At 57.0% G+C, this 135,701-nt stretch overlaps 7 protein-coding genes, 1 long non-coding RNA gene and 2 pseudogenes across 12 annotated transcripts in view; 6 read left to right on the top strand and 4 right to left on the bottom strand.

The window, feature by feature from the left end:
* Nucleotides 1-33,889, top strand: part of TTYH2 (tweety family member 2) — a 35,657-nt gene extending 1,768 nt beyond the window's left edge. Inside the window, exons 2-14 of the mRNA XM_019981894.2 lie at nt 6,690-6,862; nt 10,502-10,613; nt 15,792-16,012; nt 20,149-20,244; nt 20,780-20,852; nt 24,563-24,632; nt 25,130-25,185; nt 25,631-25,723; nt 25,925-26,017; nt 27,522-27,664; nt 28,319-28,501; nt 28,956-29,034; nt 32,105-33,889. Of these exons, the coding sequence (XP_019837453.2) occupies nt 6,690-6,862; nt 10,502-10,613; nt 15,792-16,012; nt 20,149-20,244; nt 20,780-20,852; nt 24,563-24,632; nt 25,130-25,185; nt 25,631-25,723; nt 25,925-26,017; nt 27,522-27,664; nt 28,319-28,501; nt 28,956-29,034; nt 32,105-32,185 (1,473 nt within the window). The 3' untranslated portion in view covers nt 32,186-33,889. The remainder of the gene's footprint in view (nt 1-6,689; nt 6,863-10,501; nt 10,614-15,791; nt 16,013-20,148; nt 20,245-20,779; nt 20,853-24,562; nt 24,633-25,129; nt 25,186-25,630; nt 25,724-25,924; nt 26,018-27,521; nt 27,665-28,318; nt 28,502-28,955; nt 29,035-32,104) is intronic.
* Nucleotides 23,139-25,370, bottom strand: LOC139177654 (uncharacterized). The gene is made up of 2 exons (XR_011562192.1): nt 25,254-25,370; nt 23,139-24,707 (listed from the first exon to the last, which is right to left on the bottom strand). It is a non-coding gene; the product is annotated as an uncharacterized lncRNA (long non-coding RNA).
* Nucleotides 33,890-38,739: 4,850 nt separating the features above from the next.
* On the top strand, nt 38,740-68,762 carry DNAI2 (dynein axonemal intermediate chain 2). 2 transcript variants are annotated; one of them, XM_070774151.1, is made up of 13 exons: nt 38,740-38,894; nt 42,989-43,179; nt 45,642-45,803; nt 47,407-47,528; nt 52,342-52,484; nt 53,463-53,576; nt 58,402-58,541; nt 59,791-59,913; nt 62,630-62,853; nt 64,351-64,486; nt 65,069-65,215; nt 66,029-66,256; nt 68,085-68,762. In XM_070774151.1, exons 2-13 carry the CDS (start codon nt 42,997-42,999, stop codon nt 68,211-68,213), a joined length of 1,851 nt encoding a protein of 616 aa, XP_070630252.1. In that variant the 5' UTR covers nt 38,740-38,894; nt 42,989-42,996; the 3' UTR covers nt 68,214-68,762. The 2 variants fall into 2 exon arrangements, with proteins under 2 accessions (XP_070630252.1, XP_019838070.1); XM_019982511.2 differs by having other exon boundaries at nt 42,986-43,179.
* A 171-nt stretch (nt 68,763-68,933) lies between these two features.
* Nucleotides 68,934-109,730, top strand: KIF19 (kinesin family member 19). Of its 4 annotated transcripts, none has more exons than XM_070774150.1 (20): nt 68,934-74,195; nt 75,751-75,831; nt 87,207-87,317; nt 87,967-88,054; nt 88,338-88,474; nt 89,706-89,831; nt 90,184-90,378; nt 92,111-92,257; nt 93,889-94,011; nt 95,696-95,861; nt 96,497-96,671; nt 96,782-96,980; nt 105,691-105,961; nt 106,054-106,175; nt 106,641-106,777; nt 107,025-107,130; nt 107,236; nt 107,287-107,373; nt 108,033-108,788; nt 109,043-109,730. In XM_070774150.1, exons 1-20 carry the CDS (start codon nt 74,157-74,159, stop codon nt 109,171-109,173), a joined length of 3,198 nt encoding a protein of 1,065 aa, XP_070630251.1. In that variant the 5' UTR covers nt 68,934-74,156; the 3' UTR covers nt 109,174-109,730. The 4 variants fall into 4 exon arrangements, with proteins under 4 accessions (XP_070630251.1, XP_070630250.1, XP_070630248.1 ...); XM_070774147.1 differs by lacking the exons at nt 105,691-105,961; nt 106,054-106,175; nt 106,641-106,777; ... (3 more) ...; nt 108,033-108,788; nt 109,043-109,730 and adding exons at nt 98,076-98,346; nt 98,439-98,560; nt 99,026-99,162; ... (3 more) ...; nt 100,953-101,160; nt 101,415-102,101 and having other exon boundaries at nt 74,022-74,195; XM_070774149.1 differs by lacking the exons at nt 92,111-92,257; nt 105,691-105,961; nt 106,054-106,175; ... (4 more) ...; nt 108,033-108,788; nt 109,043-109,730 and adding exons at nt 98,076-98,346; nt 98,439-98,560; nt 99,026-99,162; ... (3 more) ...; nt 100,953-101,160; nt 101,415-102,101 and having other exon boundaries at nt 74,021-74,195.
* LOC139177651 (BTB/POZ domain-containing protein 17 pseudogene) lies at nt 103,040-104,746 on the bottom strand (annotated as a pseudogene).
* On the bottom strand, nt 105,112-112,669 carry LOC139177793 (BTB/POZ domain-containing protein 17 pseudogene; annotated as a pseudogene).
* Nucleotides 112,570-123,530, bottom strand: LOC109574429 (BTB/POZ domain-containing protein 17). Its single transcript, XM_019982447.2, has 3 exons — nt 123,360-123,530; nt 121,173-121,449; nt 112,570-119,441 (listed from the first exon to the last, which is right to left on the bottom strand). The coding sequence occupies exons 1-3, from the start codon at nt 123,442-123,444 to the stop codon at nt 118,367-118,369; spliced, it is 1,437 nt and encodes a 478-aa protein (XP_019838006.2). The 5' UTR covers nt 123,445-123,530; the 3' UTR covers nt 112,570-118,366.
* Nucleotides 112,754-114,852, top strand: LOC139177792 (kinesin-like protein KIF19). The gene is made up of 5 exons (XM_070774462.1): nt 112,754-112,781; nt 112,995-113,420; nt 113,512-113,633; nt 114,099-114,235; nt 114,480-114,852. Exons 1-5 carry the CDS (start codon nt 112,754-112,756, stop codon nt 114,850-114,852), a joined length of 1,086 nt encoding a protein of 361 aa, XP_070630563.1.
* Nucleotides 115,472-117,174, top strand: LOC139177652 (kinesin-like protein KIF19). Its single transcript, XM_070774153.1, has 3 exons — nt 115,472-115,872; nt 116,026-116,233; nt 116,488-117,174. The coding sequence occupies exons 1-3, from the start codon at nt 115,582-115,584 to the stop codon at nt 116,616-116,618; spliced, it is 630 nt and encodes a 209-aa protein (XP_070630254.1). The 5' UTR covers nt 115,472-115,581; the 3' UTR covers nt 116,619-117,174.
* A 579-nt stretch (nt 123,531-124,109) lies between the features above and the next one.
* GPR142 (G protein-coupled receptor 142) lies at nt 124,110-134,733 on the top strand. The gene is made up of 8 exons (XM_070774461.1): nt 124,110-124,150; nt 124,230-124,369; nt 125,160-125,248; nt 125,424-125,487; nt 127,172-127,348; nt 128,755-128,874; nt 129,629-129,787; nt 130,627-134,733. The coding sequence occupies exons 1-8, from the start codon at nt 124,110-124,112 to the stop codon at nt 131,478-131,480; spliced, it is 1,644 nt and encodes a 547-aa protein (XP_070630562.1). The 3' UTR covers nt 131,481-134,733.
* The last annotated feature ends 968 nt before the right edge of the window (nt 134,734-135,701 follow it).

Here is a 135,701-nt window from a genome sequence, read left to right as displayed (position 1 = left end):
CCCTGGAGGAAAAGTAAGCTTCTGCCTGGGTGGAGACGACCTTCAGGTGTGGGGAGGGGGCTGGACGGGACAGACAGCTGCTGTCTGGCTGTCCTGGTGGGCCTGAGCCTGCCCCACCCCGCTTGGTCCCCTGGAGAGGCGACACCCAAGCCAAAGGGACCGACTCACAGTCCCTGTCCCTCTCCTCCCCGTGTCAGACCCTGGCACTCCAAGGGGCATCCCCTTCCCCCGGCCTCACCCCCACCTTCCTCGCCCTGCTCGGGCAGCCAGAGGGCCCTGCCTGGGATCCGAGAGCGGTGGGGCTGGACAGGACTGGACGGGAAGTCTGGCTCTGGGTGTTTATTTCCGCCGGCTCCCGTTCTGGTAAGTTCCCCTGGTGTCTGACCACAAGTCTCTTCTGGAAGTCCCCTTCCTCCTGAGCAGCAGTCACTGCCCACGTCATTTAGCACCATCGATTGGGCACCTCCTGCTGTCGATCACTCAGCGCTCAGCAGACTCCTGATCCCTGTGCCAGACGTGGGGTCACGTTCTAACCGTGCCGCCAAGGCCTCCGGGGCTCAGCAGCTGCGTAGCTGGGAGGGGGCTGTGCGTTGGAATCCACAGTTTTGCCCCTTACTGTGTGACCACGCAGGTGTCTGTACTTCCCAGAGCCTCCCTTCCCTCTTCTGCAAGTAGTAAATAAGCTGTCCTTTGAAACATGGTTAGTACCTAGAGGGTTCCCTCGCACGTGGTGGACCCAGTGACGCAAATCATTACGGACTGGCCTTGATGTTCAACAGCGTGTCCAAGTACAGTGACGCGTGGAGGATGCAGACAAGGATCCTCTGCTGTCACGATCAGGAAGGCCTGAAAGACACGTGCAAAGGGGGCTGCCGCTCATGCCCCGGAGGGCCAAGTGAAGAGTACCGGCTTGTGGTACAGCGTGTGTGTGTACTCACGTGTGGGCACCCACACACGTGTGTACACACCAAGGAGTAAGTGGAGCTGGGAGCAGGCAGTCAAGATGAAGGACAGCTCGGGGGAGGAGGCCGGCTGTGCTGGGGATCTGGACGAGCAGATCGCCTGGTGACGACCCGGACATCCTGAGCAAAGTCAGCCCCAGAACTTCCTTGAGGAAGCAGGTCCCCCCGACCCCACTCACTTTTTGGGGTCTTGGGAGCTGCCATGGAAGCCCGCTGGTGGGTTGATCTTTCTACCCCTCCCTGCCAGTGGACCAGAGCCTGAATCCTCACCCAGATCGCCTGGGCCCCATCCACCAGGCTCCTGGGGAGGTGGCAAGCCCCAGGCCGAAGGGGCACCCCCGCCCGGCTGGGCCTCCAGCTCCAGGTGGGGAAGCTGCCGAGACCCTCCTCACCGGGTGAGACGGCGTGGGGATGGAGCAGATCCCGGCGTCAAAGAGCTAGTCAAAGGACCTCATAGTCGTTTAGTGGGTATAAAGCCTGTGGCCGGTGCTGGGTGCTTCGTAAGTTGCCACAAGCCCCGCTTGGCATAGAGGAGGCCCCCGCCGGCCAGGTGTCGCATGGGCAGAGTTGGGGAAAGGGCCCTGACACTGCCCCCAGCTGTGTCTCCCCAAACCAGCCACCCCGGTTTCCCCCTTCAGCGGCCCCTTCACCATCCATCCCAGAGAGATGGGAGAGCAGACACTGAGGACCCGGCGCCTTTGCGAGGCTCACTGCGCCCCTGCCGCCCAGCAGGACCCCCTGCCTGCTCCCTCTCCCACCTCTGCTCTCCCGCTTCCGCTGGCTGGCCATTGTCCAGGGACTTACGTGAGGAAGCAGAGGAGACATTCTTCACTTTTTACACGTATCTCCACGTGTTAACTCTGGGCAGTCCTGTTCATAGGCTCCGCAGAGTCTCACACACTCCCAGGGGAGGGTTGGATCCAGAGCTGTGGGGCTTCCCCAACTTGGGGGCCTTTCTCAGGAGGAAAGACCTCCTGAGCCCTCTCCGCCCCACCCCCCCCACAGTATTTGAGAGGAGCCAAAGGATGTGGAAGCCCCATTCATCCAGCGTGAACCTTGAGTCATGGTCAGCAGACACTCACGCTGCCCCCACCAGCCCAGGAGGTGGGGGAGCTTAACCCTTTCCAGTCAGGGCCTCGCCCTGCAGCTCCCCGCCCTCTGGCCTCACCCCTGGGCTGGCACACTCTTCATCTCCTGGGGTCTCGAGGTGAGGGGTGCTCGGGATGTTGCCCCCTCCCTCCCCCGCCCAAGTGCAGAAGCCCCTGGGGGCTCAGCTGCCACCTCGGCCTTCCCAGAAGGCCCGTCGGTCACTGCTGCCCCCAGCTGGGGTCCTGGGTTCGTGCTCTGGTTTCTCGTTACAAAGTGACAAACCAGAAGGAGTGGTTGCTTGGATGATAGGGCGAGGCCTGAGCCCTGATGCGGGGGCCGTGGGCTGGCTGTTGGGCAGCTCAGGGAGGTGGTGGCCACAGGGGCTGGGAACCTGTCCTTTCTTGGCTCCCTCAGCGCAGGAGGGCGTGTGAGTCGACTTCCTGGCTTCCTGCAGACAGGACATCCTCCCTGTAACACCCAGAGGTGTGTAACAGAGACCTGCAGAGTCTGTTAGGAGCAGAACTGTTGCCTGTTAAAGGGTGGCAGGTGATGGGGGGAGAAGGTTTTGCAGGCTTCTCTTCCCTCCCTCCTTCAGCCCCTCCTGCCTCCAACCTTAACTCTAACCCTGGGCTTCCCAGGTGGCTCAGCAATAAAGAACCTGCCTGCCAATGCAGGAGACTCGGCTTTGATCCCCGGGACGGGAAGATCCCCTGGAGAAGGAAACGGCACCCCACTCCAGTATTCTTGCCTGGGAAATCCCAGGGACAGGGGAGCCTGGTGGGCCACAGTCCATACGGTCGCAAAGAGTCGGACATGACTGAGTTGCTAAACAGCCCAAACCCTGATGCTAGCTCCTCTGCGCCTGCCCTTGTGCTCCCAGTGCCGGAAGAAAGTTCTGGAAGAGAGCTGCTAACAAAAGGGCCTCCAAGTTTGGATTTCCCAGGCATGGCCTCCCCGGGCTGGGCCAAAGCAGGAGTAAAAGAATTGAGGCCAGACGCCCAGCTTGGAGAGGCCCCTTGGCCTGAGAATCCCAGGGCCCTGCCCACAGTACGGAGCTTGCAAGAGGTCAGGGGGCCCCAGTGTGTTGTGAGGGGTGAAATGGGGAAGCAAACCCAGGGATAGGGACAGGCTGTGGTTTGGAGACACTCAGGTGGCACCGCCCCAAGTCGTGATTACTTCCCGGAGGTCCTGCTGTGCCGGATGGGGGCCCGTGGTAGAGTCCGTGGGTTTTCCTGTTTGTGGGGAGATCGAGGGTGAGATTGTCTAGGGAAGCTGGGAGGAGGTCTGACTGTTTGCGGGTCTCTGATTTATGCAAAAGGTTTATCCGTTTTGTTTTTTTTTTGTTTTTTTATTTGTTTTTTGTTTGTTTTCTTTAGGAATAACTTATAGAGAAGTGTGTTGTCTTAGTAAGTGTACACTTCAGTACCTGTATGTGCACGTGTGTGAGTGTGGTATGAGACACCACCCCAGGCCACGTATATCCCTGACCCCCCGGGAAGCTCCGTCTCCCTTGATTCCCTCCCAGAGGCAGCTGCGTCTCGGGCCCCTGTCCCTGCAGATGAGCCTCTCCGACTTCGCGTCTTACGTCAGTTAACCCGAACAGCCCCTGCTGTTCCGTGTCCCTCGTTTCTTCTGTGTCGCGTCTGTCACGTCCACCCGATCACTGGCTGTCGCTGCCACTTCCTTTTCACGGCTGCACAGTATTCCATTTTGTGGCTCTAGCACCTGTTAGGTGTCAGATCTCTTGTTGGTCAGCATTTGGGTTGCTTCCGATGCTTGACTCTTACTGCAGTGTTAGGCTGCAGTGAACAGCTGTGGGGGGGCGGCGGGGACACAGGCCCTCCTTTCTGCCAGGGGAAGGAGAAGGGTTGCCGGCTCGAGGGGTTTGCACACTGCATAGCAGTCTGGAACTTGTGACGGGGATCCTGGGCTCTAGCAGAGGGACCCCGGGCCTGCAAGGGGGTGGCCAGGACAAAGCGTGGCATTTACATCCACCCCTCATTCAGGGGACGCTCTGTATATCGGTGCTCTGCTAAGTGAGTCTGAAGGAAAGGGTCCGCTGTCGTAAGCAGTTCGAGAAAGTCTGTGGACACTACTCGGTGCTTCCCAGCCTTGAACGGGATACAGCCCCGCCGGTCATCTCTTGGCGCACTTCTGATTCACTGGGGCCAGGGTGGAGCTGGAGATGGTGCATTCTGCATCTCAGAAGAGGTCAGTGCTGCAGTGTTGGTGAACTCCACTTTGAACAGCAAGGCTCTGAACCTCTGTATTTTCTTGGGCTCCAAAATCACTGCAGATGGTGACTGTAGCCATGAAATTAAAAGACGCTTGCTCCTTTGAAGAAAAGCTATGACCAAGCTAGAGAGCATATTAAAAAGCAGAGACGTTACTTCGCCAACAAAGGTCCATCTAGTCAAAGCTATAGTTTTTCCAGTGGTCATGCATGAATGTGACAGTTGGACTATAAAGAAAGCTGAGCACCGAAGAACCGATGCTTTTGAACTGTGGTGTTGGAAAAGACTCCTGAGAGTCCCTTGGACAGCAAGGAGATCCAATCAGTCCATCCTAAAGGAGATCAGTCCTAAATATTCATTGGAAGGGCTGATGCTGAAGCTGAAACTCCAGTCCTTTGGCCACTGATGTGAAGAACTGACTCATTGAATAGACCCTGATGCTGGGAAAGATTGAAGGTAGGAGGGGACAGCAGAGGATGAGATGGTGGGATGGCATCAGCGACTCAATGGACATGAGTTTGAGCAAACTCCAAGAGTTGGTGATGGACAGGGAGGCCTGGCATGCTGCAGTTCATGGGGTCACAAAAAGTTGGACACGACTGAGCAACTGAACTGAGCTGAAACCCGTGTCTGTCCTTGACCTTCTTCCCCATGGGGCCATAGGGCCTCCAGTGAGCAAGCGGCTTGCCTGGGGGCTTGTGCTGGGGGCCAGCAGTGTCAGTTGCCAGTTGCATCCAGTTCTTCTGCCACCCTGTGGACTGTAGTCCGCCAGGCTTTTCTGTCCATGGAATTCTCCAGGCAAGAATACTGGAGTGTGTAGACATTTCCTCCTCTGGGGGATCTTCCTGACCCTGAGATCGAGCCCCGGTCTCTGCACTGCAGGCGGGTTCTTTACAGTCTGAGCCACCAGGGGCCCGGCAGGGGCGGTCCTTCCCACAGTCTCCCGAGGCCAGCCTCCTGGCTCCGTGCATGGGGCAAGCCTAATGGTTCAGGCTCAGGGGCCCCTGCCCCTGCCACCCCAGGAGGACTTCTGCAGGGGGACGCATGTATTCAGGTCCACGGGGCCTTCCCAACTGCCTGGAGGAGGAGGGCTCGCCCTCCACGCCGCTGAGTCGGGAGGGTGGCAGGGCAGGTTCCTGGCAGTGTCTGTGATGCATTTACGCCAGGTGGAGGTGAGAGCCACGCTTTGTCACAGCCACCTGTCCCACATCCAAGTGGGCCGTCTCCCCTGTCCACTTCTGGGCTGTCCCCATCACTTTGGCCATTTGTCTGTGATGCTCGGGAGCCTGTCGGTCCAGGTGACCAGCAGAGCAGGTGCCCCTTCTCCCTTTTGAGGCTCTGCCCCTTCCTGCCAAGATGACCTCAGAATGCAGGCCTCAGCCTCCAGGTGTGCGCACGCTCCAGCCTGAGACCTGTCTCCTCCTCAGACCGGAAGGATCCCAGTGTCTCCCCCAATCTGCCCATCTCCTCACCGCGACAGCCCAGACTGGAGCGCTGGAGATTCCCAGCTGGGAGTGACGCGGGGGCACGTGTGCAGCAGGACGAGGCCGTCGGCTCAGGAACCTGACTTAGAGCCAGGTCCAGCCCTGGGGCCATCTGGTGTCCATCTGGCTGAGTCAGGAGACTGGAGGGCAAGGAGTAGGGGGCTCCGGGCCTCCTGGCCGACAGCAGCCCCCTTTGTAGGACCCTGAGGTGTTCGGTGGGCCTGAGACAGCGTCTTCTCCCGTTCAGGATTCTGGGCTTGGCTGCCACCCTTGGCATCTGGGGGTCGCTGTCCCTTTCGGGGTGCGGTAGAAGGGACCTCCGCAGGCACATTTCCTGACATCTCCCACTCCCCCCGCATGGAGTTAGCCTCTGGTTGGGAAGGGACCCCAACTCCTAAAGCGAGGCTCAGAGGGGGCATACGCCAGACGTCTGCCCCAGGCCCCCGCTCAGCTTCTGAGACACCCCGCCCAAGCCCCTGCCTCCTCGGGAGGCCTCGGATGCTTCGGTGTGTGGATGTCTTTCTCCTGGTCTCCCTCGGTCATACCAAGCATCGCCCCCAGACCTCAGGGTCTGGGGACAATTCCTTCTTGTCTCTTGAGTGACTCAGAGCATCCATTAGGCAGGGTCTGGTCCTTACCTTTATCCAGGTATGCATGCCCCAGATGGGGGGCCAGCCTCGAGCCACGCCTCCTGCCTCCTCTTGTCTGGGGTCCTCTGCCCCCTCCCACACCTGAGCTCCATCTCCCCCCAACTCCTGGTGCCCGAGGGCAGGGCGCTTTATACAGAGTGGGAGCGTCAGTCCTGGGAGGAGGGCGTCGGATGTACAGCTCAGTCGCGGTTTCCGCAGCCCCGCTGAGCTCGGGGCCCTTCCCCGCACCCCCCGGGACCCAGCGCTGATGCCCGGCCTCTCCCTCCTCAGTCGCTGCTGTTCCTGGGGCTGGTGGCTGCCGTCGGCTTGGGCCTGAACCTCGTCCTCCTCGCGGCCTACCTGGTCTGCGTGTGTTGCTGCCGGCAGGACGACGCGGTGCAGACCAAGCGCCCCCGCTCCTGCTGCGTCACCTGGACGGCCGTGGTGGCTGCGCTCATCTGCTGGTGAGTGTCCGTCTGCTCTGGGCCGGGCAGGGGCACGGAGGTGGGAGGTGGACACAGCGGACGAAAAGTGGCCCTGACCATCTGGGTCTCGCCCCTGGTCAGCCCCTTGACCAGGACACCCCTTCCTCACCTTCCACCTCCAGCCCCACCCCATCATAACAGACCCCAGGTGGCTCATCAGCTGTCTGCCCATGTGGTCGTGCCTGAGCTCCGGGAACCTGGGTGGGAGAGCCTGTCTCTGGGGTGCATGCTGTCCGCTTCCTCACCAAGCAGTGGGAATCAGATATCCCGGGTGGTTATGGGAAGCTCCCTAGCATCCCAGGCCGCCACCCCTGGTGTGAGCCTCTCCAGCCCAGCAGGGAGCTCCCTGGGCAGTTGACCGGTGGCAACTCCGCTCTCTGCATCCCATCCCCTCCCAGCTGCCGCCCTGGATCTGCAATCAGAGTCTGACTCCAGCCCAGATCAATTCCACCTTCTACAAGATCAATAGCTCTTAGCACCCTCAGCCAGGTCTTCTCTGCTCCAATAGTGAGAATCTAACTTTGTGTCAGAGTCAAGCTACTGCTCAAGAAGTGACCCCACACACACGGGCCTTGTTTTCTCATGAGTTGTATTTTTCGTGTTTTCTTTCTTTTTTTTTTTTAAAAATTTTCATTTATTTATTTGGCTCCACTAGGTTTTAGCTGAGGCATGTGGGGTCTAGTTCCCTGACCAGGGATCGAACCTGGGCCTCCTGCACTGGGAGCACGGAGTCCTAGCTACTGGACCACCAGGGAAGTCCCAGGAGTCGTTTTTCCTTGTTTTTGTATCTACAGAGATTTTCCCCATAGCCTCAGGCCCACCTGAAGCACTCTGGGGGATGGTCCTGCTGGATTTGACCCACTGTCTCCGGACGGGGGAGACAGACAGGGTCCAGTGAGCCTGGCCCGTGAGGATGCCTGGGGGCTCGTCCCCGGCAGCCCACAGCCCCCCAGGGCTGTCTTCTCTCCGTTAGATCACGGTCACCATCTGTCCTGCCCGCAGTGTGGGGCTGCAGGGCGGAGGGATCTGGGCTGAGTGCAGTGGAAGTCAACAGTTCCAGTCTCTGGAGATCAGAGCCAGGTCGGAGTGAGTTGAGGGAGAAAGGCAGGGAAGCGAGTCAACGAGAGCAGGACGAGGAAGGATCCAGAGTGAGTCTGGGGGGATGAGGAGGGAGCGGTCTCGAGCTCTGACGCCGGGCTAGTGCCGTTAAGGGGGTTCAAAGCTGGGTGAACAGTTCTGGGTGAATGCAGAGTATCGATTTACGCGCTGGTTCACCAAAGTATAGCGCGGGTGCATGCGTATGTCAGACCCACGAAGCAGATGGGAACCGTGTTTCAAAGTGCACATTGCAGACCACACTGATAACAATGGGTGCAGCGTGGACCGCCCCCCTTCCCCTCCAGGTGATTGTGCCCTGCGGGCCGTGGACCATTTCCTGAGACACTGAATTAGCAGCCAAGGGCTCCCTGGAAGGATTCCATAACAGCCTCCCAGGGGGTTCCTTCGCAGGTCCTGTCTCTTTCAAAGAAAAAGGATAAGTGTAAACACATGTAGCTTCACCCCCACCCCCGAAACCAGTGTTGCGGATGAAAACTCAAGGAGGCTGTTCGATGACGCTTCGGAGGACCCCCAGTGGTGTGAGTCAGATAAAATACAATCAGTGACAGAAGCAAGATTCGAGATGATTTGCTCAGGCTGGAATGTTGGACCAAAACCAACCAGATGAAATTTCACGGAGATGGATTTAGAGTTCTGCTTTTGGTTAAAACAAAATAAAAGTCAGTACAGCACTAGAGGAAGGAGGAGCACCTGGGCTTCGCAGCGGTCCTTGGGGAGAAATCCAGGGGTGTTTGTGGACCACAGGGTCAGTGGCAGGGAGGCAGGCCCCTGGGGCATTAGCCCCAAGCTCGGAGCTGGAGGGACCGCCTGGGCTTGGGAGCGCCACTCAGAGCACCAACCGACCAGATGAGTTGAACCAGATGTCGACCAGGGTCTGGAGGACACGCTTGACTGGAAGAGTGATGAGGAGGGTGATACAGAGCCCCATTCAGATGTCCAGCAGGTCATCTTGCAGAATTGGAGGCTTGTTCCAGGCTGACCCCAAGGACAGCCAGAAATCAGTGGGTGTGTGGTTTTAAGAAGGGACTTTCTGGATCCCTGGTGTTCCAGTAGTAAAGAATCCGCCTACTGACGCGGGGGACATGGGTTCCATCCCTGATCCGGGGAGATCCCACCTGCTGCAGGGCAGCTATGCCTGTGCGCCACCAGAAAGAGAGGCCCGACATCACAGCAAGGAGTAGGACTTTCTAGAAGCCAGAACTTTTCAGTAGGATGGGCAGGGTTGGAGGGGGTGGGGGGCGGGGAAAGGATAGAGAATAGAGGGGAGTCCCCAACACTAAGAGGATTTCGGAGAGGCAGGTGTGATTTCACGAGACGTCAGTGGTCCCATAGCCCATGTGTGTCAGAGTCCCCTGGGGAGCCTGAAAGATATGGATTCCTGAGCCCCTCCCTGACTTATTGCCAGCATCAGAATCCCTGGGGCCCAGCCAGCAAAATCTTCCACCCTTTGGAGCCCCAGGATAGAGAACGGGAGTGTTTTCCCTTGGGCTAAACAAAACGTGCTGTAAGACTAGTCGGTCAGGCCAGGGCCCACTGGCCCAGAGCCTTCCCCTCATCGCCTGGCCAGCACACTTGCCAGAAGTTTAAACCACCCTTTCTCCCCTACCCCCAGGAAAGAGTCCCTCAGCTGAAGTCAAACACCCGCTCTAATGGATGCTTAGAGTCTCTTGCATCATAATTGCCAAGACCTAGTGATGCTGGGAAAAACTGAGGGCAGGAGGAGAAGAGGGCAGCAGAGGATGAGATGGTTGGATGGCATCACCAACTCAGTGGATATGAATCTGAGCAAACTCTGGGAGATAGTGAAGGACGGGGAAGCCTGGCGTGCTGCAGTCCATGGGGTTGCAGAGAGTCGGACATGACTTGGCGACTGAACAACACCAGTAAAAGCAACCAAGATGCCCTTCGGGAGGTGAACGGCTAAACTGTTTTCATTCAAACAATGGGTTATTATTCAGCTCTCAAAGAAAAATGAGCTATCAAGCCACGAAAGAACATGGAGGAACCTTAAATGCGTATGAAAAGGCTGCATACTGTATGATTCCAAACATATGACGTTTTGGAAAAGGCAGAACTTATGGGAACGGTGAACACGTGAATGGTTGCCAGGGTTTGGGGGTAGGGGAGGATTAGAAGGTAGAGCACAGAGGATTTTGAGGGCCGTGGAACCACCCCGTGTGATGCTATAATGGCAAACACGTGTCCTTATACTTCTGTTCAAACACATGAGACTCTACGGCACCAGGAGTGACCCAAATGCGAACTGCGGACTTGGTGACAGTGGCTTGTCCTCATAGGCTCATCCGTTGTCACAGTCGTTCCGTTCTGGTGGGGGCTGTGGACGTCAGGGAGTCTGTGTGAGTGAGGGGCCGGACCACGGGGACTTCCATATACTTTCCCTTCACGTTCACTGCGCAGTTAAAACGGCACTAAGAAATGGTGTCCTGGAAAAAACCGTCTCCTCCGGGGTCGCCTCTAACTTTGGGGTCTCGCCCACAGCGCTGCGGTGGGCGTGGGTTTCTATGGAAACAGCGAGGCCAACGACGGGGTGTACCAGCTGCTCTATGCCCTGGACAACGCCAACCACACCTTCTCCGGGATCGATGTGCTGGTAAGGTCCTGGCAGCCAGGCGCGGCCCGCGAGGTCAGCCTGGTCCCCACAGATGCCCCGGTCAGATCTGGCCAGCTCGGCTCCAAGGGGGTTGGACGCCCCTTGGGGCTGCCACTTGGTCCCGCCAGGAGCAAACAGGCCATTTCTGCTCCGCAGGCAGGGGTGGGGGTGAGGAACCAAGGAGAAAGGCGGATGGGGCCTGGGGGCGCGAGATCGAATCCTACCCACCTTTAGGAGACCTGTGCCCAAGAGGTTCTTGAATGTAGATCAGCCCCGGACCCCCGGCACACACACAGTGGTTTTTATCTGCTTATTTATTTTTGGCTGCGCTGGGTCTTTGTTGCTGCACGGGCTTTCCTCCAGCTGCTGTGAGTGGGTTTCTCTCTTGTGGTGTCTTCGCTGGTTGCAGAGCATGGACTCCAGGGCCCACGGGCTTCGTTCAGTAGCTACAGCTCCCGGGCCCTGGAGGGCCAGCTCAGTGGTTGTGACGCTCCGGCTTACTTGCTCTGCAGCATGTGGGATCTTCCCGACCCAGGGATCAAGGGACTGCGCGACCGCGTCCCCGGCCTCGGCAGGCGGCCCCGTTCCCACTGAGCCCCCAGGGAAGCCCCCCACGGTGTTTTCTGTGTTCACTCTCAGCGCTGAGTACAGAGCGCTGTGGGTCGGGTCTAGGAGACGTCAAGGGGAAAATGCTTCAAAACCAAGTGCACAGCCCTCAAGGCCAGCACGGTGCGCTCCGGGCTCTGCTTTCCAGGCGCCGTGGCTGCGGCTGGGGGCTCAGGGTGAAGGACATGCCGGAGGAGAGGTGGGATTTTTAGCACAAGGCAGAGGTCCACTTGTGAGCCTCTGGGCAGGGAGGCAGGGTCTTCCGAAAACACAGCCCTTGGCCCCCGTGCTTGTCACGTTCACGCACCAGGTCTCTCCAGCTGATTTCCCAGCAGCCCCAGTGTCCCAGGAGCCAGACTCTGGAGCAGTTTTCAGGAACGCCAGTCGCTCTACATCCACCCTGGGCCAGGTCCCCAGCAGAGGGGTGACCTCAGCCAATGGCCGACTGTGTCCGGCGGCCTGAGCCACACAATCTGACCCCGACTGGAGCGTGTGGACTTCATCCCAGTGCTGCTGGAAGAGGATTCTGGAGGAGGGACTCGACCCCATCACACCCCCCTCCCTTAAGCTCCTCTAAGGCCTTAATCCCCCAGCCCTCCCGGGACAAGCTCCCTTAAAGAGACAGCTGTGCTGGCCCTCGGGTGGGGTGGCTGGCTGCTGGCTGCCCTGGCTTTGGCCTCAGATAAAGTCCTTCTGGGAAGCCAAGGGCCACAGGCCAGACCAGGGGCCCCACTCTCCTGCCCCATTCCTTGTGTCTGCTGGGACCCATCCCTGGGGACCAGGAGCTAGCTGTCTGGACCCTGGGCTGGGGCAGCTGTAACAGGCCAAGAGTGCGGTGGGGTGGAGAAGCTGGCGGGCCGAACGCAGGCTGATCAGCACAGGGGGCCCTAGGCACGCCCTGGCCTGGGGCGGGGCTCACTCCCTGGGGCCCCCACCCTCACTTCTGCCCCGGTGTGGAAGAGGCTTCACCCACCAGCACCAGAACCCCGGGGGGAAGAACTCACCCTCCAAAGGAGAATCTCTGGGGAAGCCCCGGAGCCATGCCCTTCACTGTCTGACCTGTGACCATTGGAAGAATGGCCTGTGGCTCCCCCAGGGACCGAGGAAGAAAGTCCCTGAGCCATCCTGATGGGAAAACTCAAATTCTTCATGTCTTTATTGCCCAGAGATGAGCTGGGACCGGGACCTCCAAGCTGGGCCCCTCGCCCATGCCGAGAGTGCCCCAGGGCCGGGGACACTGCCTGGAGAGGCAGCCCCCTGTGCTGGGCCTCCAGGGCTCGTTTTGCCCTTGGGGTGGGCTCCCAGGACCCCTAGTCCCAAGGCTCCGGGGAGATAGCAGATCTTAGCGGGCCCCCAGATCTGAGAGGTGAAGGCCAAATATCAAATGAGTGATGGCTGATGAGATGATGCCTGTGAAAATGCCTGGTTATCTGCAAAGAACTCTCCAAGTGTTGGTGGGGGAGCTATGCTAATGATGCTATTATTATAATTACTATAATAATATGTATTACTGTTATTACCTTGGAAGAGTGGAAGCTTTGATGGGGGCTGGGGGTGGGGTACTCAGGAGAGACAGGTCAGGCAACTCAGACCTGAGCCAGAGCAAGGTGGGCCCTGCCAGGCTCCCCTTCCTGGAGCAGGAGCCCCAGATGTGCACCCTCCCAGCCTGAGGGAGCCCTGTGCCACGGCTGGCAGCAGGGTCCTGAGTCAGCCGCACATACTGATTTGGGGGGTCAGAAAGGGTCACTAGGGATGCCTTGGGTGGATCCTTTCTCTGGATCCAGTGACCCCATCTGGACCTCACCCAGGGCACCTGGCACGCCTCTAACCCGTTGCTGCTCAGTCACTCAGTCACGTCTGACTCTTTGTGACCCTGTGGACTGCAGCCCACCAGGTTCCTCTGTCCATGGGATTCTTCAGGCAAGAATACTGGAGTGGGTTGACATGCCCTCTTCCAGGGTATCTTCCTGACCCAGGGATCGAACCCTCATCTCGTGGGTATCCTGCATAGCACTTCATTACCATCAGGGAAGCCCACTGGGATCTCAGCTTAAAACTGCAGCCCAGGACTCTACCCCTCTGGGAGCTCAGCTGGCTTGGGTTTGAGCTGGCAGCCAGCCTGTGGGCATGCGTTTGGGTGAAGGAACTGGGCACAGGGAGGTGCTATGGCTGCCCCAGGGTGGGGAGCTGGCACATTTCAGAACCCAGTACTGGAGCCCAGGGGTCTGGTCTCAGCCCTTCCCCTCCAGGCTCTGAGATGCGGGCCCTGCCCCCAGCCTGCCTAGGCTCCACCCCTTCACCTCCTTCTCTGAAAAGGAGCTTCCTCTCAGTCAGAGATTTTCCAACTTGAGCTTGAATCAGAATCCCCTGGAGGGCTTGACAGACACAGATGGCGGGCCCTCCCCCCTCCCCAGACTCTCCGCTGAGAATCTGCATTGAGAATTGGTTCCCAGCTGATGATGCGAGGCCACTGGTCCAGGGTCCGCAGCTGGAGAATGCCTGCTCCATCCTCCAGGGTAACAGCTTCCTCCACCTGCTAGCTTGCCCCTGATTTCGCCCCAACTTGGGGAGCTGAGCCAGCCCCCTTGATCTGAAGAGTGTCTCTTCCCCATGGGAGCACCTGTGCCATCTCTGAGTGTCCCCCACCCCTGTCTCCCTTCTGGGAGCTCTGGGATGAACCTCTAAGGACTGGGAGCAGAATGGGGAAGGGGCAGATGTAAGTGGGTCAGCGCTGTAATTTTAATTTTTTTCTGTTTTGTTTGGTTTCCTGTGGGAAGACATCAGGAGGAAAAGAAGGCCTGGCAGATGTTTGCTGGCTTGTGTGTGTGTGCGTTGGTTTTTTTTTTTTTTCCAAGGAGGAATTTAAGAAGTAGAGAAGTGAAACATTTTAGAGCTACGGAAGGGGAAAGAAGTGATCTTACAGGAAAAGTTTACAGAGCATTTTTAACAGCCTTGTGGTCTAAAGTGAGTTAGGCTTCATAGAGGAACATGGAAACATCACGCAGAGCGGGTTTTGCTGCCGGCATTAACGTTTATGAAGACTGCCTTTGGATCAGTGGCTGCAGAGCGCTTGTCCGGTGACCTTACTGAACTGAAAAGGAGCGCTGATCCGGTTGAGGGTCAGCTGCTGGATTTACTAACGCGTGTGCCCGGCATCTCTGCACTTTGGCATCTCGTAGCTGTTAACCAGCTTGTAAGGACCAGGAGCAGGCCAGAAAAGGGAATAAGCTGCTGACGCTGGAAGAAGCAAAATGCAACAAAGGCGGCCATTCTCTTTTGTGGAACCAGGAACTCCCAGCACAGCACAGATGTGAAAGGCCCTGGAGTTGCTGTCCAGCCCCTCTAACGCCCAGAAATAGCGTTTGCTGCCAGGAGTGAGGTCTAATCGTCTCTCCGTGCAGCTCTCACCCTGGGAAGTTTCTAAACATTCTTCTGGGTCCTTTTGTTTTGTTGTTTGTTTTTTTGGCCCCACCGCAGAGCTTGCAGGATCTTAGTTCCCCAATCAGGGGTTGAACCCATGCCCTCAGCAGTGAAAGTGCAGGGCCCTGACCACTGGACCTCCAGGGAATTCCTGCTCTGAGTCATTTTCCTCTTCCTTGCAGACCTGGGGAGCTGAAGGCTGCCTGGACGATTAGCACACACTCCCCGTTTCCAGCCAGTTGTGCCTGTTGGTGAAACGTGACAGTTTCAGAGCTACCAAGCCCTTCCTCCCCTCTTGCCAACACCCAGGCTCAGAGCAGGATTGGGGGGAAGGTGCTTGGAATTCTTTGGCTGGGTCTCAGGGCCCTGCCAGGACCCTATATCTGGGCTGTTGAGAAGCATCTTTCCAATCCTTGTGGTCTTTGTTTGCAAGCCCAGGACAGTCACCGCCATTGACCTTCCTCTCTACTTCTGAGCAGAGAGATGCTTCCTTCAAGGTCTGCTCAACTCCACGCAGGGCAGACATGGGGGCCCAGGCGGGTGGTGAGCACAGAGAAGGCACCGGTTTCCTCCTCCTGTCACGTGCGTTACCCGGCAGCATCGGATCTGCCTGTATCATTTCAAAGTCCCATTGTTACGAACTCGGGTTCAGGACACTGTGAGCTGTCGCTCACTGTACAACAAAGCCTTTCTCTTGTGAGATGCTGAGAAAGCCTATTGTGGGAACCAAAGGTCAGGTAGCAACGGAGGGCTTCTTTGGTTTAAACGTTTTATTCCTCACCCTCAACAAGAATTCATCGTCCAAAATGTTTAAATTTGGAAGAGAATCTTCAAGGAAGAAAAATGGCTTCTCTTGTTTCTTTCCCCATCTGGGTCTGTCTTCCTAGGAAGGCACTGGGTCTCGGAGGCCGGGTCCTGGTTAGGACTAGATCGGGCCTGTGCCCCTGATGGAGGGACCCTTGGGCTGGGTGGGTAGGGGAGGCTCTGCCATCCATTCTCCACCTGGACCGCAGCCTCATGACTTCAGGACTGGCGGTGCCTGTGGAGCACTCATTGAAGGCCAAGTTCTTCCCTCCAGTTTGAATCAGGCCGTGTACCCGCTCCAGCTTCCTCCCCGCCAAGGTCAGACTCTCAAGGTCCGCCCCTCCACAGGTGTCGGGAACCACCCAGAAGATGAAGGTGGACCTGGAGCAGCACCTCGCCCGCCTGGGTGAGATCTTCGCCACCCGGGGCGATTACCTCCAGACGCTGAAGTTCTTACAGCAGACGGCAGGCAGCATCATCGCCCAGATAGCAGGGGTGCCCGTGTGGACGGAGGTCACCGAGGAACTGACCGAACTGGCCAACCAGACCAGCTCTGTGGAGTACTACAGGTAAGGCCCCCGGGAGGGCCACCCCAGCTCCCTTCAGCAGAGTCGGCGTCTTGGGCTCCAGCAGGGAAGTGCCACCGGAAGGGCTCACTAAGCCACTGTCTGAAATCAGAGGACACGAGAGCTTGTGGAGGCAGGGAGTGCAGCCAACCTGTACACGCAGGCACTGAGCCCCCCGGAGGGACGGTGACGAGCCAAGATCTCAGGCTCCACCTGGCCACCCACCCAGCGCATAGCAGGAGCTTTTCCAGGACCAGCATCCTCAGGGCTGAGTGAAGTGCAGCTGGTTCACGGGTTCCTCGCCTTCTAGGATTGAGGGGCCAAGGCTCCTTGCACCTGCAGACCCAGCCCCCGAGGAGCGAGGGGTCGGGGAGATGGCAGTGCCTTTGGCAGTGCAGAGCCTTGCCCGATGGCAACTGCTTAGCAAGCTCAGAGATGCCCCCAGCCTCAGAGATGCCCAAAAGCGGAGTGACAGGGGCTGCAGGGACCCACCCCACCTTTGCCATATCAGGTGTGCAGACTCACTCCTGCGTCCTCAGACCTTTGGGGTTTCGTTTACATCTCCCCTGCCTCCCCATCACCCGAACCCCATCCCAGGTGAAGGCGGTGGACACAGGCCAGCTGAGCGGGGATCGGCTGCCCTCCGTCCGCACGGAGGGTCTGGGGAAGGTCACTCTGGGAACAACCAAGAAAGGCGGCGGAGTCCAGATTTAGGGGGCTCCCAGCGGAGGGGTGACGTGCACGCACGGCGTACACATCCTTGTGCATCAGGGCAGAGCGCCTGGCTCAGGGGCGCGGGGGATGCAGGAGCCCTGGGAGCAAACATCTGTCCTTTGGAGGCCCTCGCCCTCCCCAGTTTCTTGCCTCTGCTTCAAGCCACCGGCAGGGGTCACAGTCTCCACCACAACGCTGCACAATTTACTCTGAATTCACTTCCGCTTTCTGAGAAAGCCCCACTCCAGGCTGAGCTAACACTGACCCAGAGAACATGCCCCTGGTGGCCTCTGGACCTCCCCATCCAGGGCTATCCGTTCCCTGGGGTAAGAGATGGCCAGGCCTTGACCAGAGGGAGCTCAGGAGGCCCCTGGCTCTGGACAGTGCTCTGCGTCCCTCCCCTACCTGCCCATCCAGCCCCCGCCCTCCCAGACGTCACCCAGATTTTTATTCTCTTGTGTTTTTTTTGGCTCGTGTGTCCCAAGTAACCGAAAGGAAACTGCTGACTCTAAGGACTAGCTGTGACCTCTGACTCCAAACAGTGGCATCTGATTAGTCCCATGACACGAGGGACAGTCACTGCCTGAGCCTCCAAAACCTTTTTATTGTGGAAAGTGGTGTCCGTTTCGACCCTGCCGCTCTCCCTGAATGGACCTAGCCTGGTCCGTGTGAGCACTGCACTGCGTGTGTGCTCCGTCGTGTCCGACTCTTTGCCACCCCATGGCCTATAGCCCGCCAGGCTTCTCTCTCCATGGAGTTTCCCAGGCAAGAATCCTGGAGTGGGGTGCCATTTCCTTCTCCAGGGAATCTTCCCGACCTAGAGATCGAACTCGGGTCCCCTGCTTGGCAGGCAGATTCTTTACCACTGTATCACCGGGGCAGCCCTGAAAGGAACCAGGCTCCCTTGGAAAAATGTCTGACTCCAGGTTTGGGTAGGGACTGTACCCGATGAGTCTGGACCAAACTCTCATACCAGAAAGTACAATTAAGACCAAAAAAAGTCATCCAGAAGGGACTCACACAGGCTCTTGCCTCTCCTGCATTGGCAGGTGGATTCTTTATCACTGAGAAGAAGTATACCTTGGAAGCCTTGTATACTGAAAGGCTTAATTTGGGCATTTTGAGAATGACCTTGGTAAAATAAGCCAGAACATAAGCATCAAAAGGGCTTACTTTTTCAGATGATTTTGTAAACCTTGGGATAAGGTGGTGACAGCTGTACAGTGTCTGTCTCAGTGAGGGTGATAGAGAGGGCCTCCTGGAACCCCGTCCCCAAATTCTTCCCCTCGCTCAGGGCTGCTTCACGGTGGGCACCTGTGGCTCCGGAGCGCTGCTGACGTTCTGTCCCTTCCCCTCATCTGCCATTTGTTTCCTCCTCTCGAATGAGCCGCCCTGGCACAAAAGCCTCGTTTTATTCTTCATGAGCTCACCAGCCCCAGGGCCCGGGTCTCCTTGGGACCAGCCTCCCCACCTTTGCTTTCCGGATGGTGCTGGAGCCCAGCCACTCAGCTGAGCAAATTCTTCTTAATACTTTTATACAAGTCCCGGCTACGTGTTAGAGGCAATTAAAAGCCCAGAGACTGCTCTCCAGAGGTTTCCAAAGGGTGTAACAGAGCCAGCGCATCCACGGCGGATGTGGGAGGAGCCGTGGCCGCAGGGGCCCGTGTGGCTCCTGGGAGAGCCGAGTTCTTGCTTAGAAACTCATCCCCATGTCAGCAGCCAGCTCCTCTAGGGAAGCGCATCCGCCTTGCAGAGCTGTTTCCAGGAAACTTTTATAACGCGAGGAGGCGGGGATGCCGAGCAGGCTGAAACATAATCTTAGAGCTTCATGATCGTGGAGCTTTGACTCGGTCCTACCTCGATTTCCTGTCAGTGTGCCGAGTAGGAGAGAGAAGGGCAACAAGAAAACTTCAGCTGTGAGATGGGAAGCCAGGATTTTGAGGGGCTCCAAGTGGCTGGCCCTATCTCTTGTGGGAAGACTCGGAGAGTCTGGAATCCCTGGGCCAGCCTCTTTTCCCCCTGACCTTGGTTTTCCAATCTGTAGAATGGGATTCCAGCGCTCGATGGCCCCAAGGTTCTTTTTATCTATTTAATTTTTGCCTGCACTGGGTCTTCCTTGCTGGGCTTGGACTTTCCTCTCTTTGTGAAGAATGGGAGCTACTCTTCATTGCGGGGAGCAATCGTTAAAGATGCGGGCCTCTTAGCTCTCTTAGATCTGTGGCTATGATCCATCATAGCTACGATCCGTGGCATAGATCCATCAGACCTCGCCTGGGCTGACTCTGTGTGTGCCTTCTAGAAGCAACAGGAACCAGGGTCCAAATACATGCCTCCCAGAGATGGTTTAGACCTGCTCTGTCCATGGCGTGGCCACTGGTTACGAGTGGCTGTTGGAACAAAGGCTATGAGGAGCTTCCCTGGCGTCCAGTGGTTCGGACTCCACGTTTGATGCAGGGAGTGCGGGTTCAATCCCTGGTTGAGGAAGATCCCGCATGGCCCACAGCCAAAAAAAAAGGAAACGAGAGGTTAGGTACATGTATGTGTATATATGAATTACTTTACTGTACACCAGAAACTGTCACATCATTGTAAATCAGCTACACTCCCATATAAAGTACAAGTTAAATTAAAAAAATAAGATAAAAGATATATATTGTACAACATGAGGAGTATAGCCAATATTTTTATAGTAACTATAGATGGAGTATAAGCTTTAAAAATTGTGAGTCATATGTTGTACCCTGGAGAAGGGATAGGCTACCCACTCCAGTATTTTAGGGCTTCCCTTGTGGCTCAGCTGGTAAAGAATCCATCTGCAATGTGGGAGACCTGGGTTCAATCCCTGGGTTGGGAAGACCCCCTGGAGAAGGGAACAGCTACCCACTCCAGTATTCTGGCCTGGAGAACTCCATGGACTGAATAGTCCATGGGATCGCAAAGAGTCAGACGCGACTGAGCGACTTTCAAAAAAATTAATACATGGTACACCTGTAACTTACATAATATTGTATAGCAACTATACTTCAATTCTGAAAAAAAGAAGAAAAAGTAAATGAAAGGAGAAATTCGTTTCCTCGGTTGTATCGGCCACGTTCTCAGCCACACATAGGCAGCCACAGAGAGTGGCCAGTGCGTAGGTGGTCCGTGTCCATCACTGCAGAAAGTTCTAGGAGACAGTGCTGGTTCAGACACTCAGCCGGGGGAGGGAGGGTGACTCCTTTGTCCAAGCACAGGCCGGGATGCAGCCTCCGGAGCCCCAAGGGCTGTCTACCACGCACACTGGCTTCGTGCTGTCCGGGGCAGGGCTGGCCCCCGGGCTCATCAGCTTAGCCGCCAGCTACGGGCGGTTTGTCCTGTGAACAGTCCAACGGGCCAGGGGCCCCGGTGGGCAGCTCTTCCCTGACTGCCCCTCCCGCCCCGCCCAGGTGGCTCTCCTACCTCCTGCTGTTCGTCTTGGACCTGGCCCTCTGCCTCCTGGCCTGCCTGGGTCTGGCCAAGCGCTCCAGGTGCCTCCTGGCCTCGTGAGTAGCCTGCCTCTGGGTCTGGGGGAAGAGCTGGCCAAGCGTGGGGAGTGACGGTGCCGCCGTCCAGAGGGATGAGGGCCTGGGGGGCCGGGGGCGTGTGGGCAGCAGGGGCAGCCTGATGCCGCCTCCCTCCCCCCTTCTCAGCACCCGGCCCGGGGCCGGGTGGGGGCGGCAGCCACCATCCTGCCGTCTGGACACCAAGCCAGGGGTGGGCTTTCCCCGCTCCCAGCCCTTGCTTGCCTCCGGGGCCTGACTGTCCCGCAGCTGAGCCGTTAGAGCCGCTCAGCTCGCGCCCTTGCTGCTGTCTCTTCCCTTGGGGACCTGTGCCCTGGGCATCGGTCCATATCCCTCCGCCAGCAGTTAGGGCTCAGGCTGGGGCTGCCCTTGGGGCCACCAAGAGAGTCTGGAGGGCCAGGGGAACAAGGTTGTAGCCAAGAGGAAGGGCCCCGAAGGCTGGGGGGTGGGCAGCCACCAAGGGACCCCCACCTGCCGGCCTCTGCCAGGACCCCACTGGTGGCTGTTTCTCCTCTAGGATGCTCTGCTGCGGGGTGCTGGCCCTGCTCTTCAGCTGGACATCGCTGGCTGTTGACGCTGCCGCGGCCGTGGTGAGTTGGGGGCCGTGAGGGTGCCGGTGGTCCGCCCGGGTGGTCTTCAGTCTGGTGGTGTGTCGATGTGTGCCGCCCAGCGTCCCCAGGGCAGGGCCAGCTTCTGGTCTCAGTCCCTAACCCAAGAATCCGAGAGTCTGGGAACTAAAGGGGCTTGGCCCATCCCTTTTGATGGGGACACAGGCCCTGGGAAAGGAAGAGGCTTGCCCCGGGGTCATGAGCCGTTTGAGGGCAGAGCAAGATAAGAGGCCTGAAGCCTGATCCTTTACCCACCTGCCACAGCCTGTGCGGCTGGGCACGGGGGACCAGGTGCCTCTTCTGGATGTGAAGAGCTGAGCCCAGCTGGTGGGGCTGGGCAGGGCTTGAACCCCATTCTGGAAGCACCCTCGGGCTTCAGCGCGCACTCCCGGGCCCTCCTCCCCAGCGTCCAGAAAGCAGAAGGTGGCCTCCCATCCACTGCGCTTGGACTCACACAGACCGTCCGATTCACAGTGGTGTGTTTCCATTTGTGGTACCTTGAAATGTGAAAAAAAAAACCAACAAAAAACAGACACACACGCAAGGTGTCAGGAGTGTGGGCGGGAAGCCAGCTAGGCAGGTACGCTTGGTCTCTGGTGGACCGAACACTCCAGAGGAGCTGTGTGCACGGCGTTCGTTCATTCATTCATTCAACGTTCGGCTACATGGCTCTCAGGGGCGTGCGTGTCTGGAGATGCAGGAACCAGAAGAACGGGACGTTTCCTCTTAAGTTTCAGCTCATAGGCAGATCATCACAGCCCCATGTGGATCAACACAGTGGTGGTACAGGCTGCGTGTCTGTGTGTGTGTGTGTGTGTGTGTGTGACAGAGGGGCAGATTTATGGGGATTTCAGAGAACCCCTTAGCTCACTTAAGAGCCACAGAGCAAACTTGTGACCTGCATCCATTCTGCCCTTTCGATCCAGGAGAAAAAAAAAGAGGGGAGGGCTCACACAGGAACCCCTCTACCCAAACGCATGCTTGGCGCAGTGACGGGGGCCGGCTGGTGACCCTGGCCTTGGCCGGTGGGCCTCCACGATGCCCCCAGAGTGCATGGACCCTGGTGCTGCTTGTCTGAGTAGCTCTGGGCAGAGCTTGTCCGGGAGGGGGAGGAGGTGGGCCTCTCCTGCTTTGTCCCCCCTCCCCACATCACACAGTGTCCACTTGGGACCGCGGAGGGAGCTCTGGGCAGCAGGAGCCTATGTCCCCAGGGCTGGGGTCCCTCCAGGTACAGGGAAGAGCAGAGTAGGAGGGCCCAAGTGAAAGTCTCTCAGTCGTGAGTCTTTGCAACCCCATGAACTGTGTAGCCCGCCAGGTTCCTCTGTCCATGGGATTCTCCAGGCCAGAATACTGGAGTGGGTAGCCATTCCCTTCTCCAGGGGCTCTTCCCAACCCAGGGATTGAATCCAGGTCTCCCTCATTGCAGGCGGATTCTTTACCATCTGAGCCACCGGGAGGGCCCAGGTCACAGTCAAACGCATCCTGACGTCATCTGGAGCTTGGCGGGCTGAACAGGGTCCAGGGAGGGTGGCTGCTGGCCGAGGCCACACGCACAGCTGCCTGGCAGAGAGCCGCTTCTCCGGGGACAAGAGTGGGCACAGGGAAGCTTGCACACAGTGGGCCCTCCCCCGGGCGCCTCCAGCTGGCCACCATGGGCACCCCTTCGGGAGCCAGCTCCTTCCCAGCAGGGTCTCCTCCCTCTAACCAGGCTTCTGTGTTCACAGCGACCAGAGGCGACTGCAGCTCCCAGCCGAGGGCCCCCCGGGCAGCCAGGGAGCTGCAGAGAAAGGCCATCTCCCTAATTCGATTAATCAGGCCCTTGTGTGAGAGAGGCCAAGGGTGAGGCAGTGAATGGGCCTTTGACGGGGCTGCGGCTCCTGCTGCATGTTAATAGGAAGTGGGGCAGAAGGAGCCAGGCCCTCCGAGGCTGTTGTGGGGAGCTTTTGTGCGGCCACTGCCCCTGCCCGCACAGCCTGTTTTTCTGGGGCTGCTCTTGTTTTTGTTTTTGAGAGCTGTGGGGCAGAGCGCCAACACTGGGGCCTCACCCTCTCCCTCCCCTGTCCCCCCAGAAAGGGTCTCCAGGAAGGAGCACTGCCCCCCAAGAACGTGCCAGGGGGCTTCCCTGGTGGTCCAGTGGCTGAGACTCCGAGCTCCCGGTGCAGGGGACCTGGGTTCCGTCCCTGGTCAGGGAACTAGAACCCACACACCGCAACTTCGAGTTACCGAGCCCCAACTAAAGATCCCGCAAGCCACAACTGAGACACCCCACACAGTCAAATGAATATTTTTTAAAAAGAACGTGATGAGGAGGCAGATGGGAGCCAGGGAACTGAGCCCCGCCTGCTCGACCACCCCACTGTACAGTCCGGAGTGTTAGGCAGGAGTGAGGGGCAGAGAGGAGAGACAGCGCCAAGGAGAAGGAGCGGGGAGAAGTGGCCTCTGGGAGAGGCTGGAGGGGAGGGTCACCCAGGTGCTCTGGCCACTGAGCACTCCCTTTCCCCGGCAGGGAGCCCCAGGAGCATTCCTGAAGTTCCCCAGGCCTCGTTTCCTCCTGTAGGATGGGCAGAAGAGCGGCACTTTCTGCGAAGGCTTGTTGATGAGGGCGAGATGGGTTGGTGGACCCCTGGGAGGCATGTGGTCAGTGTCCATCAGTCGCTCAGTCGTGTCTGACTCTGCAACCCCATGGACTGCAGCACACCAGGCCTCCCTGTCCCTCACCAACTACCAGAGTTTGCCCAAGTTCACGTCCATTGAGTCAGTGATGCTATCCAACTGTCCCACCCTCTGCCGCCCTCTTCTCCTTTTGCCTTCAACCTTTCCCACCAGTCCATTGGTTTCCTACACATTTATTCCCTTTCTGGGAGGGTCACGGGGTGACCTGAAAGGGGGGAGCGCCCCTCTACCCAGTGCCCGCTGCACCCCCCAGGCCAGACCTGTGGAGGGCCTGGCTCAGAGGGTGGCGTCCTTGCAGCCGCCTCTTCGAGGGCCCGGACCTGCCGCGGCTCGGCCCCCGGGGCCCTCGGTGGTCCCCCAGCCAGGCCGGGCCAGGCGGCAGGGTCTGGGTCCCCCGGTGTGGCCACAGCAGAGCCTGCAGCCCGTGTCCCTCTCAGCCCTGTGCTCTTCTTGACCTCCCATCTTATCATGACAAGACCTGGACCCAAAAGCTCAGAGAGGGATTTAGCACCTCTGTAACTCTTTAGGAAGACATCCTGGGGCAGGCTTCATAGATGGACACCCCCCAGAGTCGGGGCGGACTTGGTGACAGCAAGACAAAGAATAAAATAGAGATAGGCAAACCAGGCCATGGTGCAAATAACTCTCCAAAATGTGTCCTGTAGCACCCCCGTGCCTCACCCAGGTCCCTCCCAGGAGAGGCATTCAGAAATCAGAGGTAACAGCAGAGTGCATGCTGTCTGTCTGCCGTCACTTTTCTGAGTACGCTGCGTGGATTGATTTATTAGGTGAAGAGCATCTCTCTCCTGTGCGACTGATGAAGACGCTGAGACCCAGGCTAAGCCCTTGTCTCTAAAGTTAAGAGAGCCAGGCAGGGGCAAAGCCAGGACCCAGGGAAGCCCAGGGAAGCTGGCCATTGATGCTTCTTGCCCAGCTGAGTCTGAGCCGCGGGGTCCCCGTGCCTGAACTCCTTGGAGTGTGTGACTTTCCTCCACCCTCTCTGTTTCTCCCTGGCTCAGGGCACCAGCGACTTCTGTGCGGCTCCAGACACCTTCATCCTAAACATCACAGAGGGCCAGGTCCGCCCCGGTAAGGATCTCAGCTGCTGTTGTCAGAGCCGCCTGGGATGCTCAGTCCAGGCCCGCAGTCAGCCAGACTGTGCCCCTGAAAAAAAGTGAAAGCGTTAGTTGCTCAGTCGTGTCCGATTCTTTGGGACCCTGTAGCCCTCCAGACTCCTCTGTCCATGGGATTCTCCAGGCAGGAATATTGGTGTGGGTAGCCATTCCCTCCTCCGGGGCGTCTTCCCGACCAAGGTGTCTCCCACGTTGCAGGAGAGACTTTGCACGTTGCAGAGAGATTCGTTGCCGTCTGAGCCAGGGAGGCCCCAGGCGGTGCCCTTCTTTCCCTTTCAGCCCTGTAGTCACCCAGAGCTGCCCCATCACGGTCCTTCAGGACCAGCCGAACCAATGGGCCAGGTCTTAGAAGCTGTCTCCTTCGGGAACTCGGGGACGGGCCTGGCCACGGAGGATGGATGAGCGCGGGTCACGTGTGAGCTCCTACCTGACTCCAGTGTCTTTTCCTTGCAGAGGTGACCCAATACTACCTGTACTGCAGTCAGAGCGCAAGCAGCCCCTTCCAGCAGGTACGGCTCCCCCGGTCCAGCCCTCACCCTGCCCCCAGCGCCCCCACGTGGTCAGCCGTAGCACTGACCTGTAAGGTGGAGGTGCCTGGCTGTTCTTTGCTTCTCTGGGGTCCTCTGCAGGGGCCTCTGGGCCAGCTCCATCACCCTGGGTGCTGGTTTCCATGCAGAGGTTGTGCTTAAGTCTGGGGAGGGCCCCAGATTCTACATTTCTCACAAGCTCCCCGACCAGGCTGTCCCAGCAGGACACTTGGAGTAGCAGGAAGCAGGTGGACGGGGCGGCTCTAGGGAAGGCTGAGGGCTGAGGGGAAGACCTGCCAGCAGGAAGGCCCGTCCCCGATCAGGGATGTGACTGCTGCTGCAGACGATCGGGGGGCTGCAGGGGAAGAGGCAGCGGGGGGCTCCTGGGAGTAAACCTCACGCGGGGCTGTGGTCTCTCCCGGCGCAGGCCCTGACCGTCTTCCAGCGCTCGCTGACCGCCATGCAGATCCAGGTAGCAGGACTGCTGCAGTTCGCCGTGCCCCGCTTCCCCACTGCAGAGGTGAGGCAGCCGGCCCTCCCCTGGGGACCCGGGCCGGGGAAAGAAAGCGTGTCCCCTCCCTGTGCATCTAGCCCCTTGCTGTGGCTTTAAAGGCCTCTCTGCCGAAGCTGCCGTCTGCGGGTTTATCCCCAACCCTCCCTGCTGCCCACGTTCACTCTCTGCCTCTCGGTCTGTCTGCATGTCCACCTCTTCCTGCTTCAGAAAGATCTGCTTGGAATCCAGCTCCTGCTGAACTCATCCGAGTCCGGCCTCCACCAGCTGACCGCCTTGTTGGACTGCCGGGGGCTGCACAAGGTGCGGGGTGGCCCTGGGGGGCAGGCGGAGGGCGGTGGGGGGGGGGCACCCCAGCAGGCCACATCGTCCCAGGGAGAAGCCAGCAGAGGCTGGGAGAGTAATTGCCTGACTCAGGGAATGGGGTGGAAGAGTGCCTGGCTTCTAGATTCTCTCCAGTAGCTGAGACAGGGAGACGCAGAGAAAGGTACCAGGGGGTGGGGGTACGGAGAGTTGGATCTGTTTCGGGGCACCCTGAGCTACATGAGGAAGGCTGTTCCCTAGTGCACAGACCCCCAGCCATCTGGTCAACCCATCCAGTTCCTGTGTTGCAAGTGGACACCCCATTCTCATTGCCAGGGTCATCTCTAGGAATCTGCAATATCAGGCATCCATGCAGGGATGCATGTGAGCCCCTCCTCTCCTCCAAAGCAGGAAGCCAGTGTATGTTGACAAGCTCTCACATCCCACATGGATTTTGGGCGAACAGTCATGATAATGATCACGGCTGCAATTTACTGAGTCCCTGTCTTCCACCTTGTTCTATACACCGTATATCTGATGTATCATTTAGTCCTCACTGTTAAACTAAGAAATACCTGATATTTCATGAGAAATGTTATAGATAGCAATTTGTGTGTGAATATAGATGGATGGATAGGTAGGCATATAGATGGACAGATGTATATATCTTTATAAAATAGCTTACGGAAGATTCCAGAGCTGTCGAGTCAAGGCCGTGGGTTTCCAACCCTGGCAGCCTGACTTGAGAGCTGAGAACAGGGGGTGGCCCCAGTACCCTTCCTCCCCTACCTCCACACCCCATCCCTCAGCAAGTGCTCACCACTGTACCCTCGGATCTACCCTGCTCCATCCACTTCTGTCCCCCCCGCAGCCCCCGCCTTGGTCCAAGCACCGCCCTGCTCCCCTGGGTGACAGCCGTGGCCTCCTAACCGGTCCCCACTTTCTCCCACCCCCTTACCTTTAATATACGGCAGCCAGAGCAGCCTTTTAAAAACCGAATTGGATCACAGCCTTCCGTCCCCAAACCCGCCCGTGCCTTCCCATCACCTTGCGTTACATTCAAGCTCCTCCTCGCCTGCCATGCGAGGTCCAGCAAGAGCTGGTGCCGTCTCGCATGTCCTCAGCTGACCTCTGCCTCCTCCCTGAACACGCCGAGCCTGGCCCCTTTGCCTCAGAGGCTACAGGCTCGCTCTGCTTCCCTGCTGTCCTGGCCTCAGATTAAATGTCCTCTGCCCTCCGGCTCCCCCACCCGCAAGCTCATCATCTGTCCTGTTCCAAGCCCAGCACGCAGTTTGTCAGCAAACGCGTCGAGAGAGAACCAAGAAGCGCCCTGTCGTGTCGGGGTCCTGAACATGGACCCTTCGTGGGTGTACACTGTGCCTGGGATGGGGGAGGGGAGGTGATCCCAGGTCCAGGCTGGGAGAGAGGGGCTTCCAGAGACCAGCTGGGACCCCCGGCAGTGCCTCTCTCCCCCTGCAGCTACGTGCCCCTCTTCCTCCTCCAGGACTATCTGGACGCCCTCGCCGGCATCTGCTACGACGGCCTCGAGGGCCTGCTGTACCTCGGCCTCTTCTCCCTCCTGGCCGCCCTGGCCTTTTCCATCATGATCTGCCTGGGGCCAGGGGCTTGGAAGCACTGTGCCACCAGGTGGGCTTCCTGGGGAAGGGGGCGGGAGGCTCTGCTCTCTGGCTGAGCTGAGAACTGATAACCTGGGGTGGGGAGGGGCAGCAAGGGGACCGGGCATTCAGCCCCAACAGGCTGGCTGGATTTCTGAGGCAGCGTCCCTGAAAGTCCAGGCAGGACCCCAGAAGGAGGTTGGAGGGGGCCAGAGCAGGGCCAAGGATGATGAGGGCATCCTGCCACAGGCTGGCCTCCTTAGCTTGTCCTCTGTTCCTCTGCAGGACTTTGCGGGGTGATGCTGCTGCTGGGAGGGGTGCCCCCAGAATGCCGGAAGGAACAGATTGTAGCACTGATACCAGGGCATCTATAGTCTCATGGAGGAGACAGACAAGATAGCATTTCAGTGTCTCGAGAGTAATCAGAAAAGGAGGCAGGGTAGGGAGGATCAGCGTGCAGGTGGTCAGCAGGGTGGGCTGCCTGGAGGAGGTGGGTGTGCAGTTGGGAATGGAGCAGAGTAATATGTATAAGGCGGGGCTGAAGACCATACTTTCAGAGAACCTCAAGGAGACACCTGCAGCCAGAGGGGGAGTCCTGGGAGGAAAGATTGGGAAGTGGGCCGGGACCCCACTGCCTGGCGCCCCTCCCCTGCCCCTCACGGCCGTGTCCTGCATGTCATCCTAGGGACAGGGACTATGACGACATTGATGACGACGACCCCTTCAACCCCCAGGCCCGGCGCATTGCCACCCACAACCCGCCTCGGGGGCAGCTTCGCAGCTTCTGCAGCTACAGCAGCGGCCTGGGCAGCCAGGGCAGCCTGCACCCAGCCCAGACCATCTCCAATGCCCCCGTCTCGGAGTACATGTACGGCGGGGCTCCCGGGGCCTCCCCCCAACATGCCGGGCTGGGGCTGTGGCGCTTTTCCTGGCCTTGGGGGAGCTGGATCTGCAGGCGGGGGCATGTTTGGGTCCAGGGGGCCAGGGAGGGGGAGGAAGGCATCTGAAGCCAGCTGAGCCCCTGGCCGCAGCTGGGACGCCTGAGTGGGGCCCCCCCCACCCACCCCGAGAGCATCTGCTCGAGGAAGAGCCGCTGCAGGTGTCAGTGTTTTGCCTCAAGCCTGCAGGGCAGCTCGAAGGCCTGAGAAGCCGCGTCTCCCCTGGCCCTATCACCCGCTCCCTGCTGCTTCTCCCTCCCCTCTGTCTGTGGTCCAATTCTATCTCCCTTACGCAAACCCAAACCCCCGGGACCCTCCTGCAGAAGTCCGGGCACACACCTGTGTCCCCGCCCTGAGCGCTCCTCGCCCCTCTCGGCCCCACAGGAACCAAGCCGCGCTGTTCGGCGGGAACCCACGCTACGAGAACGTGCCGCTCATCGGAAGAGGCTCCCCTCCACCCACGGTAAGCTGGGCTCCCCTCCACCCACGGTAAGCTGGGCTCCCCAGCAAACGCACAAACCCTGCTGGGGAGGGGGGCGCCGTTAAAGAGAAAACCTCCTGGGGACCCAGTGAATCCCTCCCACAGAGGTAGAAAAGAACAAAACGGTTTTGTTATTGGATAAGCATTAAAGCAGACTGCCGGGACGTCCCTGTAGGTCCAGGGGTTAAGACTCCGAGCTCCCACTGCAGAGGGTGCACTGAGATCCTGATGTCGCATGGTGCAGCCAAAAAAAAAAAGCAAACAAAAATCAGCCTGGCACTGATAAGAAAGAAAGGGGTCTGAGACAAGGTTGGACGTCTGCGTTCTTGAGCCAGGTGTCTGTCGGGGAAGGAGCCGTCCCCTTCACTGCCCTGGGCGAGGCGTTTCACCCGCCCCATCCCAGTAGTTTGGAAGAAGCCATTCAGGTGGTGAACCTGGAGCCCTGGCACCCCTAGGACATGAGACCCATGACGTAGGCTTGGCTTTGAGAACCAGCTCAGGGTGTCCAGTGAGTGCTCTTAGTGAAAAGCACAGCTCTGGACCCAGGAAAGAGAGCGGGGAGACTCAGAAAGCTGCTGTAATAAGTGCCGTACGGTGCGATGGGCCCTAGAGGGAGGAGCTGTTCTTCGGGGCCTGAGGAGGTGACCTTTCTGCCTTACCGTGGAGCACTGGGTCTCCCCCAGGGCGCTCGAGTTTGTTTCCCTAGAGGACGCTTGGCCACGTCTCAAGGCATCTTTGGGCTTCCCCCATGGCTCAGGTGGCAAATATCCCGCCTGGCAAGGCAGGAGACATCAGAGACACAGGTTCGATCCCTGTTCAATCCCTGGGTCGGGGAGATCCCCTGGAGAAGGAAATGGCTACCCACTCCAGTGTTCTTGCCTGGAGAATCCCATGGACAGAGGAGCCTTGCGGGTTACAGTCTATGGGGTCCCACAGATTCAGACACGACTGAGCGACTGACACTTTACTTTACACTTAAAGGTACCTTTGGTTGTCACACCTGGCGGGGGGTGTTGGCTGCTCCCGGCCTCTAGCGGGTGGAGGCCAGGGGCGCTGCTGGGCACAGGCCAGCCCCCCGCACTCAGGACGATCGGCCCCAAGTGTCCTCAGTGCCCTGCTCAAGCCGACCCTCCGGCTCTCCTTGCCCGGCCCCGCCTTGCTGCTGTCCTGCCCAGAGCGCCTCCCCGCTGTCCTTTACAGACCATGCTCGACCCGGGCCTTGCTCTGCCTCCTGGGGGCCCCGAGCAGGGACAATGGCCCTTCCAGGCCTACTTCCACAGTTGGCCCCTTTGAAATCCCAAGCTGGCTTTTCTGTAAACCAGAAGAAGCCTCTCGGTTCCTGCTTCTTCCCGCCGGCTGCTGTGGCCCCAGGAATTCAGATTGATTTTCATGTTAATCTCAGTACAACATGTTTAGGAGAAATCCGATGCTGTGACACATGAATTACTCAAGGCCATGGAATGCCAACTGTAGATGAATTTCACATTGCCTTCTGTTTTGAAAGATCCAGGCCACTCTCTCTGCCTTCAGCAGAGATAATCAGAAAACTGACCTTATTTGCCAGGCTCAAGGGCAGAATAAACCTTCCCCCAGGAAAGACTGAAGGCAACAGAAGAAGAGGCAGAGGATGAGATGGTTAGATAGCATCACCAACTCAGTGGAGATGAATTTGAGCAAAGTTCAGGAGATGGCGAAGTCTGGGGATCCTGGCGTGCTGCAGTCTATGGGGTCAAAAAGAGTGGGACACGACTTACCAACTGAAGAAGAACTCCAAGTGCCTCTCTAGGTGTCCCTGGGAGGGCAGAGTTGAGACCCAATCAATTTTAAGGGGTTAAGGAGTCTCGGGCCCCCACCACCCGCCCAGCTGGAAGCCTTTGTCCGGCTCTGGTGTGAGTGATTCAGACCTGAACCCCTGGGGCCAGAGGACAGTCAGGGTCCTGTGGATCATTGCTCCTCAGAGTCCACAGACCAGCAGCACCTGGAGCTTGTTAGACGTGCAGACTCTCAGGTTGTACGTTTGATGGGAGATGCGATAACGTAAGAAGCCGCATCCTTAACTTCCGAGCAGTAGCTGGCTAACATGTCCTGCAAACATTCAAACTTTGTGTTTCTCTGACTTGGCTGCACTGGAAAGAACTTATTATAAAAATATTAGAGGCGGCACTTTCAAAAAGCTTAACTTACTTATTCATTCACTTATGGCCACGCTGGGCCTGCACTGCTGGGTGCAGACATTCCTCTATTTGCAGCGAGAGGGGCCCTACTCTTCGTTGCGGTGTGTGGGCCTCTCATGGCGGTGGCTTCTCTTACTGTGGAGCACCGTCCCTAGGGCGCACAGGCTTAGTTGCTCCATGGCATATGGGATCTTCCCAGACTGGGGATCAAACCCCTGTTCCCTACATTGGCTGGTGGATTCTTAACCACTGGACCCGCAAGGAAGTCCCAAAAGGCTTTATTTTATGTATATTTTATCTCTTTAAAAAAATACTGCTGGCTACGGCCTGGGTATCCGGATGTTTTTAGAACCCTCCCAAGCCCCACCCCTGCAGTGTCTCTAATGCACAGCCAGGTTTGAGAAGCCCTGGGTTAGGGATCTTCTGGCTTTATATTAATCCATCCTTTTGATGTAAGAGATGAGTCCTCTTAGGTCCATTGTGCAGATGGGGAGACTGAGGCTGGAGCAATTGGAGAACCTCCTCCAAGGTCATAGGATGAGTAAGGTGCGCGGCTGGGGTTTGAACCTGGCTCTTGGAGTCAGTGGGCCTGTGCCATCAGCCTGCTCGCTCAGCAGGCTCCTTAGCGCACGGGTGCGTTAGGGAGGCAGATGTCCTGATGGCCCCAGGGTTGGAAGCATCAGCAGACATGAAGCCTGCCCAGGCCACGCCCACTGTCCTCAAGTAACCCCCACGAGGCCCTGACGTTGAAACTCGGTGCCCAGCTGCTGTGGCCAGCCCAGCACCCCAGAAGAGCCGGCGCTTCTGCTAGCACGGTGTCCGGTGTGACGGGCGACGCGTGACCTTGTCCTGACTGCCCCCTCCCCTCTCTCCCACAGTACTCGCCCAGCATGCGGGCCACCTACCTGTCCGTGGCGGATGAGCACCTGCGGCACTACGGGAATGAGTTTCCAGGCTAACACGCTTTCCGGAGTTCCTGCCTCCTGGCTCCGTTTTGGTTTTTAACTAAGGCAAATGCAAGTGTGTTTCTTTAACAGAAACCAAAGGCATATATAGAAACTGCAGGATTGGAAGGCTCCAGCTGGCACCAGGGAGTGACTGGAGATTCAGGGAGAGTCAGCCTGGGGTTGGCTGACATTCCTGGGCAGAGAAGCCCCGTGAGCTGGACCAGCCCTCTCCCTCCGCTGACTCCCTTTCCACACCGGAAACGCCCCCAAGTGCTTGGCTGTCCCTAAGCTAGGAGCCTGGCTCAGCTCGCCCCTGACTCCCCGCTCACCAGGTGGGGAAGGGCAGTGATAAGGGGCTGGGTGAGGCTCTAGGGCCCCCTTGCCGGGACTCTGCCTCCTGCAGACACAGCCAGGAGCCCAGGTGACCATTCTCGGGGTCACCTCTCTCCTCCTGGCTGCTCAGATGGGTACCATTTGCCCACAGGTAAAGGCAGGTGGGCTGATCAGGAGATGCTTTTTAAGGTGACATCCCTGATGAGACCAGACACTGTCCAACTCAGTCTCCCGGGGCCCAGTGGACTCTTCCCGGCCACGGAGGGAAGGCCTTGGCAGGTTCTGCCTGTGAGGCCAGGAGCTCCAGGGCCTTGCAGCCTGCTGGGCTTCCAGGTAGCGGTGGTGGGCCTGTCTTCTCTGCAACCTCTGTCGCCTCCCCTCCATTCCAGAATCTCCGCTGTGAGATTGCTCATGGCGGGAAGGGCGGTCTCAGGTATTCACAGACACTTTGAAAACGCGACTCTCTTTCTTACCAGTGTTCTAAAGATTCTTGATTATCCAAAGAATTACAACTCATCCCACAAGCCAGTTTTTACAGCAGATGTGGGGCTGATCCCTCCCACCTGATTTGTCGACCAAAACAGAGGTCAGTGAGACACCCTGTCCCCAGATGCTGGTTGGTGGGGATATGTGTTCATCCCACCTGGACGGACGCATCTTGAGAGAATAAAGTCTCTGGGAGGGAAGTCTGAACGTGAACAGTCTGGTCCCGGAGACCGGCTGCTTGGCCACATCAGCTCTCCCTGCTTCTATCTCCAAGTAGGTCCTAAAGGTTTTAGCAAAACGGTGTCCTGATGTACAGACGGGCATCTTCCCTACCTCTCCCTCCACCCTGTCCCCACCCCCGACCGGTACCTGCTGGGTGAGGGAGGAGCCTGGGGACCAGGAGGAAGTAATGACTCACCACCTCTCCGCTGAGGATCCAGCGTTAGCGACTTTGGTGCTTCCAACCTCCTGCCGACAAAGAGTGCATGGTCCGGGAGGCCCACAGTCTCTCACGCCGAAGCAGGGGCGTAGGGTAGCGTGGCTGTGGACCGGGCACCGCTTCTGGTCAAAAGGCTGAACAGCAGAGTGGTTCTCAGGCCCCAGCCAAGCCTCCCCGACCGCAGGGCCACCGGGCCGCCGGGACTCTGTCTCCCTCATTCCCCTGTACATATGTGTACCATGACCCCACCTTCGTGAGGCCGTGTCGCGTGCAGACAGGAACTCTGCAACGTCAAGGTGGTGCTTCTTAACATTCCTCGTTGGCCACTAGAGTTGTTTTTAATGCATGTAAACTAAACTAGAATCCCTTGGGTGGTTCCTGGAGGAGCCGAGTAGGCACACCTCTGCTTAATACAGGTGCGCCCTCACCTGGGGAAGAAATAAACCACTGGTACTAAAGTGCATCCCGTGTCTGACTTCCTGGGCTTCGGGGATGATGACCGGAACCGATAGCACCTACTGGCTGGGTTACACTCAGGGAGGGGATCAGAGCGGGTTTCAGTGTTGAGGATTTAAAGACAGGGCTGTTGGAAGAAAACAAAAAAGAAAACGAAATAGAGACAGGGCCTCACCTTGCTGCTCTTCGGGATCAAAGTCAGGCCTCCTTTCTGCCTGAGTCTCCAAAGCTCCCCTTCGAGGTGCTTCCTTTTAGGGTTACTGATAACAAGTGGCATTTATTGAGTAACCTCCAAAGTGCCAGGAACTGCCCCAAGTCATTTTGTATACTAACGCATATATATGGAATTTAGAAAGATGGTAACAATAACCCTGTATACGAGACGGCAAAAGAAACACTTACGTATAGAACAGTCTTTTGGACTCTGTGGGAGAGGGAGAGGGTGGGATGATTTGGGAGAATGGCATTGAAATACGTATAATATCATATATGGAACGAGTCGCCAGTCCAGGTTCGATGCATGATACTGGATGCTTGGGGCTGGTGCACTGGGACGACCCAGAAGGATGGTATGGGGAGGGAGGAGGGAGGAGGGTTCAGGATGGGGAACACATGTATACCTGTGGCGGATTCATTTCGATATTTGGCAAAACCAATACAATATTGTAAAGTTTAAAAATAAAATTAAAAAAGAAAGCCAGAGGTGTACAGAGAAAGGACTTAGTTGGTGCACGTGTCAGAGCCAGGAGTGTGTAACTCACAGCCCAGGTGGGCACCTCTGGGCAGTGAGTGACACAGGCTTGTGGCGGGGTCACAGGGCGGACCGCCTCTCCCAGCTTGGCGGCAGGTCCTTGCTGCATCCTCTTCCAAAACTCTCCACCTGCATGGGTCACCTGCCTGCGCCCGGGCTCCCGAGACACACAAGCCCTTCAGTCCTGCCGTGCAGTGTCTCATGTGTCTGGCGAACACCTGAGCCAGCCTGGGAGGGCACCCCTCCTGAGGCTGTCGTTTACGCTGATTCCTCTGGAGCAACTGACGGAGTTGTGCACTGTTGTGGGAATGAGGGATGGTACGGCTGCTTCGGATAACAGTATTCAGTTCAGTTCAGTCGCTCAGTCATGTCTGACTCTTTGCGACCCCATGAATCACAGCACGCCAGGCCTCCCTGTCCATCACCAACTCCCGGAGTTTACCCAAACTCATGTCCATTGAGTCAGTGATGCCATCCAGCCATCTCACCCTCTGTCATCCCCTTCTCCTGCCCCAGTTCCTCCCAGCATCAGAGTCTTTTCCAGTGAGTCAACTCTTCACATGAAGTGGCCAAAGTATTGGAGTTTCAGCTTCAGCATCAGTCCTTCCAAAGAACACCCAGGACTGATCTCCTTTAGGATGGACTGGTTGGATCTCCTTGCAGTCCAAGGGACTCTCAAGAGTCTTCTCCAACACCACAGTTCAAAAGCATCAATTCTTCAGTGCTCAGCCTTCTTCACAGTCCAACTCTCACATCCATACATGACTACTGGAAAAATCATAGCCTTTTTTTTTTTTTTGAAAAATCATAGCCTTGACTAGACGAACCTTTGTTGGCAAAGTAATGTCTCTGCTTTTGAATATGCTATCTAGGTTGGTCATAACTTTCCTTCCAAGGAGTAAGCGTCTTAATTTCATGGCTGCAGTCACCATCTGCAGTGATTTTGGAGCCCCCCAAAATAAAGTCTGACACTGTTTCCACTGTTTCCCCATCTATTTCCCATGAAGTGATGGGACCAGATGATCTTCGTTTTCTGAATGTTGAGCTTTAAGCCAACTTTTTCACTCTCCACTTTCACTTTCATCAACAAGGTACTTGGAGTAGTCAATCATAGAGACAGAAAGTAGGATTGTGCTGGCCAGGAATTTGGGGAGGGGGGAGTAGGGCCTTATTGTTTAACGGAAATAGAGTTTTGATTTGCAAAATTAAAAGAGCTCTGGGATAGATGGTGGTGATGGTTGTATAACAGTATGAGGGTTCTTAGCAGCACTGAACTGAGCAGTTAAAAATAGTTAAAGTGGTAGATTTTATGGGTACTTTATCATGATACAACACTGGATAAAGAGGTTGGCGGGACAACACTGCAGTGCACTGTGGACTGGCCTTGGGGATGGCCAGGGCCAGGGGCTGCTCTCGGCAGAGAACTTCAGTTGCCAGGACTTCACTGGTGGTCCAGTGGCTAAGAGTCCAAGCCCCCAATGCAGGGGGCCCGTGTTCGATCCCTGGTCGGGGAACTAGATCCCACACGATGCAACTGAAGGTCCCACCAGCCACAATAAGGACGCAACACACCCAAATAAGAATCTGGATGGTGATTAAAGTCACTGGGTCATTTAACAACGAAAATAAAAGCCGCCAGATGTTCTGTGATTGACTGGAGATCTGGAAGACGCTGCAGTTTTTAAAGCCTGGACCCTTGTGCTTACTTCTAATTATACGCTCTTGCTGGCTTCCCAGGGTGACCGAGACGGGCCCGCCCATGGGTGCTGCCTGTGTTTCCAGTGAGCGGAGCTGCCCGCTGGCAGCTGGCAGCAAGCAGGCTTTCTGAGTGATAGTGGATGAGAAGCCTGTAATAAGTCATCGAAATGATACGGGAAGGGAGGCTGCAGTTTTCCTCTCGACTTTTCTATTTCTCCTCTCCGCCCACTCCCCCTCACCTCTGTGTGTGCAAGGAGCCTCAGCGGCCCAGAGCGGGGGGAGGGGTGAGGAGTGAATCTGTGATCACAGCCCCAACCAGCCAGTGCTCCAGGGTGGAGCCGATCCGATTCTGGATGCTTTGTGTCTGAGTCGCCTCTGACCACACAAAGCCGGTTCAGCGGGGCTTTCAGACGCTCCTGCGCCCAGCTCCCATCACTCAGAGGGACTCCTCGGCTCAGAGAAACCGGTGGCGGGAGCCCAGGGGCAGCTGATGGCAGCGGCCACCATGGGCTTGCCTTTGGTCAGTGCCGTTGGGCAAAACGCCATCTCGAGGGGCCAGGCCGTAGTGGAACATTTATGGAGAAGCTGGGGCCCCCGAGGAAGGGACGTTTGCTTTCCTCCTGTCCTTTCACAGAATCCCCAGAAGCTGGCCAGGAGCCTACCGTGCCTCTCAGATCCCCACAAACTAGCCCCAGCTGACTTCTGTAAACTCGTCTCTCACTGGCCCCCAGCAGGGACCCCCCCAAAATGCCTTTCTTCCGTGACAACCGCCTCTCCTTCAATCTGGAATCATCTCCCCTCTCCTTCCCCCCTGCAGCTCATAACCATTTGTCAAGGCTCCATTCCAACCCCAAATCCCACTTCTTGTATGACACATGGTCCGCCCAGGTCCAGATCTCCAACAGCCATCTCTGAACTCAAGTTAGATCCCCGGACGTGGGAGGCACAGAGCTGGCCTCCGGTGCAGGTTCTGTGGTCAGCTCCAGCCTGGGCACACTGCCACGTCAGCTCAGCTGAGCCTCCCAGTTATCCTGAGTACTGCAGCTGCCCCCTCCCTTGGCCAATGGGGATTGTTGAGTCTGTTGGCTCAGACGGTAAAGAATCCACGTGCAGTGCAGGAGACCCTGGGCCAGGAAGATCCCTGGGTCGGGAAGATCCCCTGGAGAAGGGAATGGCTACCCACTCCACTATTCTTCCCTGGAGAATCCCAAGGACAGAGGAGCCTGGCGGGAGGAGCTGGACAGTACATGGAGTCTGGAGAAACCCTGGACAGAGGAGCCTGGCGGGCTACAGTACATGGAGTCGCAGAGTCGGAGACGACTAAGCAGCTAAGCGGGGCTTCTCTGGTGACACAGGGTAAAGAATCCGCCTGCAATGCAGAAGCCCTGGGTTCCATCCCTGGGTCAGGAAGATCCCCCGGAGGAGGGCATGGCAGCCCACCCCAATATTCTTGCCTGGAGAATTCCACGGACAGAGGAGACTGGCGGGCTACAGTCCGTGGGGTCACGAAGAGTTGGACACGACCAAGCGACCAACACACACACACAGGCGACTAAGCACGAGTCAGAGAAGGAAAGCAACTTGCCCAACATCACTCGGTTAGTAAACAGTCAAATGAGTGAGCGAACGTCGCTCAGTCGTGTCCGACTCTTTGCGACACCATGGATCGTAGCCCACCAGACTCCTCTGTCCATGGAATTTTCCAGGCAAGAATACGGGAGCGGTTTGCCATTCCCTTCTCCAGGGGATCTTCCTGTCACAGGGATGGAACCCAAGTCTCCTGCATTGTAGGAAGATTCTTTACCATCTGAAGCACCTGGCTGGGATTCAAACCCATGTTTTCCAACCCCACATCGGGTTCTTTTGGTTTACATTATTTCACCTCATTGTCTTAACTAAGGAGAAATTTCATTTTATTCGTTCATTCATCCGCAACCAAGAGCTAAGCTGTGGAAACACCCAGCCCCTACCTTATAGGAGTTTCCTTCCTGGTCGAGTGGTTCAGACTTAAGCTTACTATTCAATATGCAGGGGCTATGGTAACAGAGAGGAAGCTGGGGGTTCTAATTCCCATTTAGCAGACAAGGAAACTGAACAAAGGGGTGGAATTGACCTTCTGGATCATGAGCAAATCAATAACAGAGCCTCACCCAGGGCTCAGGACTCCTAGGAGCGCTGAATAGTACATTTTGCATTTTCTAAGAATCTTGCCAAATGCATATTTGTGGACTTGGATAAGCGCCTTGGCAAAGATCCTACATACGTTTATCGTTACCGGTGCTTGACTAATTTAGGAGGGACCGGAGACGTGGCTTAACGGGATGGGAGGGTCACGTGCTCCAGGTTTCCTTCCGCGCTGCGCAGCCCCGCGTCCTGGGCCCGGCCAGGGTTGCTAGGCAACGAGTAAACTCCGGAGCCGTTTGAGAAGCGCTGGAGCCAGATCCTCGACTCGGGGGCTTCCCTAGCGGCAGCAGGAACCGACCGAGGTTGAGGGGCGGACGCGGGGAGGATGTCCGCGGCTGAAGAGAAGACTGGAGAGTGAAAAATAGCCCCAGAGGGTGAGAAACACCTCTAGTGCAAGAAGCTCCTCGTGGGGCGTCCTTCCGGGCCAGCTCTGCCGGATGATGGACCAGTGCTCCTGGGGTCCCCCGCCAATCGGTCCTCGCTGCCCCCGATGTTCCCGGAGTCCCAGGACCCAGCAAGTTCCAAACACCCTGCCTCCTGCACCTCTTGCGGCCAGTCCGGTCCTGATGCGATCAGTCTCCTGGTGGGGGGATGGGAGACCTAAGGGTTTACAGCGCCGCCCACCCCACCCCACCCCCCCCCGTATCGAAAATACAGCCTGGGGCTGGGGTGGTGGGCGGCCGGCCCGGTGAAGAGGAGAGCTTTCTGGTAAGAATGGAGGGAAGGGCGTTAGAGTTACTGAGCCCCTCTGCAGGGGTGGTCCTCTGCAGCTTTTCACCTATTCCTCAGCCCCGGAGTGGGTCTCCATCCGGATGCCCGGAGGGTATCGTGCTGAAGGTCACACGCAGGGTTAGTTCCTTCTTCCTGCAACAAGTTCACAGTTTATGTCTCTTCAACCACACAAGTGCATTCTTCTCCCAGCTTTCAGACCCAGTGTTTCCGTCTTACATCGTTAGCTTGCTGGACTTTTTCACATCAGAAGAGGAGGAGTAGGGGAGAGACCTCTAGGCGAGCGTCCTGGCGGATTGGGGTCACATCGCACGTTCAGCGTGTGACGAAGGGAGGAGGGGGCCCCCCTCTGTGCCAGGCACTGGGGATGGGAGTGAACAGAGGACCACAGTCTTCTAATTAGGAACCATTACTCTCGTGGACTGTCATTATTAATGAATATTCATTGCTGTTGTTGTTGTTTAGTCACTAAATTGTGTCTGACTCTTTTGTGACCCCATGGACTGTAGCCCGCCATACTCCTCTGTCCGTGAGATTTTCCAGGCAAGAATACTGGAGTTGCCTTTTCCTTCTCCAGGGGATCGTCCTCACCCAGGGATCAAACCCACGTCCCTTGCATTGGCAGGTGGATTCTTTACCACTGAGTCTCTAGGGAAGCCCGATGACTATTAGCACTACATCAAAAAAAAAAAAAGACCATAGTCTTGGCTCAAGGGGACAGTGCTGTAGTGGGCAGAGCAGGGAAACACAGGCCCACATCACCCTCCGGGTCTGGGGACCTCCTCCCACGTCTGGCTGTCTTCATCCTCCACCTCTTGGAGCTCATCCCAGGTTGACCCCAGTGTGGAGCAGAGGAAGGAATTCCCAGGGAGATCAGCCACTTTTGAAGGCGAGTGAGTCCTTTATGACCAAAGTTCCAGAAGGTGCATAGACAGAAGAAAGAGGGCAGGAAGTCCCTCCCCCTACAGTCCTGTGTCCAGCCAGACACAGCACAAAGACTGGAGACTGCCCAGGGACAAGAAGAAGGAGAGGCCTTGTCACCATTGTGACACCAGGGAGTCCAGTGGTGCGGAAGGTGGCCACCTCCACTTGCCTGCCCGTGAAGCTCCTACACTGAACTTCTCAGCCACCCCCACCAGTCCCTCATCTCTCCCTTTCTCTGAAGCCAAAGGAGGTTCTTTCCAGGAATCACTTCCCTCATTATCATTGCACAAGCCAAGTCTTGTTTTTATGTTTGGTGAAGGTTCTGATATGACTGCCCCAGGATGTCGGAGGCGGTTGCATATTTGGCATTCAGATCAGCATGTCTCTAATTCCACATGGTCTTGTGTTTGAGATGCTTGTGGGGCTGAGGTTCCCACGGGTGGCATCTCCTCCCCCAAAGTCCCAGAGGGCAGCGAGGCGGCTCCTGCCTCCCCTGGAAGCCCCCTTTGCAGACAGCCTTACTCAGGCGCTGCTTGGCGCAGCCCAGCCTGTGAGACTTGTCTCACCAGGGTGGGGAGAGACCTTCTGAGACCACCCCCCAGCTCTGACCTCACCATTCATCTTCATGCTCCACCAGCTTGTGAGAAAGAGCCTGCTCTGGGTCCTTGAATGAGCTGTCTTCCCATCACCCAGCCAGCCTTTAAATGTCTCCTCTGTCTGCCTCCAGATAGAAAACAATGCCTCTGTTCTCGCTCCTGGCTTGGCCTTGGGAAGCACCAAGAAGGAAAGCAAAGCTGTTAACAATATGATCTGGGCTAAAGAGGCTATTTTTGTCTTCCTAGGCTTACCTCGTGCTCTTAAGACCCCTTGTGTCCCCTAGGAGCTGGCCGTCTCGTGGCAGTTGTCTCTTAACAGAGGGAGGGATAAGCAGCCTGTAGTTACCAGAGTCTGCAGTCCTTGGGGGCGAGCGCTGGGAGGTGGAGGGGCGGGGACGCAGGCGCAGCCCTGCTGTGTAGTTCAGCAATGTGCTGGCGGCCAGGGTGATGCTCACTGGGTGTGCACGCTTTTCCACGAGGCTCACTCTTGTCCATGAAAAATAAACCCTTAGGGCAACCTGCTGTCATCCGTGCTTCTGTCCCCATCCTCTGTTCTCCAAGCCATTGCTCCTACCCTTCCTGGGTGTAGAAAAGTTGCCAAACCACAGGAAAGAGTGAAAAATACTGCTCCCTGCAAGTCTGATGGAGAATGAGCTGTACTGGGGCTGAGAAGTAGGCAGTTGGGACGGTGGTACCGTCTCCAACAAACAACACCTGCGGATGCAAAGTGGCCTCGTAGTTAACCTTAACCTCATCGCCCTCACCCCCGTCCCAGCTGCTCCAGGGCCTGAGGCCACCCAGGCACATGCTTCTAGGCTGCCACAGAACTCTTGGCCCTAAATCTCGGGGGACAGCAGCCTGGACCCACCTGTCTGGTTCCTTAAAGCCCTGGAGTTGGGGGAGGAAGAACAGATGCATATCTGGTCCTAATAGTCATCTGGAGTGACCGTACTAATGTCTAAGCCTCATCTCAGACATGTAGACCAGTGTTTACAGGAAGGGGGCTGGGAATCTCTATGTTTTGAAGGGACATTCCAGATTTGAGAAATGTTGGTTGTGAGATTAAGAGCCCTCACTTTAAGTTGGTGGTTCTCATCCTTGGCTGCATGCTGAGAGATTATGATTTAATTAGTCTGCAGTTCAGCCTGAGCATCATGGTTTTTTCCAGAGCCCTCCAGGTGTTTCTAAGTGTGTAGCCAAGGTTGAGAAGCACTACTGTATTTTCGTTTGTTTGTTTTGGCTGTGGGATCTCAGATCAGGGACTGAATCCTGCCCACCCTGCTGCGATCCATTTTGAGTCATCTTTTTGTATGGCTCGAGGTAGAACCTGGGGTCATGCTTTTGCCTGTGAATGTACAGCATCCCCAGCATCATCTTTTTAAAAGATCATCCTCTCCGCATTGTGTTCTTAGCACCTTCATTGAAAATCAATTGACCATAGATATAAAGGTTTATTTCTGAGCTCTCAATTCCATTCCATTGATCAAAGTGTCTGTCCTTATGGCAGCATATCACTCTGTCTTGACTATTCAGGTTTTTTTTTTTTTTTAATGTGGACCATTCTTAAAGTCTTTATTGAATGTGTTACACTATTGCTTGTCTTATGTTTTGGGTTTTGGCCTGTGGGATCTTAGCTCCCCGACCAGGTATCAAACCCACACCCCCTGCACTGGAAGGCAAGGTCTTAACCCCTGGTCCACCGAGGAAGTCCCTATTCATGGTTTTAACAAATGTTTTCTGACAGAGTAAGTGAAGTCATTGTCAGGTCCAGTGTGCTGCAGGGAATTTAATTCAACATAATCACCATCGATATTTCTTCCTTGCCTCTGGATAATCATATGAGCTCAGCAAAACTGTATCATTTGTGAGTTAGAGCTCTGGAGTCGGGTTGACCAGCAGCAACACTTGTTGGCTCTGTGGTCTTGGGCAAGGCATTCTGGGTACCTGTGAATATCAGATTCCTCCAAAGTGGACTGGTGATCTCACTGTCCACTTTAGAGGGCAACTGTAAGAACCAAGCAAGATAACGCTTAGCCTGTAGTCATCACTCCATAGATTATTCTCTTCAAATGCAGCTCAGCATCTGGACAAATCGCTTAGGAGCCTTCCCCCTACAACCAGAGAGGAAACACGGAGCCGCCCGCAGTGGTGGGGCTCCTGGAGACTGGGGTAGCCAGCTGGAGGCCCTCAGCACACACCCTTCCCCGTCCCTGCAGCAGCCGCTACCATGGAGATTGTGTACGTATATGTGAAGAAACGCAGTGAGTTTGGGAAGCAATGCAACTTCTCCGACCGCCAGGCAGAGCTGAACATCGACATCCCGCCCAACCCCGAGCTGGCCGAGCAGTTTGTGGAGCGGAACCCGGTGGACACGGGCATCCAGTGCTCCACCAGCATGTCGGAACATGAGGTGGGTCCCTGAGCCAAGGGTCAGGCCAGTGGAGGTGTGGTCTGGCAGGGTTGTGGGTCAGGGCTGGTAAGTGGGACTGCGTGACTCCATTCCCATGGGAAGCCAGTGGACCAGTGCGGATGCGGGATGTGTGAGGGCAGAATCACCCCCAGTCCCAGCTTGGTGCCCAGGGTCAGGACAAGCCCCAGTACCAACCACTCTCCGGGCCAGGCGAATGCAAATCAAGATCTCCTCTCTCTGGCCTCCCCTCTAAGACTCTTGCTAGAGTTGTTTTAGGCATTTGGTGCAGCTTTTGAACTGTGGAGCTGGAGAAGACTCCTGAAAGTCCCTTGGACAGCAAGGAGATCAAACCAGTCAATCTTAAGGGAGATCAACCCTGAATATTCACTGGAAGGACTGATGCTGAAGCTGAAGCTCCAGTATTTTGGTCATCTGATATGAACAGACGACTCACTGGAAAAGTCCCTGACGCTGGGAAAGACTGAGGGCAGGAGAACAGGGCGTCAGAGGATGACATGGCTGGACAGCATCACGGATGCAGTGAATGTGAACTTGGGAAAACTCCGGGAGATGGTGAGGGACAGGGAGGCCTGGCGTGCTGCAGTCCATGGGGTCGCAGAGAGTCAGACACGACTGAGCGACTGAACAACAACAACAGCTGGGAGAGGCATCTGAGGGGGCTAGGGATTCATACCTACAGGACCCGCCCAGCTCGTGAAAAAGAAATGGTCCCATAGAACGTTCTGGTCACAGGTGCCTCTAAGATAAGAGAACTGAGTGTCATGTTGCTGTTCAAAACCCAAGATTTCTCCTGGTCTGTCCAAAGTAGGTGATCAGCTCCTGATTATGTCAACAACTGCCCAGAGAAGATTAGACTGAGGGGATGACCCTGTTGTCATATTCCTAAATCAGTGGCATGAAAATCACACTGATTTGGCCAAAACACATGATGAGTGTTTCCAATAACTTCCAGTTCAAACACATTGACTGTCCTGCTTTCCCAGGGTGAGCTGCTGTCACTGGGGCCAGAGCAGTCTTGTTCACAGGAACTTCCTAAACAAGACAACAGCCATAAATTCCATGCCACGCTGGGGTCTCCAAGGCCAGTGACTCCGCCCTGTTGAGACATCTAGGTTTCGTGAGAAATGGCTTATAAAGGAAAAGGAAGTGAGAGTGAGAGCTCAGTGAGTGTGGATCTCCATTTGGGGTATTGAGAAATTTCCAGAACTGGATAGTGCTCAGGATTGCACAACATTGTGAATGTTCTTAATGCCACTAACTTGAGCATTTTTTTAATGGTCAGAATGGTAGATTTTCCCTGGTGGCTCAGACGGTAACGTGTCTGCCTACACTGCAGGAGACCCGGGTTCGACCCTTGGGTGGGGAAGAACTTCTGGAGAAGGAAATGGCAACCCACTCCAGTACTCTTGCCTGGAAAATCCCATGGACAGAGGAGCCTGGTAGGCTACAGACCATGGGGTCGCAAAGAGTCAGACATGCCTGAGCGACTTCACCTCACCTCACTTCATGGTAGATTTTATTTTTAAAAATCTTTGTGTATTAATTTGACTGCACCGGCTCTTAGTTGTGGCATGCAGTATCTAGTTCGCTGACCCGGGGTTGAACCCAGGCCCCCTGCCTGCGTTGGGACTGCGGAGTCTTAGCCACTGGGCCACCAGGCAAGTCCCAAAACGGTAGATGTGATGTTATGTGTATTGTGTGAAAGTGTTAGTTGCTCAGTCGTGTCTGACTCTGTGACCCCAGGAACTGTAGCCCTCCAGGCTCCTCCATCCATGGGATTCTCAAGGCAAGAACACTGGAGTGGGGTAGCCATTCCCTTCTCCAGGGGATCTTCCTGATCCAGGGATCGAACCTGGGTCTCCTGCATCTCCTGCATTGGCAGGCAGATTCTTTACCGTCTGAGCCACCAGGGAAGCACATGTGTGTTTTATCACAGTTGAAAAGATGCAGGGTGAGGGGACTGCAAAGGAGGCAGGAGGTAAGTTTAAAGGGCAAAACTACATCTATGCCTCGCTACAACGGAGAAGGAGCAAAGCAAATCCAATCTCTCAAGTGTACTATGCTTTGATTCCCGTCTCACTGTAAATGGTAGATTAGTCATTTTGTTCTTTGGGGTCTCACAGAGCAGATGGGTTGGTGGGCTCCTCTGGGTTTTTAGGGTTGAGGTTAGGTCAGAACTGGATTTCTCCTGGCCACCGGCATCAACTGCAAAGTGGCTGTTACTAACTCCACAGGCTGGCACGTTCATGGCCGCCTGTGACCACCTGAGGACCAGAAAGTTCCTTGCTGGTACCTGAAGACGTTGTGGCTCTGGTCAAGGGTACCTCACGAGGCCCTCCCCGAACACGCAGAGCCCAGGGACCCGGGAGCCCGGGACTCTGGTTTGCAGAAACACGCTTCCACCAGGGCCAGGCTCTTCTCACCTGTGACTCTCTGTTTAGGCCAACACAGAGCGCTTTGAGATGGAGACCCGGGGGGTTAACCACATCGAGGGCGGCTGGCCCAAGGATGTGAACCCCCTGGAGCTGGAGCAGACGATCCGCTTCCGGAAGAAGGTGGAGAAGGATGAGAACTACATCAATGCCATCATGCAGCTGGGCTCGGTAAGGCTTCCTTCGGTTCGGTCAGGGTCTCAGCCACAACTGCTTCCCCAGCTGCACGTCAGGCTCAGCAGCTAGCTCCTTGAGGCAGGGCACCAGGTACCATGTGGAACCTTCGGTCTGGGAGCAGGTAGACAGGTCCACACAGCAGACCCAAGGGTAAGGCAAGGAAGTCCAAGGACTGAACAGGTTTTAGGAGGAATCGGGAAAGTGGGAAACCCTCCGGGCAAAGGAGCCCTAGCCAGCAGCTACCTGCCAATAGGGGTCATTCATTCATTCATTCAGTCAGCACATTTGGATGGAGCTTCTAGCCTTTGCCAGGTGCAGTAAAGATTGCAAAAATGAAATTCACATATATCCCACCCTAAAGAGTTTGTGAGCCACTGGAGGCCAAAGACAAAAACAGAGATATCACAGTATTAACAGGGGCTCCCCAGGCAGCTCGAAGGCAATGGCACCCCACTCCAGTACTCTTGCCTGGAAAATCCCATGGACGGAGGAGCCTGGTAGGCTGCAATCTATGGGGTCACAAAGTGTCGGACACTTACTGAGCGACTTCACTTTCACTTTTCACTTTCATGCCTTGGAGAAAGAAATGGCAACCCACTCCAGTGTTCTTGCCTGGAGAACCCCAAGGACAGCGGAGCCTGGTGGGCTGCCGTCTATGGGGTCGCACAGAGTCAGACACGACTGAAGGGACTTAGTAGCAACAGCAGCCCCAGGCAGGTTAGCAGGTAAAGAATCCACCTCCAGTGCAGGAGACACAAGAGATACAGGTTTAATCCCTGAGTTGGGAAGATTCCCCTGAAGTAGGAAATGGCAACACCTTTCAGTATTCTTGCCTGAAAAAATCCCATGGGCACGGGAGCCTGGTGGGCCACAGTCCGTGGGGTCTCAAAGAGTGGGGCACCACTGAGCACACACATACCACACAATCTCACACTGAAAGGAAGGCTGTAAGAGAAGAAATGCTTTGCTATTTGCCCCATGAGGAGAGAGAGTTGGTTTCCTGCTGAAGGTATCAGGGGAGCCTTCCTGGAGGAGGAGGCCCTTGAGCTTGGGTTTTTCCCTGTTGGACATTTGGAATAATGGGGGAGGGCCTTCTGGATGGAGGAAACAAGAGATGGATGCCATATACAGAGTGGCTACTAATTCTGTTTGGCTGGAACTGTGTTTCTTCACCTTTTTTTCATTGCTGTCTCTCAATAAGCCTTTTTAGACATTCCCCCACCCCAGTGAAAATGTAATACCAAAGGTGTACTATATGTGTGTCTGGGAGGCCTGGCGTGTTGCAGTCCACGGGGTTGCAAAGAGTCAGACACGACTTAGCAACTGAGCAACAACCAAAAAATGTATGTCTGTGCTTTGTACAAAAAAAAAAAAAAAAAGGTGATATTATTTTACCTCCAAGAAGCAATTTGAAAACAATATGAACCAATTTCTACCCTTTTGTGGGGTAGATGTTGCCCCCATTGAACATTCGTGGCCTGGAAGGAAGGGAAAAGACTGCGGGATGTCTCTCATCCCTCCCAGACTCCATCTCAGCCCTGGTCAGGCTGAAAGGACCTCCCTTTACCACTAAGGACTCCCGCTGTGTCCCCCGCAGATCATGGAGCACTGTATCAAGCAGAATAACGCCATCGACATCTACCAGGAGTATTTTGACGACGAGGATGCGGTGGAGGTGACGGACGAGGCCCCTTCAGCTAAAACCATCAATGTTTTCAGGTACCTCTGTAGCCAGGCAGGTGCCTGGCCAACCTCTGTCACCCCTGTGGATGGGTGCTTCCAAGGGGACCCCTTACCCATCACTCCATGCCGTGGGGATAATGCCCTCTGTGCTCTGAGCTAAATAAGGGACAGAGCAATCAAATGCCCAGTAGATAAGTGGTCCTTACCTTGGAGGCAGGCCTGGTGGGTGGAAAGGGAGGAGAGAGTCCGTCTCAGGAAAGACTAAAGCAAATTTGCAAAGCTGAGTACACGTGTGGTCGATTCACACTGTGTGGGGAAGGGCCAAAGCACCAGACATCCGTGATCTGAATGCACTGTGAGCAAAAAAGCCCCTTGTCCCAAGCACTTGGGAGTCTGCCTGGAATAACCTCCAAGGACAGCAGTGTGACAGAAGCTTAGCCCAGAGACGTGTGTGAGATCACTGGATATTCACTGCAGCAGAGTGTGCACTAGCCAGAGATTGGGAGCACACTAAACCCATCAGTAGGGTCTGGTTCCGGCAATTCTGCTTTGTCCACACGCTGACTGAACGAATGAGGCAGCTCCTTAGGCGAGAGTTTCTGAGATTGCTGTGTGAAACCAAACCAAATCAAGATGCAGAACCGTGTGTAGAAAGCATTACTTTTTGTTTAAAATACACCTAGGTAAAGCAAACTAAATGTCCAATGACAGATGAATGGATAAAGAAGATGTGGTACATATATCAGTTCAGTTCAGTTCAGTCGCTCAGTCCGACTCTCTGTGACCCCATGAATCGCAGCACCTCAGGCCTCCCTGTCCATCACCAACTCCCGGAGTTCACTCAGACTCACGTCCATCGAGTCAGTGATGCCATCCAGCCATCTCATCCTCTGTCGTCCCCTTCTCCTCCTGCCCCAAATCCCTCCCAGCATCAGAGTCTTTTCCAATGAGTCAACTCTTCACATGAGGTGGCCAAAGTATTGGAGTTTCAGCTTCAGCATCATTCCTTCCAAAGAAATCCCAGGGCTGATCTCCTTCAGAATGGACTGGTTGGATCTCCTTGCAGTCCAAGGGACTCTCAAGAGTCTTGGATATTACTCAACCACTAAAAAGAGGGAAATAGGGTCATTCTGTAGAGACGCGGGTGGTCCTAGAGTCTGTCATACAGAGTGAAGTAAATCAGAAAGAGAGAAACAAATATCGTATATTAACACACGTATGTGGAATCTAGAAAAACGGTAGAGATGAACCTCTTTGCAGGGCAGGAAAGTAGCGATGCAGATGTCAGAGCGGACTTGTGAACACGGTGCAGGGAGGGGAGGGCGGTGAAGCGGGAGACTGGGATTGACGTGTGTCCATGATCACGCATAAAGCACAGGAAGCTCGGCTCGGTGCTCTGTGATGGCCTCGAGGGGTGGGAGGGAAGTCCAAAAGGGAGGGGATGTCTGTATACATGTAGCCGATCAATTCATCATACAGCAGAAACTAACACAATGCTGAAAAGCAATTATGCGCCAAAAAAGAAAATCAAATATACCTATGTATATGTGCATGTCTATGTGCATATATGTATATGTACGTATATACGTGCAGGTGTGTGTTCTCGAATATGCAGAGAAAACCTGTGACTTTGGAAGCCACTAACCAGCATCAAATGCCAACTCTAGAGGACTCATTTTGCCACCTGGAAAGTGTCTGACCCAGTCCGAGCACGACCAGCAAGGACTCTTATGATCCAGGTCTGAGTCATGGTGGGCGCTGCAGACTTCTAGCAGTGGGCATGCAAGAGAGGGACCAGGGCAGGGCAGAGGCCGTCTTCTCTGATGCCCCAGCCCTGCTGGGATCTGACCTTACGTATGGATACCCGAGAGGGCTGATGCATTAGAAATCATCACATCCAACCTCCACGTTTGACAGACGAGGAACCTGGCCCCAGGGAGGAGACGTGCTCAGGGCTCTCAGTGGGTGGGTGACCCAGCCAAGGACGGGACTCAACCTGTGCTGCTGCTGGTCTAGCCGCGCCCCCACGGAGGAGTGAAGTGGATGAGTCACACGACCAGAAACTTATTTCATTTCCCTCTTTTGTTCATTTCTTCCAATGACTCCCATGACAAAGTGTCAGCTTGGGATCATTACGTCTTTTTCTTTAGTTTCTGCTGCACAGTGCAGTGAGTCAGCCATAGGTATGCACAGATCCCCTGCTTCTTGGAGCTCTCTGCCCCCGCCAGTCCCACCCCTCTAGGCCATCACCGAGCTCCCCGTGCTGTGCAGCAGGCTCCCACTTGCCAGCTCCTTTACGCATGCTAGTCTCGGTGTGTATGTGTCAATGCTCTTCTCTCAGTTCCCCCCACCTTCCCCCTCTGAGTCCGCATGTGAGGCCATTAGGTCTTTAATCCTTTTTCACTCTTACACATCGTCTCTCCCCTTTCATTTTTTGAAAGTGAAAGTGAAGTCGCTCAGTTGTGTCTGACTCTTTGCGACCCCGTGGACTGTAGCCCACCAGGCTCCTCTGTCCGTGGAATTTTCTAGGCAAGAGCACTGGAGTGGGTTGCCATTCCCCTCTCCAGGAGATCTTCCCAACCCAGGGATCGAACCCAGGTCTCCCTCATTGTAGGCAGACGCTTTACCGTCTGAGCCACCAAATTGAGCTAATTTTTTTTGAGCAGTTGTTTCTTTTCCCCGAAGAAAGAAAGAATTATTACTTGGAACAAGCAAGGAGAACACCTTGGATCTTTCCCAAAGCAGTCTCTCAAGCAGTTTTAGTCCCCAGCAAAACGGGTCAGGGAGTACAGAGAATTCCCACACGCCCATCCTCCCCCACCCACAGGGCCTCTCCCCCCAGCAGCGTCTCCTGCCTCCCCCACCCCGTAGGTGGGACGTTTGTCACATCAGAGCGCAACACTGACATCGTTACGCCCTGTCCTTAGTCCACTCAGGCTGCCGTCTCAAAATACCATCACTTGGGTGGCCTACGAACAACTGAAACTCATCCCTCATCACTCTGGGGGATGCAAGTCTGAGCGCGGGGTGCCAGCAGGGTCAGAGTCTGTGTCTCGTGAGGACTTTCTTTCTTTTTTTTTTTTTTTTAACTGCTTCTCGAAACTTGTGGGATCTTAGTTCCCTGATCAGGGATTGAATCCAAGCCTGCAGCAGAGAGAGCACCAAGTCCTGACCTCTGGGTGTTTCAAAATTCTCACTGCCCGATTTTTATTAATAATTCACAGACAGCTGCCTTCTTGCTGAGAACTCACAAGGCAGAAAGGGTGAGGGTCTCCCTCGACCCTCTTTTGTAAGGGCACTGATCCCATTCAGAGGGGCTCCACCCTCACAGCCTAATCACCTCCCAAAGGCCCCACTTCCGGATACCAGCACACTGGAGATTAGGCTTCAACACAGGAGGTTTGAGGGGATGTGCTCAGCCTCCAGCACACCCCGAGTCTGTAGTTCACATTAGGGTTCCCTCTTGGTGTCATAGATGCCAATACACGGAATAGTTTCGTTGCCCTGAAAGTCCCCTGTGTTGACATAGGAAAAAAAAATGGTTACCAAAAGGGAAAAGGGGGAGGATAAATCAGAAGTCTGGGATTAATAGATACACACAACTATATGTAAATAAATAAATAACAAGGACCTGCTATACAGCACAGGGAATTATATTCACTATCTTGTGCGCTCAGTCGTGTCCAACTCTTTGCAACCCCATGACTGTAGCCCACCAGGCTCCTCTGCCCATGGGATTTCCCAGGCAAGAATACTGGAGTGAGTTGCCATTTCCTACTCCAGGGAATTTTCCTGACCCAGGATTGAACCCGTGTCTTCTTCGTCTCCTGCATTAGCAGTTGGATCCTTTATCACTGAGCCACCTGGGAAGCCCCTGAATATCTTGTAATAACCTAAATGGTAATGAATCTGAAAAAAATATGTGTATATATATTTCCTTTGCTGCACATCTGAAACTAACACTGTAAATCAACATATTTCAATTAAAAAAAAAAAAAAAATCCTCTGTGGTCCCAGTGGCTAGGACTCCAAACTCCCAACGCATGGGGCCCAGGTTCAATCCCCGGTCAGGGAACTAGATCCCTTGTATCACAACTTAGACCCAGTGCAGCCAAGTAACAAAAATATATTTTTAAAATCCCCTGTATTTTACCTATTTCTCCCTCCCTGCCCCTAAACCCTTGGCAACAACTGAGCTTTGTATGACTCCATGGTTGTGCCTTTTCCAGAATGTCGTATAGTTGGAACCACACAGCATATAGCCTTTTCAGATGGGTTTCTTTCTCTCAGCAGTGTGCGTTAAGTTTCCACCATGTCTTTTCATGGCTTGATAGCTCATTTCTTTTCATTTCTTTTTAATGCTGAGTAATAACAATGTTGAATGTACCACAATTTATCCACTTACCTACTGAAGGGCATCTTAGTTGGTTCCAGATTTTGGCAGTTGCAAATACTACTGCTATAAACCTCTGCATGCAGCCTTTTGTGTGAACAGAAGTTTTTGATTCAATTGGGCAAATACCAAAGAGCCAGATTCTTCATCTTCCCTCATAGTTTAATATTAATGAGAGCTCAAGCCTCAGGCTCAGAACTTTCAGCAAATGAAGACATCAGACCGAAATTTAAAATTTTATTTTCATTCTCTCTTTTTTTTATTAGTTTTTCTTTGTGGTTGTGAGATCAGTTTTCCAATTAAGGGAGTCCTGGAGGCTTTGTTTTTAAAGTAAATTTCTCCTAGTGAATATTTAAAGACGTTTGAATTCTTTTAAGAAAAAAAATGAGCAAATATGAATAGGAAGTCTGGGGAGCCAGACACTCTGGCCTTCTGCCCTCTCACCCTCCTCTAAAGGGACCCCCAGGAAATTAAGCGGCCAGCCACACACGTCTCCTGGCATCCCGATGGCAACAGGAAGTTGGCAGTGGCGTATTCTTGCTTGAACTTTCAACGGGCACCCGAGGGCATGAGCAACGAATCGTACATCTGGGACCTGGGTGAGGCGCAGAGGGGCCTGGGGACCCGGGAAGGAGAGGGAGCCGGGCAGAGGCCAGCGAACGCTCGGGGGGAGGTGGAAGAAGCGGGCCTGTCGGGGGGCTGGTCCCGCGCCGGGATCCCAGGAGCCTGGAGGAAGCCAAGGTCTTGTCCTTTCCCTGCCTGGGTTCAGATGCAGTCAAGAGAAGCCACAGCAGAAGCAGGAACTCCCTTCATTTCCAGATCCTGAATCAGGGCTTTCAAGACCAGACCTGGAGTCCCAATTCTGGGCCCCTGAAGAGCATATCAGAGAGTCCCCAGCAGTCTGAGAAGGGACCCAGGAGGAGGGAAGGGGACCCCCCTGTCCTGCCTGTCCGGGCACTTGTCCCTAATTCCTGGCCAGTAGGGCAGTGTGTCCACCCGGGAGCAGGGCCCACAGTGGACGAAGGGGCTCACTGCACCAGCGGAGCCTGGCAGGGGCCAGGTGACGGGGGCTCCACGCTCTCAGACGTCGCTCGTCGCTGTCATCGTGAAAATGAACATTAGCTCTTAGTAGCGGTGTGCGTGCCGAGCACGGAGCTGAGCACTTTCCACTTTTGAGCCGCTCAGCGAACTCTTTCTGCCCGCCGTGGGCTGACATTATTGTCCCTCCATCATTCTCTCTGCTGTACAGACAGGGCAACTGGTTCACAGAAATCATGGGAGAGTTAGCGTTTTGTAAAAGCCTTAGGGTCAAAAGCTCATTTTATACCGACCTGGGAGATGGATTAGAATGACAGTCACACACACACACACACACACACTTGATTCCCAAAAAATAACATCTGTAGAAGAGCCTCTAGGGCTAGAGGCTGGTCACTGAGGACCAGAGGTTGCAGCCTGGAGAGGGGCTTCCTAGCTTTGCCCCACCGCCCCCGACCTGGACAAGGGGTTGAATTGTTTGACTCTGTCCTTTTCTTTCCAGGTCTGGTAGTATATATATTTTTTGTTCTGTCTTACAGAAAACCCCAACAGGCCAGAAATCACCCTAAAGCCGTCGTCTCCTCTTGTCACCTTGGAGTATAACCCCAAAGATTCCCACGTGCTCCTGGCAGGCTGCTACAACGGGCAGATCGGTAAGGAAGGACTTCCCCCACCGCCACCCGGGTGCTTAACCAGGTTCCAGCCCAATCTCCCCCGGGCTCTGAGGCAGGCAGGCTCCGCTGCGGTCCAGCCAGGGTCCACCTGCCAGACCAGGCTTGCTGTGGAGGACAAAGTCGGGGTGGGAGGGTACTTCCTGAAGCTTTCAGGCGTCAAGGTGAGACAAGTTTTGCTGCTGCCTCATCAGTGTCTTCCGGAGAAGGCGATGGCACCCCACTCCAGTACTCTTGCCTGGAAAATCCCATGGATGGAGGAGCCTGGTGGGCTGCAGTCCATGGGGTCACTAAGAGTTGGAAACAACTGAGCAACTACACTTTCACTTTTCACTTTCATGCATTGGAGTAGGAAATGGCAACCCACTCCAGTGTTCTTGCCTGGAGAATCCCAGGGGCGGGGGAGCCTGGTGGGCTGCTGTCTATGGGGTCGTACAGAGTTGGACACAACTGAAGCGACTTAGCAGCAGCAGCATCAGTGTCTTCATTTGTAAAAGTTCAAGTGAGTCTGAAGTTCATTCAAAATTAAAGGTTAAGAAAATATACAGGTCGAGTAAAGTCAAGGAACATTTACTGCACCTACCCTGGACCAGGGCTTCCCTGGTGGCTCGGAAGGTAAAGAATCCACCTGCAATGGGAGAGATGTGGGTTCGATCCCTGGGTGGGGAAGATCCCCTGGAGGAGGGCATGGCCACCCACTCCAGTGTTCTTGCCTGAAGAAGCCCACGGACAGAGGAGCCTGGCGGGCTATGGTCCATGGGGTCACAAAGAGTCAGACACGACTGAGCGACTAAGCACACAGCATTCCCTGAGCCAGGCTAAGGCAACTAGAGGCAAAGGCTGGTGAGATCACTGGGGAGCTCCATCTCGGGAGAGGCGGTCAGGAGAGCCTACCTGACACGGTGGGTAACGTGTGCTAAGTTGCTCGGTCCTGTCCCTCCGACCTCATGGACTGCAGCTGTTTAGGCTCCTCTGTCCATGGGATTCTCCAGGCAAGAATACTGTAGCGGGTTGCCATTTCCTTCTCCAGGGGATCTTCCCAACCCAGGGTTAGATCCTGCGTCTCTTGTGTCTCCTGCATTGTCAGGTGGGTTCTTTACCACCAGCGCCACCTGGGAAGCCCTTATATATGGTGATGAGTGTGAGTAATACCAGCCGTACAGAGTGACTGGAGAAGTGGTTCTTCCTCTTCTTCTTCTTCTTTTTTTTTTGAAAGTGTTTGTGAAGAGTTGATATTCATTCTTCCTTAAATATTTGGTAGAGTTCACCAGTGAAGCCGTCTGGTCCGAGGATTTTCCTTATTGGTGGTTTTAAAAGAGAAAATTCAACCTCTTTATGTGTTACAGGTCTTCTTGTGTTTTCTGTTTCTTCTTGGATCAGTTTTGATAGCTTGTGTTTTTCTAGAATTTTTGTGTTTCGTCCAGGTAATCTCATTTGTTGGGATGTAATCGTTCATTCTCTTATAGTCATTTCATTTCTGTGTGGTTGGCAGTAACGTTTCCTGTTTCTTTCCTGATCTTAGTAATTTGAGTGTTCTGTCTTTTTCACTTGGTCAGTCTAGATAGGGGTTGGTAAAGTTTGTTTTCTTTTCAAAGAACCAACTTTATGTTTTGTTTTATTGATGTTTCTAAGTTGGTTTTTATTCTCCATTTCATTTATTTCCACCCTAATCGTTATTATTTCCTTCCTTCTGCTTACTTTGGGTTTAACTTGTTCTTCTTTTTCTAAATTTCTTAAAGTAGAAGGTTAGATTATCGATTTGAGATTTTTAAACATACAGATGTTTAAAGTTATAATTTCCCTCTAAGCACTGTTTTAGCTACACTAAGTTTTCGTATGTTGTGTTTCCATATTCGTGCATTTTGTATTTTCTAATTTCCCTTTGATTTCTCCTTTGACCCACGGGTTATTTAGAAATATGTTGTTTGCTTTCTATATATTTGTAAACTTTCCACTTTTCCTTCAGTTACTGGTGTTCCTAGTTTTATTCTATTATGGTAAGAAAAGATACCTTTTGTGATTTCAGTCTTTAAAAATCTGTTGAGACTTGTTTTATGGGATCTGTCCTGGAGAATATTCCACGTGCACTTGAGACGAATGTTTCCTGCCTGTTGCCATCTACAGCCAAAAACTTTTGCAGACTTTCCTGGAAGCCTCTGTGCGCGTTCGAGCACACTTTCAGCACATAGCCGGGCAGTTGTCAGTTTTGCCTTAGCCGCCCCACCGAGCCTGCAGGTCAGCCAGAGGTGAGAGCTGAGGGCCTCCCAGTTCTTCCAGTACTTGGGCCACCTGATGTGAGCATCTGACTCACTGGAAAAGACAGTGATGCTGGGAAAGATTGAGGGCAGGAGGAGAAGGGGGCGACAGAGGGTGAGATGGTTGAATGGCATGGTGATGCCAGTGCCAGACTCAACAGACATGAGTTTAAGCAACCTCTGGGAAACAGTGAAGGGAGTGAATAGTGAGGGAAATAACAAAGCCTGGGTGCTGCAGTTCACGGGGTCACAGAGTCAGACGTGACTGAACAGCAGCAAAGGTGTGCGCACAGCCCCGGGAGCTTCTAGTTTCCCGGGAGCACATCAGAGCTTTTCAAAACCCCTATGAACCGCTCACTCTCCGGCTTTGCCTTTGAAGCTTTTCGGTTAGCCTACTGTTTGCCCCACCTGTTATCCACCACTTCCGGACGCTGCAGAGTTAATCAGTTGCCTGCAATTTTAACTATTTTCAAGACAGACTTGTTAAAAAGACCCTTTTCCCTGGGCAAGCTCTGAGTCAAGCTGAATACAGACAACTTTGCAAACGGGGAGGGGGTCTTCCAGGGAACCCCTAGACAGGTCAAACAGCAACAACTCTTTGAGTAGGAGACTTTGAAAGAGCTCCAGCTCCATTCTGCTCCATCCTGTGGCTGCCAAGATATTGGGTTTTTAACAGGAAGGCAGAGAGTTATTTTTCAAGGCTATCATAGAACCGGAGATTATAGCATCTTAACTGGGGCAAGCCAAAATGCAACAAAACTTACTGTTCTTATCAAGACTCAGCTATTTTTCTTGAATAAACACTCTGATTTGCGGCCAGCCTTTGGCTAATTTCCGGAGTTCTGAAAAAGTTGATTCTGATCATCGATTTTGCCAACATTCTCATGGCTTTTATGGAAGAGAGAATTCTCAGAGGTCCTTGCTCTGCTATTTTTGCTGGTAGGACACCCAGAAAACTGATGTTTAGATCCCATGTGAACTCAGAAGAAACCCGTCTCCATGGCCCTGAAGTTTCCTGCCTTCTGGCCACCCCTGGCCTTGGAATAGCCAAACTCTTAATCCTCCTGTTTGCGCCCCAGGCCGGACTCAACCAGGCATGATGAGGGGTCCCCTTCTGTCCAGGAGTAGGAGCTAGAAGGGCTGGGAAACTTCCCAGAAACTCTACACGGTCAGGATGCCTCCTGGCCTCCTGAGACCTCTGACCTCCCTCTTAGACCTGCTGCCCCCACCTCCAGGGAGCCCCTCTGTGATGAAATAGAAGTGGATTCCCATCAAATGAAAATGTCAGTCGCTCAGTCGTGTCCGACACTTTGTGACTCCATAGACTGTAGCCCGCCAGGCTTCTCTGTCCATGGGATTCTCCAGGCAAGAATACTTGAGTGGGTTGCCATGCCCTCCTCCAGGGAATCTTCCCCACTCAGGAATCGAACCCGTATCTCTTATATGTCCTGCACTGGCAGGCAGATTCTTTACCTCTAGTGCCACCAGGGAAGCCCATCAATCTCCCTGCAGCTTTATCTGGGTGCTGGCGCTCTGAAAGACAGAAACAGAGTCACTTGGCCGTGGTTTATTCAGGAGCCCTGCCTTGCTCATCACTCCTAACCCCCTTCAGTGGTTTTCTTTGCCAGCCCAGACCAGCCCAGGCTCTTGGGCTCTGCTGTCTATGAGAAAGACACAGTGGGACCTGCCCTCAAGCGCTGCTTTGCCGGAGCAGAGCAAGCTGAGCTAAGAAAACCTATTTTCTGGGCCAGACTGGTGCAGGGCCAAATGCCTTAGACTTGGATTCCATAAATCGAGATTTATGGATCATGATTCTGTTGTTGTATTACAAAACCAGCTTTCCTAGAAACAGCTCTGAGTAACAGGGTGGATCCTCACTACACACTCGTGGGAAAAAGAAGACAGAATCCATCAGGACAGAAAAATATATATAGATAAGCGTTGAGTCTTTCTTGGTAAAGCAGAAGAGATGAAGTCCTAATAATGAATCCAGAGAAAGGATAATCTCCCTCTGTGAGTTTCTTTTCCGGTCAGCAGCAGCAGAGGTACAGAGGCAAAAAGGGGATGAATGAATCCAACAGGAGAGATTTGCCTAAGTGTTTTTACTTTCCCCAGGATGGAGGTGCTCCTCTCTCTTTTCCTGCCTCCCTCCATCCTGAAGCTCCTCCTCGATCTTAGTTCCTCCTCACTTCCTCCAGGAAGCCTTCCCTGACTGCCTCCCTGTGTCTCCCCCTGGAGCAATCACAGCACAGGCTGTAACTTGGCAGATTTCCCTTCCGTCTCCTAAGGACTGTGCCTGTCTGAGTCCCAGTGGCTTCCCCGGGGCCCAGCGTGATGCTCACTACATGTTAGGGGCCCTGATGGAATGAATGAAGCGAGCTTCAGGGGCTGGTAGGAAACTCAGGCTGGTTTGAACTTAGCCCTGATTCTTAAAAAAGCCCCGTACCTGTCAAACCAAGACAAGCAGCATCCCCCGATCCCGTGCTCCCTGCGCTAAGACAGGAAGCCTGTACCCCCAGCACTCACTACCTCCTTGTCTCCTTCCCCACCAGCCTGCTGGGACACGCGGAAGGGCAGCCTGGTGGCAGAGCTGTCCACCATCGAGTTCAGCCACCGAGACCCTGTGTACGGCACCATCTGGCTGCAGTCGAAGACGGGCACAGAGTGTTTCTCGGCATCTACGGACGGGCAGGTACGAGCGCTGGAGGGGCAGGGAGTGGGGAGCAGCAGTGGTCTCACGGTCCCCCATCGGGGTGCCTCCTTTTGCATTTTATTGTAAAACTGAGCGATAGGTAAAGATGAGTGTGGAACACAAGCCTAAAGGTACAGGAGGGCAGGCGGTGAAGCCCGTCCTCCCCGCTGCCTTCAGCCTCCCAGTCCCCCTTCCTGTGGCGCCCGCTTACATCAGCCTCTCCGTCTGCCTCCAGGCTCGGTGTCCGCATACAAAGCAGACGTGTGCATCTCTGCACTCTTCCTGCGCACCTTGCACATTGATTTGCACTTGATGTTTTTCATTCGGCATGTCTCAAAGATGATTTTATATTTCATCAAGTGCTGCCCCCTGCCTGTTAAGGACTTAATAAATTATGGATATGCTGTAATTTATTTAAGTGGATTTTAATAGTTTGTAGTTACCCAAAATATAGCCAAGAGTGTGTTGGAGGGGTTGAATTTTTTTGTTGGAGTATAATTGCTTTACAATGCTGTGTTAGCTTCTGCTGTACAACAGAGTGGCTCCGCCATATGGATACATATATCCCCTCCCTCTTGAGCCTCCCTCCAGCTCACCCACCGAAGTCATCACAGCACCAAGCTGTGCGTCCTGTGCCATTTGGCAGGTTCCCACCAGCTATCTAGTTTACACGCAGCAGTGCATTTATCCCAGTTCGTCCCATCCTCCCCTTTCCTGCCAATGCCCACACGTTCCTTCTCTACGCCTGCATCTCTGTTCCTGCCCTTCAAATAGGCTCATCTGTACCATTTTCTCCCTAGATTCCACATATATGCGTTAATATACGATACTTGTCTTTCTGCACAGAGTGTATTTGCATATAGATTACCGCATACCCATGAAGCAAACGCATACACCCTGCATACACATACGTTCCTGGCAGTGGAATTTATGGGTCAAAGCATATGTGCGTTTTGAATGTTGCTATATATTGCCATATCGTGAGGGGTCTTTAAGGATACAGACTCCAGGGCCCACACCTGGCAGTTTTCACTCAGTAGGTCTGTGGTGAGGCCGCCTGCTTCTGGATTTTAGGGAGCTTGCCCAGGACTGATGATCAGACAGGACTACGGACCAGAAGAGCAATTCTCAAAACACGCCTGTTCCCTCGGTTGCTGGGTGTCTGACACCCACTGTCTGGCCCCGGGAAAGTGGAGGGGGTAAGAATTGTGGGACTCCAGGCCTCAAAGTCGGCTCCTCCTCCCATCAGGTCATGTGGTGGGACATCCGGAAGTTGAGCGAGCCCACCGAGGTTGTCATCATGGACATCACCAAAAAGGAGCATCTGGAGAATGCCTTGGGGGCCATCTCCCTGGAGTTCGAGTCCACTCTGGTGGGTGTCCCCTGCTCTCCCTTTCCCACCTTCCATGGCCGGGGCAGCCAGAGCCGAGGGCAGGCCCGTGGCTGCTGTGTCAGACGCTCGTGCGCCCCAGGCTGCTTCTTACCTTGTGCTCTCGACGGTCCTCTGTGGGCCTCCTAGACCTGTGTGGTCTTTGCAACCACTTTCCAGCAGGGGGCAGCAGAGTAGAGGCAGAAAGCCCCTTTAATTCACCAAGTTCCCATTTGGCCAGTGTCCCTGCTGATCAGAAGGTGAGCTTTCTGACTGCACGGGATTCCAGAGACGCTCCATGCTGTAAGAAGAGCCCTGTCCAGGATTAGCATCCAGACCCCAGGCTCTGCCTCTGTCCCTGACTCATGTCCTCATGTGGGGCCCTGGGCTGGCAGCTCACCCGCTGGGGGGAAAGACGAGATGTTGGAGAGGAAAATGAGATCAGAGGAGGCTCCTGGGCAAACTGATGATGGCATTTAGTAACTGAGGAGGAGCAGCAAAAAAACTGCAAAGCAGAGGGCTTCCCTGGTGATCCAGTGGCTAAGAATCCACCTTCCAATGCAGGAGACGCAGGTTTGATCCCTGGTCCAAGAACTAAGATCCAATATGCCACAAGGCAACTAAGCCCACACACCGCAACTCCTGAGCCCGAGTGCTGCACCTAAGACCCAACACAGCCAAATAAATAATCTAAAAAATAGAAGAAAAATAAATAAGAAACAGTGGCTTCCCAGGCGGCTCAGTGGTAAAGAGTCCACCTGCCAATGCAGGAGACTCAGGTTCGATCCCTGATCTGGGACAGTCCCACATGCCGCAGAGCAGCTAAGCCCGGGTGCCACGATTATTGGGCCTGCGCTCCAGAGCCTGGGAGCTGCTACCGCTGAGCCCACCTGCTGCAACTGCCGAAGCCCGTGTGCCCTGGAGCCCGTGCACCACCACGAGAGACGCCGCTGCAGTGAGAAGCCTACACACCGCAACGAAGAGTGGGCCGCGATCGCCACAACCAGAGAAAGACCCGAGTGACAGCGAAGACTCAGCACAGCCAAAAATAAAACAAATGAGAAGAAACAGCAAAGCAGTCCTGTGGATGTGTCCAAGGAGGGAGGCTTCTGGAAGCTCAAATGAAGATTCCCTCCAAAGCAATAAAATGACCTTCCCAGATGGCTCCTGGCCTGACCCCCTCCTGGGATCGCCACTGGTTTGCCTCCAGGCCGATGTCATTCCCAGGCCCTTAGGAGGTGGACAGGCTCTGGCCTCAGAGCTGGGGGATGAATGTGGTGGGGGAGGTGGATGACAACTTTACTGGACATCCCCCACCCCCCAAGCCCCGGGCTCTGTGGGGAGGACTCAGAAAAAGGTTCTGTCCTGGAATCAGAGACTTCTAGGCCGAGTGCTAGACGCAGTGACCACACCATCGCTGGTCCCCACTTGACCCCGCCTTGTCGATGAGTGGGCACCATGTGCTGGCCCCCTGGCCCCTTGTAACGCTGATGCGATGAGCTTGTGTAATCACCCATGACCGTCTTGTAAGCTAATGGGATTAGCATTATCCCAACTTTGCAGATACACAAAATGAGTCTTAGTGGGGAGGTGAGTCACGTGCTCCAGAGCAGGGAGCAGCTGGGAATCAAACCCAGGGCTCTGGCTGCAGGGCGGAGCTCTCCACTCTCACCCCCACCGAGGGGCCCCGGAGCTGGCGTTCTTCCTTACTTTTCTGGGCCTCTCAAGCTTTCTCTCTTCACTTTCCTTTAACGCTCCCCCCGACCCCATTTATGGAATTTCCCCGATGGCTCAGCAGATAAAGAATCCTCCACCAATGCAGGGGACACAGTAGACGTGGGTTTGATCCCTGGGTCGGGAAGATCCCCTGGAGGAGGAGATGACAACCCACTCTAGTGTTCTTGCCTGGAGAATCCCCCGGACAGAGGAGTCTGGCGAGTACAGTCCATGGGGTCACAAAGTCGGACGCGACTAACACACGCACGCGTGAACAGACCACAGTTTGTTTTTCCATTCATACGGACACTTGGGTGGCTTTTACCTCTGAGCTGTTGTGAGTAAAGATGCTATGGAGGGACTTCCCTGGTGGTGCAGTGACTAAGACTCTGAACTCCCAACGCAGAGCCCAGGCTCAATCCATGGTCAGGGAACTAGATCCTGCATGCCCCAACGAAGACCCAGCACAGCCAAATACATTTTAAAAAACAAAGCAAAGAGCAAACAACCAAAAAAGTCCAGCAACAATCATTAGACATGGATGTACAATGAAGCCGGGTTTGCAGTGAGTAGAAGCCGGAGGCTGGAGGGGGCTCTTCTGGACTCATGGGTCACAGTGTTCATTGAGTCATTAACTTCGTGTGTAAACAGACATTCAGGATCTTTTTTTTGGCAAAATGCTTGGTGCACACATGATGCTGCGTGAGGGGCTGGTGATGCAGCTCTAGGGAGCAGATGACTGGGGGCTTCATCACTTGTGGGGCCCTTGAGCAGGTGCTAAAGAAGGGTGGGATCTGCTCAAGCTGATCAACAGTGGGGGCGGCCCCCCAAAAGGGGCGGGGCACAGCTCAAGCAGAGGCTTAAACCAAAGGCACTTTCATTACCTTTGGGTCCCCACCCTGCTGGTCCCACTGCTCTGGCCCTGGAAAGCCGCTCTCCCTGCCAGCTTAACCCTGAGCTGACGTTTCTTGGAGCCTCCACTCACGTGTCACCCCCTCCACAGCCGACCAAGTTCATGGTGGGCACCGAGCAAGGCGTCGTCATCTCCTGCAACCGAAAGGGCAAGACACCGGCTGAGAAGATCGTGTGCACCTTCTCAGGCCACCATGGCCCCATCTACGCCCTGCAGAGAAACCCATTCTACCCAAAGAACTTCCTGACCGTCGGCGACTGGACCGCCCGCATCTGGTCAGAGGACAGCCGGGAGTCGTCCATCATGTGGACCAAGTGAGGGGAAGATTGGGGCAGGAGAGGGGTGCCGGGGCCCGGGGCTGGACGGGACAGGGGGGCTCAGCCCAGGGGGGCTCTGAGCCTCTGTGTCTCCACCCATAAAAACGGAGAAAACGTTTGTCTCCAAACATCCGAGCTAATGCTTGGAAATAGCTTGATTCAGCGACTTCAGAAAGGGAATAAGCTTCAAACTGCCCACTCGTCTGTTGATGGACGTTGAGGCTGTTTCCATATCTTGACGATTGTGAATAATGCAGCAGTGAGCACGGAAGCGGGGCAGGTGTCTCTTAAAGACGCTGCCTTCAATTCCTTTGGATAAAGACCCAGAAACGGGGGGGCTTCCCTGGCAGTCCAGAGGTTAAGACTCTGTGCTTTCAGTGTAGGGGATGTGAGTTTGACCCCTGGTCAGGGAACTAAGATCCCACATGCTTCGCAGCCAAAAAAAAAAAAAAAAAAGACCCAGAAACAGGATTGAGGACCTTCCATACTGTTTTCCACGGCGGTCGCACCAATTTGCATCCCCACCAACAGTGCACAAGGGTTCTCGTTTCTCCACATCCTCACCCACACTCATCTTTGGCTTTTCTAATAATTTAGCCGTCCTCACAGGTGTGAGGTGATATCTCACTGTGGTTTTGGTTATCTGCCTCCAGTGATTAGTCATGTCGAGCATCTTTTCACGTACCTGTTAGCCGTTTGTTTGTCGTCTTTGAAGAAACGTCTGTCCGTGTCCTTTGCCCGCTTTTTTAATTGGGTTGTTTTATTTTGTTGTGCCATTGAGTTGTATGAGTTCCTCCTCTATTTGGGGTGTTAAACCTTTATTACGTATCTGGTTTGCAAATATTTCCCCCCATTCCTTCGGTTGCCTTTTCGTTCTCTTGACTGTTTCCTTGGCTCTGCAGGAGCTTTTTAAGTAGATACAATCCCACGTACTTGTTTTTGCTTTTGCTGCTTCTGCTTTTGGTGCCAAATCCAAACATTCATTGCCAAGGCCACTGTCAAGGACCTTTTACTCTATGTTTTCTTCTAGAAGCTTTATGGTTTCAGATCATATGTTTAAGTCTTTAGTTCGTTGTGAGTTCATTTTTGTATGTAACATAAGGGTCCAGTTTCATTTTTTGCTGTAGAAATCTTTGAAAATCGAGGTTAAATCAAGTAGGCAGTATAGCCCTCTCTTCATCTGAATAGCGTGAACATTTCTGGGCAGATTTTCCTTCCTCCAACTCCTTTTCAAGTGAGTCTCATGGCCGGGGGACCAGGCCCAGGCCTGTGCCCTTGAGTTAGGTATAGAGAAACACCAGAGCCCTTTGCAGTGCAAACTATGAACCATGGCTGGTGAGGCTGGCATGGCCAGAAGTCAGACACCAGGAAGAACTTCCAGGCTGAGACCCAGGAGCCGGGGAGGGGCTGGATGAGCAGGGTCTCAGCTCAGCAGGCTCTCCCTGCATCCCACTCCCTCCGTGGTCCCTGACTGGAGGTCCTGGCTCCCTACAGGTACCACATGGCTTATCTCACTGATGCCGCCTGGAGCCCCGTGAGGCCGGCAGTTTTCTTCACCACCAAGATGGACGGGACCTTGGACATCTGGGACTTTGTGTTCAAGCAGTGCGACCCTGCCCTCAGCCTGAAGGTCACGTGCACCCCCCTCCTGGTGCATCCACGCCCTCAGAAGCCTGGCGTTTCCTCCCGCCAGGCCTGTTCCGGCCAAGCCTGGGCCGAGCCAGCCTCCCAGCTGAGCCAGCCTTATCTTATCAGCAGAGGTGGGGCAGAGACCTGCAGGCTCGGGCCCTGGGAAAGAGCAGGGCTGGGGAAACTGCAGAATGAAAAGGGCTCTGGAAGGCCTTCCCTGGCAGTCCAGTGGTTAAGACTCTGCCCTCCAATGCAGGGGGCACAGGTTCGATCCCTGGTCGGGAAACTAGGGTCCACGTGCCTATCTGTGTGGCCATAAAAAAAAAGGAAAGAAGTGAGGCTGGACTGAGGGGGTGGGTGTGGTGGGCGGGGTATGGTGGGAGATGAGGCTGGAGTGAAGGGTGTTGCAACCGACTTGAGGGTGTGGACACCCTCCTGTGGGTTGAGGCTGGGGTCCCCATCGGTCGGGGAAGTCCCCAGGGGTGTTTGAATGGGGCTGCCGGCTTAAGCCTCCCCAAGAACCAGATGACCAGATGAGCAGAGGGTGACGTGGCTCCCCCGGGTCTGCCTGGCCCTCCAGCAGGTCTGTGACGAAGCCCTCTTCTGCCTCCGAGTGCAAGACAATGGGTGCTTCATTGCCTGCGGCTCCCAGCTGGGGACGACCACGCTGCTGGAGGTCTCCAACGGGCTGTGCACCCTCCAGAGAAATGAGAAGAACACGGCTTCCTCGGTAGGTGTGGGCCCCCGGCGAGGCGGGCACACTGGCTCCGGTCCTGGCCTGGCCCCCGGCCGAGCGGGCCGGTCAGCGCTTCCACCGCCTCCTGGGAAGGGGGTGGACATTCGGGGGTGGGTCAGGGAACGGGCCTGAGAAATGGGTATTGGCCGTGTCTGAACCCGCCCAGGCTTCACCACTCAGGAAGTCCAGCAGCCCTGAGCAAGTCTCTTGACTTCTCCAGGCTTCAGGTTTCTTCAGCTGCAGATTCAAGCGGTGTGACTCGGTCTTTTTGTCTAGTAGTAAACAGTATACATTTGGGGCAGCCGAGCCTGTCTGAGGAAGGCTTAGCTGATACCAGTAGTGAAGCAGCTAGAAGGGACTACTCGGGGGAAGGGGATGCTGGGGCGCTGAGATCCGTCACCCTGGCCGGGAGTCCTGAAGACGCCTCCCCAGAGCCATGGGGTACCCAGAGGGGTTGAAGTGCCCTGGTGTTGAGATCCTGGGAGGCCCTCCTGGCTCCGCCTGGGTGTGCGGTCCCACCACTGAGCTGGTCCTCCGGGGCTCCAGGGACACCGCCTTGCACACCCCCGGAGAGCGTGCTTCACACCGGCGTCAGGCGCTTGGTACTCCTTGGACCTGCGTGACTTGGCATCCCTGCTCCCCTCCTCCCAGCCCCAGTATTTAGCCCCCGCTTTCTTGCCATCAGCCCGGAGCAGGGCTCTGTGGGGCTGCCTTGAGCAGAGTGATGGGAGCCCGCTGGCCCCCCTGCGCTGGGAGCCGGGGCCGCCCACCCGCCGCTCCCACGGCCTCCCTGTCCCTGTGCCCCAGATGTTCGAGCGCGAGACGCGGCGGGAGAAGATCCTGGAGGCGAGGCACCGCGAGATGCGCCTGAAGGAGAAGGGCAAGGCCGAGGGCCGGGACGACGAGCTGAGGGACGAGCCGCCCATCTTGAACCTGGAGGAGCTGGTCACCAAGGCCGAGGAGGAGTTCTTCGACATCATCTTCACGGAGCTGAAGAGGAAGGAGGCGGAAGCCATGAAGAAGCAGCCCAAACCTGTAGGGGCCTCGCGCGGGGGCTCGGGGTGGGCTGGGCGGGAGGGAGCCATGGGGCCCCGGCTGCCTGCCTGCTGACCTCCTGGGCGGCTCCGAGAAAGTGGCCCCACCAGGCGGACCTTCCTTTGTCCATCTGGCAAATGGGGAGAATGACTTCCTTCCTCCTGGGGAATTCTAAGTCTCCAAACAGGCTTCTGGCTCCCTGAGCTTCTCGGAATCCTCTGCCCACACCCCAGAGGGCACCTTGAACTCCATGCAAGTGACCAACTGGATGAGGCAGGGCTACATGAGCCATGAAAGGAGAGGGGGCCTGGAGGCCTGGAGGGTGCAGAGGGGGCTGTGAGGTCCGTGGTGACCCCACCTAGCATGAGGGGGTGAGACTGGTCCTGAGCTCGGCCATCCACGCAAAAGAGTCGGCCCAACTTACAGTCGACCAGACAGCGGCATCCAGCCATGGCCCTGTGCCAAAGCACTTTCTAGCTGTGTCGCCTGGGCTGGTCACTTCACGTCTTAATTCCTTCATTTCCATCTGGAACAGAAGGAGGCTGAGTGAGGAAGGTGGTGTCTGGTCACCTTCCAGGCCCTTCTGGGTACCAGGGGGCAGAGGAAGGAAAAGATGTGGTCTGCCTAGACCATTACCTTCAGGGGCCCAGGGATAAGATGCTAAGATGCGAAAGAGTAAAAGCCCAGCGTGCCAGGGAGAAGAACAAGTGAGCGTGGAGCAGCGTCTGCCCTTGTCGGCAAGATTGGCTGCCTTGTTAGGGGAGGAAGGAAAACTCGAAGAGCAGCTCAAGGGACTTGCCTGGCGGATCCAGTGGTTAAGACTCCACGCTTCCACTGCAGGGGCTGCAGGTTCTATCGCTAGTCAGGGAACTAAGATCCCACATGCCACTCATCCAAAAAAAAAATGTATTGAGAAGTTCGAGACTGTGACAACAGAGCGCGGAAGCAGGGGTGAGGCCATCACCGGCCCATGAAGCCAGCCCCCAGCAGCAAGAGGGGCTGGGTGGCCAGTCCTCAGGCAGTAAGGGAGTGGCCAGGTCTGAAGGTGGGTGAGCATGCGGAGGAGCTGCTGGGTCCATCTCATGACTGCTCCCCGCATCTGTCTCCCTGTCGCTGCGTCTCGAGACAGGTAGTGACTTCTGTGGGTGCATTTTGCATCTGGAAACAGTCAGATCTGGGCGGCCTTATTCTCACACCATCTGGTGATCCGGGGCAGGGGTGGGGGGGATCAAGGCGAGGCTGGAGTCTAGGCTTTCTGACCCCATAGCCCGGGCCTCCCCCCAGCCGTCCACGCTGGGCCCTCCAGAAGGTCTGCAGACAAAGTGCAATGCGGCCACTGATTCCGTGCCTGCTGTACCCTGAATGTGCTCCCCACAGTGGCTGGAGCACTCTGGATGGAGACACTGACTCTCAGAAGGGCTTACACTTCCCTGAGCCTGGCCCCCTCCCTCTGCTGCTTGCCGCAGGCTTCCTGCGCATCTCTGCGTCTCTGCACTTGGCCAGACGTGCTGGAGTCAGAACAGAGAATCGTCTGCTGGGTCCTCACCTGAATTATTTCTAATCCCAGCCACTGCCCTGAAGGAATCATACCAGGCTTTAGGGCAGGGGGCCAAGGAATCTCGGGGGAGGTAGCTCATGGCCACCCAGGCAGCAAGCAGCAGGTGCCTGCCATCCATGCCCGCTGGAGCCGAGTGCCCTCTCAGCCCCTGAGGCCGTGGTGCTGGCTACATGGCCTCCTGGGTGCCAGGCATTCCCGGGCTCAGAGGTTAACGTCCCGATGCGAGGAAGGCCTGCCCCCCGCCAACGAGTCTCTGCTGTCTTTCCGTAGCCGAAACAGCCAAGCCAGGAGACGGATGAGGAGGTGCAGGGAGAGGAAGAAGCGGAGGAAGAAAGAGGCGACGGTGAAGGGGAGGAAGGAGGCGGTGAAGAGAGTCCAGCACTGGGAGGTCAGCCCTGACTGGAGCCCAGCTCTCACACACGCCTGTATCCCATCTCTGGGCACTGCCCTGGTGTTACAAGTGGGAGCTGACCGCCTTCCTTAAAGGGGATGGGAGGGGCAAAGGGACTCCAACCCGGCCCCTTCGCCCTACAGATCCCTGGTCCCCACCGACTCCCTGAGACCCCTCAGAGGGAGGGAAGGGGCGCAGGTTCATCCCCAAGCTGGTCCCCAGCCAAGTTCAGCCCAGTCCCCTAACCCCACCATCCCCGTGGATTCAGCTTCTCGAGGGCTGCCCCGACGAGCATCTCCCTTCACAAGCCTGTGGAGCCTCCCCCGGGGCTGGCCACGGCCTCCGTCAGGGCTTGGGAAGGCCTGTGGGTGGGGAAGGTGGGGGGGGTGTCTCATTCTCCCTTACTGAACCTCCCCACCCACATACGGCTGGGGAACACAAAGCCTGAGCACTTCTAAGATGTCTTTCCCAACAACTTCCCTGGGAGATGTTTACCTCCAAAAGGGTGAGAGACGACGAATGAAACCAGCCAGGTGAATACAGTGAACTTTCTGCTATCTTTGTGCTCGTAAAGTTCAATTATTAATAATAATAAGGACAGTACTAAGGGTTCATGCTTATTATGCCTCCTGTACCCAGAGCTTTTCAAGTTATCTCTGTCGTTCTTTTGATAAAGTCGCTGAAGGTTTCTGCTCTGACTGTTCCTCCTCCGCCGAGGGGGGAACGGGTTCTGGGAGACAGGTGGGCATGTGCCAGGTGACCGGGCTCATGAGGGTTGGTGCGGGGACGGGAGCCCAGGCAGCTCACCATGAGCCTGCAGGGCGGGTGCCCACAGGCTGGGTGCTATGCAGGGTCCTCTGGGGCCGCAGCAGGGGCAGTAGGCTGCCCTGAAACCACGGCAACGCAGAGCGTTCAGCGACCAGAGACGGTAGGACCAGAGAGCCATTCAGAAGCCGGCATGCGCCAGGAGACGTCCCGGACCACCGTTCAGTCTGCGGGTGGCCGCTGGTCCTGAAGGTGACCGGAAGTGCCCTTTTAAAAACCGCCTGTGTTAAGGATCTCACTTGGGAAGAACCCAGGATTCAGCCACCCCTTGTGCCCAAAGAGGGGAAAAAAAAAATCCAGTTGCCATGGTAAAACAGTCATCAAGGGGCGTATGGATTGAGCATTTGATCTGTGCAATAGCCCCAGAAGGGGCGATGTTACCACCTTCAATCCCTGAGTCACTACGGGCCTGCCGAGCAAGACCCCGAGGGAGGGGGCTGCCCGAATCTCGTGGGAGCATTGGCACAGAGGGGACCCCAGAGCTTACGCCCTTACTCACCCCATTCCTCGGTGTCCCAGGAGGAGGAAGGGGCCGGCCCACCTGCACCCAGGGAGGGGCCACTGGCACATCCCACATCCTGCTTTGTGGGGTCTCCTGTGATGGGCCCCTCACTGCGGGAGGATGCAGGGAGCCCCAGAACTGCCCGATGAAGGTCAGCAATTTCAATGGTGGGGCAAGGGGGTGATTTTGCCTTCAGTGGGACACTTGGCGATGTCTGGGGACATTTTGATTTTTTTAATTAATTAATTTATTCTTGGCCACTCTGGGTCTTCGGGGCTGAGCACAGGCTTTCTCTAGTTGCCTAGGGCAGGGGCTCCTCTCTGGCTGCAGTGCTTAGGCTTCTAATCCCCGTGGCTTCTCTCGTCGAGGAGCATGGCCTCTGGGCACTAGGGCTCAGCGGTTGTGGTGCACAGGCTCATTTGCTCCGCAGCATGTGAAATCTTCCTGGGACAGGGGTCAGACTCCTGTCCCCCTGCGTCGGAAGGCAGATTCGTAACCACGGGATCACCAGGGGAGTCCTGGGGACATTTCAGATTGACATGACCACTTGGAGGGCGCTCCTGGCATCCCGTGGACAGAAGCCACAGATGCCGCTAAGTATCCTAGGGCGCGCAAGACAGCCGACACCACAGTGAACCATCCCGCCCGAGATGCCAACAGCGCAGAGGCCGAGAAACCCTCACTTACGGAAAAAAGTCTACCCAGTGAAATCTGGAGAAAGTCAGAGCTCCCTGCATTGGCCCCGGGCACACTGACGGACCGCTGCGTGAGATGTTCGGCCGATGAACTCCCGGGGAGAGTATTCCCTCGCTGTACCAGAATCTGGGCCCTTGGCTGGTGCTGGCCAGGATGGGCCACCCCTGGAGTCTCACACCCTTCACTGTGGTGCAGACGTGCTGCCGTGCCGGATGGCATTTGAGGAATGGGTGTGGGAAAGGAGAGGAGGTCCCCGCAGACACCGCAGGGGAAAGGGCGTCGTGGGCTCTGAGAATGCGACACCCATCACCACCCATCCTCACCGATGACCATCCGCCTTCTCATTCCTCAGCCTCCTCTGGAGCCTGTTGCCTAGTCTTCCCCGATGGGAAGCAAGACAAAACCATGATGCATCCCTGGAGACCCAGATGCCACTGGAAAGACCTGGCACGTGGGCGTGAAATGTGGATGACGGGGCCTGGGTGTGGGACCCATCCAAGCAGGACGGGAGGGTGGCGGAAGCATCGGCCGGACTGCTGTGTCCACGGCAGTTAAGGCTCCCCCACCCCGGGTCCATGCACACCCGGGGGAGAGTCTGCTTCCTCCCGGACCTGTGTTCCTCTCTGCCGACCTGATCGATTATGATGCCGCTGGCCAACGACGCACACCTGCCTCCATGGCAGCCCTGGGCGCTCCGGGGGAGTCACAGCCCCACAGTCCCTTCTTCGGGGCAACTGGGTTCTGTGGGCCCCAGGGCGGGACTCTGAAGAAGGATCTCCTTGCCCTTTGTTAGAAACCAAGTGCTTCCCCAGGGTCCAGAGGCCCCTGAAATGGCACTAGCCCCAGGGGAGGCAAAGTGGGGCTGCTAGGAACCCACTTAGGGATGTTCTCTGTCTCCCAGAAACAGAGGCCTGCTTCTGCTTCCAGGTCGGAGCATAGCTTTGAAAAGTGGGGGAGACAGCAGGCAGGGGGCCCAGGAGGCCGTGATGCCGTCCAGGTGAGAACAGGTAAGAGCTGGAGCCCAGGGCATGCAGCCAGGAGATGATGAGGAGGAGACGCACTTGCCGAAGTAGAACTGCCAGGATCAGAGTAGAGTTTGGGTTAGGATTCGGTGCTTCCACTGCCAAGGGCCCAGGCTTGATTCCTGGTCAGCGGACTAAGATCCCGCATGCCACACCGGGTAGTCGAAAGAGAAAGAGAAGAGGACTTCCCTGGTTGTACAGTGGATAAGAATCTGCCTGCCAATGCGGGGGACAGGGGTTCTATCCCTGCTCCGGGAAGATCCCACATGCTGTGGAGCAACTCAGCCCAGGCATCACAACTACTGAGCCCGTGTCTAGAGCCCGGGAGCTGCAACCACCGAGCCCACGTGCCACAACTACTGGAGCCACTGCACGTGGCGTCTGGTCCCCCGACAAGAGAAGAAACCCGAGCAACGAAGGATGTCCCCCACCCGAAGCGACTAGAGAAAGCCTGTGCAAAGCAATGAAGACCGAGCACAGCCAAAAATAAATACATGTTAAAATATATATTTACGTAAAGAAAGAAAATGAATGGACAGGATGAGAGGAAAGGGGAAATCAAAGATGACTTAGAGGTGCAGGGCTCTCGGAGATGGCAGTGTCGCTGACAGAAATACCAGAGTCAAGCAGGGAATGTCTGAGGATAGAGAGGACTTTGTGATGAGTCAGGATGCAAGTAAGATGGGCTGGAACTGCCTGCTTAGAAGCTCCTCTTATTTTGACCAGCATGGGCCATCCTGGGTGGGATTTATGCATGAGGAGGAACAGAAAAGAGAGGAAAATAGCTATAGTGTAATTAATTAGAGGCCTCTTGTACTGATCCAAACAGATACGATTCAGGGGGTCTGAAATGCAAGCCTAGAGGGTGTTTTGTGTTTTGTTTTTTTTTTTTCTTTCAACACATTTTGGATCTTCCTTTTTTTTTTTTTTTAACCCTCATCATGCTCTTTGTTCCCAACCAGGGATTGAACCTGGCCCTGGGCAATGAAAGGACAGAGTCCTAGCCACTGGACCACCAGGGAATTCCCTGGAAAGTGTTTTTGATCCAGATGATCCATCTTCAAACGTACTGCTCCTCAGTGCCACTCACCCACTTGCAAATCGGCCAAGTGCTGTGCGCTGTCCTGGGAGCAGCCTGGGCCAGAGAACGGGCCGAACCCTCGGGAGCCCTGCGGGAGCGTTTGGTCTCCACCAGGCTATCCTTGGTTTATCTATTTACCAACTCCAAGGCCACGGGCAGGTTCCTGACACTGTTTATTAATAACTGTACCTAACGCAAGCTCCTCGGGGGCAGCCAGGGAAGCCAGTCCCAGAGCACAGGCTGGCATCATGTTCTGGATGTGTGCCAGGCCGTCTGAGACAGTCCTGGGGGATGAGCGGCTCTTCCTTACCCAGCTCCTTAAAGGGGGGATGAACCTCACTGGATGCCCCTCTCCCAGTCATTGTGGGGGTGCTGCCAGGCTCAACTTCAGGAGAAGACAGGAAAGATGGGGGCTTCTTCCATCAGAAGTGGGTGGAGCTTCACCATCACCCCGGAAACTAAGGCCCCAGGGCACAGGCCTGGCTCCAGGTGGTTCAGCAGGTTGGGTGTGAGGTGGGACCGGAATCCTGTTTTTCCGGGGCTTCCTGAGGCCAGGAATCTTTCCACTGTGCTCCCTGCAACTGCAATAACTGTTGTTCCCATCAAGGATGGGCACGACAGCGTTTGACCTGCACTTTCTTGCACGGTATGGTAGCTCTTGGGCTGTCTTGGTGGCTCAGCAGTAAAGAATCCGCCTGCAATGCAGGAGATGCCAGTAGACACAGGTTCGATCCCTGGGTCGGGAAGATCTCCTGGAGAAGGGAAGGGCTACCCACTCCAGTACTTTTGCCTGAAAAATTTCAGGGACAGAGGAGCCTGGCGGGTTACAGTCCATGGGGTTGCAAAAGAGTCCCACACAACTTAGCGACTCAACATCAACACTGGGGGTCTTACAGCAGGCAGGGAGCCAGAAGGCACACAGACCCACCCATCTTGGCCTGCTGCTGCTGCTGCTAAGTCGCTTCAGTCGTGTCCGACTCTGTGTGACCCCATAGACGGCAGCCCACCAGGCTCTCCTGTCCCTGGGATTCTCCAGGCAAGAACACTGGAGTGGGTTGCCATTTCCTTCTCCAATGCAGGAAAGTGAAAAGTGAAAGTGAAGTCGCTCAGACGTGTCCGACTCCTAGCGACCCCATGGACTGCAGCCCACCAGGCTCCTCTGTCCATGGGATTTTCCAGGCAAGAGTACTGGAGTGGGGTGCCATTGCCTTCTCCGCATCTTGGCCCAGACACTGTGTTTACCCATCAGGTCCTGTTAGTTCACGGGGCTCTTCTGTGACAACCCAAGTGATACAGGCGTTCCCCTGCACGCGCGCCGGTGGGCAGCCCGGGCATCCTCCTCACCCGCTGTCACTGGACACTTCGTGAAGACACCGCGCCAGCGACACGAGCCTCAGCCACGGTGCCCGCAGCGACCATGGAAACATGAGGCTGCCCACTGCCGCCCGGGAGACGCTGAGAGTCGGACGGACGGGCAGGCGGACGGGGCAGCCGATGCGCGTGGCCCGAGCGGGCAGAAAGAAGGCAAGGAGCACGGGCGCCCACGGGGCGGATGCAGAGCCGGGCCGAGGGCCCGGGGGTCGCCCAGGCCGTTCTCAAGTTCGGCCTCCCGGGCGGAGACTTCCACCTCCCGTTCGCAGCGCGAGGGGGGCGGGTCGCCTTCGGGGCCCGCCCCAGGCCCCGCCCGCCCTGGTCCGCGCCCTCGGCCGCGCGCGCCTTGTTGGTTTCGGGTTGTCAGGCAGCGGCCGCGCGGCCCCGGAGGCGGTGGGCGTGCGGCTCAGCCATGACCGCGATCTCGGCCTGAGCCCTTCCGCCCACCGCAGGCATGAAGGACAGCGGGGACTCCAAGGACCAGCAACTCATGGTGAGACCCCTCCTCCTCCTCTACCCCATCTCTGGCCCCCAGAACCCAGACTCTGCCGGCGGCCCCCAGACTGTATTGGGTGTTTCCACTAAGAGGACACTTAAGACCAGGGGCTGCGACGGTCCTGAGCAACTTTGCCAAGTCGTGGATATCAAGAAGGAAGGCATCCTGGCCACCCTGCTAAGACCTGAGAAGTTGGCCAGGCTTCAGTCCCATCCCCCTTTACACCTTCCCACCAGGGGACACCCTACGGCCAGACTGCTATATGATCCTGAAGAGACAGGGGCAGGGGGCGCCCGACCCATCTTCTGGAAAAGGAAAGTGGAGGTTTCCTGGTGAAGGAGGGTACCTGGAACTGGTGGGGTCAGGAGGTTAGAGGGTTTTGAGGACCATAGGTGGGCAAGAGTCCCCACGTGCCAGAGGAGCGGGCACAAGATTGAGGGTGGCTGGTTATTGAGTTGCTGTCCATGTCAGGACTCTAAATATTTCAAAGAAGTGCTGGAAGCCACCGAGATGGTCCCCCAGGGTCCTGGGGACTGAGGCAGAGGAGGAGGTGTGAATGGGGGTCCAAGAAGCAGCTAGAGACAAAGACAGATTTCTGATTATCAACAGGGCCAGGTCAGAGTGATGAGGGTGGGGGAGACTCAGTGATCCCAAGGCCAATGCGCCCTCCCAGCCCCTAACTTCTGAGATCTGGGGAAGCTCCTCCACCAGCAGGTGGGTGATGATGTAACTGAAGGATAAGGCAACCCCAGCAAGCCCCAGGCTCTGGAACATCCTGTCTGGCAGTTTAGAATTGTCTCTTTGCAAATGGCTTGCCTTGGCAGGTGTGGACAGAGGGGCTGCCCCTTCCATCTGTGGAGTTTGACTGAGGAGGCAGGAGGGCACTCTGACAATGAAGTGCCTCTGAGAGTGAAGGCTTCTTACCGGGCCTGCAGATGGCTAGTTATACCCACCCGCCCAGCAGGTGTTTCCCCTTGATCAGAAGAAGAAACACCTCCCCCTTCTTTTGGGGAGACCCACACCCAAGATGGGGACCCATCATCTCTCTCTGGCCGGAGGACGGAGAGAGGAGGGAGCCCCTGATGGCGCTGTCCTTGGGTAGGGATGTAGTCAGCACGAGGAGGGGAGGTTCCCTGGGCCTCCATCCCACCACCTGGCCGCCACGTGCAGCGCATCACTCACAGACGCACAGACAGGCTGCCCCGGTGCCAAGGGCTCCAAGTTCAAAGCCCAGGGGAGCTGCAGGTGCTTAATTCGGGCATGTGACTGATGCAGCCGGGAGGAGCAGACGGCTGTCTCCTCTGGGGCACAGGCTCCTGGGAAATTTATAGACACAGACACAGCCCACACGCTGTGGACCTGGTGCCCTCACCCTGGATGGTCGCCTTGAACCACCAAGTTTTCCTCAAGATGAACCGGGCGTGGCTGGCTGATCAGAGAGGAACCCACGGGGCTTGTCCGAGGGAAGGATCCTGGGGTCCTCTCATCCTTCTCTCAGGGGCCCAGCACAGCCCTCTCCATCTAATCCCGGGGGTCTGACCTCCCCTCCCAGGTGGCGCTCCGGATCCGGCCCATCAGCGTGGCAGAGCTGGAAGAAGGAGCCACCCTCATCGCCCACAAAGTGGACGAGCAGGTACATGGGGACTGTGGCCGGGAGCCGCAGAGCAAGGCAGGGGTCTGCTCTCATCTAGTGGGGGCAGGTACCTACTCACCTGGTGGAGGCAGGAATGACCCCTCCTCTACCCTCTGAGCTCTCGGTTGTACTATTGATAGCATCGTCAAAGAAACCACCGCCCTTCTTCCAGGAAGCCTCCCTAGATTGATCCAAAGAGAGCTAAAAGCTTCCCTGGTCCAGGGGGAAGTGAGCTGAGCCCTTTCATCCAGCCCGGAAAAAATTCACATACCTTCCATGTATTCATGGCTTAACTTCCCCACCTTAATGGATCTGCTCCCCATAGGGCATGTGTTCCTAGGGTCACCAGACTGTTCATGGTTTGCAGAGTCTTTGGATGTCTGTTTGCTCTCTCGGTCTTCCTGTCACTATTATGAGCTGGGCAGGGCAAGCTCCACCTCCACTTACACAAGAGACAATAAATATTTATCAAGTACCCACAACACACTGGGGATAGTGCTAGGAGCCAGGAAACCACGGTGAGCAGAAAAGACCCTGTCTTCCTTCCATGGCTTTCTTGTGATGAAACGTATGAGTGTGTAGCCAGCGAGGGCTGCAAAGAAATGTATGCTGCTGTGGGAGTAAGAGGGAACTTGACCTTGTCTCGGAGTCATGGAGGACTTCCCTGAGAAAGGATGCTTGAGCTGAAAATGCGGGATGAAGAGGAGCTCTTTAGGAGTGTGCTGAAGGGGGAATTTCAACCAGAGGGGCTTGTGTGTGAAAAGGCCCTGGGGTGAGAGAGGTGGTGGTACGCTTGGGTAACTTAGAAAAGGCCAGCGTGGCTCAGGCTGGAGAGAGCAGGGGTGAGAGGAGGCTGGAGGTGCGGGCAGGAGCCACATTGTCCCCCACGGCCGGGCTGTTTTCTGCTTGTTTGTTTGCTTGCTTTTAAAGGAAGGTTTTATTTTTGACATTTCAATCTTTTAAAAAATTTTTTTATTTTTGGCTGCATCGGGTCTTATGTGGGATCGTCATTGTAGAGCGCGGGCTTCCCTCTAGCTGTGGCCCCGGGGCTCAGCAGTTGCAGCACGCAGGCTTAGTTGTTCTGAAGCCTGTGGAATCTTAGTTCCCCAGCCAGGGATCAAACCTGTGTCCCCTGCATTGCAAGGTGGATTTTTAACCACTGGACCAGCAAGGAAGTCCCAGCCAGGATGTTTTTTGGGGTAGGCAGTTGAGGATCCAAGTGTGGGCTGGGGGTGGGCACCGTGGTGGGGGCAGCAAGGGCATTCTTGGTGCCTGGGTAGAGGCATCATGCTGCTCTAGCCTATGGGGACCCTGAAAGTGGCCACTTGCCTCCGGGAGCTCTGTAGCTGCTGCCGGCTTCTCCTGAGCTCCAGGGCTCATCAAAGCGGCAGAGTGTGCTGGGGAGCGGTCAGAGGAGTCGGGGTGGCCCCGCGTGGTGCAGAGAGAGACGCAAAGTGAGCACTTGCTGCCCTTGATCCTGGAAGGTGGACTCAGGAAGCCCGATGGCCATGATAAGAAGAGCACAGGCGGGCAACACAGCACGAGCTGCCGGCCTGCCCCTGGGGTTCCCACGAGCTGTGGGCATGGCGGAACTGGGTGGCACCAGCCTCCTGATCTCTCTTCCTCTGTTCCCCCTTGGAAAGGGGTAGCCTTCCTCAAAGACCTCAAGGAAAGCAGGGGAGGGCTGGGAGGCCCCACCTAAAGGCCAGCAGGAGCAGGATGTACGCACACAGCAGTCGTGCAGGGTGGGCTCTGCCTTCTACCAGCCGTGTGGCCTTGGCCAGGTTGCTTCCAGAAGCCTCAATTGCCTCCTCTGTGACTAACCCTTCCCTAAAGACTCTTTAGGGAGCGCACTGATGTGTGCACAGTGCTCCCCCAGATCCTGGGATGCAGTAGGCATTTAGTAGCTGTGAATTATCATCTGCTGGGCTTCCCTGATGGCTCAGATGGTAAAGAGTCTGCCTGCAGTGCAGGAGAGACCAGGGTTCGATCCCTGAGTTGGGAAGATCCCCTAGAGAAGGGAATGGCTACCCGCTCCGGTATTCTTGCCTGGAGCATTCCACAGACTGAGGAGCCTGGAGGGTTACTAGTTCATGGGATTGCAAAGAGTTGGACATTATTGAGCAACTAACACACACGTCATCTACTGTAAGTTCCCTACCTACTAAGGAGTTCCATCCCGAGAGCACATTCGTAAGTCCACTTTGTGCGTAAGTCCGACAAAGTTAGCCTAGGTACACAATTAACACCATTGGCTATGTAGTATTGTACTGTAATGGGGAAGGCAATGGCACCCCACTCCAGTATTCTTGCCTGGAAAATCCCACGGACGGAGGACCCTGGTGGGCCGCAGTCCATGGGGTCGCTAAGAGTTGGAAACGACTGAGCGACTTCACTTTCACTTTTCACTTTCATGCATTGGAGAAGGAAATGGCAACCACTCCAGTGTTCTTGCCTGGAGAATCCCAGGCACATGGGAGCCTGGTGGGCTGCCGTCTATGGGGTCACACAGAGTCGGACACGACTGAAGCGACTTAGCAACAGCAGCAGGAGCAGCATTGTACTGTAATAGGTTTATAATGCCTTTCACCCAAATAATATATTTAAAAACAAACACAAAAAACAAAGAAAGCCTTTTTAATCTGACAGTACGGTGCCTTGAAAAGGACAGTAGTGTGTACAGGGGCTGGCGAGGAGTGAACAAGCAAGAAGGGTTACTGACTGGAGGGGGCGAGGAGGTGGGAGATGGTGGAGCTGAAGGATCGTCAGCAGGAGGAGATGGAGGGCAGGCTGCAGTGTCATGCACGCCTGGCGCTGATGGCACAGGCTCCAGGTCCTTGCTGGAACCAGGTGTACCTTGGCATCTTTGAATGTTCGCACCTTGAAGGCTCAGTGTAGGGGACTTACTGGATTAGTGAGAGAAAGTGCCCGGGGTTCCTGGACTGGCTGATGAGAGGGGCCATCCATGAAGGGCCAGGGAGCTCCAGAGGAGAGCCCTCCTTCCCGGCAAGGCCACTCCCTGTTGGTCCCACGTGTCCCCAGGGCTGCAGGGACAAAGATGCTGTCTCTCTGCGCTGCTCCTGGCTCCCAGCCGGACTGGGGGCTGAGGACATTAACCGATGCTGATGGAAACGCTCTGGTCCAGGGCACAGCCCGTTGTGTGCCCACACACGGCAAACACAGGCTCCTTTCTGTCCCTGCCAGTAGAGAGGGAGGCTGGACTGAGCCTCCGAGAAGGTCCTGGGCTGGGCAGTGCCGATGGGCCTGCTCCTTTCTCGGCTTAGACATACAGAGGGTGGTCTAAGCGGCGTGGGCCCAGGACTCTCAATACGGACTCCAGGCCCTGCAGGGGGAGAACACTAGGCTTCTGCCCCCAGCATCTTCTCTCCCCACTGGGTTCAAAGATGCACTTGCCTGCGACTTCCCTGGCGGTCCAGTGGTTAAGACTCTGCCCTTCCCCTGCGTAGGAGTTTGATCTCTGGTCAGGTGACTAAGATAAAACAAGGATGCACTTGCCTGGCCTGCAGTTTGGGAGAAGCCACAGTGCGTGGCAGGCTGGGCACCTCTCAAAAACCAGCCACCACTCAAGTGCTCCATTCCTCTGACCAGTAAGACCCTGGGCGGCCGGAGGTAAAGACACACAAGTCCAAGAAGCAGAATGGCGGACTTCTCTGGTGGTCCAGTGGTTAAGACTTTACCTTCCAACGCAAGGGGCGTGAGTTCAACCCCTGGTTGGGGAAGTAAGATCTCACATGCCTCGAGGCCAAAATTTAAGAAAAGGGCAAACTCCCAGTCTGGCCAGGCCCTGCACCCTGACCTCCGTGGCTCTTTGGTGACCCCCCAGGGCTCGTCTATGTCCCTGGCCCCCCAGGCCTGCATCATTGACCCCGACAGGGCTCGGGGCTGCAGGCTTGACCAGCCTCACTGATGGGCCAGCTGTTCAGCTCCTCCTTCTTGAGGTGTAGAGCCTGGTGACTGGCAGGGAGAGCGTGGGAGCAACCCCAGCATAACACGGCCATGGAGCCGCTTCCCAGCAAAGGTGCCGCTGGCCCAGGCAGCCTGCACAACGCCCCGCCCCCACTAAAGAGACTTCTGCTTGGGAAGTAGACCTGCCCTTGACCCAGCGGCTTCCGTTGCCCGCTTGCTTGTGGCCCTTCCTCACAACCCAGCCCCACAGAGGGGCTCCCAGCCCAGTCTGCCCTGGCCTGGGCTTCTAGGCTCTTTCTTCCCTCTGTGGTGGAGGAGTTACTTGCCCCCGTGCTCGGGCCAGGGGGTGGGGAGCAACCCAGAGGTCACACTACTGAAGCCCGGCCCTTGGTGGTCAGCAGGGAGGCCGTGCTGTCAAAGCCTGCCAGTCGGCGGTCCTAGTGGGGAGAGGTGGGCCTAGGCGTCCGTCACCTGCTGGCATGAGGGGGGTCCCAGCACAGCCTTGCTTGGAGCTGGGGGTTGTTCTCCTGGGGCTGAGAGAGTCCGTGTTCCCCCCGCTTTGCAGAGGTGGACACGGGCAGGGCAGAGTGTCCTCTGCGGACCAGAGGCTGGTGCCTGCATTCTGAGGAAGCTGGAGCCAGGTTTGGATTTGTAAAGAGGAGGTTCGGGTGCCTGTGGTCTTACCTGCCCCACCCACCGCCCCCGGGGATGTTGATTTGGGTTGACGGTTGATTTGGGGCGTCATCATAGCGCTGTCAACACAATGCCTTCTTACATGTCTCCAGGGCTTCCCTGGTGGCGCTAGTGGTAAAGAACTCACCTGCCAATGCAGGAGACATAGGAGATACAGGTTCGAGCCCTGGGTCGGGAAGATCCCCTGAAAGAGGGCCTGGCAACCCACTCCAGTATTCTTGCCTGGAGCATCCCATGGACAGAGGAGCCTGGTGGGCAACAGTCCATAGGTTCACAAAGTCCGACACAACTGAAGCGACTTAGTATGCACACGTAGACGTCTCCAGGGTTCCTGGATGCCCAGCGCTCCCCAGTGCCTGGTGCGTGGTCGGGATTTAAGAGATGTTAGTTTATCTCAAGGGCTGACAGTCAGGATGGTTTCAGGCCCCGGAGATAAGTGAGACCCTGGCCCACCTCCTGCCCACCCGCTTCTGGCTTCAGGGCTTTCTGTCTGGTGGTCCCCAGTTGGTCACTGCCACATATATATGTTCGGGGAAGAGTCCAGTAGGAGCTCAGTCTCCTAGCATTGGGGGTTGGGACTAGACTCTGATGCCAGACCCTTCAGGGAGTGCCCCTGATGACTGTAAAGTGGGGGAGGGCAGCCTGAGAGGGCGGTGGGGCCCAGGAGTCCCAAGGCTGGAAAAAGAAGCTCCCAGAACAAAGAGCTTCCTTCTCCCCACCCCACCCCCACTGCCCCGAGGAGCCCACAGCCCACTGCCTCTCCCCTCAGCCTCCCCGACTGTGTTTATCTGCAGGATTTAAGTCACCTGCCCATATGCATAATCCCAGAATTAGCCTCAAAGCCCAACTGTCAACCTCCCTGTACCCCTGGGGGTCCTGTCTCAGGAGTCAGGCGAGGGGCTTCCTAGTCTCTGTTTTCTCATCAGAAAGCAGGATGTTAATAACCTGCTCTGCCAGGCCCTAGAGCTGTTGAGAGGATTAGAGCGATCCTGTGAGGGTGAGGCTATTGTGAAAGATAAATAGAGGATAAGATGACAGGTGCTGAGCGTCAGAATCCGTGAGTGTTGTTCGGGAGCCAGGGCGGCTTCAGTCTGCTCACTGCCCCAGGGGCAGGGCCTCCCTGCACGCCCACCGCCCACTGTCTGGTTGCTTCCCGGCTCTGTGACCCCAGAGGGCGGAGCCTGGTGGAGCGTGACTTGGGAGAGGATTTGGGGAGCCTTTCCCTCCGCCCTTAGCCACACCACCACGCATCTCCCCAGCCCACTCCCAGCCCCAGACAACCACTTTCCGTCTCTGTAGATTCGCCTGCTCTGGACAGTTCATGGAAACTGGGTCCTGAAATGTGTGGTTCTTCGTGTCTGACTGGTTTCACTGAGCATGTTTTCAGGGTTCATCCACGTTGTCGCCTGGGTCAGAGTGTCATTCCTTTTCGTGGCTGGATAGGATTCCATGCTGCTCTGCATCTGATCGACCTCTCCTCAGTTGAAGGACATTTGGCTTGTTTCCTATGTTTTGACTGTTATGAATAATGCCGCCAGGATGCAAGAATGCTTACACTTAGCGCCTGAATGGGTGCACGGCAAGCTGTGTGCTGTATTGTTGTGCTCAGCCATCTCTGACTCTGGGACCCCGTGGACTGTAGCCTGCCAGGCTCCTCTGTCCATGGGATTCTCCAGGTAAGGATACTGGAGTCGGTTGCCGTTTTCTCCTCCAGGGGATCTTCCAGACCCAGGGATCAAACTCGCGTCTCCCGCATTGGCAGATGGATTCTTTACCACTGAGCCACAGGAGCAATGGTTAAAAAGGCAGATCTGTGGGCCCAGTTCCCCAGAGTTTCTCATTCCGTGAATCTGGGCAATGCTGGGAATCTGCATTTCAGAGGCTTCCAGGAAGACGGTGATGAAGGGATCAGCAGACCCGCGAGAAAGGCAGCCCTGGACCATGTCGGTCACGCCTCTGCTTACCCAGGTCCTCACAGTCCTGTAGGAAGGTGGGGACCTGGCCAGGATATCAGCCAGGTGTGGCTCTGTTGGGAGCAGTTGGCTGGACCTCGGTGGCTTTATGAGCTCAGCATTCTAATCTTTTTTCATCTAGCCTCATGGCTGTCAGGGCCCTGTAACACCCTTCCTGGGATCAAGAATCTCCTTTCTTGAGTACCCACAGGATGGTACAACTAGAAATCTGACCAGCCATGAATTTTCCTTCTTAAAGAACAAACAAATGCAGAAACAGCTTTACAGAGGTGATATCCAGCTGGAATCCGGCTTTTGTTTTGCTGTGTCTGGTTTACAGCCCGAGAATAAAGGAGCTGTGGGCTTAGTAACCTGGACTGGAAATGATTCTCCTGAGCTAGGCACCCCCTCACATTCCTGTTCTCTGCTGGGGCTTCCCGAGCAGGTGAGGGGTGATGGGGTGATTTCTTCTCTCAAGGCTATGGCCCTGTGGGTCCTCCCTGACTTCTGGCCAGGGTGAACATGAGGCCCAGAGAGGTGGTGCAGTCTTCCCGGGGTCACCCAGCAGTCTGAAGCCTGAACCCAATTTGCACATCGCCCCCGGCTCAGAGAACTTCGCTGCCAGTTTGGTGGCTTGAGGGGGAACAGCGGTTTTCAAGCGGGGGTAATTGTGCTCCCCGGGGGGGCATGTGGCAATGTCACCCCTGGAGGAGGCAGTGCCAGGGCCTCCAGTGCCGGAGGGCTGCTGCCAACCATCCTACAACGCCCGGGACAATTCCCGCTCGCAGTGGTCCAGCCCAAAGCATCAGAAGCGCCAAGACTGAGGAACCCTGAGCCATCCACAGGCCAGAAAGACGTGGTTAGTGCTGCTCAGCTGATCAAAACCCCGCAGCTTAGCGCTGCTCAGCAGGAAGAAGTCCCCACACGCTTTGTTCCTGGTATTTCTCACCTAGGAGATGCTGGGGAGGAGCCTGGCACCTTCTGTGGCCCCATCTACAGATGACATGTCCCTCCCCCGAGTCTGAGGCCCCCCTAGATCCCCAATGGATCTTGGGTTTCCCGGCCCAAATCTAGAACTGTGCAAAGATCACAACTGGCCTTGAGTCAAGAATAGGTCTGGGTGTGGGGCAGTGAGGGCAGGGAGAGGGCAAGCCGGGGCCTCTGCAGAGTCAGGGGGCCTGGATCAGCGGAGACTGGGCCCTGCCATGTGCTGCCAGGCCCCAGCCACGCCTCCCACCCCACCCCCTGCCATATGGGGGGGCCCTGTGCCTCTTGTGTGGTCAACGTCCCCCTTGAAACCTCCCAGAGGCAGGTGTCCAGCATGCTACAGGTTGAACATGGACACCTAAGACTCAAGGATTTTGTGAAAGGACGCTCCCAGGCTGAGCCCACCGCCTCCGGGCTGAGGGAGGAGCCTGCCTCTGGGCAGGAGGTTGGGGGGTGATGTATCAGTTTCCAAGGCTGCTGGACCAAAATACCACAGTTGTTCAGTCACTCAGTCGTGTCCGACTCTTTGAGACCCCACGGACTGCAGCACGCCAGGCCTCCCTGTCCTTCACCATCTCCCGGAGTTCTCCCAAACTCTTGTGCATCGAGTCGGTGATGCCATCCAGTCATCTCATCCCCTGTCGTCCCCTTCTCCTCCTGCCTTCAATCTTTCCCAGCATCAGGGTCTTTTCTAAGGAGTCAGCTCTTTGTATCAGGTGGGCAAACTATTGGAGTTTCAACTTCAGCATCAGTCCTGCCAATGACTATTCAGGACTGATTTCCTTTCGGGTGGACTGGCTTGATCTCCTTCCCTCTACATGTGTTTGTGCCCTAATAGCCCCCTTTTATAAGGACACCACCGGACCTTATAAAAGGGCCACATCCTAACTCAGCTGATTACATCTGCAACAACGCTATTTCCAAATAAGGGCACACTCGGAGGGGCTGGGGAGTTGGACTTCAACATTTAAATCTGGTGTGGGGGGCACAGCTCAACCAAACAGAGGAGCATCCCCCCGCCAGGCCTCTGTTGTTCCAGAGGCGGGGACAGGAGGCCTGGTTAGGAGCCTGGGTCCTGGAACCCAGTGGCTTTGAATCCAGTGAGCTCTGTTGTTGGCAGTGCAGCCTTGGGTACCAGTCTGACTCCCCATTACAATCTTGCGATAATGAGGGCCTGCTCTAAGTTGTCGGAGAAGATGAGAAAGTGTGCAAAGCATTTAGCACTGCACATGGCCCCAGTGTGGCTTTATTTAGAAAGCTTTCCTTGGGGACTTCCCTGGTGGTCTAGTGATTAGGACTCTTGTGTTTCCACTGCAGAGGGGCGTGGGTTCAATCCCTGGTCAGGAAAGTTCCAGAAGCCACGAGGTGTAGCCAGAAGAAACAAAACATCCCCTGGGCCGATGCTGGGTGCCAGTCTGGGTGACTTTTTGGAGCTGCTTTGGGCAGGGGGGCGGGGTGGGCAACACGTGCTCACAGAGGGGCCCCTAGGTCTCCTTCTGTGGCCATCTTGGGTCTGTGCTCTCGGGATTCCTGGCAGTGAGAACAGGAGGAAAAGTTCCTGAGCTCTCGTTCCAACCCTGAGAACTGCTGGTGATTCTGCGCTGAGGCCAACTGCCCACAGCCTGCCTGTCACATCACGGCCTTGCTCGTGTGGCCCCCTTGACGCTTTCCCACCTCACGTTCCTCCGCCAGTTCTTGCTCATCCTTTAAGACTTGGTGCTGGGACTTCCCTGGTGGTCCAGTGGTTAAGACTCTGCATTTCCAGGGCAGGGGGCACAGGTTCAATTTCTGGTCAGGGAACTGAGATCCTGCTTGCTTCATGGCATGCCGGAAATTTTTTAAAAATAAAGTAGATATGCAACAAGGACTTACTTCCTGATGGCTCAGTTGATAAAGAATCTGCGTGTAGTGCAGGAGACCCTGGTTCAATCTCTGGTTCACGAAGATCCCCTGGAGAAGGAAATGGCAACCCATTCCTGTATTCTTGCCTGGAGAATTCCATGGACAGAGCAGCCTGGTGGGCTCCAGTCCATGGGGTCACAAGAGTCGAACACAACTTAGCAACTAAACCACCAAGCATCAGGGATTTACTGTATACCACAGGGAACTATATTAAATATCTTATTAAAAAAAAAGAGTTCTGGTACCTCCTCTTTCAGGAAGCCCTCCTGCAGTGGAAAAGCTGGGTCGTGTGCCCCCTCTCTGCACTCTGCCTGCCTCCCAGAACCCAGCGCTTGTTACTAAAATGGTCTGTTCCCCACTGTACTCTGAATGTCAGGCAGGAAATCACATCTCTCTCTGACCCGGAGGGTATCACTTAATGCCTGGGTTACATGCAAGGTGCCCAGCAGTTGTGGTCACTCGGCCCAAACTCACTGTGCTGCCTCCGTGGCAGCCCCGAGCACCCCACCCTCACCCCAGCCCTCCGCAGCTCAGCTCCAGTTCACCTGGCCGAGGGGCACAAGGGCTCCATTGTGTGCCCGAGTGGACAGGGAAGGGGGTGATGCTCTGAAGAGTGGGGTGCGGGCAGGGGTCCAGACAGATGGAGACCCAGACGAAGCCCTCTTTTAAGAGGGGCTCGTGGCAGCTGTGCTGACAGTGTCCTGATTCAGGAGGCTGGATGTCAAAGGAACCAGATGCCCACGGTGCCCATGAACTTGGCAGTGCCGAAGGTCATCTGAAGGTGATCAGTGGGGGATGGGCATCTGTGCAGGCTGCTCACCCTCCCCTGCACTGAAAGCCCCCAGAGGGTGCCCCTCGGGCCACTGGCGCTGCCGGTGTGCCCAGGAGCTCTGACACCGAGGGTGAGAGCCATGCAGCTGGTCAGGTTCCCTTGCATCCCTCTTCTGGGACACATGCCTGGGGACTTGTGGGCGGATATTTCTTCATTTGGGTCTGACACTTGATCAGGGCTCCTGCTGCTGGTATTAGGGCCCGAGCCAGGAAGTGGATCCTGGGAGAGGCTTACATGGCCCTGGGGCTGAAGCCCAGAGGAGGTGGCTGGAGACAGGTGTGCACCCCAGATACACTGCAGGCCCCAGTGCCCTGCACTCGACTCGCTGTGGCCACCCAGGCTTTAGCAGTCTGTGAGGGGGGCCGGGGCAGTGGCCTCCTCGTTTCCCTGCACAGAGCCCCAGCCCAGCCTGTCTGGGGCGTCTCCTCTCGTGACTCTGGAATCCCACCTGACTGACTAAGACCTCTGCGTGAGGGTCCCGGGCTCGGGCCTCCTGGGAAGCTGTCTTACCTCTTCCTTCTTCCCTCCACTGCAGGTCTCAGAGGAGGGCCCTGCTGGGACCTGGGAGATGGGGTGGGGTGTCTTTAGGCCGGTTTAGATGCCGTGAGCACCAGCGTGTACCTGCTGGGAGGAGCCTGGTGGGAGCCCCAAAGCTGCGGTCCTCCCAGCACCGGGGGCTCCTGAATCCTGGTGCTGGATGGGGGTGCACCCAGAGGGACCCCTATACATCTCCTGAGTCCACGGTACTGGACCGGGCTCCCAAATCAGCCTCCTCTGTCTGCCCCCCAGGGGCCAGCCTCAGTCCTTGTCTCCTCTCAAGCTCTCTTTGGGCCGTCACTGGCCCTGACTCCCCTGCTGACCCCGGAAGGGATCTCTGAGACCTTGGGGTGGTCCCAGGGCAGCCCGTCCGCTCAGTGTCTTGTCCTATGTTGAGACTTGGTTGACCTTGACCCTGGCGCTCCCAGACGCCATCCCTCTCTCATCCGGCCCCTCCCACTCCTTAAGGTCAGTGGTCAGTGTGGACATTGGGGTGGGCCTGGGGCTCCTGGGTGACTGCTCGCCTCCCCTTGGGACCTTTGCAGATGGTGGTTCTTATGGACCCAATGGAGGATCCCGATGACATCCTACGGGCGCACCGCTCCCGGGAGAAGTCCTACCTGTTCGACGTGGCCTTTGACTTCACTGCCACCCAGGTGAGGGGGCGCCTGGGCCTGGGGACACACGGGATCCCCTCTCTGCCCTCTGACTGACTTGAGAGGGAGCCCTTAGGGGACCCTGGCACCGAGCCCCAGGAGACCCTCCATCACTCACTCTCTCCCTGCCGCATCCCCACATACACACGCATGGGTGAGCCTGCATGGCGCATACAGAGCCGTCTGCGTGGACACACCACGGTCAGCACACAAATGCCACCCTCCACAGGGACCCACACAGCACTCCCCACAGGTGGCCCCTAGGGGAGCTGCAGGAAGGTGCTTGAAGCCCATCTGGTGCTGGGAGGGGCACCTCAGGGAAGCTGACACCCTCCCAGGGACCCCCATCTCACCCATCCGTGGATGCTCCAAGGAGCAGGTGTGAGGCGTCCTCTGGGCTGGGGGCTGGGAGCCAGCTGTTGGTGGGGAGGGTCTCAGGTGTCCTGAGCACTCTTGCAGGCTGGCATTCCCTGCCCCCCCGACCCATGGGGGGAAAGCAGAGACAGCCATCCCCCTTCCCACACCCACATCTCAGGGCCCGAGGGCTCCAAGGATGAAACTGCCTCTTGGGCATCAGGGTGAGCCCGTGGGCCCGTGTGCTCTGCCCTGGCTGTGCCCAGGGCCCTGATGGATCTCCTCTTTCCTACAGGAGATGGTGTATCAGGCCACCACCAAGAGCCTCATCGAAGGCGTCATCTCAGGCTACAATGCCACTGTCTTTGCCTATGGCCCCACAGGTGAGGGCGAGTGCCCCCAAGAATCAAGCTCCTCACCCTCTACCTCAGAGCTTGTCTGGCCCAGGCCGCAGCAGGAATCAAGGACATGGCCGATTGAAACTGCCCTCTCCCAGAGCCCTTTAGACCCAGAGCCCCACCCCCAGCCAAGGATGCCATCTTCTCCCCCTATCCCACCTCCCGGCCACCTGGGAGGCTCCAGCCTTGAGGACACCCCCAGGTTTGCCAGGGGCCCCCGTGCTCCCAGTCTCCATCCTGCTCACCCACCCACCCTGCTCTGCCCCAGGCTGCGGGAAAACCTACACCATGCTGGGCACAGACCACGAGCCCGGCATCTACGTTCGGACCCTCAACGACCTCTTCCGTGCCATCGAGGAGACCAGCGATGACATGGAATACGAGGTGTCCATGTCCTACCTGGAGGTGAGCCCTCGGCCCACCCCGTCCTGTGGGCTTGGGCCAGGAGGTCCACAGGCCCGGGCTGGTTTACCTCCCAGGGGTCAGGTCAGGGGGCAGTTTCCTGGGGGCGCTCGTCACGGCTGCTCTCACACGTGCATGTGGTCGGCCTGACTTTATAAAAACTCAGAGAGGTTAGGCAACTAGATAGCCACAGTTCCGCGGTCACACAGTAAGTGGGGGAACAGGAATTCAGACTCAGGACCCTGCGGCTTTAGAGCCGGGCCCTGCCCACTTGGCTACTCCAAAGCTACCTGGTCACTGCACACAGACCTCAGCCAGCCTCCCAGAGGCCATCCTCTGGACCCACTCCTCCACTTCCCTGGTGGCTCAGATGGTAAAGAATCTGCCTGCAATGCAGGAGACCCAGGCTTGGGAAGATCCCCTGGAGAAGGAAATGGCAACCCACTCCATTCTTGTCTGGAGAATCCCATGGACAGAGGAGCCTGGTGGGCTACAGTGCATGGGGTCTCAGAGAGTCGGACACGACTGAGCCAACCCTGTTTGCTTTGCCAGGCTACCTGTAGGCACTCTGTATATGTAGGTACAGGTGAGAATGTTACATACACAGACAGGCTTAGACCTGCCAGCCTTCTCCACCTTGACATAGCCCCCGATGCCCACCTGTGGGAGTGCTATCACTAGGCAATAGCAGATCAGTGTGGGTGGGGGCCCACAGAGGCCAGAAGCGGCGGGAGAGCCACTGGGCTAGGCTCCATCTGGCTCCTGGCCTCCCTGGCTCCCTCTGGAAGCTGATAATCTCCTGGGTGACAGCTCAGGAGGGGCAGCGAGGCATTGCTGCCAGCACCTGCTCCAGCCAGCATCATGTTGACTTAGACAGCAAAATGCACTTCGATGGCCGTGGCTAGGGAGGCTGGGTGAAGGTACCATAAGGGTTGCCTAGCAACCACCAGGGCTTGGCCATGGGTTAGGTCCTATCCTCTGCCTGGTGCCCGGCCGGCCTGCTACCTTCTGTACCGTTGGCTCTGGCAGCCCAGTATTTCCCCCCTGGATGCTGAAGCCCCCTTATGCCCACCCCATAGGAAGGAAGGAAGGGGTCCATCTCCTTAACCCAGGGTTTCCCTGAGAGGAGCCTGGAGCTCTCGGGAGGGATGGAGAGCCCGGCTGTTGCCTGAGCCTCCTGCTCTTGGTCTCCCGTTAACGTCTGTCCCCTGCCCCTCCCAACCGGTCCCATCAGATCTACAATGAGATGATCCGGGACCTGCTGAACCCTTCCCTGGGGTACCTGGAGCTGAGGGAAGACTCCAAGGGAGTGATCCAGGTGGCTGGAATCACTGAGGTCTCCACCATCAATGCCAAAGAGGCGAGTCTTGTGCAGCCAGTCGGGTAGTGGAGGACACTAATCTCTGTGTGTGGGGGTATGACCAGAGGCGGCAGGGCTCTGCAACCAGGGAGCCACTGCAGTTCAGGTGGCTGGAGCTGGGGCAGACACAGAGGACCCTGGATGACACGCCCCCGGCCACGCCGACCCTGGGGACCGGCCAGGCACCCAGCCTCCCAGTTGACAGACAGGCCCTGAACACTCGGCCCCCACAGCACACGGGCGGCTGACCCAGCCCTGCCTTGGGCCCCTTCCCAACCTCGCAGAGGCAGGACTGGGGAGCATCCCCACGGGCCCCCAGGAGTGGCCTCCCTGCTCTGCCCTGCCCACCCAGATCATGCAGCTGCTGATGAGGGGGAACCGGCAGAGGACCCAGGAGCCCACAGCCGCCAACCAGACGTCCTCGCGCTCCCACGCCGTGCTCCAGGTGGCCGTGCGCCAGCGCAGCCGGGTCAGGGACGTCCTGCAGGAGGTGCGGCAGGGCCGACTCTTCATGATCGACCTGGCTGGCTCTGAGCGGGCCTCCCAGGTGAGGCCGGCTCCCCCCGGGGCTGGGGGCAGAGCTTGGGGGTGCGGGGCAGGGAGGCTGGCCCACCCCGCTCCCCAAGGGGTGGAGTGGGGACTGTCTCAGGGAGGGCGGGAGTGGGGGGTGCTCCAGAGGGGCGGGCACTGAGGGATGTCACAGAGGACAGAAAGGATTGGCTGGGTTAGGGTACCCCAGGGAGATCCCCCCCCCCGCCAAGGGGCTGTTTTGTGGGAAGGGGCCTGGGAGTGTGAGGGTCTCTCCAGGGAAGAAAACAGTGTGTGTCCCAGAGGACCTGGGGAAACAGCCAGGAGAATGAACGGGCCCGGTGAGGAGCTGGCGCCCCGGGGAGACAATGTCCCCTGAGGGAGGGGACCCTGCCCACCACATCAGGGAGAGAAAAGAGCCTGCCACCCACTTGTCAGTGTTCGTCCCTCCCCATCGCCGTTTGCCCAGCCCTGCCACCCTGGCCCCCTCTTGTGGGCAAATTCAGAAGTTTCGTGGTCGCCTGAATCCATGGGCATCTCACCATTAGCACTGAGGCAAACGCAAGCACCAGGGAGAAGCAACAAGGGTTTCATGTTGGAACACGTGGGGTTGGTTTCCACAGGGTGGAGTGGGAGAAACACATTTTCTTTCCATAAAGGCCTGAGGGCTTCCTGGAGGAAGGGGGCGGGGAGCAGCCAGTGGGGAGAGGGTGTGCCCTGCAGCCACCCGATCCCAGCTTCACCAGGCTGGGCAGAGATGTCTCCCAAGGGTGGCAGAGCCTCCTGGGACTTGGTCCTGTCCTGCTCTTACATCCATTCATGCACAAATTCATGCATTTCCTAATGCACAGGTTTCCTTTTTTTAAAATATTTACTTATTATTTATTTATGTATCGGCTGCTTCGGGTCTTAGTAATGGCACATGGAATCTTTAGTTGCAGCATTCAAACTCTTAGCTGTGGATGTGGGACCTAGTTCCCTAACCAGGGATCGAACGCAGGCCCCCTGCATTGGGAGCGTGGAGTCTTAGACCCTGGAACCCCAGGGGGTTCCTCACACACCTTCTTATACACATATACACGCTGTCACATGTACACATGCAACTCACACACGCTCACACACCCTTCCCCACATACACGCAAACTTCCATCCTTCCCCTCTGGAGCCTGGCTCTCTCTCTAGAGCCGGGAGCCCACAGCCGTGAGGGCTCCCAGCTGAGCTGCCTGGGAAGTCGCGACCTCCCGCCATCTCGCCCTCGGCGCTGCCCTTAACTGTGCCAGCGGGTCAGTCCCCAGGCAGATGAAGAGCCAGGCTCTCAGCCCTCCGTGGGAGCGTCCTGTCCCCTGCTCTTGTCCAGCTTGCGTGCTCAGTTGCTTTGGTCGTGTCCAACTCTGTGACCCCATGGAGTGCAGCCCGCCAGGCTCCTCTGTCCATGAGATTTTCTAGGCAAGAGTATTGGAGTGGGTTGCCACGCCCTCCTCCAGAGAATCTCCTAGACCCAGGGATCGAACCGGCGTTTCCTGTGTCTCCTGCATTGCCAGGCAGGTTCTTTACCACTAGCACCCGCCTAGGAAGCCCCACTCTTGTCCAGAGACCTTCTTGTTCTCTGACCTTCTGGAATGCCCTCCCTGGGCAGAGGGCAGACCAGGTCCTCAGCGTCTCTTCCTTGCAGAGCCCTGGGGGATGGGGAGAGGGTTTACAACCCAGGATGGCCTGGGGTGGGGAGTCATACCTGCTGCTCGCGCCCCCAGACGCAGAACCGTGGGCAGCGCATGAAAGAGGGGGCCCACATCAACCGCTCGCTGCTGGCCCTGGGCAACTGCATCAATGCGCTCAGCGACAAGGCCACCAACAAGTACGTCAACTATCGCGACAGCAAGCTCACCCGCCTCCTGAAGGTACCAGCTGCCACCGGGCCTGGGCCCTGGGCACCGGGGTGGGGCTGCCAGCTGCACAGAGAGAAATACAGGATGTCCAGCTGCATGTGAATAAATAACGGATAAATAACGAAATCTGGTTTGGGTATCAGTATGTATGTCCCATGCCATCTTTGAGACATACTTATACTTTAAAAAAAGCTCACTCATCCAAATTTCAGATCTAAACTGGGTGTCCTGTGTGTTAGGGGTTTCCGGGTGGCTGAGGGGGTAAAAAAAAATCTGCCTGCAATGCAGGAGATGGGGGTTTGATTCCTGGGTCAGGAAGATCCCCTGGAGGAGGGCATGGCAACCCACGCCAGTACTCTTGCCTGGAGAATCCCATGGACAAAGGAGCCAGTCCACGGGGTCTAGAAGAGTCGGACATGGCTGAAGCGACTGAGCACGCGCTCGCCGGCCCCTGTTTGCGAACAGCGGGGAGGAAAAGAGGTTGCATCTGAGCATCTGACCGCCCCCCTCCCACCCAGGGCTGTGGATTTGAGGGAACTGGGAGTCATCTGGATTTGGGGGTTCAGGTGGACAGTCAGTCTCGTGGCTCCCAGAGGCTGCTGTTGTGGGGTGGGGGGCGCACTCCTGGCTGGTCTCTGAATGGACTGCTTCACCTCGCCACACCCAGTTCCTTTTTGGAGAGGAGGGAGCCATTCTGCATGATTTGTGGGATCTTAATTTCCCGACCAGGGACTGAACCCTGGGCCCTCAGTAGTGAAAGCATGGAGTTCTAACCACCAGATGGCCAGGGAATTCTCCTCAGTTCCTTTTATCGGGTAGCGTATCTGAGTTAGGGGGTCGTTAATCCCATTTGCAGACGAGGACACCGAGGCACCAAGAGGCTAAGTAACCTCCCCAAAGGCTCCCGCCAGTAAGTGCTGGATGGAGGGCCCCAGCAGAGGTCTGGCTGGGCTGATGGCAGAGCTGCAGGTGACCTAACGCCGGGCATCAGCCCGCCAGCATCACTGCACCTGCAGGCTGGGGGTGCGAGAGCCGGCTCCTGCCACCTAGAAACCGGAGGGAGCTGAGGGTTAGGGAGGTGAAGGAGCTTGCTTGAAGTTGCTCAGCTGGTCACTGCCACGCCCAAGGGCTTTGCCCCCAGGCCCCTGTAGCCCCGCACACTCTCTCCGTTGAAGAGGGCAGGGCTAAGCCCGGGACAAGGGAGGCAGTGGCCACAGGCCCAGTTCACTCCATCACCAGCCTCGCTCCAGCCAAGACAATGGCACCTTCCGCCGTCAGCAGACGGGGTGACCTGGATGGCCCGAGGAGATGGCGGAGAAGCCCAGGACCCCTCAGAGCTCCTCCCGCTCTGGTTCCAGCCAACCTTTCCTCGTCCTCATGTATATGAGCGGGGGAGGAGGAGAGCTGGGAGGCCCTGACTCAGATGCTGGAAATTTTCTAACATGAGCTTTGGAGAAGAAACGGAGAGGGAAGAAGCGGGGAGGCGGCAGAGGGGGCGGGAGGGCCCATGGGGTGCTCGGCACCAGCACCTGTGAGTGTGTGAGAGAGAGATGCACACACACGCCACGAGGGCGTCACGAGCGGGAAGCAGGGTCCAGGGAGGCAGCCCCCTGCTGACCGCCGCCCGCCCCCGGCCCGTCCAGGACTCCCTGGGGGGAAACAGCCGCACCGTGATGATCGCCCACATCAGCCCAGCGAGCAGCGCCTTCGAGGAGTCCCGGAACACCCTGACCTACGCCGGCCGGGCCAAGAGCATCAAGACCCGGGTGAGGGGCCCCTGCTCTGTGCCCCCAGGATCTGCCCTTCTGGGCCAAGATTCAAGCCCCCTGACTGACTCCAAGGCCTGCCACCCCCAGCCCCCCGAACACACACACTGGACTGAGCCGCCACTGATCTGGCCCCCTGTGGCTTGCCAGGAAGCCCACAGCTTCTGAGGGGCTCCTTCTCTTTTCAAACTTTATTTGGCCACGGTCAGTCTTTGTTGCTATGTGTGGGGTTTCTCTGGTTGCGGCGAACTGGGGGCTCCTCTCTAGTTGTGGCGACTGTGGTGGATTCTCTTGTGCGACGTGGGCTCTGGGGCATGTGGGCTCAGTAAGGGTGGCTTATGGGCTTAGTTGCCCCGTGGCGTGTGAGATCTTCCCAGACCAGACACCAAACCCATGTCCCCTGCATCGGCAGGCAGACTCTTAACCATCGGACCTCCAGGGAAGTCCCGGTCCTCCTCTTGCTCAAAGTCTGTGCTCATCCCCAAGGTCTGTGCCCCGAGCCCCACCATCCCCTTCCATCTTCTGTTTTCATCTTAAAAGATGCTCGTTCAGACCTTTACTCCTCCGAAGGCCCTAACCCCGACAGTTCCAATAGTGACTGTTACTGAGCACTTATACTGTGGGCCCTTTATCAGTTCAGGCAGGCGTTATTTCTGTCCTCATCTTACAGCCGAGGACAGTGAGGCTGAAGGGAGCTAAGCGGCTTCCCGGCTGGGGAGGAAGGGCACTGAGCTCTGCCCAGTTTTCAAGGTTTCCCTACATTTTCTGATCAGTGTGTTAGAATCCTGGCTATCTATGAGGTCATCTGGGCCCACCCATGTGAAGAGTCTAAGAACCTAACCAACATTCTCCTAACACAGCAGTTTTCCAGCTACTGTGTCAGGAGCTGGAAGCTTTATCTCTACTCTCTCCATTAAGTAACTTAATGGTGGGAAGAGACCCTTAAAAGAGCGAATTGATAGTTCAGAATATTATTAATAGCAGTCACGCCAACAGCAGGGAGGCCAGTGGGATCCCACGGACCTCTTTAGAGACCGTGAGTGGGAATCTGAAGGGTGAAGAGGAGACTCCAGAAGGGAGGGAGCAGTGAGGACAGAGGCTCCTAAGGCAGGGAGGAGGTGGTGTTGGCGGCAGAGGTGGGGTGAGGAGAATGCTTCCTCCACTGGAGCAGTGAGCCAGATGAAACTAGAGAGAGCAGTGTGCCTTCAACACCAAATGAAGGAATCAGGACATTCTCCCAGCAGTAGGGAGCCAATGAAGGTTGAGTGGCACAGAGAGCCGGGGCTTGGGGGCTGGGGGGTGGCACATAATTTTAGGAGTATGCCTCTGGTGGGGGCATGTAGTTTGATAGGTTGTAGGGTCGGAGGCAGGGCTTCCCTGGTAGCTCAGGTGGTAAAGAATCCGCCTGCAATGCAGGAGACCTGGGTTCAATCCCTGGGTTGAAGATCCCCTGGAGGAGGGCATGGCACCCACTCCAGTATTCTTGCCTGGAGAATCCCATGGACAGAGGAGCCCGCCAGGCTACAGTCCATGGGGTCACAGAGAGTCAGGCACAGCTGAGTGACTAAGCAGAGCATAGAACAGGGTTGGAGGCGAGGAGGTCATTACTGTCAACCAGCAGAAAAAGAGGGTCCCCACTGGCAGGCCCTGGCCCCCAGGTGACTGTACCCCGCCCCCTCCCCAGGTGAAGCGGAACCTGCTAAGCGTCTCCTACCACATCGCCCAGTACACGAACATCATTGCTGACCTGCGGGGCGAGATCCAGAGGCTCAAGCGCAAGATCGAGGAGCGGGGTGGGCGGAGCCCGGACCGAGCCCAGCTGGGGCGGGGCGACATCCGCCACATCCAGGGTGCGTGCGTGGGTCTCTGTGAGCCAGAACCCGTCTCCCGATGCCCCTCAGGGTGCTCTGCGGTCAGACAGTGCTGGCTTCAAAGCCGGACTTGGGCTCTTTCTGGCTGAGTAGCCTTTAAGCCACCCGTCCTTCAGCTGTCAAAGAGAATCGTGATCTCTGCCTCAGAGACCTCACCCGAGGATTCGGTGGTATCAGAGTGAGAGTCACCTGGGCATTTAGCTGTGTGGGGGCTTCACTCTGGGGACTGCAGTGAGGGCTGTCAGACTGGGCCTGGCATCGCCAGGAGGGATACGGTTCCCTTACAGATTTTCTGTACTTGCTTTGGTGATCTTGCAGCACATGGCAGTAAAGTGTCTAAGGGGTGCCTTTTACTAGGTGACAGAAAGGCACTCTAAAGGCTGGTGGAAGCCCAGTTCATACAGGGAGCTGGGAGTCACCTTTGGGTCACTGCCTGAAGACAATGTGGAAGGTGGAATGTGGGAGGGGGTAATCTAGGAGGTCTTCCTGGAGGAGGTGGTTGCACAGAAGTCTTTTGGGGAGAAAGAGGGGGGGAGGGCCCAGGCGGACCCAGACTTTCCTGGGCTGACCTTTCCTCCTCCGCTGACCTCTCCCATCTCCCATTCAACGGGCAGCCGAGGTCCAGCTGCACAGCGGGCAGGGCGAACAGGCTGCAATGGAACACCTTCGTGAGCAGCTGATCAGCACCTTCCAGGAGCAAATGGACACACGGAGACGCCTGCTGGAGCTGGAGAACCGCGGCATGGAGCTGGAGGTGGACACCTCCCACCACCTGCTCACCATTGCCAGGTAAGCACAGCTGGCCTGGGATGGGAGCCGGGAGCTGGAGCCGCACCTTATGCCCCCCAACCCTCCATGGCCTGAATCCCCCGTCTCCTTTGGGGTTGGGGCTGTGGCAGCTGGAAGCATGAGAAGTCACGCCGGGCACTCAAGTGGCGGGAGGAGCGTCGGAAGGAGTCCTTCACTAAGGATGACACCAGGAAGGACTCGGACACCGGTGACAACCAGCCAGACATCGAGGAGCCCGCCGAGGTGGTGTCTGCCCGCGAAAGCATCGCTACCTTGATGACTGAGCAGAAGAAGCTGCGAAAGCAGAAGGTGCCTGGGGCTCTGGGTCTGGGAAAGGGGGTTGAGAGACTCAGCAGGAAGGGGCTGGGGGAAGCTTGTGGGAGGAGTGAAACCTGGGCTCTCAGGCCACAAATCCCCTGTGACTTTGAGTCTCTCTTTCTCATCTGAGAACTTCGCTCGTGGCTCAGATGGTAAAGAATCCACCTGCAATGCAGGAGATGCCACTTCGATCCCTGGGTCGGGAAGATCCCCTGGAGTAGGAAATGGCTACCCACTCCAGTATTCTTTCCTGGAGAACCCCATGGACAGAGGAGCCTGGCGGGTCACAGAGTCAGACACCAGTGAGGGACTAACGCTTTGTGTGTGTGGACTCAGTCGCTCAGTTGGGTCCGACTCTTTGTTACCCCCTGGACTATAGCCCACCAGCCTCCTCTGTCCATGGGATTCTCCAGGCAAGAACTCATCTTTAAAATGGGAATGGTCAACCCTAGTGGGGTTGATGAGAAGAGTAAATAAATCCTTTCACACATTAAAGACTCAGAAAACTGTTAGCCAACATTTTAATGAGGATTTTCCAGATCTCCCTTCTCTGTTCTGGAGCATAGCCATACCAGGGGGCTTCAGGGTCCACCAGTCCAGAGGGCATGAGATGGGCTGCAGTTGAGCTGGTCCACGGAGCTCATTTTCCTGGATTCCCTGGTGGCTCAGATGGTAAAGAGTCTGGCCACCAATGCGGGAGACTGAGGTTCCATCCCTGGGTCGGGAAGATCCTTTGGAGAAGGAAATGGCAGCCCACTCCAATGTCCTCGCCTGGAGAATCCCATGGAAGAAGGAGCCTGGCGGGCTGCGGTCCATGGGGTCGCAAAGAGTTGAACAGAACTGAGCGACTTTACTGCACCCAGCCTGTTTCAGGGATGGGTTGCAATAAGTGGGCACAGAGGGGTCACTCAGGAGCAGTCCCCGGGTGCAGAGTTCAAGACACTACTTCGAAAAGCAGGCCTCGAAGTGGGGCTTCAGCCGGCCGCACAGCATCCGGGGGCTTGGAGGGGCGAGGACCCGCTCAGCGGCGGGCGCGGGCGGCCCCTCATCAGCCACCTGGTGCTGACGGCCCGCTCGGCTCCCCAGCTGGCGCTGGAGCAGCGGTGCCGAGAGCTGCGCGCGCGGGGCCGCCGCCTGGAGGAGACGCTGCCGCGGCGCGTCAGCTCGGAGCAGCAGCGCGAGGCGCTCGGCCTGCTCTGCCGCGTGCACGAGCTGGAGCTGGAGAAGGCCGAGATGCAGTCGCAAGCCCTGCTCCGCGACGGCGCGCTCCGCCACCGCCGCGAGGCCCTGCGCCGCCTGGAGCAGCGCCTCGGCCTCTGCGAGGAGATCATCCGCGCCCAGCGGCAGCTCATCCAGGGTAGGGTCCCCGCGCTACCTACCCCGCGAGTCCGACCCGCTAAGGGCCCGAGAGCGCGCACTGAGCCCTGCCTCTCTGCTCCCCCACCGCAGACTGCAACCTGGCCGTGCCGCAGCATCTGAAGGAGCTGTACGAAGTGTACCTGCGGGAGCATGAGGAGGGCAACCTGGAGCGTGCCACCATGATGGACCGCCTGGCCTCTCGGGCCCTGCAGGTGGGCGCCCGGGCCGCACCATGCGCCCCTGTGCTAGGGGCAGGGCTGATGCCCAAGGCGGCGCCTTCCAGCAAGTAGGGTGGCCTCGGGACTGGGCTGGCTGGTCCCCAGAAAGCTGACACCTCCTCCTTATCCGACACAGAGCCTCGCCAAGCTCCCCTCCCGTGGTGTTCTTCTCCCACACGTGTCCCCATTCAGGGTCTGAGGGTCAGGGTTGGCCATCTGAGATATCACTAAGGGCCCCAGATGCCCTCCCAGGAGCCCAGGCCACCAGGCAGTGCCCCTGGGGATGCCTAGCAGACCACGGCTGGCCCCTGGGGACTCAGAACACAAGCCCCCCTGTCTTCTGGGGCTCCCAGCCCAGATTACAGCCCCAGACACTCTGTGTGCCTGTGTCACCCAGGCTGTTTACTCGGTCCGAGACCAAGTCTTCCGACTCCCCTCTCCCTCCTTTCCTCTCCCCAGGACAGCGCCTTGCCCAAGATTAGCCCCCCAGGAACTGTGCCGACCCCGGAGGAGTCTGACCTAGAGAGCGTCAAGATGCCGAACTCCGAGTCCCCGCACCAGCACGGAAGCTTCCTCCCTCTGCTCGGCACTGAGAGGTGAGCTGAGGGCCACTTCCAGCCATCCAGCCCGCCTGAGCCACCAGGCCGTGTCTCAGAGATGCCAGCCCAGACCTGGCTTCAGGGAGGATGGAGCAGGAAAGAGGGGAGGGGGGCACAGGTCTGGAGCCAGGACTTTGGGGTCCTCGTTCCCACAATGCAACAGTTCTCAGGAGGGGTGGCAGTGGGACCCCCATGGTACCAGCCTGGGCAACAGCTGCCCATCCTCCTCTGCCCACCTCAGTGAAGCCAACCACCCGTTCAAGACCAGCTCCCGGGCCTGGCAAGCGAAGGGCTTCTGTCTGCCCACCCCACCCCCAATCCGGGGGGGCAACCTGGTGACACAGGAGGTGAGCAGTGGGCCCCACGGGTGGGAGTACCCAGAAGAGACATCCAGTGGTTGGGATGGAACTTTTCCAAAACAGCCCTCTGAGGACATAGGGTTCCTGCTGGGTCCAATGGCTTCTTTTCCCAACCCATTCATCTCACAGGCCACCACTCAGGTCGGACTGAACGGCCAGATCAACTCCTCCCCTGAAAGCATCGAGAATCTGTCGGAGATCCCTTTGTCCCACAAAGGTGTGTCCCCTGCCTCCCCCGACACCCCATCAGCCTGAGCCTGGCATGATCTCAATAGCTCAGCGCACCCAGCCGAAGCCCCTTCCTTCCCTCTCCTCTGCTGAACACACCCAGGCATCATTCTAGAAAGAGAGGCACCAGTACCCAGAGAAGAGTAACCACCTGCTCTGTCCACACAGAGCAGGGGACACAATTGGAAACCAGAATGGGGAACACATGGTACTTGGGGTCACGCCCCCTCCACTTCCCACTCGGAAATAATTGTAATAGCAAATAGAGTCCGAATCCTCCCTACCCTGTGGCCACAGGTGACCCTCATATCTCAGCAATCCATCCTTAGAACCTGGGACTTCCCTGGCAGTCCAGTGGTTAAGACTCAGCACTTCCACTGCAGCGGGTGAAAGTTCGATCCCCAGTCAGGGAACTAAGATCCTGTATGCCGTGTGTCATGGTAAAAAAAAAAAAAAATCTTCCCAACCCACTGAGGCTAGTTTTACCATCATCAGTTTACAGATGAAAAGAAGGCTCAGAAACTTGCCCAAAGTTTCTCAAACTGCAAGTTGGGGTGAGCTGCAGCAGAGAAAGGGGTGTTGGAGGTGCAGGAGCGGGGGCGGGGAAACGTGGCATTGATCCCGGGGTGGGTGCCCCTCTGTCCCGCCGCAGGGAGGAAGGAGACCGCAGCCGACACCAAGAGCATCGCCGGGAAGGCTGCCCGGCACCACTTGCAGGCCCTGGGGGCCAAGGGGCGCCAACTGCTGGCACCCACCATAAAGCAGAGCAGCCTGTCCCTGCACTTGAAGGGTCAGACTGATGACGTGCGGCCGCCCGGACCGCTGGCCTGCAAGCGGCCGCCCAGCCCCACCCTCCAGCACACCGCCAGCGAGGACAGCCTATCCAGCAGCACAGGCGAGGCGCCATCCCGGGCAGTCGAGTGTCATGGCGATGGCCCTTGTCCCCCGCTGCAAGGCCAGGAGAAAAGCCCAAGAAACAAACGAGAGGAGTCCCTGGAGGCAAAGAGGAAGCGGAGGTCCCAGGCCTTTGAAGTCACAGGACAAGGGGTGAGCCTAGAGGGACAGGAGCTGGGGGTGTCTGGGCCCCCTCCTTGCCGGGTTCTGAAGGCTGGACTCCTCCAGAGGCCCCAGGGTACCACTAGCTGTGCACTACTCTCCATGGAGTTTCCCCCAACTGAACCCAACATCTCCTTGTATCAGATCCCCACGCAGCTCCCAGCTCATCTGGCTCTCCAGCCAACACAGCTGTCCCGCCCCAAGATGCACGTTGCTGGACCCCGGCCTGTGGAGAATCACACCGAAGAACAGAGGATGCCAGTGGTTGGACACCTGACCCCTACCATCAGACCCCTGGGAAAGACCACGCTGCCTATGGCCAAGGTCAAACTCCCTCCGTGCCAGAGCTTGGGTGAGTCCCAGCAAGTGTCGGGGGGCGGGGATAGCAATGGGGAGAGGGGAGCCCTTGGCCAGGCCAGGGAGGAGACTGGTTGAACTCCCTGCCCCTATAGCTGCCCCTTGCTGGAAACTGGGTTCCTGAAGACTATTAGTGGGACTGGCCTCTGGAGGGAAGGTGCCCCTAGGGAGTTCAGAGCCACTGTGGGTGACGAGAGGGGCATGGAGAGGCATGCCTTAAAGCAGAGCTCCTGGCCCTTCCCGTTGCAGGCCCCGAGGACACCTCCCCTGTCGCTGCCCCCTCCAACCCAGGGGATGTTTCCGAACGGGTTGCTCGGATGCCCCGCCTGCCCTATGGCACAAGCACCCAAAACAAAAACGGGCACTTTGGGCACAACTGAGGGGCCCTGCCCGGAACCGGCCCTCCTGCCCGCCAAGGCTTGATGGGGTGTGGCAGTAATGGGAGACGGAGGCTGGGCAGATGGGGATGACCTGGCATCAGGAGCTCGGGATCTCAGAAGGCTGGGGCCCCTGGGACCCAGGAACCATGGGGGTGCCTGCCCCCACACTTCCGTGCCTTCAGTGCCAACGGGAAGGGGAACTGAGCCCAGGAGGCATGGCCTGGATGGCAGGGCTCCCTGGCTTCCCAGCCCTGGATCCCAGGGCTCCCTGGGCACAGACTCCTGTTGCCGAAACTCTTCTCTAAGATCTGCAACCAGATTGGCCTGAGGAATGTGGGGCGGGGGTGGAGCAAGGAGGGACTGTTCATGGGATTAGGGCTCCTGGGCCCACATCTGGGACAAGGGCATGCTGGATGGCTGGGGAAGGGCCCGCCGGGCATTTCCCTTACTGTGGCTGGGGGCTGGAAAGGAATCTAGCTTTGTTACTCAGCAGTTGTTTCCACCTTCCCCCTGCCCCAGAACTGCTTGTTAACAATAAAAATCCCATTTGAGTTTTGTTGGTTGTTCCGGAAACTAGACCTTGTCTGAAAGGTGGGGTGGTCCTGACAGACTGGGCTTCCCTTCCTCGGGTCGTGCTAATGGTAAAGAACCTGCCTGCAATGCAGGAGATGCAAGAGATGTGGGTTCAATCCCTGGGTCAGGAAGATCCCCTGGAGGAAGAAATGGAAACCCACTCCAGATTCTTGCCTGAGGAATCCCATGGGTAGAGGACTGGCGGGCTCCAGTCCACGGGGCTGCAAAGAGCCGGACACGGCTGAGCGACCGAGCACATCACTGATTAAGATTCAACCCAAGTCCCCTCTTCCCACCACACCCTCTTCTTCTCCGGCTGGTTGTAGAGCACCAGTCAACAGACTCCTGGGGGAAAGCGTTTTTCCTCCGGACTCTGAGGTCTCTGCCCAGACCCCCTCCCAGGAGAGGTCAGAGACTTAGGGTTGTGCTTACCCCTCCCACCCCAGGAAGCCAGGGCTCAGAAACTGCTCAACTGAGCCCCTCAGTTTCAGGTGAGAAAGCTCCCCCAAGGTGCACCTGACCATCTCGATGCTTTTACCTGCCCTGTCCCCTGTGGGGACGGGGGCCCTTGGGGAAAAGGTAATGAACAATGGGGAGTCCCTGACCTGTGGAGCCCTCCTTGGACTGTTTTTGCCCCCAGAACTGGGTGGTTTAATCACCCCCTTGCCGCTCCGAGCGCTGGTTTATTCTACCAAGAGCTCTGGCTTCCCACGTAGTGCTGGTGATAAACAATCCACTTGCCAATGCAGGAGACGCAAGAGACACGGGTTCGATTCCTGGGTTGGGAAGATTCCCCTGCAGGAGGAAAGGGCATTGCCCTCCAGTATTCTTGCCTGAAAAGTTCCACGGGCAGAGGAGCCTGCCAGGCTACATACAGTACACGAGGTGGCAAAGACTGAAACACTGCTGAGCACACACATACACAGCATCAGGAACCTTCCTTTCAGGTCAGTGACAAAGCAGCTGCTGAAACCAGGCATCTGGTCTACCACCCACCACCTGGCTTCTATCCACCCAGCTCTCAGGCCGCTAGGGCCTGGTCCCCCAGAGGGCCAGGACAGACACCTCCACTGGCCATGCCAATCCTGGTCCCTCTGCGCCATCTCTGCTGCTGCTGCTGCTAAGTCGCTTCAGTCGTGTCTGACTCTGTGCAACCCCATGACGGCAGCCCATCAGGCTCCCCCGTCCCTGGGATTCTCCAGGCAAGAACACTGGAGCGGGTTGCCATTTCCTTCTCCAATGCATGAAAGTGAAAAGTGAAAGTGAAGTTCTACTGGGCCTTTATTTTCCTGATCCAGAGGCCTCAGGGATGCTGAGCTCCCCGCCCCGGCCCGCCTGGCTACTTGGGGGTCCGGATGAGGGTGTGATAGACGGGCTTGACAATGAGGTGGAGATGCAGGGCATTCTCCACCAGGTACTCGGAGTTGCGCCGCTGCAGGTCGGCGTGCGCCAGGAAGTCACCGGCCTCCTCGCTGCTCTGGTGGAAGCTGTAGGCGTGGCGGACCAGCAGGCGGCCGTGGTGGCGCGCCCCCACCAGCACGGTCTTCTGGAAGCTCACGCCCGCCGCGTCGCCGCCGCTGCTGGCCGGCGTGACCACCAGCCGGGGCCGGCCGTCCTCGGGGCGTGCGAGGGGCAGCGCTGTGCCCGTGGCGTCCGCGTAGACAGGCCGCAGGCTTACCGGCAGCCAGCGTGGCGAGAAGAGCACGTTCCAGGTGACCCGGCGGCCCGAGTCGTGGCCGCTTGGGCCCAGCTGCGTCTGGAAGCTGGTGCTGCGATCGTCGCGGGCTGGGTTGTTGATGACCCACGGGGCGCCGCAGGCAGGCGCGAGGTAGTTGTGGGGCAGGATGGCGCACCGTTGACGTCGAAAAACTTGGCGTAGTGCAGCGGCGAGGCGGCGTGGAACTGGTAGGCCTGAAGGAGCAGGTCGGCCACCGCCGGGCCGTGGCGCGCCAGGGCGGCCGAGCGCGCCTGAAGCTGAAACAGCTGCGCCGCAGGTATCATGGGGTAACGGATGGCGCGCAGCGCGCGCTCGGCCACAGCCAGCGGCGGCCGCGCGCGGCCCAGCCACGCCTCCAGCGCCTGGAAGAGCTCCAGCTCGTCCTGCAGCACGAGGTCCGAGCGCGGAAGCAGCTGCGCCAGCAGCTCAGGGCTCACGGCGCCCCACTCGGCGCTCCCCGCCACGGCCGACAGGTTCCAGGCCAGGAACTGCAGGCAGCTCTGGCGCAGGGCCTCGTCCCCGGTGCTCACCGCGTAGTGGTACCAGCCCACCGCCGGGCCCGCGCCGCCCGCCAGGTGCGCGCGCATATAGTCGGCCACGCCTCGCTGCAAGGAGGCCACGCGGTACTTGGTGGCCAGCTGGTGCAGGGGGATGGCCTGTGCCAGCAGCACGGTCAGCTCTCCGCAGCAGAGGTACTTGCCATAGAGGTGCAGAGATGGAGCGCGGTCAGGGCGGCCTGCGGTTACCCTACCCAGCGCTGCCTCCTGAGTCCCGAGGGTACCCGGCCTTGGGCAGACAGTATCGTCATTAAGGGAGCCAACAGAAGGACCTTCCCGCGCGCATCCTACTTCACCGCCTCTTCTTTCCGGTTTCTCGTGGGACGTGGAAATAAGCATTTATTGAGCACAGGTGGCTCAGTGGTGAAGCATCCGCCTGCCAATTCAGGAGACGCAGGTTCTGTCCCTGGGTCAGGAAGATCCCCTGGAGTAGGAAATGGCTACCCACTCCAGTATTCTTGCCTGGAGAACCCCATGGACAGAGGAGCCTGGTGGGTCACAGAGTCAGACACCAGTGAGGGACTAACGCTTTGTGTGTGTGGACTCAGTCGCTCAGTTGGGTCCGACTCTTTGCTACCCCCTGGACTATAGCCCACCAGCCTCCTCTGTCCATGGGATTCTCCAGGCAAGAACTCATCTTTAAAATGGGAGTGGTCAACCCTAGTGGGGTTGATGAGAAGAGTAAATAAATCCTTTCACACATTAAAGACTCAGAAAACTGTTAGCCAACATTTTAATGAGGATTTTCCAGATCTCCCTTCTCTGTTCTGGAGCATAGCCATACCAGGGGGCTTCAGGGTCCACCAGTCCAGAGGGCATGAGATGGGCTGCGGTTGAGCTGGTCCACGGAGCTCATTTCCCTGGATTCCCTGGTGGCTCAGATGGTAAAGAGTCCGCCCGCCAATGCGGGAGACCGAGGTTCGATCCCTGGGTCGGGAAGATCCCTTGGAGAAAGAAATGGCAGCCCACTCCAATGTCCTCGCCTGGAGAATCCCATGGAAGAAGGAGCCTGGCGGGCTGCGGTCCATGGGGTCGCAAAGAGTCGAAAAGAACTGAGCGACTGCACTGCACGGAGCCTGTTTCAGGGATGGGTTGCAATAAGTGGGCACAGAGGGGTCACTCAGGAGCAGTCCCCGGGTGCAGAGTTCAAGACACTACTTCGAAAAGCAGGCCTCGAAGTGGGGCTTCAGCCGGCCGCACAGCATCCGGGGGCTTGGAGGGGCGAGGACCCGCTCAGCGGCGGGCGCGGGCGGCCCCTCATCAGCCACCTGGTGCTGACGGCCCGCTCGGCTCCCCAGCTGGCGCTGGAGCAGCGGTGCCGAGAGCTGCGCGCGCGGGGCCGCCGCCTGGAGGAGACGCTGCCGCGGCGCGTCAGCTCGGAGCAGCAGCGCGAGGCGCTCGGCCTGCTCTGCCGCGTGCACGAGCTGGAGCTGGAGAAGGCCGAGATGCAGTCGCAAGCCCTGCTCCGCGACGGCGCGCTCCGCCACCGCCGCGAGGCCCTGCGCCGCCTGGAGCAGCGCCTCAGCCTCTGCGAGGAGATCATCCGCGCCCAGCGGCAGCTCATCCAGGGTAGGGTCCCCGCGCTACCTACCCCGCGAGTCCGACCCGCTAAGGGCCCGAGAGCGCGCACTGAGCCCTGCCTCTCCGCTCCCCCACCCTAGACGGCAACCTGGCCGTGCCGCAGCACCTGAAGGAGCTGTACGAAGTGTACCTGCGGGAGCATGAGGAGGGCAACCTGGAGCGTGCCACCATGATGGACCGCCTGGCCTCTCGGGCCCTGCAGGTGGGCGCCCGGGCCGCACCGTGCGCCCCTGTGCTAGGGGCAGGGCTGATGCCCAAGGCGGCGCCTTCCAGCAAGTAGGCTGGCCTCGGGACCGGGCTGGCTGGTCCCCAGAAAGCTGACACCTCCTCCTTATCCGACACAGAGCCTCGCCAAGCTCTCCTCCCGTGGTGTTCTTCTCCCGCACGTGTCCCCATCCAGGGTCTGAAGGTCAGGGTTGGCCATCTGAGATATCACTAAGGGCCCCAGATGCCCTCCCAGGAGCCCAGGCCACCAGGCGGTGCCCCTGGGGATGCCTAGCAGACCACGGCTGGCCCCTGGGGACTCAGAACACAAGCCCCCCTGTCTTCTGGGGCTCCCAGCCCAGATTACAGCCCCAGACACTCTGTGTGCCTGTGTCACCCAGGCTGTTAACTCAGTCCGAGACCAAGTCTTCCGACTCCCCTCTCCCTCCTTTCCTCTCCCCAGGACAGCACCTTGCCCAAGATTAGCCCCCCAGGAACTGTGCCGACCCCGGAGGAGTCTGACCTAGAGAGCGTCAAGATGCTGAACTCCGAGTCCCCGCACCAGCACGGAAGCTTCCTCCCTCTGCTCGGCACTGAGAGGTGAGCTGAGGACCACTTCCAGCCATCCAGCCCGCCTGAGCCACCAGGCCGTGTCTCAGAGATGCCAGCCCAGACCTGGCCTCCCAGGGAGGATGGAGCAGGAAAGAGGGGAGGGGGGCACAGGTCTGGAGCCAGGACTTTGGGGTCCTCGTTCCCACAATGCAACAGTTCTCAAGGAGGCGTGGCAGTGGGACCCCCGTGGTACCAGCCTGGGCAACAGCTGCCCATCCTCCTCTGCCCACCTCAGTGAAGCCAACCACCTGTTCAAGGCCAGCTCCCGGGCCTGGCAAGCGAAGGGCTCCTGTCTGCCCACCCCACCCCCAATCCTGGCCGGCACCCTGGTGACACAGGAGGTGAGCAGTGGGTCCCACGGTTCCCTGGATGTGGGTGGGAGTACCCGGGAGGGACACCCAGTGGTTGGGATGGAACTTTTCCAAAACAGCCCTCTGAGGACATAGGGTTCCTGCTGGGTCCAATGGCTTCTCTTCCCAACCCATTCATCTCACAAGCTGCCACTCAGGTCGGTCTGAACGGCCAGATCAACTCCTCCCCCGGAAGCATCGAGAATCTGTCGGAGATCCCCTTGTCCCACAAAGGTGTGTCCCCTGCCTCCCCCACCCCCCATCAGCCTGAGCCTGGCATGATCTCAATAGCTCAGCGCACCCAGCCGAAGCCCCTTCCTTCCCTCTCCTCTGCTGAACACACCCAGGCATCGTTCTAGAAAGAGAGGCACCAGTACCCAGAGAAGAGTAACCACCTGCTCTGTCCACACAGAGCAGGGGACACAATTGGAAACCAGAATGGGGAACACATGGTACTTGGGGTCACGCCCCCTCCACTTCCCACTCGGAAATAATTGTAATAGCAAATAGAGTCCGAATCCTCCCTACCCTGTGGCCACAGGTGACCCTCATATCTCAGCAATCCATCTTCAGAACCTGGGACTTCCCTGGCAGTCCAGTGGTTAAGACTCAGCACTTCACTGCAGTGGGTGAAAGTTCGATCCCCAGTCAGGGAACTAAGATCCTGTATGCCGTGTGTCATGGTCAAAAAAAAAATCTTCCCAACCCACTGAGGCTGGTTTTACCATCGTCAGTTTACAGATGAAAAGAAGGCTCAGAAACTTGCCCAAAGTTTCTCAAACAGCAAGCAAGTTGGGGTGAGCTGCAGCAGAGAAGGGGGTATTGGAGGTGCAGGAGCGGGGGGCGGAATGTGGCCTTGATCCTGGGGTGGGTGCCCCTCTGTCCCGCCGCAGGGAGGAAGGAGACCGCGGCCGACACCAAGAGCATCACTGGGAAGGCTGCCCGGCACCGCTCGCAGGCCCTGGGGGCCGAGGGGCGCCAACTGCTGGCACCCACCATGAAGCAGAGCAGCCTGTCCCTGCACTCGCTGGGCGAGACTGATGACGTGTGGCCACCGAGACCGCTGGCCTGCAAGCGGCCGCCCAGCCCCACCCTCCAGCACACCGCCAGCGAGGACAGCCTATCCAGCAGCACAGGCGAGGCGCCATCCCGGGCAGTCGAGCGTCATGGCGATGGCCCTTGTCCCCCGCTGCAAGGCCAGAAGAAAAGCCCAAGAAACAAACGAGAGGAGTCCCTGGAGGCAAAGAGGAAGCGGAGGTCCCAGGCCTTTGAAGTCACAGGACAAGGGGTGAGCCTAGAGGGACAGGAGCTGGGGGTGTCTGGGCCCCTTCCTTGCCGGGTTCTGAAGGCTGGACTCCTCCAGAGGCCCCAGGGTACCACTAGCTGTGCACCACTCTCCATGGAGTGTCCCCCAACTGAACCCAACTTCTCCTTGTATCAGATCCCCATGCAGCTCCCAGCTCATCTGGCTCTCCAGCCAACGCAGCTGTCCCGCCCCAAGATGCACGTTGCTGGACCCCGGCCTGGGGAGAATCACACCGAAGAACAGAGGATGCCAGTGGTTGGACACCTGACCCCTACCATCAGACCCCTGGGAAAGACCACACTGCCTATGGCCAAGGTCAAACTCCCTCCGTGCCAGAGCTTGGGTGAGTCCCAGCAAGTGTCGGGGGGCGGGGATAGCAATGGGGAGAGGGGAGCCCTTGGCCAGGCCAGGGAGGAGACTGGTTGAACTCCCTGCCCCTATGGCTGCCCCTTGCTGGAAACTGGGTTCCTGAAGACTATTAGTGGGACAGGCCTCTGGGGGGGAGGTGCCCCTAGGGAGTTCAGAGCCACTGTGGGTGACGAGAGGGGCATGGAGAGGCATGCCTTAAAGCAGAGCTCCTGGCCCTTCCCGTTGCAGGCCCCGAGGACACCTCCCCTGTCGCTGCCCCCTCCAACCCAGGGGATGTTTCCGAACGGGTTGCTCGGATGCCCCGCCTGCCCTATGGCACAAGCACTCAAGGCAAAAATGGACGCTTAGGGCACAACTGAGGGGCCCTGCCTGGAACCGGCCCTCCTGCCCGCCAAGGCTTGATGGGGTGTGGCAGTAATGGGAGACGGAGGCTGGGCAGATGGGGATGACCTGGCATCAGGAGCTCGGGATCTCAGAAGGCTGGGGCCCCTGGGACCCAGGAACCATGGGGGTGCCTGCCCCCACACTTCCGTGCCTTCAGTGCCAACGGGAAGGGGAACTGAGCCCAGGAGGCATGGCCTGGATGGCAGGGCTCCCTGGCTTCCCAGCCCTGGATCCCAGGGCTCCCTGGGCACAGACTCCTGTTGCCAAAACTCTTCTCTAAGATCTGCAACCAGATTGGCCTGAGGAATGTGGGGCGGGGGTGGAGCAAGGAGGGACTGTTCATGGGATTAGGGCTCCTGGGCCCACATCTGGGACAAGGGCATGCTGGATGGCTGGGGAAGGGCCTGCCGGGCATTTCCCTGACTGTGGCTGGGGGCTGGAAAGGAATCTAGCTTTGTTACTCAGCAGTCGTTTCCACCTTCCCCCTGCCTCAGAACTGCTTGTTAACAATAAAAATCCCATTTGAGTTTTGTTGGTTGTTCCGGAAACTAGACCTTGTCTGAAAGGTGGGGTGGTCCTGACAGACTGGGCTTCCCTTCCCCGGGTCGTGCTAATGGTAAAGAACCTGCCTGCAATGCAGGAGATGCAAGAGATGTGGGTTCAATCCCTGGGTCAGGAAGATCCCCTGGAGGAAGAAATGGAAACCCACTCCAGATTCTTGCCTGAGGAATCCCATGGGTAGAGGACTGGCGGGCTCCAGTCCACGGGGCTGCAAAGAGCCGGACACGGCTGAGCGACCGAGCACATCACTGATTAAGATTCAACCCAAGTCCCCTCTTCCCACCACACCCTCTTCTTCTCCGGCTGGTTGTAGAGCACCAGTCAACAGACTCCTGGGGGAAAGCGTTTTTCCTCCGGACTCTGAGGTCTCTGCCCAGACCCCCTCCCAGGAGAGGTCAGAGACTTAGGGTTGTGCTTACCCCTCCCACCCCAGGAAGCCAGGGCTCAGAAACTGCTCAACTGAGCCCCTCAGTTTCAGGTGAGAAAGCACCCCCAAGGTGCACCTGACCATCTCGATGCTTTTACCTGCCCTGTCCCCTGTGGGGACGGGGGCCCTTGGGGAAAAGGTAATGAACAATGGGGAGTCCCTGACCTGTGGAGCCCTCCTTGGACTGTTTTTGCCCCCAGAACTGGGTGGTTTAATCACCCCCTTGCCGCTCCGAGTGCTGGTTTATTCTACCAAGAGCTCTGGCTTCCCACGTAGTGCTGGTGATAAACAATCCACTTGCCAATGCAGGAGACGCAAGAGACACGGGTTCGATTCCTGGGTTGGGAAGATTCCCCTGCAGATTGCCCTCCAGTTATTCTTGCCTGAAAAGTTCCACGGGCAGAGGAGCCTGCCAGGCTACATACAGTACACGAGGTGGCAAAGACTGAAACACCGCTGAGCACACACATACACAGCACCAGGAACCTTCCTTTCAGGTCAGTGAGAAAGCAGCTGCTGAAACCAGGCATCTGGTCTACCACCCACCACCTGGCTTCTATCCACCCAGCTCTCAGGCTGCTAGCACCTGGTCCCCCAGCGGGCCAGGACAGACACCTCCACTGGCCATGCCAATCCCGGTCCCTCTGCACCATCTCTACTGGGCCTTTATTTTCCTGATCCAGAGGCCTCAGGGATGCTCAGCTTCCCACCCTGGCCCGCCTGGCTACTTGGGGGTCCGGATGAGGGTGTGATAGACGGGCTTGACAATGAGGTGGAGATGCAGGGCATTCTCCACCAGGTACTCGGAGTTGCGCCGCTGCAGGTCGGCGTGCGCCAGGAAGTCACCGGCCTCCTCGCTGCTCTGGTGGAAGCTGTAGGCGTGGCGGACCAGCAGGCGGCCGTGGTGGCGCGCCCCCACCAGCACGGTCTTCTGGAAGCTCACGCCCGCCGCGTCGCCGCCGCTGCTGGCCGGCGTGACCACCAGCCGGGGCCGGCCGTCCTCGGGGCGTGCGAGGGGCAGCGGTGTGCCCGTGGCGTCCGCGTAGACAGGTCGCAGGCTTACCGGGAGCCAGCGTGGCGAGAAGAGCACGTTCCAGGTGACCCGGCGGCCCGAGTCGTGGCCGCTTGGGCCCAGCTGCGTCTGGAAGCTGGTGCTGCGATCGTCGCGGGCTGGGTTGTTGATGACCCAAGGGGCGCCCCAGGCGGGCGCAAGGTAGTTGCGGGGCAGGAAGGCGCTGCCATTGACGTCGAAAAACTTGGCGTAGTGCAGCGGCGAGGCGGCGTGGAACTGGTAGGCCTGAAGGAGCAGGTCGGCCACCGCCGGGCCGTGGCGCGCCAGGGCGGCCGAGCGCGCCTGAAGCTGGAACAGTTGAGCCGGAGGGATCATGGGGTAACTGATGGCGCGCAGCGCGCGCTCGGCCACAGCCGGCGGCGGCCGCGCGCGGCCCAGCCACGCCTCCAGCGCCTGGAAGAGCTCCAGCTCGTCCTGCAGCACGAGGTCCTAGCGCGGAAGCAGCTGCGCCAGCAGCTCAGGGCTCACGGCGCCCCACTCGGCGCTCCCCGCCACGGCCGACAGGTTCCAGGCCAGGAACTGCAGGCAGCTCTGGCGTAGGGCCTCGTCCCCGGTGCTCACCGCGTAGTGGTACCAGCCCACCGCCGGGCCCGCACCGCCCGCCAGGTGCGCGCGCATATAGTCGGCCACGCCCCGCTGCAAGGAGGCCACGCGGTACTTGGTGGCCAGCTGGTGCAGGGGGATGGCCTGTGCCAGCAGCACGGTCAGCTCTCCGCAGTAGAGGTACTTGCCATAGAGGTGCAGAGATGGAGCGCGGTCAGGGAGGCCAGCGGTTACCCTACCCAGCGCTGCCTCCGGAGTCCCGAGGGTACCCGGCCTTGGGCAGACAGTATCGTCATTAAGGGAGCCAACAGAAGGACCTTCCCGCGCGCATCCTACTTCACCGCCTCTTCTTTCCGGTTTCTCGTGGGACGTGGAAATAAGCAAGCATTTATTGAGCACAGGTGGCTCAGTGGTGAAGCATCCGCCTGCCAATTCAGGAGACGCAGGTTCTGTCCCTGGGTCAGGAAGATCCTCAGGAGTAGGAAATGGCTACCCCCTCCAGTATTCTTTCCTGGAGAACCCCATGGACAGAGGAGCCTGGCGGGTCACAGAGTCAGACACCAGTGAGGGACTAACGCTTTGTGTGTGTGGACTCCGTTGCTCAGTTGGGTCCGACTCTTTGCTACCCCCTGGACTATAGCCCACCAGCCTCCTCTGTCCATGGGATTCTCCAGGCAAGAACTCATCTTTAAAATGGGAGTGGTCAACCCTAGTGGGGTTGATGAGAAGAGTAAATAAATCCTTTCACACATTAAAGACTCAGAAAACTGTTAGCCAACATTTTAATGAGGATTTTCCAGATCTCCCTTCTCTGTTCTGGAGCATAGCCATACCAGGGGGCTTCAGGGTCCACCAGTCCAGAGGGCATGAGATGGGCTGCGGTTGAGCTGGTCCACGGAGCTCATTTCCCTGGATTCCCTGGTGGCTCAGATGGTAAAGAGTCCGCCCGCCAATGCGGGAGACTGAGGTTCCATCCCTGGGTCCGGAAGATCCCTTGGAGAAGGAAATGGCAGCCCACTCCAATATCCTCGCCTGGAGAATCCGATGGAAGAAGGAGCCTGGCGGGCTGCGGTCCATGGGGTCGCAGAGAGTTGAACAGAACTGAGCGACTTTACTGCACGGAGCCTGTTTCAGGGATGGGTTGCAAGAAGGTGGGCACAGAGGGGTCACTCAGGAGCAGTCCCCGGGTGCAGAGTACAAGACACAGCTTCGAAAAGCAGGCCACGGAGTGGGGCTTCAGCCGGCCGCACAGCATCCGGGGGCTTGGAAGGGCGAGGACCCGCTCAGCGGCGGGCGCGGGCGGCCCCTCACCGGCCACCTGGTGCTGACCGCCCGCTCGGCTCCCCAGCTGGCGCTGGAGCAGCGGTGCCGAGAGCTGCGCGCGCGGGGCCGCCGCCTGGAGGAGACGCTGCCGAGGCGCGTCAGCTCGGAGCAGCAGCGCGAGGCGCTCGGCCTGCTCTACCGCGTGCACGAGCTGGAGCTGGAGAACGCCGAGATGCAGTCGCAAGCCCTGCTCCGCGACGGCGCGCTCCACCACCGCCGCGAGGCCCTGCGCCGCCTGGAGCAGCGCCGCAGCCTCTGCGAGGAGATCATCCGCGCCCAGCGGCAGCTCATCCAGGGTAGGGTCCCCGCGCTACCTACCCCGCGAGTCCGACCCGCTAAGGGCCCGAGAGCGCGCACTGAGCCCTGCCTCTCCTTCCCCCACCGCAGACGGCAACCTGGCCGTGCCGCAGCACCTGAAGGAGCTGTGCGAAGTGTACCTGCGGGAGCATGAGGAGGGCAACCTGGAGCGTGCCACCATGATGGACCGCCTGGCCTCTCGGGCCCTGCAGGTGGGCGCCCGGGCCGCACCATGCGCCCCTGTGCTAGGGGCAGGGCTGATGCCCAAGGCGGCGCCTTCCAGCAAGTAGGCTGGCCTCGGGACCGGGCTGGCTGGTCCCCAGAAAGCTGACACCTCCTCCTTATCCGACACAGAGCCTCGCCAAGCTCTCCTCCCGTGGTGTTCTTCTCCCGCACGTGTCCCCATCCAGGGTCTGAAGGTCAGGGTTGGCCATCTGAGATATCACTAAGGGCCCCAGATGCCCTCGCAGGAGCCCAGGCCACCAGGCGGTGCCCCTGGGGATGCCTAGCAGACCACGGCTGGCCCCTGGGGACTCAGAACACAAGCCCCCCTGTCTTCTGGGGCTCCCAGCCCAGATTACAGCCCCAGACACTCTGTGTGCCTGTGTGACCCAGGCTGTTTACTCGGTCCGAGACCAAGTCTTCCGACTCCCCTCTCCCTCCTTTCCTCTCCCCAGGACAGCGCCTTGCCCAAGATTAGCCCCCCAGGAACTGTGCCGACCCCGGAGGAGTCTGACCTAGAGAGCGTCAAGATGCCGAACTCCGAGTCCCCGCACCAGCACGGAAGCTTCCTCCCTCTGCTCGGCACTGAGAGGTGAGCTGAGGACCACTTCCAGCCATCCAGCCCGCCTGAGCCACCAGGCCGTGTCTCAGAGATGCCAGCCCAGACCTGGCTTCAGGGAGGATGGAGCAGGAAAGAGGGGAGGGGGGCACAGGTCTGGAGCCAGGACTTTGGGGTCCTCGTTCCCACAATGCAACAGTTCTCAGGAGGGGTGGCAGTGGGACCCCCATGGTACCAGCCTGGGCAACAGCTGCCCATCCTCCTCTGCCCACCTCAGTGAAGCCAACCACCTGTTCAAGGCCAGCTCCCGGGCCTGGCAAGCGAAGGGCTTCTGTCTGCCCACCCCACCCCCAATCCGGGCGGGCACCCTGGTGACACAGGAGGTGAGCAGTGGGCCCCACGGGTGGGAGTACCCAGGAGAGACATCCAGTGGTTGGGATGGAACTTTTCCAAAACAGCCCTCTGAGGACATAGGGTTCCTGCTGGGTCCAATGGCTTCTTTTCCCAACCCATTCATCTCACAGGCCACCCCTCAGGTCGGACTGAACAGCCAGATCAACTCCTCCCCTGAAAGCATCGAGAATCTGTCGCAGATCCCCTTGTCCCACAAAGGTGTGTCCCCTGCCTCCCCCGACACCCTATCAGCCTGAGCCTGGCATGATCTCAATAGCTCAGCGCACCCAGCCGAAGCCCCTTCCTTCCCTCTCCTCTGCTGAACACACCCAGGCATCATTCTAGAAAGAGAGGCACCAGTACCCAGAGAAGAGTAACCACCTGCTCTGTCCACACAGAGCAGGGGACACAATTGGAAACCAGAATGGGGAACACATGGTACTTGGGGTCACGCCCCCTCCACTTCCCACTCGGAAATAATTGTAATAGCAAATAGAGTCCGAATCCTCCCTACCCTGTGGCCACAGGTGACCCTCATTATCTCAGCAATCCATCCTCAGAACCTGGGACTTCCCTGGCAGTCCAGTGGTTAAGACTCAGCACTTCCACTGCAGTGGGTGCAGGTTCGATCCCCAGTCAGGGAACTAAGATCCTGTATGCCGTGTGTCATGGTAAAAAAAAAAAAAAAAAACTTCCCAACCCACTGAGGCTAGTTTTACCATCATCAGTTTACAGATGAAAAGAAGGCTCAGAAACTTGCCCAAAGTTTCTCAAACTGCAAGTTGGGGTGAGCTGCAGCAGAGAAAGGGGTGTTGGAGGTGCAGGAGGGGGGGGGAAACGTGGCATTTATCCCGGGGTGGGTGCCGCTCTGTCCCGCCGCAGGGAGGAAGGAGACCACGGCCGACACCAAGATCATCACTGGGAAGGCTGCCGGGCACCACTCGCAGGCCCTGGGGGCCGAGGGGCGCCAACTGCTGGCACCCACCATGAAGCAGAGCAGCCTGTCCCTGCACTTGAAGGGCCAGACTGATGACGTGCGGCCGCCCGGACCGCTGGCCTGCAAGCGGCCGCCCAGCCCCACCCTCCAGCACACCGCCAGCGAGGACAGCCTATCCAGCAGCACAGGCGAGGCGCCATCCCGGGCAGTCGAGCGTCATGGCGATGGCCCTTGTCCCCCGCTGCAAGGCCAGAAGAAAAGCCCAAGAAAGAAACGAGAGGAGTCCCTGGAGGCAAAGAGGAAGCGGAAGTCCCAGGCCTTTGAAGTCACAGGACAAGGGGTGAGCCTAGAGGGACAGGAGCTGGGGGTGTCTGGACCCCTTCCTTGCCAGGTTCTGAAGGCTGGACTCCTCCAGAGGCCCCAGGGTACCACTAGCTGTGCACCACTCTCCATGGAGTTTCCCCCAACTGAACCCAACATCTCCTTGTATCAGATCCCCACGCAGCTCCCAGCTCATCTGGCTCTCCAGCCAACGCAGCTGTCCCGCCCCAAGATGCACGTTGCTGGACCCCGTCCTGTGGAGAATCACACCGAAGAACAGAGGATGCCAGTGGTTGGGCACCTGACCCCTACCATCAGACCCCTGGGAAAGACCACGCTGCCTATGGCCAAGGTCAAACTCCCTCCGTGCCAGAGCTTGGGTGAGTCCCAGCAAGTGTCGGGGGGCGGGGATAGCAATGGGGAGAGGGGAGCCCTTGGCCAGGCCAGGGAGGAGACTGGTTGAACTCCCTGCCCCTATGGCTGCCCCTTGCTGGAAACTGGGTTCCTGAAGACTATTAGTGGGACTGGCCTCTGGGGGGGAGGTACCCGTAGGGAGTTCAGAGCCACTGTGGGTGACGAGAGGGGCATGGAGAGGCATGCCTTAAAGCAGAGCTCCTGGCCCTTCCCGTTGCAGGCCCCGAGGACACCTCCCCTGTCGCTGCTCCCTCCAACCCAGGGGATGTTTCCGAACGGGTTGCTCAGATGCCCCGCCTGCCCTATGGCACAAGCACCCAAGGCAAAAATGGACGATTAGGGCACAACTGAGGGGCCCTGCCTGGAACCGGCCCTCCTGCCCGCCAAGGCTTGATGGGGTGTGGCAGTAATGGGAGACGGAGGCTGGGCAGATGGGGATGACCCGGCGTCAGGAGCTCGGGATCTCAGAAGGCTGGGGCCCCTGGGACCCAGGAACCATGGGGGTGCCTGCCCCCACACTTCCGTGCCTTCAGTGCCAACGGGAAGGGGAACTGAGCCCAGGAGGCATGGCCTGGATGGCAGGGCTCCCTGGCTTCCCAGCCCTGGATCCCAGGGCTCCCTGGGCACAGACTCCTATTGCCGAAACTCTTCTCTAAGATCTGCAACCAGATTGGCCTGAGGAATGTGGGGCGGGGGTGGAGCAAGGAGGGACTGTTCATGGGATTAGGGCTCCTGGGCCCACATCTGGGACAAGGGCATGCTGGATGGCTGGGGAAGGGCCCGCCGGGCATTTCCCTTACTGTGGCTGGGGGCTGGAAAGGAATCTAGCTTTGTTACTCAGCAGTCGTTTCCACCTTCCCCCTGCCCCAGAACTGCTTGTTAACAATAAAAGTCCCATTTGAGTTTTGTTGGTTGTTCCGGAAACTAGACCTTGTCTGAAAGGTGGGGTGGTCCTGACAGACTGGGCTTCCCTTCCCCGGGTCGTGCTAATGGTAAAGAACCTGCCTGCAATGCAGGAGATGCAAGAGATGTGGGTTCAATCCCTGGGTCAGGAAGATCCCCTGGAGGAAGAAATGGCAACCCACTCCAGATTCTTGCCTGAGGAATCCCATGGGTAGAGGACTGGCGGGCTCCAGTCCACAGGGCTGCAAAGAGCCGGACACGGCTGAGCGACCGAGCACATCACTGATTAAGATTCAACCCAAGTCCCCTCTTCCCACCACACCCTCTTCTTCTCTGGCTGGTTGTAGAGCACCAGTCAACAGACTCCTGGGGGAAAGCGTTTTTCCTCCGGACTCTGAGGTCTCTGCCCAGACCCCCTCCCAGGAGAGGTCAGAGACTTAGGGTTGTGCTTACCCCTCCCACCCCAGGAAGCCAGGGCTCAGAAACTGCTCAACTGAGCCCCTCAGTTTCAGGTGAGAAAGCTCCCCCAAGGTGCACCTGACCATCTCGATGCTTTTACCTGCCCTGTCCCCTGTGGGGACGGGGGCCCTTGGGGAAAAGGTAATGAACAATGGGGAGTCCCTGACCTGTGGAGCCCTCCTTGGACTGTTTTTGCCCCCAGAACTGGGTGGTTTAATCACCCCCTTGCCGCTCCGAGCGCTGGTTTATTCTACCAAGAGCTCTGGCTTCCCACGTAGTGCTGGTGATAAACAATCCACTTGCCAATGCAGGAGACGCAAGAGACATGGGTTCGATTCCTGGGTTGGGAAGATTCCCCTGCAGGAGGAAAGGGCATTGCCCTCCAGTTATTCTTGCCTGAAAAGTTCCACGGGCAGAGGAGCCTGCCAGGCTACATACAGTACATGAGGTGGCAAAGACTGAAACACCGCTGAGCACACACATACACAGCACCAGGAACCTTCCTTTCAGGTCAGTGAGAAAGCAGCTGCTGAAACCAGGCATCTGGTCTACCACCCACCACCTGGCTTCTATCCACCCAGCTCTCAGGCTGCTAGGGCCTGGTCCCCCAGCGGGCCAGGACAGACACCTCCACTGGCCATGCCAATCCCGGTCCCTCTGCACCATCTCTACTGGGCCTTTATTTTCCTGATCCAGAGGCCTCAGGGATGCTCAGCTTCCCACCCTGGCCCGCCTGGCTACTTGGGGGTCCGGATGAGGGTGTGATAGACGGGCTTGACAATGAGGTGGAGATGCAGGGCATTCTCCACCAGGTACTCGGAGTTGCGCCGCTGCAGGTCGGCGTGCGCCAGGAAGTCACCGGCCTCCTCGCTGCTCTGGTGGAAGCTGTAGGCGTGGCGGACCAGCAGGCGGCCGTGGTGGCGCGCCCCCACCAGCACGGTCTTCTGGAAGCTCACGCCCGCCGCGTCGCCGCCGCTGCTGGCCGGCGTGACCACCAGCCGGGGCCGGCCGTCCTCGGGGCGTGCGAGGGGCAGCGCTGTGCCCGTGGCGTCCGCGTAGACAGGTCGCAGGCTTACCGGCAGCCAGCGTGGCGAGAAGAGCACGTTCCAGGTGACCCGGCGGCCCGAGTCGTGGCCGCTTGGGCCCAGCTGCGTCTGGAAGCTGGTGCTGCGATCGTCGCGGGCCGGGTTGTTGATGACCCACGGGGCGCCCCAGGCGGGCGCAAGGTAGTTGCGGGGCAGGAAGGCGCTGCCATTGACGTCGAAAAACTTGGCGTAGTGCAGCGGCGAGGCGGCGTGGAACTGGTAGGCCTGAAGGAGCAGGTCGGCCACCGCCGGGCCGTGGCGCGCCAGGGCGGCCGAGCGCGCCTGAAGCTGGAACAGTTGAGCCGGAGGGATCATGGGGTAACGGATGGCGCGCAGCGCGCGCTCGGCCACAGCCGGCGGCGGCCGCGCGCGGCCCAGCCACGCCTCCAGCGCCTGGAAGAGCTCCAGCTCGTCCTGCAGCACGAGGTCCGAGCGCGGAAGCAGCTGCGCCAGCAGCTCAGGGCTCACGGCGCCCCACTCGGCGCTCCCCGCCACGGCCGACAGGTTCCAGGCCAGGAACTGCAGGCAGCTCTGGCGTAGGGCCTCGTCCCCGGTGCTCACCGCGTAGTGGTACCAGCCCACCGCCGGGCCCGCGCCGCCCGCCAGGTGCGCGCGCATATAGTCGGCCACGCCCCGCTGCAAGGAGGCCACGCGGTACTTGGTGGCCAGCTGGTGCAGGGGGATGGCCTGTGCCAGCAGCACGGTCAGCTCTCCGCAGTAGAGGTACCTGCCAGAGAGGTACAGAGATGGAGCGCGGTCAGGGCGGCCTGCGGTTACCCTATCCAGCGCTGCCTCCTGAGTCCCGAGGATACCCGGCCTTGGGCAGACAGTATCGTCATTAAGGGAGCCAACAGAAGGACCTTCCCGCGCGCATCCTACTTCACCGCCTCTTCTTTCCGGTTTCTCGTGGGACGTGGAAATAAGCAAGCATTTATTGAGCACAGGTGGCTCAGTGGTGAAGCATCCGCCTGCCAATACAGGAGACGCAGGTTCTGTCCCTGGGTCAGGAAGATCCCCTGGAGTAGGAAATGGCTACCCCCTCCAGTATTCTTGCCTGGAAAATACCATGGACACATAAGCCTCGTGGGCTACAGCCCTTGGGGTCCCAAAGAATCAGACAGGACTTAGCTGACTGAGCACGTCGATGATTCCTATATTGAGCGCCCACTGAGTGGTTGAGCTCTGTGCTAGGACAAGAAAGATGTAGCTCCTACCCTCACCAGGTGTACAGTGTGGGTTCGGATTCATATTCCGCCAGTTACTTGCTATAAGAGTGGGCAAGCCATTTAACTTCGCTGTTTGCCTCTGGGAACAAAAGATGTTTCCCAGGATCCCTTAGATCACATGACTAAATTCTAGCTAATGAGATGTCCACAAAGGCACAGACTGGGATTGGGGGAAAGGCTGGTTAAATAGAACTGACTAGGGTAGAGATTGATGCTAAAGCTGAAACTCCAGTCCTTTGGCCACCTCATGCGAAGAGTTGACTCATTGGAAAAGACTCTGATGCTGGGAGGGATTGGGGGCTGGAGGAGAAGGGGACGACAGAGGATGAGATGGCTGGATGGCATCACTGACTCAATGGACCTGAGTCTGAGTGAACTCTGGGAGTTGGTGATGGACAGGGAGGCCCGGAGCGCTGTGATTCCTGGGGTTGTAAAGAGTCGGACACGACTGAGCGACTGAACTGAACTGAGGGTAGAGATTATTGTTGTTCACTCTGCCAGTCCTGTCCGACTCTTTGCGACCCCATAGACTGCAGCACGCCAGGCTTCCCTGTCCTTCACCATCTCCTGGAGCTTGTTCAAACTCTTATCCATTGAGTCAGTGACGCCATCCAAGTATCTCATCCTTTGTCGTCGCCTTCTCCTCCTTCCTTCAATCTTTCCCAGTTACGGGGTAGAGGAAAGATGCTTTTGTCCTTCTGTGCTATCTCTCTTTCTGTTGCCTGGAAGTTTGAAGAAATGACCAATATTCTGCAGCCATCTTGTCTAAGCTATTAAAGCAGGGTCATTTTCTCAGACTAGAGTGTGGGCAGTGTCCCTGTGCAGAACGCTAGCACGAAGCAGCCCCCTAGCCCTGTGGTTCAAAACCTGGCCAGACAGCAAAACCACACAGAGACATTAAAATAAGAAACAGTGGCCCAGCCCTAAATGTGAAGCTCGGGATTCAGGGTGGGGCCTAGAAGTCTATAGTCCTTAAAAGCTCTCAAGGCCAGGTTTGGAAACAGCTTTGAAAGTATTTGGTAACTAACTTCAAACCATTCAGAGCTTTCAGTCAGGGGAGTCATGCTGCATTTTGCAAGAAGCTGGTGCAAAGAGGGAAGAGGGAGGTAGTTGCATGGTCATCCTAATGCCATCCAGGGAAGGGGCAGGGCTAAGAGCCAGGGCTTCCATCACCCTTTGAGTAGAGAAGCCAGGGACGTGGAAAGGGATGTCTTCCCCCGATCCTTCCCCACCTGATGAACTTGTCGAAGACGGCAGCACAGTCCCGGGACTCCTGCAACACCACCTCGCTCTGGTTACTCAGCAGCTCCCGGAACTGCTCACTCTGCAGTCCCAGCAGCAGGCGGTGGGCATGGAAGACTCGGACCTCGTCGGTGCCCATGGCCTGCACCCGCAACACCACATCACTGGCATTGCCCTGCCGCAGCAGTTCCTGCAGGCGCTGGAGCAGCATCTGGGAGTGGTTGATGGAGGTGCCCGCTGACTCCCCGCCAACATCAGCTTTCTGGGCTGCAGCAGGAAGGAACAGAGCAGCCTGAGAGGGCAGCCTTCTGGGGTTGCAGACGGACCAGCTGGAGATGCCTGTGGTTGGATGTGGGCAGAGGGTAGGGGAAGCCTGGGGAGGCTGTGTGCTCCCGTTTGTGCCTGTGAAGTGCGTGGATGCATGTGTGTGCAGACAAGCACATCTTAGACAGGGAAAGTCGTGAACCTGAGCAGACCCTGAGAAGATGCTCTTGGAAGGGGCTGGGGGTGGATTCCCGGCAGGGAGAGGTCATGAATCAGGATGGGACAAAAGGTCCAGAGCTGGATTTCCCTGGTGACTTGGTGGTAAAAATCTGCCTGCCCATGCAGGAGACACAGGTTTGATCCCTGATCCGGGAAGATCCCACGTGCCGCAGAGCAACTAAGCCTGTGCTCCAGGACTATTGAGTCTGTGCTCTAGAGCCGGGGAGCTGAAACTACTGAGCCTGAGGTCTGCAACAAGAGAAGCCACTGCAGTGAGAAGCCCTCACACTTCGATGAAGAGTAGCCCCTGCTTGCTGCAACTAGAGAAAAGCCCACACAGCAAGAGACCCAACACATCCAAAAAAAAAAATTTAATGTCTAGAGCTGATCTCCATGATGTCAGACGCCTAGGCGAGGATTGAGGAACCTCTTGGTCCCCACCCCCTCGCCTCCTGAAGAATTGCCCACCTTACCCCTTGGAAGAGAATAGTTGGCCCAAAGCAGTGCATTCCCCAACAAATGATCTATTGAGCACTTACAATAAGCCAGACACTCCCCTGGAAGCTCAAACCAGCACAGTGAACAAAACAAACCAGCTCCTTACACTCATAAAAGCACAACTTAGCTTCTTAGGCAATAAATACACAAATAAGCCTCTGGTTTTAGGCTGTGACCAGTAAGGGCGGTGACGGGTGGCGGCTCCTGTAGGTGCAGGAATCAGAGACAGGCTCCCTGAGGAAGTGATAAGGAGCCCTCCCAAGGCCCTGGGAGAGGCTGGGCTTGGTGCTGGGAAGGCAGAGGGGATCTGCCCACATTTTGAGTGGGAGGTGAGGGGCAGAGCAGGGGAGGGGGCTGCAGCCTGGGCGGGTGGTGCAGGCCCAGCCGCCCTCCTGGATCCTGATCTGGGAGGCAGGGGTCTACACTGGCCTTCCGGGGGACCCGAGAAAGCACAGAAAGAGCGGGTCCTGGACGGGACTCTCGAGGCACCTGCGCCTTGGGACTGGCATCCTCCTGCTTCCAGGCGAGGCACGCGGGACCCTCCTCCCCTGTTTCCAGGGACACCGTGAGGGTCAGACGGGGACACGTGCTTACGGATGGAAAACTCAGTGACAGAAAGCACCGCCAGCAGCTTCCCCAAGTGGAACACGGACTGAGGAGTCCAGGGGAGCAGATGAGCCCCCCCTCCCCGCCCCGCCGTGCGTGTATGTGTGCATGCGCGCAAACACACACACACACACACACACACACACATACACACACACACACACACACAACACACACAGTCCCAGGGCCCATGTGGACTCTTGAGGAGGCTCCCAGGAAAGCAGAGCCTCTGTGTATGGGTGAGAGGCAGATAGAGGGAGGGAGAAAGGCTAAGAGAGGAGCCCTGGTTATTTTCCAGCCCCGCCATCCCCCAAGCTGTCACAGTGAAGGCTCCAAACGCTGATGGATCCCACTCTCCCCAGCCTGGGCCCAGCTGCCAGGGACAATGGGCAGTGGAAGGGTCTTCCTGTGGTTAAGCCGCCTGCCTGCCCAGCCCTCCTGCCCTCGGAGGCCAGCTGCCCTCCTCCACGGAGCTGCCTGATCAAATCAACTCTGTGCCTGGCCCGGCCGGCTGGACACCGCCCCCTCCTGGCCGTGGGCAGTTGGAGCCCGAAGGTCTTGCCCCTTCTCCCTGCCCACTGCCCACTCACCTGCACGAGTGACCAGGCCCACCAAAGTCAGCATGGCCCAGAAGCTGGCCCAGGACCCAGGCTTGGCAGAGCCCAGCCTGCACATCTTTGCACCCTGCCCCCAAGCCCACGGGAGGAACGGCGGAGCCCAGACCTCTCCGCGCGCACATCCCTCCTCCTTATATAGGATCCAGCCCAAGGGGATGGCCGCCCCCCTTTCCCGGCTGGCCTCCCTCCCCCCACCCAGCCTCTGCCTTGGATTGGTGGAAACTGGCCCCAGCTGTTACCCAGGCAACCAGTTGAGCTGGAGAGTGGCCTCCCCAGGCGCTATTGTGCTGCTCTCGGGCCCCTGAGGGGACCAGATCCGGCGGCTTCCCCCTCGTCTCCTACCACCCGGCACAGCTAGGCACTCCTCTCCTGGGAAGTCGAAGGCTCTCCAAAGGGCAGGCAAAGGGCTCCAGAACCAGAGGCAGCCACCAGCCCAGAGGGTCCCCAGCCCCCTCCCCTGAACCCCCACCCTGGCACAGAGTACACTTGGCAGCATCGTGGCTGGAGCACCATGGTGAGTCAAGGACTGCAAAGGAAGGGCCTGGAAGAGGAGAAGGCAGCAGTCCAGGCCCCGCCCCTCCCTCCTGTGTTGGGGTGGGCTGGCTTTCCAGAAAAGAGGACAGGGCTCTAAGTAGGGCCCGTGGGGCAGCTGATGTCATTCTCATGTCCTTCGTTGAAGAATGATCCTGGCGTGCTCTGAGGAGGGTGATGGGCCTTAGGGACATGGGGGCTGTGGCCATCACACCCCCCCGCTCCAGGTCAAGGTGAGCTAGGATGGCGGGGCCGGGCATAGAGCAGCTGCACCCCACGCTGTGCACCCCTGCCCCGAGCACCCCCACCCAGAACCGGGCTGGCCGCCTCGCTTGAGGCTGGTCCCCTGCAGGCATCCCGCCAGCCGTCTGACCAGGAGCTGCCCTGGAACCTTCTTCCTCTAATTCACCTTCTCAAGTGGTCTCGGGTCTTTTGGTTCACCTCCTTGGAAGGTTTCTCTTACCAGCTTCTGTCCAACTTCCTACTGTAATTTTTCCCATCTCAAAGTTCCACAGAGGGGGCTTCCCTGGTGGTCCAGTGGTTAAGACTCCATGCTCCCAAGGCAGGGGGGCCGGGTTCCATCTCTGATCAGGCAACTAAGATCTGGCTTGCTGCAACTAAGACCAGTGCAGTCAATAATAATAATAAAAAAAATAAAAGCTGCAGGAGACACACAGCAGAGCCAGGACCCACCCTGACAGTGGACACGCTGGGTGACAGTGTCAGCTGGGTTCGTGCAGGGGAGAGCTCTTCTAAGGACAAAGGAATAGAGAGAAGAAGGTGGGGTCTGGAGCCCAGGGGGGTGGGTGGGCGGCGCTGGTGGGGCCTCACCTTTTCCAGGAACAGGTAGGGCCTGGCCCAGACCCTCACGGGAGGGAGTCCTTCCAAGTTGATAAACTGAAACGGTGTGTGTGTGTGGCGGGTATGTGTGTGTGTGTAGGGGGCTCCTGGGAGATCCAGCTTAGCCTTTCTCCCAAGGCCAGGCCCTTCACTGGGGCTGGGTCAGAGCCCGCCCTCCCTTGCTCTCTGAATCCCAGGGACCGGCTCAATGCATTGATCTCTGCCCCAGGCTGGCACAGAGAAACACAACAGCTCCACCCCCCACCCCTCTCTGGAGCCACAGAGAGAGCTGGAATTGGGTCTGGCACCTGCTGCGTCCGGGTTGGCAGAGACTCGGCTGTCCGGCCCAGCGGAAACCCCTCCCGGCTGTCCTGACCTTCACACCCAGCTCCCTTCATCCAGATTCGCCACCCCCTGCCCACTGGCTGTATGCCTGCCCTTCCCGGGGGCTGTACCACTTCCCTGACCCAATCCAACAAGACAGCCTCAGTGTGAGGGGAGGGCGGGGTCAGGGCCAGTGCTGTTCAATAGGATGTTATTGATGATTTTTTACAAAGACAATGCTGAGAGAACCCACTAGTCAGAAAATGGTCTTTCAGTAAGAAAGTCTCCTTGAGGCTCAGAAGTGTGACCCACCTGTGCTGGAATCTCCCACCCTCCACCTAGGAGCCAGGGCACCTGTGTCTTCTTAGCCTCTTGACGATGGTCATGTACACCCCCAAGCTAAGCTGTATCGGCTAGAGTTAGATGGACGGCATTTCAAGTGTACAGGAATTGGGGAGGGCCCAGGTTACCCAGAAAACCCAGCAGGGTCACCTCTGACTCCCCATCTCTGGGGGCCTCGCCTCTTCTGGTTCTAACTTGTCATCCCTGAAACTCCTCTACTGATCTAAAAACTGACTTTCCAGCGACTGCCCTGGTGATCCAGTAGCCAAGACTCCAAGCTCCCAGTGAAGAGAGCCTGGGTTCAATCCCTGGTCAGGGAATTAGTCCCATATGCTGCAACTGAGAGTTTGTATGCCGAAACTAAAGAGCTCGCATGCTGCAACTAAGATCCAGTGCAGCCAAATGAATTTTAAAAAACGAACAAAAAGGCTGACTTTCCAGGAATACGCATTTTCTGTTTACATTTTCTTAGTCTGAGGGTTTCTGAAGTGTGTGCATGCATGTGCGTGTGTGCTGTGCACGTGCGCCCTCGTGTGTGTGTGTGCCATCTGTAAGAATGCACACGTGTGTAGGTGTGCACACATGTGTGTGTGTGTGTGCAGTCTGTAAATATGCATGCATGTGTTTGTAGGTGTGTGTGTGGTGTGGAAGTATACACGCCTGTGTTTGTGTGCGTGTGGTGTGCATGAGAGTCTTGGAGCTGGAGAGAGGAAGCGGGGCATCCACCCTGCCCAGTCTTGCAGATGGAAGGTCAGAGACAGTTTTATCTTGCCCTGTGCATCTGGAAGCTCCGTAATTCCTCGAGAGCAAGTCTGAGCTAGAACAATTCCCGGAGACCAGTGTAACTTCCCACCTAAGACAAGAGTATCTATGACCCAAGGGGCTTGTCTGAGGTCTCCTGGCCCAGACAGGGGCTGAGCCTGGATTCAGATGTTGCTTTTCTGCTTTTCTTTCCGTAGCCCCATACTGTCTCTTCTGGGAAGCTATATCAGTAGCCACAGGCGAGGCAAGGAATCGCTAGTGTTGGTAGAGTAAGCTTGGGGCAGGATGCAGAGTTTCTGAATCTGTGGCAAGGGTGAGCGGACACGGGAGAATGGAGGGGTGGGCTCCCAGCCCCGTCCCAGCTGCAGCCTCCCTTGTACCTGTGATGTCTCACTTCCTGAGCTAGGGTGCCCCAGAACACTTAGATTGGGAAACAAGGAATCAGGAGTCTAGGTTCCAGGCCGCCGGGGTTTGGGGGTGGGAGGCGCAGCAATGACAAACAGGAAAGAATTGCTCCTCAAAGTGACTGACATGATATGGAAAGCTCCGCCCGAAGCCAGGCTGTCCCGTGGTGGCACCATCTTCCAGCCTCAGCATCCTGCGTCATGCTGCCCACCCACCCCCAGATGGAGGGCCTTGTGCATCCGAGGGGTGTATCTACCTGACCCACTTCCCCTCCCGGTAAAGCTACCTGAGCACCTGCTCTTCCGGTAGGAGGGAGTGACCAGAAACGGCTCTGGAGGAGGGACAAGGCCGAGTTCAAACTCCGCCTGCTGCCACTTACATGCTCTTAGCCTTATCTGACTTGCTGGACTTCTCTGAGCTTCAGTCCCCTCTCGTGTGAAGTTGAGGTGTCCCAAGTTAGCTTGCGGGGCTGCTGGGAGGGTGACCCGTGGGGAATAGGGTGGGTCCTCGGGAGATGTTGGCAGAGACCCCTGCACCTGGCTGGAAGTGGCCCCCTGCTCACCCACAGCCTCCTGGTGCAGGGAGGTGGTGGCCTGGGGACTTCTCTGTGCCTCTTGCACCCTCTGTTGCTGGAGTCCCGGACACTCTGCCTGGGGACCTGAGTGCCTACGTGCCTCCCACGGGACCTGACCAAAGCCAGTGGACTCTTGGGGGTATGCAGTGCCAGGACCTGGCCACCAGGGAGCAGCAAGGCTTCTGTGAGTTCTGAGGCTGGGTGTGAAGGTGAGGCTGGAGGTGGGCATCCTGGTATTTCCAGCCCCAGAGTGGGATTTAACTTTGTTGTTGTTCAGTCACTAAGTCGTGTCCGACTCTTTGCAACCCCACCGACTGCAGCACACCAGTCTTCCCTGTTCTTCACCATCTCCCAGAGTTTACTCAAACTCATGTCCATTGAGTCGGTGATGCCATCCAACCATCTCATCCTCCGTACTCCCCTTCTCCTCTTGCCCTCAATCTTTCCCAGCATCAGTGTCTTTTCCAACGAGTCGGCTCTTCCCACCAGGTACCCGAAGTTTTGGAGCTTCAGCATCAGTCCTTCAATGAATATTCAGGGTTGATTTCCTTTAGGATGGACTGGTTTGATCTCCTTGCTGTCCCAGGGACTCGGGTCTAACTCAGGGAGCCCAGAGACTGGCTCTGCGGCATTCCCAGAGGGTGAGTGTGGGAGGCGATTCCAGGCTGGGCCTCAGCTCGCCCCAGACTCAATCCGCATACTGTCCTGGGCGCCCACTGCTGGCTGTGCTGGTGACTCTTCCCCACGTGGGATGGGAGAGCTGGCCAGGCTCAAATTCCAGTCTCTGCACTGCAAGCCACGCCAGATGGTGTTTATTTGCTAGTGACCGCTTGAAGGACAGTCCATTTCACCAGGGCTAGGAAAACAAGGGCTTGTGGGGTGCCGCTGGGTCTGGGTTTCCCAGAGCTGCTGGCAGCTGGGTCCGGCTCCTCCTGGGGGTCCCAGCCAGCGTTGGGCACAGCTTCCTGCCATCCTTCCAGGCCAGCAGCACCCCCACCCCACCCCAAGGTAGCTTCCTTCTCGACCCACCACCCGCAGCCACTGCACAACCGATTCCTTCCAGCCTGGCCCGGGGGCTCCTCTCCAGATCCGTGTCCTGACCAGGGCAGCCTCGGCGCTCCCTCCCCAGCACGGGTTTCCCCCCACTCCTCTCTGAGTCAGCTCCTGGAACACATCTGCCTTTCTTCAGAGTCCTCGCCCCCAGGGTTTCTGACAGCCAGACTGAGCCCAGGCCGGTTCCCAGTGCCCTTGGAGCACGGGGCAGGCCATCCAGAGTGCCAGTGCTACCCTTCCCAAGGCCACCCTCCAGCCTCGCCCCTTCCCTTCCCAGGCTACCTCGTAATCCTGCTTTGCTCCAGATGGTATCGACTGTTCAGGCTCATCCCCCTGGGCCTCGGGCCCCACCCTCCCCCTCCTCCCCCTCCTCCCCCTCCTCTCCCTCTCTCCTCCCCCTCCCTCCTCCCTCTTCCCCCCTTCCTCCTCCCCCTCCCTTCTCCCCCACCCTCCTCCCCCTTCTCCCCCTTCCTCCTCCCCCTCCCTTCTCCCCCACCCTCCTCCCACCACCCACCGCTTCACACGTGCTGACTGCAGACTCAGTGCTGCTGGAAGAATCGTCAGGCAAACAACTGAGAGCGAGCTGCAGGCACCCCCGGAAAAAGCCACAGGGTGACCCAGGACCCAGGAGCATGCGGCTGGCAGGAGATGAGACAGGTAAGGTGCCTAAGACCCAGGGTGGGCAGGGAGAGTGAGGTGGCAAGGTCAGCAAGGAATCTGGAGGTAGGGTGGGAATGGGGAGCTTGAAGTGGAAAAAATCAAGAGCTGGAAGGTGAAACCTAAAATCTGAAAGTGTAGACTAGGTGGGGAGGGACCAGAGCATGTTGTCTGGTCCTCATCCCAGATCGGCCACCAGCTAGATGTGTGTGATGGCAGACAGGTCACACCTGACCCCTCTGGACTCAGTTTCCCTGTCTGAAAACCAGGGCCCTTCCAGCTCCAGTGGTACTAGGAGACAGAGAGAGAGAGATGCTCTTTGGGGTAGAAAGGAGAGAACTTGGTCACATCTCTCCTTGAAGAGGAGGCAGCTGTTTGCTACAGCAGTGCGGTTGCCATGGTTACCGTGGGTCCAGGTCAGTTACCCAGGATGCCTTACGAACACGGTGCTCAAGCCCCAGTTCAGACTGTCTGACTCAGGCTGCCTGGGAACCAGGCGATTCAGAAATAATCTCTAAGATGGCAAGAAAGGCCACTGAGTACTTCTTCCCATTGATAGTGGAGCCAGGCCCCGAGGGGGTGGGCTGGGGTGGAGAGGACGTGGCTGTCGGGATTGCGTTTGGCTGGACCTGACTAGGGGCTCTGCATGGGGCCAGGGTGAGTAAAGACCTCAGGGCCAAGGTCATGGTGGGGCTGCTCCAGGCCAGGCTGGAAAGAGACCAAAAGTTCTAACCTGCCATTCTGCACCTCCTAGCTGCCCAGCTATGGGTGACCCTGCTGCCCACACCCAACAGCAGTGGGCTGAGCCAGGAGTTTGAAGGCCATCGGCCCGAGAGCCCCGTGACGTCCCCTTGTGTGGCTGGGGTCATCCCTGTCATCTACTACAGTGTCCTTCTGGGCCTGGGGCTGCCTGGTGAGTGGGGAGTGAGGTCTGGGGTCCAGGGCTGGGCCAGAAATTGGGGTCCTCCTTCAGTGGGTGCCAATCCTCCATGCTGACCCCTGAGACACAGGATAGTGGATTCCTTCCTCTTGCCTTGTGGGGGTGCTCTGGGTCACTGCAGAGCCAAGCATAGAGCGGAGTAAAAGCGAGGGTGCTCAGTGGCTGTCGTGTCTGACGCTTTGTGACCCCATGGACTGTAGCCCACCAAGCTCCTCTGTCCATGAGATCTTCCAGGTAAGAAGCCTGGAGTGGGTTGCCATTTCCTTCTCCAGGAGATCTTCCCAATCCAGGGATCGAACAGGCAACTCCTGTATCTCCGGCATTGCAGGCAGATTCTTTACCGCTGAGCCATTGCAGAAGTTTGGCGTGCTCAATAGCTAAACCCAAGTTTTCAGCAGAGCAGACAGCCCCGTTCTTCCCCCAGGAATGGGGATCTCCTAGAATGACTAAGTTCATGCAGAACAGCCCAGAGCGTCACACTGAAAGCTTCTTGCACCATCCACTGCATTCAGAGAGCAGAGCAGGGGTGTGGTATGGATGCAGGAGAGGATGGGTGGAATTAGGGAATGGCTCATCCCTGCCTGTAGCCTGGTAAGGCAGTGGCCTGCAGTGCCATGGCTGGACAAGGCAAGGCTGATCTGCTTAACCTTTCCAACAAAGTGAGCTTTAAGAAGTTTCCAGAAAGAGGAAAAGAGAGGCAAGAAGCAGCAGGCGGGGAGGGACGATGAGAAAGCACAGCCAGGCAGCCCTTCTAACCTCTGACCCCTCCCCTCCCTAACCTCGGTGACCATCAGTCAATCTCCTGACCACAGTGGCCCTGGCCCGCCTCGCCACCAGGACACGGAAGCCCTCCTACTACTACCTTCTGGCACTCACAGCCTCGGACATCGTCACCCAGGTGGTCATCGTGTTCGTGGGCTTCCTCCTGCAGGGAGCTGTGCTGGCCCGAGAGGTGCCCCAGGCCGTGGTACGCACAGCTAACATCCTGGAGTTTGCTGCCAACCATGCCTCGGTCTGGATCGCCGTCCTGCTCACGGTGGACCGGTACAGTGCCCTGTGCCACCCCCTGCGCCACCGGGCCACCTCGTCCCCGGGCCGGGCCCAGCGGGCCGTCGCCGCTGTCCTCGGCGCTGCGCTGCTCACTGGCATCCCCTTCTACTGGTGGCTGGATGTGTGGAGGGACGCGGACCCGCCCAGCACGCTGGACGAGGTGCTCAAGTGGGCTCACTGCCTCATTGTCTATTTCGTCCCTTGCGGCGTTTTCCTGGTGGCCAACCTGGCCATCGTCCGCCGGCTGCAGCGGAGGGGCCAGAGCGGGCCGCGGCCCCAGGTGGGCAAGAGCACCGCCATCCTCCTGGGCGTCACCACGCTCTTCGCCCTCCTCTGGGCACCCCGCACCTTCGTCATGCTCTACCACCTGTACGTGGCCCCCGTCTACCACGACTGGAGGGTCCACCTGGCCCTGGATGTGGCCAACATGGTGGCCATGCTCAACACCGCCGTCAACTTCGGCCTCTACTGTTTCGTCAGCAAGACTTTTCGGGCCACTGTCCGAGGGGTCTTCCAGGACGCCCACCTGCCCTGCACCCTGGGGTCACGGTCAGCGGGCATGGTGGCAGAGCCTATGCTGAAGCCTCCGGGACTCCCCAAGGGGGCAGAACTGTAGAGGAGGAGCCCACGCAGGGAGCTTGGGGTGGCTCATGCTTGGAGTACTGGGGTCTGTGGTTGTGCCCACAAACTTTATCAACACTCTCCATTGCAATCTGGGGGTGGGGAGAGAGGTTTCTCACTTCAGGGGTGGCTCCCCAGGAAGCTAAATTAATGTTGGTGGGTTGAATGAACGAATGAATAGATGGACGGATGGATGAATATGAATTGCTTTTATCCCACCCCTTCCTGGAGCCCACCTCTCATTCCCTGCGTCAATTACTTCTTTGGCTTCTGCTGGCAATGCCGGGGAGAGAGGAAGATGTCCCCAGGATTCCAGGCCTTTCCTGGGCCAGGGGGAACCATGTGTGGGGGCTGAACAATGGGGAGGAGCTGTCTGGGAAAGTGGTCTTAAGTAGACTCAATGTCCCAGCTCTGGGGCGATATAAAGACCTTGGGGTCTTGAGTGTCCTGGACTGATTTTGATTGACTCCCTGCGCTGGAGCCAGAATAGGTTCAGGGGCCCCAAACAGCCCGGGGCTGCAGTCTTCATGGTTGCCAAGGAGCAGGACTAAGCAACAAAAGGCCCTCTTAGCTCAGGGGCCAGGAGAGGGGAGAGGCGGCCCCGGCCACGCTGCTGACCTCACTGCACTTGGGGAAGAAGGCTCTTTCCCCACCAAGGCGGGGAAGGGAGATGGCTCCACTGACGGGAGGCCAGGGGGCTCTGCCCGCCCCTCCTGGACTCTCTCCTTTTGGCGGTGCCAGCCTGGAAAGGCAGCTGGGAGGGACAGCAGACGGACCTCCCACCTGCTCCAGGCATTGGGTAAACACATTAGCAGTCTGCTTTCTGCTTCTTGATCAGGCTGAACTGACCTTTCCCCTGAACGGGAGGTCCAGGCGGGCCCTCACCAGCACCCAACCCCTTCGTGGGATCACAGAAGCGAAAAAGGCAGATATGCGCCGGGCAAACAGTCAGTGCAAAATGAATGCCCTTGACCTTCCCCCTTCCCTCCCTACTTCTCTCCCCACAGCAGGAATGTCTAGGAAGGCACTTTCAGCCGCACCCATAAGGTAGAAAAGACGGTCCCCAATCCTTTGTCCACAGTTCTAGATTCCAAAAAGCTCTGAAAAGCAAGACCGTGTCCTGCGTTTGCCACAAACACATTGGGTGGCGAAACCTGACCGGAACAGGCACCGGTTCGGGTGTGTCTTGGTGCCGGGAGCTGCGCAGACTGCATTTCAGACTCAGCGGGTGTAATTTGGGGCTGATGCCCTACACCCTGCTAGACTGGAGATCTGTTACTTTGTCTAAACCACACATTACCTTCCTCTATTCTGAAAAATTATGAGGCACCTCTGGTCCCAAAAACTGAGAGAAAGAACGGAGGACCTCTGAGCAACGTCAGCCTGCCCTGAGTCGGTCAGGGGCACGGCGGATTCCCCCATCGTTACCAAACCAAACGCGGGTCCACTCCCCCCAGCACAGCATAGCCAGTCCACCAACTCCGGGTTGTGGTGGAAGAAAGTGCCGTGTTTATTGCAGATGCCGAGATAGGAATCCAGGCAGCTAGTGCTCAAAAGGCTGCAACCCCCTGATGGCTTTTAGGGAAAGTGTTTTGTGTTTTAACATAATCTTATTTATTTATTTCTAGCTGCGCTGGGTCTCTGGGTGTTGCTGCAGGGTTTTCTCTCCACTTGCAAGAAGCGGGGGCTACTCTCTAGCTGCAGTATGTGGGCTTCTCATTGCGGTGGCTTCTCTTGCTGCGGAGTACCGTTTCTAGTGCAGGTTCAACAGTTGTGGGGCACGGGCTTAGCTGCTGCACGGCATATGGGATGTTTCCGGACCAGGGGTCAAACCTGTCTCCTGCCATGGCAGGCAGGTTCTTTGCCCCTGAGCCACCAGGGAAGCCCTGGGGAAAGGTTTTTAGACAGAGTGAGGGAGACGGTGGCAGGGTGAGTTTCTGATTGGGGGGTAGTGAGGTAATCAGGAGTCAACATCATCAACCTTTCTGTTTGCAACCCATCTGGAGCCTACGTGCCCGCGGACCACATGCAGTTAACGTCTTCCACCTGGTGGGGGTTTCAGTCGCTGCAAAAAGAGCTCCAAGGACTTTGCACAGAATATTACCTACAGCTCTTGAAGAGAAACTGAAGTCTTTGACTTGGTTTAATGACTAAACTGTTATGATTTTATCTTGTTTGACTGTTTTCCTTTCGTCCAACAAATGTATTTCCATGTAATTTAACATACCAAATAAGGAGTTCGGGCTTTTAAAGCACTGGGTGCCTGGACTTCTCACTTGGCACCCTGCAATAAACGCTACCCTTTCCTTCCCCTGGAATGGGTGAATTTAACTCAGATGGCCATTATATCTACTATTGCGGGCAGGAATCCCTCAGAAGAAATGGAGTAGCCATCACGGTCAACAGAAGAGTCTGAAATGCAGTACTTGGATGCAATCTCAAAAACAACAGAATGATCTCTATTCATTTCCAAGGCAAACCATTCAATATCACAGTAATCCAAGTCTATGCCCCAACCTGTAACGCTGAAGAAGCTGAAGTTGAATGGTTCTATGAAGACCTACAAGACCTTTTAGAACTAACACCCAAAAAAGATGTCCTTTTCATTATAGGGGACTGGAATGCAAAAGTAGGAAGTCAAGAAACACCTGGGGTAACAGGCAAATTTGGCCTTGGAATACGGAATGAAGCAGGGCAAAGCCTAATAGAGTTTTGCCAAGAGAACACACTGGTCATAGCAAAAGCCCTCTTCCAACAACACAAGAGAAGACTCTACACATGGACATCACCAGATGGTCAACACCAAAATCAGATTGAATATATTCTTTGCAGCCAAAGATGGAGAAGCTCTATACAGTCAGCAAAAAACAAGACCAGGAGCTGACTGTGGCTCAGATCATGAACTCCTTATTGCCAAATTCAGACTTAAATTGAAGAAAGTAGGGAAAACCACTAGACCATTCAGGTATGACCTAAATCAAATTTCTTATGATTATACAGTGGAAGTGAGAAATAGATTTAAGGGACTACATCTGATAGATAGAGTACCTGATGAATTTATGGATGGAGGTTCATGACATTGTACAGGAGACAGGGATCAAGACCATCCCCATGGAAAAGAAATGCAAAAAAGCAAAATGGCTGTCTGGGGAGGCTTTACAGATAGCTGTGAAAAGAAGAGAAGTGAAAAGCAAAGGAGAAAAGGAAAGATATAAGCATCTGAATGCAGAGTTCCAAAGAATAGCAAGGAGAGATAAGAAAGCCTTCGTCAGCGATCAATGCAAAGAAATAGAGGAAAACAACAGAATGGGAAAGACTAGAGATCTCTTCAAGAAAATTAGAGATACCAAGGGAATATTTCATGCAAAGATGGGCTCGATAAAGGACAGAAATGGTATGGACCTAACAGATGTAGAAGATGTTAAGAAGAGGTGGCAAGAATACACAGAAGAACTGTACAGAAAAGATCTTCACGACCAAGATAATCACGATGGTGTGATCACTGACCTACAGCCAGACATCCTGGAATGTGAAGTCAAGCGGGCCTTAGAAACCATCACTACAAACAAAGCTAGTGGAAGTGATGGAATTCCAGTTGAGCTATTTCAAATCCCGAAAGATGATGCTGTGAAAGTGCTGCACTCAATATGCCAGCAAATTTGGAAAACTCAGCAGTGGCCACAGGACTGGAAAAGGTCAGTTTTCATTCCAATCCCAAAGAAAGGCAATGCCAAAGAATGCTCAAACTACTGCACAATTGCACTCATCTCACATGCTAGTAAAGTAATGCTCAAAATTCTCCAAGCCAGGCTTCAGCAATACATGAACCATGAACTTCCAGATGTTCAAGCTGGTTTTAGAAAAGGCAGAGGAACCAGAGATCAAATTGCCAACATCCGCTGGATCATGGAAAAAGCAAGAGAGTTCCAGAAAAACATCTATTTCTGCTTTATTGACTATGCCAAAGCCTTTGACTGCGTGGATTACAATAAACTATGGAAAATTCTGAAAGAGATGGGAATACCAGGCCACCTGACCTGCCTCTTGAGAAACTTATATGCAGGTCAGGAAGCAACAGTTAGAACTGGACATGGAACAACAGACTGGTTCCAAATAGGAAAAGGAGTATGTCAAGACTGTACATTGTCACCCTGCTTATTTAACTTATATGCAGAAACGCTGGGCTGGAAGAAGCACAAGCTGGAATCAAGATTGC

This window comes from Bos indicus, chromosome 19 (assembly GCF_029378745.1).
Source record: "Bos indicus isolate NIAB-ARS_2022 breed Sahiwal x Tharparkar chromosome 19, NIAB-ARS_B.indTharparkar_mat_pri_1.0, whole genome shotgun sequence".
Taxonomy (NCBI): Eukaryota; Metazoa; Chordata; class Mammalia; order Artiodactyla; family Bovidae; genus Bos; species Bos indicus.
Note: the sequence above shows the minus strand (reverse complement) of the source record. Positions and strands in the feature narration are given on the sequence as shown.

Coding starts and splice junctions, on each gene's coding strand:
- DNAI2 (XM_070774151.1), top strand. CDS start 42,997: ATGGAGATTGTGTACGTATATGTGAAGAAACGCAGTGAGTTTGGGAAG. Junction 45,804..47,406: donor CCATCATGCAGCTGGGCTCG/GTAAGGCTTCCT, acceptor TGTCCCCCGCAG/ATCATGGAGCACTGTATCAA. Junction 65,216..66,028: donor AGAAGAACACGGCTTCCTCG/GTAGGTGTGGGC, acceptor CCTGTGCCCCAG/ATGTTCGAGCGCGAGACGCG.
- KIF19 (XM_070774150.1), top strand. CDS start 74,157: ATGAAGGACAGCGGGGACTCCAAGGACCAGCAACTCATG. Junction 87,318..87,966: donor TTGACTTCACTGCCACCCAG/GTGAGGGGGCGC, acceptor TCTTTCCTACAG/GAGATGGTGTATCAGGCCAC. Junction 89,832..90,183: donor CCACCATCAATGCCAAAGAG/GCGAGTCTTGTG, acceptor CTGCCCACCCAG/ATCATGCAGCTGCTGATGAG.
- LOC139177792 (XM_070774462.1), top strand. CDS start 112,754: ATGCGGGAGACTGAGGTTCCATCCCTGG. Junction 113,421..113,511: donor CCAGCGGCAGCTCATCCAGG/GTAGGGTCCCCG, acceptor CCCCCACCGCAG/ACGGCAACCTGGCCGTGCCG. Junction 114,236..114,479: donor CCTCTGCTCGGCACTGAGAG/GTGAGCTGAGGA, acceptor TGCCCACCTCAG/TGAAGCCAACCACCTGTTCA.
- LOC139177652 (XM_070774153.1), top strand. CDS start 115,582: ATGAAGCAGAGCAGCCTGTCCCTGCACTTGAAGGGCCAGACTGATGAC. Junction 115,873..116,025: donor TTGAAGTCACAGGACAAGGG/GTGAGCCTAGAG, acceptor TCCTTGTATCAG/ATCCCCACGCAGCTCCCAGC. Junction 116,234..116,487: donor CCCTCCGTGCCAGAGCTTGG/GTGAGTCCCAGC, acceptor TTCCCGTTGCAG/GCCCCGAGGACACCTCCCCT.
- LOC109574429 (XM_019982447.2), bottom strand. CDS start 123,444: ATGTGCAGGCTGGGCTCTGCCAAGCCTGGGTCCTGGGCCAGCTTCTGG. Junction 121,450..123,359: donor GGGCCTGGTCACTCGTGCAG/GTGAGTGGGCAG, acceptor TTCCTGCTGCAG/CCCAGAAAGCTGATGTTGGC. Junction 119,442..121,172: donor GTCTTCGACAAGTTCATCAG/GTGGGGAAGGAT, acceptor CCTCTCTGGCAG/GTACCTCTACTGCGGAGAGC.
- GPR142 (XM_070774461.1), top strand. CDS start 124,110: ATGGGGGCTGTGGCCATCACACCCCCCCGCTCCAGGTCAAG. Junction 125,249..125,423: donor TCCAACAAGACAGCCTCAGT/GTGAGGGGAGGG, acceptor CCCTCCACCTAG/GAGCCAGGGCACCTGTGTCT. Junction 127,349..128,754: donor CAGGGAGCAGCAAGGCTTCT/GTGAGTTCTGAG, acceptor TGCTGACTGCAG/ACTCAGTGCTGCTGGAAGAA.